This window comes from Cydia amplana, chromosome Z, assembly GCF_948474715.1.
Source record: "Cydia amplana chromosome Z, ilCydAmpl1.1, whole genome shotgun sequence".
NCBI classification, from domain to species: Eukaryota; Metazoa; Arthropoda; class Insecta; order Lepidoptera; family Tortricidae; genus Cydia; species Cydia amplana.
In genome coordinates, this window is record NC_086096.1 from 17,872,862 (window position 1) to 17,992,166 (window position 119,305).

The 119,305-nt window shown below is 38.4% G+C and overlaps 3 protein-coding genes across 7 annotated transcripts; all 3 read right to left on the reverse strand.

The window, feature by feature from the left end:
* Positions 1-6,399: 6,399 nt before the first annotated feature.
* LOC134660792 (protein furry) lies at positions 6,400-102,856 on the reverse strand. 5 transcript variants are annotated; one of them, XM_063516582.1, is made up of 56 exons: positions 102,678-102,856; positions 102,399-102,598; positions 101,616-101,831; positions 101,402-101,525; positions 101,106-101,327; positions 100,581-100,815; positions 99,868-100,489; positions 99,471-99,654; positions 99,059-99,264; positions 97,975-98,174; positions 97,379-97,452; positions 96,987-97,108; positions 96,094-96,181; positions 95,631-95,722; positions 93,670-93,798; positions 85,795-85,959; positions 85,338-85,487; positions 84,572-84,735; positions 84,079-84,236; positions 83,733-83,843; positions 82,986-83,140; positions 74,261-74,424; positions 44,997-45,119; positions 40,154-40,287; positions 39,899-40,000; positions 38,905-39,039; positions 38,634-38,825; positions 38,457-38,548; positions 28,213-28,339; positions 27,875-28,059; positions 23,326-23,442; positions 22,904-23,070; positions 22,685-22,786; positions 21,938-22,132; positions 20,426-20,592; positions 18,958-19,216; positions 18,683-18,805; positions 18,124-18,230; positions 17,757-17,960; positions 17,129-17,326; positions 16,715-16,894; positions 16,197-16,325; positions 15,840-15,971; positions 15,409-15,553; positions 14,722-14,882; positions 14,416-14,490; positions 13,899-13,928; positions 12,085-12,258; positions 11,318-11,458; positions 10,877-11,024; positions 10,438-10,601; positions 9,977-10,213; positions 9,532-9,669; positions 8,997-9,136; positions 7,702-7,832; positions 6,400-7,017 (listed from the first exon to the last, which is right to left on the reverse strand). In XM_063516582.1, the coding sequence occupies exons 1-56, from the start codon at positions 102,822-102,824 to the stop codon at positions 6,908-6,910; spliced, it is 8,892 nt and encodes a 2,963-aa protein (XP_063372652.1). In that variant the 5' UTR covers positions 102,825-102,856; the 3' UTR covers positions 6,400-6,907. The 5 variants fall into 5 exon arrangements, with proteins under 5 accessions (XP_063372652.1, XP_063372651.1, XP_063372655.1 ...); XM_063516581.1 differs by having other exon boundaries at positions 44,997-45,122; XM_063516585.1 differs by lacking the exon at positions 93,670-93,798.
* On the reverse strand, positions 28,609-34,794 carry LOC134660793 (uncharacterized). The gene has a single exon (XM_063516586.1). It carries the CDS (start codon positions 33,981-33,983, stop codon positions 28,686-28,688), a length of 5,298 nt encoding a protein of 1,765 aa, XP_063372656.1. The 5' UTR covers positions 33,984-34,794; the 3' UTR covers positions 28,609-28,685.
* Positions 102,857-103,259: 403 nt separating the features above from the next.
* Positions 103,260-106,782, reverse strand: LOC134661837 (uncharacterized). The gene is made up of 4 exons (XM_063518043.1): positions 106,584-106,782; positions 103,939-104,046; positions 103,393-103,624; positions 103,260-103,272 (listed from the first exon to the last, which is right to left on the reverse strand). The coding sequence occupies exons 2-4, from the start codon at positions 104,006-104,008 to the stop codon at positions 103,260-103,262; spliced, it is 315 nt and encodes a 104-aa protein (XP_063374113.1). The 5' UTR covers positions 104,009-104,046; positions 106,584-106,782.
* Positions 106,783-119,305: the final 12,523 nt, after the last annotated feature.

Consider the following 119,305-nt stretch of genomic DNA (forward strand, 5'->3'; position numbering starts at 1 on the left):
TTCATATTGAGTTATAAATAATTGCTACAGTATTGCTGTCTTCCTAGTCCTAAGCACTGCTGCAAATTGTATAGTATTATTTTTGAAAGAGCACCTTTATAACTTGAGAACTCTTGCTAACCCAACAACAGCCATAGCCCAGTGTTTGTAATACATATTCACAATTTTTAATCTACTAACTCACGTGTTATCAGCGTGTTATTCATACAGTGTTTGAGTGTTATTCTTATTATATTACGAATGAATTATCAATCAATGTATTTTTATATAAAAATGGACTGAGAATTTAAAATTAAAGTATGTTATTTGTAAATAAACATTTCTAACTTGTAGATTATTTTTGCGATGCATTCATGTGCAAAGCCATTTTTTATATTGGAGTTTACATCATTGTTGGGAAATATGTAAGTCATTATGATTGTACATCTACTTTCTACGAATCCAATCCTCGAGTACAGAAATGGAATTTGTAAAATCATTAGAGCACGGATGTACACTTAAAGCGGATAGAAGTACAGTTACTTTTTTTGTCAATAAATATTGAAGCATAAAACCGAACAAGATATGTGATCACAGGAGACTAGAAAAAGCGGTCTCTCAGAGAATACAGATAGCATCAAACCTAAAAACTGCATCTCGCAAAGTTACCTGTGATATATTATAGTCACGGCGACGTTGCCAAAATTATGTCGTTACTCCCGTAATGAATACAAGATGCAGACTTTGTGTTCACTTTCGGTCACACTTGTTGGTCGTAGAACTCGTAGATCACAGTCCGCTGTATACGTTCGTGCTGTCGACACCAAGTGGAGTTAGTTGTTAACGCAGAGGAAGTGTATCTGTATGGTGGCATGTCAATTTGCAGTGACCAAGTAAATCTCACTAAATACATGTTTTGTTTCTGTCTAAAATATATTGTAGTTTTTCAGTTGAATAAATAAAAATATATATTTAGAAATGAGCAAAAAACAAGCGCTGTATTATTTAAACATGACTTAACCAAATTGGACGACTTGTAAGGACCATATTATCGTTATTTATGGAAACAAATTTGTGATGCATAGAAAAAAAAATACAATACTTTGTGTTGTCTGCCGTATGCCAATCTTTCGAGAGTATAGGTTTACATTATAAACAAGCAACAACGGTTGCACTCCGGGAGTGCCGATAGAAGTGAAAACTCACCTCACTATGTTACCGACGCTCGGTAACACGATACATAGGTACGTTTAGCGGAGGTAAGTATTCTATTTATTTATTATATATTATTATCATTCTCAAATAAGATCACACTTTTCCATTGACATGTTTATTTACATACTGCCATGACAACGTCAAATTATTTGAACATAGGTAAAGAGTCTTGAAAAGGAGTCCGCAACATAAATGTCAAATAACATTGAGTTTTTCTTTATTGATTTAAATGCCATTTAAATTATGAGTGGCTACCTTACGGGGCCCTCAGTCACGTGATCGCCTTACGCCCCTTACGGTCACGTGATCGCCTTACGCTGTCTCGAGTTTATCATTTTTTCCCCACCTCAAAAAGTGCCCAGCGCCGCTAAAGAAGTTTTCACTTCAAAAAAAGAATGCTTGATATTTTTGGAATTTATCGGCGGGGGCTAGACACAGAACGGTATACTTTCGTTTGGGCCAAATACCTTTCGCCAAATTTCACATCCCAACAAACTTATCGCAATAGTTTCATTTCCCAAAGGAACCTTTAGCAAAGTTACACTTCGCATATAATTTATTTGATCAAATTAATTATCATTTGGCATGATTTTACTTTGTCAAATGTTATTAGGACAAAAATTTATTTAGCAAACGTTTTTTATTGGCTAATATTATATTCCAAAAAGATGTTTGATCAAATTGTCACTTCGCAAATTTGACAAATAGGCATCTCTATTTAATTTAATACCTAAATTTGTCGTGTTAATATAAGTAGGTACGATAAGTCTACGTAATTTGAGTGGGTTAGGTTAGGTTTGAACTGCGATCCTCACACAACCGAACCGCTATCAGAAAAGTGGGTTAGGTTAGAACTGTGACCTTTACAAAAACAAAATGCTAAAAACATATCCAAGGTCGGGATAAAGTATTTCAAATGAAAGCAAAAATAAAAATACTGCAAGCCCTCTATTGGTATGTAAATTGTATGCCATGTAATATTTTGGAACATGTAAGTTATGCCTGGTTATGCTTAATGATACGTTTGACTAAATAATACTTGGTAAAATGAAACTTGACCAAGTAATTATTTGCTAAACAATAACTTGCCAAAAAAGACTATTGCTAACTGAAAAATTGCGATAAGTTGTTTTGCCAAACATTTTTTTTTTAATGATAATTTGGGAAACATAGTTTGGGATGTGATACTTTGGGAAACGTTTTCTCTACTCGTACGTATATCTTAGTCGCGCAGTTGGGATACTGCCTGGTGAGAGACAGACGGACAGAGGAGAGGTTCTAACGGAACCCTAATAACCGCATTTGCCCCGGTTGATCTTAGTTTTTCTTTCTGAAAATAGTTTATTATAATTCCATAAAAGTTAACACTTGCGTCGTCTGGGCTATCAAAATCGCTCCTAACTATAGTTTGGTCTAACACTTTAGTATTTTATTTAAAGGGAAACATTGAAATTAAATTGTACTTACATACACAAGTATTTCTTTATTAATTAAATACATTATAATACATGTACAATCGGTTACAATTATATGATATATAAATCATAATACATAACGATTAAAAGTAAAATCATCAGTAGCGAAACGTTCCAATTAAAATAAATATTAACAAAAAAGTATGTTATCGCTTATGATCCAGTAAATATTAACCTTTTAATCACCGTAGTGTGATAAATGAAACAGTAGTGACCATGTAAACGATACTTTCACAAATTATGACATAATACAAAATCGCGTGTTCATACTTTAACGTAGGTACTGCGGTTAAAGGGTTAATACCTAATGATTTTGCAAATGAGTTCAATATCACAATCATTATCTCTATCGCAAAAGGACATGCCTTTCAGGAATAAAATATCTATTTGCACATCAATGCATGATAGTTACAGACAATACCTAGACATTGCACATCAGTCTTTGGAAAGAGACGACTAATTTCAGCTTCGTTATCAGGGCTATAACCGCGAAAATCGAAGTTCGCAAATAGCGGGCATTTTTCTCTGTCACTCTTATTACGCCTTCATTGGAGTAAAAGAGAAAGATCCCCGCAATTTGCGAATTTCGGTTTTCCCGGTAGCCCCTCAGGTTATCTAGCGCTGGCGGTAAACCGAGAAATTCATTAAAATGCTGCAAATGATGTTAAAGGTATGAAAATCGGTACGATTGATCTTTAGGACATTTGAAACAAATTGACCCGAAGCACCAACCAATAAAGAAAAAAAAAACGACATGAGTTATGACGTCATCTTTTTTTGTATAGAATTAAAGAAAAAATTGTTTAGAAACCTATCGTGTGTGGTATTAATCGAAAGGGAATCGGCTCAGAAAGACCTTTCGTTTAATACCACACACGATAGATTTCTAAACAATTTTTTTTATTCGATACAAAAAAAAGATGACGTCATAACTCCTCTCGTTTTTTTTTATTTGTTGGTGCTTCGGCTCAAATTGTTTCAAATGTCCTAAAGATCAATGTTATAAGAAGTCATATTTATTTAAAGTTTACATGACACCGATTTGACGTAAACTATAAGTTATCTGAAATAAAACTACGAATAATAAATACGATAATAGATGGACTTCAGAAATCGTCGTTTGCTTAAGCTTTGGATTCCTCCGAAAACGGTGCCGTCATATTACGGCCGCTATATAGCGTTGACTAACGTTACTAGAACGTTGTCTATGTAAACAAGATGGCGCGGTTTCCTAGACGGCGTCAAGCTTTGGTTTCCTCCGAAAACGGCGCCGTCATATAGCGGCCGTCTCCATACAAAATATACTACGACATCCATTTTTAGCCGTATTATTTAGTATGGAGACGGCCGCTATATGACGGCACCGCTATCCTAGGAAAACCGATCTTTACGTTACGTTGATTGTCAACGTAACGTAAGATGACGGCCGTCATGACGGTGTCGATAGTTTCGTGAACGTTTTATTAGATAGCGGTGACGCCATTTTGAATAAATGATTCCGTACTACGATTATTTTCCTCTTCTGATGATATTTCATCCTCCAAGTAAATTATAGATGATCAAGCAAATCTTGTCAGGAGGAAAATTCAAATTTTCTATGGGACGTTATCCCATCGCGCCTACATTTTTCAAATTTGCCGCTTTGACCTTGGTGGATGACGGTGTGTTATGACGCCGTGGTACTTTCCACATGTCGCCACCGTAAAGACGGCCGTCTTTTGCGGCCGCTATATGACGGCCGTCATATGACGGCACCGTTTTCGGAGGAATCCAAAGCTTTATAGGTTTGCTAATTGTCACTTTCTAAAGACCGTTATGCAATATTTATCGCCGTTCACTAGGTATTTGGAGTAGTAACATCACTTAGGTATACAGTCGATAGTGCCGCGTAACTTGACATGGCCGATGGTTTATACATATAAGCGTTATATCTGGTTGAGAGCTTACTGGGTACATAATTACATTTTCGTGCGGGCCAAAATCGAAAATCTGCTGTTCCATGCAAAAAATTTACATGTAATTCACCGAAATGTATGAGACAGCAGATTTTTTTTGCGTTCGGGGTTGACCCCGTGGTAAAAGTTGTTCAGAATGACCTTCAGAGCATGGCCAGACATAACAAAATCACTATGTATTTAATGACTCTATGTTTACCATCGACGCGTAGGTCGACCCGGTAGGGGTTCATCAAAGATTACAAATTTATGACAGTATGCTAATTACGTATACGTAAACGACGTAGTCTAATGTCGCAATAAATAAATCAAATGGCTAATATCATTGAAGGCAGGTAGCGTTACATTATGTAAACATACAGTAGAGTGTACTTCTTCTTAGGTTTAAACATGCATATTGTACCTACAATGTCTTGTGAGATCAGTCAATTACCGCATTTACCACCCGGTGTAATACACGCATTAAATTAGAATACTGATTTAGTGACCTTTTTTTCATACATAAACAAATACATATTATATTCGGAAATCAGAATAATATTTGGACAGGCAAGCTTAGTTGGATATGTTTTGTGCCAACTAGTTGTTAGAATTAAATCTGAACGAGTCTCTGAGTAACATCACTAAAGAACGGTATATAAAACGCTTCGGCCAATCACTGGTGGGCAGGAACTGCAGGAAGCCCGACCGACTATTTCCAATAATTACCTATATATATAGGTAGCATATATATATGATATGAAGCATTGGTTATTCAAACATTTGACATATTCCAGGTAAGTAGGTAACGTGAAAGTTAAGAGATAACAGATGTTTATATGTCTAACTTAGAAGTTACTACAGAATTCAATTAAATCATAGGAACATAATATAATATGTATGCATAACGTCAGAAGGCAGTAGTCGGCCACGAGCACCCATCGTCATTAAAAAAAACCGGTACCGGTAAAAGTGCGAGTTCGCTTAACTGGTATCGTCTTGGGTCGTCCCATTCGTTTTTCGTTAAGTTCTTAAATTAGTACTATTCTGCTTTCGTCACTCATTATACATTGAAAGCCACTGACGATTGTGACGAATGTAGAATGGGTGACGAAAGCAGAATAGGACTAATTTACCCAACCCACGACCCAAGACGATACTGGTGCACCGAGGGTTCTGTACAAATTTTCAATAGTCTCATGCAACTATAAACATGAAAGATTTTTGACCAAAAGTATACTAAGTATAATTGTGTACTACTCCATCTATCGGCAAATCGGATAACTAATTTGCGCGACCTAATATATAAATATAAAATATAAATAACTTTACCATGTGAATCGATATCAATAAATGTTCTTTTATTATAAAGGAGTCTTTAATATACATAGTCTATTAATCTCATATAAATATAATAAGCAAAAACAAAAGTGATTTTTGTAAATAAAAAAAAATCAAGGTAGAGGCGTGATTTTAAAAATTACCATGTATTTTAGTAAACCTTCATAATTTTTCTTTGGTAAACTTCGGAGATTAGGAGACGGTAGAGGGAATGATTAATTGATTATCCTCCATTAATCTGTTTTTTTACTGAAAAAAATATAAATTATTTTGGAATGTGCTTTGAAATATTGCACCCCTCTCACATTAGATATTTTTCTTAACAATTAAAAAAATAGAAATCATTATTTAATGTGCTTGGGTTAGCCTTGTTCATAAACTATGTATGTAAAATTTCAAATCAATAGTCGAAATAGTTCTCAAGATATGTATTTAGCAACGTGACAGAAAGACGGACGGACAGAGTCGCACCATAACCATAAGTTGTTTTTACCCTTTTGGTACAGAACCCTAAAAATCGAATCTACTGAAGGAACAATAGACGACGACTCGATAGTATTAAGTACACTCCTAGGGCAGACCAAGAAAATTAACTAGAACATGCCAAAAGCTTATAAAAAAAGTTGTGGTACTTCGTAAAATCAGTCTGATCTAACTATTACATATTATGATACATCCTGACATCATCTATCCTTACAATTCCTGACATAAAGTGCTTAAAATATTGTCATTGTGAGTTGGGAACATCAACGGCGCTTCCTATAAATAAAAGAAACCTAGTCAAATTAAATAACTTACTATTAAATATTCTTTGTCAGCTCAATGATGAACATTTTGTGGTTTAAAATTAGGGTGAGTGAGAATATTTTGGTGTTCTAATTAGCTAAAGGATTATTTGAAGGCGTATAGCTGTCGTAGGGTGCTGAGATATACCTATCTAGACGCTTTGGTGTTGGGTGCAGGCTAGCCGAAGTCGTGGCGCTGCAGGGCCACCGACACCTTGTACAGGCTCTCCATCATGAAGGACAGGTTCTGCGACAGCTCGCCCACGGGCCGCGTGATCGCCACCATGTCTGCCGATCAACACCTATCGCGTTACTCCACATTCAACACAGAGCTTAAACAATTTAGTTAGAGAACGAGTCGGATTTTAACCCTTAAATGCATAGTGTTGCCAAATGTCTACAAAGCATTAGACAGCTCACAGATTAAGGGTTAAATAAATTCTATTTATTCCTGTATATTATTTCAATAGTAAAACTAATACATTTTCCGAATTATTACATACATTTACGCAGTATTTTAATTTATATAAATTACATTTGTTTATAGACGGAATGTCGGAAAACTTGGAAAAACCTGGAAGTTGATGATTTTTAGTATGTGATTTTGGACAGATTTTTCGGGGTTTGTAATTATTTTATATTTACAAACTTTATCATAGGAACATCATAAATAGTGTACCTTTCTGATGGCAGTTAAGATTTTTCCTACACCCTTTACTAATAGCTATATATTTCCAAAAATATGATTTAGCCTATGCAACTTTTAACACTGGTTTCGCAGTGAAAATCGATGATATTTTTTTTTACTATTTTTCCTAGAAACGGCAAACAATTATGTGATACATATATTAACTTCGGGCAAAAAGAAAAAATCATGCATTTAAGGGTTAAAGTACTGTAAGTCAGTTGATACAGTGGTGGGTCATGTACGAAAGTGTTTCTGGAAAGCGTATCATCTTTGGTGGTACATACCGGGGTGGTTGAGCGCGAGGTGCTTGCAGTAGACGTGCAGCAGGCTGGTGGCGTCGTCCTCGGGCAGCTCGCCGCGCTCCAGGATGCGCTCCGCGTTGCGCTCGCGGGCCACCGCCAGCGCCGCGCTCCATCTGTCAACACCTCACGCTATTACTGCAATGCTAAAGCTTTGGATTCCTCCTAAAACGGTGCCGTCATATTACGGCCGCTGTATAGCGTTGATTGACGTCACTAGAACGTTGTCTATGTAAACAAGATGGCGCGGTTTCCTAGACGGCGTTACGTTACGTTGATTGTCAACATAACGTAAGATGACGGCCGTCATGACCTTGTCGATAGTTTCGTGAACGTTTTATTAGACCGCGGTGACGCCATTTTGAATAAATGACACGAGATTTGAATAAATGATTCCGTACTACGATTATTTTCCTCTTCTGATGATATTTCATCCTCCAAGTAAATTATAGATGATCAAGAAAATCTTGTCAGTAGGAAAAGGCGCGAAATTCAAATTTTCTATGGGACGTTATCTCATCGCGCCTACATTTTTCAAATTTGCCGCTTTGACCTTGGTGGATGACGGTGTGTTATGACGCCGTGGTACTTTCCACATGTCGCCACCGTAAAGACGGCCGTCTTTTGCGGCCGCTATATGACGGCCGTCATATGACGGCACCGTTTTCGGACGAATCCATAGCGTTCTTATCGTTTAGGCGCTTTAACCCTTTAGGTTCGAATTTGCAAGCCAAAAAAATCATCTTGAAGGTTTAAAATTGGGTTAATTATGTATTTGTTTACCAACTTAATATCGTGTCTGCAGAATTCAAGGGGTTTTGACGTAATTTTCTTATTAGAAGTTTAATTAACAGGAAGACATAGCCTAAATAAAAGTGCATTACACAATTTGGTTGCCAAGTTTAAAGATGACAATCAGTACAGGTGACTGAACTGGGATGTACAGTCAGCAGCAGAAGTTGCTAAGCCGGCCAGGTGTTCAAAATGATCTTGACGTGACGTTAAGAGAATAAGAGCGTGCCAAGGTAATTTTGAACACCTCGCCCGTTTAGCAACTTCTTTTGCTGACTGTAAAGATCGGTTTTCCTAGGATAGCGGTGCCGTCATATAGCGGCCGTCTCCATACTAAATAATACGGCTAAATATGGATGTCGTCGTATTTGTATGGAGACGGCCGCTATATGACGGCACCGCTAGGAAACCAAAGCTTAACGTCCGCCTTATAGGTAACCTTACGGGAAGCAAAGGACTAGTGGACTGTAAGTAAAAATGGTGTGTACCTCTGCCGCTGCATGAGGTGCAGCAAGCGCGCGTCGTCGTGCGCGGGCGCGTGCTCGGGCCAGGCGTCGAGCGCGCCGCCGCCGCCGCCCGCCGCCAGCGCCGCGCGCACCGCCATCACGGCGCTGCTCATCTCCACGCCCTGACACATATCAACCGTCTACACCAATTCTAATACCATTTATCTAAACATGTGCGTACACACAACTTTTTTTCAATTTCGAAATTTTTATATTCATAAAAAAGGGAGATTTCATGGTTTATTCCCACTAGTTACTAGTGGTAACTACTAAGATTTTTTTGCTCACATTTTACCACTGATAACTACTGGGAAAAATTTGTAGTTACCACCAAACCGTTAGTGGTAACTACTGGAAACTTTTTTCCTGTTGGTGACGTTTCTGAACTACTAAGCCGGCTCACGAAAATAATTTAAAGTCTTTTCTTATAGGTAATTATTATAAATCCTAATATGATTAATTTAAATTTGTAAAAGCTTCTTGTATGGCATAACGTAGATAGGTATATGCAGGTTACCCGGTTGTCGAGCGCGGCGTGGTAGACGGCGACCACCATCTTGTTGTTGGTCTCGAGCAGCAGCAGCAGCTGGAAGATCAGCTTGTACAGGCAGCGCACCACCTCCTCGTGCGGACTGCCCCGCCACACCTCCATTGCCTACCAAATAATACAACTGTACTTACAATTGTTTTCTTACTGTCGAATATTCATGATTCGGCATGGCCCCTACATTGAGGATACACTGGTTGAAAGATGACCACAAAACATACATACGGCACAGTATAGCTAGCGCCATCTATTTCAGGTATAAAACTAGGGCGCACGATATTTTCTTAGACTTTACATCTCCTAATACATATAATAAATAACTGATTAACTTAGATAATTAATACAGTACTAGGACACTAGAGGTTAAACGTTACGTTTAAAAATGACTGATGCATTTGTTGAATATTTTGGATACCTCTAACGCATGTTCCCGTCTATCGAAGTATGTCTCTAGGTGTTCGTTGATCTCTAGCGCGGCGAAGCGCACGGCGTCGCGCACCCTGGCGCAGTCGGCGGCGGCGGGCGCGGCCCACAGCAGCGGCGGCTCCTCGGCCGCGAGCCGCTCCAGCACGGCGCCCAGCTCGCCGCCGCCCCAAGCGCCCAGCGCGCCGCCGCACTCGCCGCACAACGACACGGTCTTCATCGTCACCTCCTGTGTATATTATATTATATCAAACACCCTTAGATCAGTCAAATCTTACAATGAAAGAACAATGCCTGATGTAAAGCTGTATTTTTGGTATGTTATTTGAAGTCCTCGGAGGAATGTGAAACTATGTTTTGCAAGCAAAAACAAGATGTGCTGCCTGCGTAGTTTGCAAAAAACTGGACTTTGTTCAGTTTTTACAGTTCTGTTTAGTATTTTAAGTCAGTGACCTTGAGCACGGTGTGCAGGCGGTGCACGAGCGCCATGGGCTGCATGTGCTGCGCGTGGCGTAGCAGCGCGGCCACGGAGGCGCGCCACGCGTCGCGCACGGCGCCGCCGCCGCTGCTCGCGCTCGCGCTCGCGCCCGGCACTGGCGTCACGTCGCCGCGGTCGCCTGACACATAAATACGCTTAAAAAATGTTTGCGTACGAAACAGGGCGTTACCCGATATGATAGAAAAATGAGCCAAATTTGTCTGTTTCGTGACGCATTTTTACTTACACTTTGTATGAATCGTTGCAAAACTTAATTCATACATATACATTTTGTTTAGAAAACTATGTATCCTTGGAAATGGCTTTTAGGTTCAGTCATTACGAAAAACAGGAATTATCGATATCCAAGTCGCTATTGCAGTATTGTCATCCGTCCGCGGTGACAGTGCTCACCGTCGGGCTCCCCGCTCGAGGCGCTGGAGAAGGAGTGCGTGCGCGGGCGCAGCGCCAGCTCGCCGCCGCCCGCGTCGCCGTCCCCGCCGCGCCCCGCCGCCCCCTCCTCCCACCCGCCCTCCTCGTCCGACGAGTCCTCGTGTCCGCTCTAACAACATTATCATAATGACACTCAATAATAATAGTCAACGTTGGTGGTAGTAAGGGACCACTACCAGACCACCAAAAAGATCATCAGAATGACGAAACACTTCATCAGACATCTTCTCCACCAAAAAAATTAAAGGGGGACAAAAATACTTTGTTATTGACACACTTGCGGCGTAGTATTTCACAAGTAAGAGAGGGTGAGAAGTCTGCAAGAGTTAGTCCATGACCTTAGGTTATTACACCGTGAACCGAAGAAGTGTTCCTCGTATAATAGTACAAAGTAAATGTTACCAGCTTAGGCGGCGCCGCGCTGGGGTGTCCGGCGGCGCGCGGCGGCTGCGGCGGGCTGCGCTCGGCCGCGGCGCCCGCGTCGCGCTCCTCGCTCAGCAGCCGCCGCCGCACGCCCCAGTTGAAGTTGTCCGAGCTCTCGCCCTGTGGAACAACACACACATTATTACACACTCCCCACAATACTCGTAACTAAACACTCATCGTCTTCCTAGCGTTCTCCCGGCATTTTGCAACGGTTCCCTGTTCCCAAAAATTGGCAGTCATTTTTACGAGAGCCATCGTAATCAGCAATCTGACCTTCAAACCCAGGGGTAAACTTCCCCAAAGCATTTAGCTTAGCTGATAGAAGAGCGATTATATCAGGGCCCTATATCAAAAAACTTACAATTACAACTGACAAATTACAAGATTGTAGATTTAACAAGTTTGTGTACCAGAAAACATAATAAACGACAAATTTGTATTACATATTTACTTTTAACAAATATGCAAATTGTAAGAATAAATCTACATTTGACATGTTTTGTGTTACGCGTCAAATTGCTAAGTGTAAATTTTAAAGATTGTAAATTTGTAGATCTGATATGTATGTAATAATTGTGCATGTAATACATTACCTACAACGTAACAATATTGTCGACTTATACACTTGTAAAGTTTTGTGAAAGGGCAGCTTGAGGTATACAATTGTACATATCCTCACTTTTATGTAGCATAAAAATATGATAATCTTGTACCGGATGTAAAAGTAACGTTATAGTAATGACCTCGATGCTTTCGCTCTCGTATTCGAGGAAGTCGAAGTCCTTGAAGACGCCGAAGTGGTCGGTGGGCGGCGCGCCGCCGGAGGGCTCGTTGCCCGGCGTGCCCGACACCTCCTCCAGAGACGACGCCATCGACGACTCGCGCTCCAGCAGCTCCGAGCTTTGGCTGAATATCACCTGCAAGCAGTACTTACTCATGTTACCCACTCACGCGTTACTACCTACTTCATTTACAAAAGGTTTTTAACAAGGATCAATAAGTACCTAAGGAAATAAGAAGCATGCCTGCTTAGGCAATTTACACTTATTATCAGGGTTATTTTCTTGGGTTATTTTCTTAACTATTTAGCTCGAATATGAAAACAGTTAAGTATTGTAATTTTAACAGATTGATTGGTCTTATCTAGCACATTATTATTAAATAACTATGATAATGGATCGAGCCGTGATGGTTATCATTGTACCACTAATAAATGTCTTATTTAACAGTCATTAAAATATGGGCCTTGGAGCATTAAAATCTGAAGTCATCGCTTTATATTTGATATTGTCTGATCAATTGATCATTGTAAGGTTCGCAATTTGAATAAGCTCTAAACGACTGCTGTTTAAATGATATTTCGTATTTTATTGAACTTTAAATTATAAATTTTCGAGTTCCGGGCATTTTATATCTATCTAATCTATCTAATACCTTTAAACGAGCAATTTTTGTTTATTTATTTATTTATATATATATATATATATATATTTCGGGGATCTCGGAAAGGGCTCTAAAGATTTCGATGAAATTTGGTATATAGGGGTTTTCGGGGGCGAAAAATCGATCTAGCTAAGTCTTATCTCTGGGAAAACGCGCATTTAGCGCGAGTTATTATATGTTTTCCGAGCGAAGCTCGTTCACCCAGATATTAAAACTGTTATACCAAGTAGAACACGTATGAAATAATAACAAAAATAATATTCACACCATTCCTTCATGATCTCATCACTCTAGTAAGTGCTTGGTGAATCTTGGTGCTTAAGCGTTGTATACGCTACAAGTTGCATTATATGTATTTGAGGAAACCGAACATGTCTGGTTCAAAGAGTATTGCAGTGTCAGTGCTAACGAGTTGGAATCCGCGGCTATAATGTTCTGTTCAGATGAGGCTTTCCTACAACTATTATGATTGTACGTGGTAAACTGATGTAGATAATAGGCATAGTTTATCAGGCTGTTGTGGGGTATGTTACGAGTTACTGAAAATGTAGCCTCGTCGGATCAAGACATCATCTCCTAAACTCCTAACACGCTCTGCAAAGCTAAACAGTATCGTTTATCGTCAAAATAAAACATTCACCTCCTTTCCCTTTCCCGCAAATTTGTATCTGCTAAAGAGGCGAATGGTTAATACCGCGACAAGCGATATCGTGCTCTAGTGCTGGTGTGATATTATTATAAAATAAATGGGTCCACTACACTCGGGCATTGTTTAAATTGAGTACTGATACTTAGACATCAAACTAAGTAATTTGATTTATTATAGTAATTACTTTAAGAGCGATAACGGTAACTAAACAAGATTTGGTAGGAAGTGAATCATAAGCGGCGGTAGCAAATCAATGATTACGAAATATGTTGAAAAAATGATAGCAAAAAGCGTTCAGCAAAATTAACACCTAAAGTGACCCAGTAAAATATGTGGTATATATTAGTCCTTTTTGGCCTACGTTATAACATGTTAAATAGGTAGTAATCGTTCGAGCACCCAAAATAGCAGTGTTGGTGTATGCGTGAAAGCAATTGCCACATTTACAGTATGTTAGCGAGTTACCTTCGAACATAAAGTGGTAAGTAAATCGTCCTATACGCAGCGATGGATAAAAATTATCGTCATTATTGTTCGCTAATTTCTGTGAGAGTTTGTCACTTCGCCGAGCTTGTACTTCGGTTACAATACATTTGATATAATCAAAGAGAATTGAGTAGGTATAGAGGCTTAAGATCGGTTTTCCTAGGATAGCGTTGCCGTCATATAGCGGCCGTCTCCATACTAAATAATACGGCTAAATATGGATGTCGTAGTATTTGTATGGAGACGGCCGCTATATGACGGCACCGCTTTCAGAGGAAACCAAAGCTTTATCGTCGTAGTAAATTTTGTAGTCACAGTAAATTTACTGCCATCTTTTGACACAGACTTTGACTCATGTTCTTTCACAGATATATGTTAAAATTGTTAAATATTAAACAGTGTCGCCATCTAAACGTGTATAGGTCAAAGGTATGGCTCCATCTTTTTGAGCATACATTTTTCTGTATTTTTCGAGGTTTAACTAATCGATACTTACAGATGGACTCTTGGGAAGGCCGACTCTCTGGCCGCAAGTCGTTAGAAGATTTACAAGACACTCTCGGACTCGACTCTGTGGACAAACGTGTTAATCATTATAGAGTAGACCAAGATGTCGTGAAGGTCAACAGCAGCTTTCGGTTCAGCTTGACTAGGCGAAGGTATAAATAGAGGCATTGTAATGCCTGCCAGCTTTAGGTATCACATTCAGTACATAGTGTACCATATCACCAGTTTCGCTGCAGCAGAGACGCATAGACGTACTCTGAGGAAACCTGCACAAAGTAGCGAAAAATCAAGTGACCTGCGACATCCAGGGTCTCTTCCACCCGGAGGCGAGCGCGTCGGCCGGCGACAGCGAGAGCGAGCGGCGCGGCGACGCCACGCTGGCGGGCTGCGCGGCGCCCGCCGCCGGCTCCGGGCCCACCACCGTGGACGCCGAGCCCGACGCAGAAGTCGACGATCCTGCACATACGCACCAAGTTTGTATAGCGACTTCCTGATTCCACAACTATCAGTAATTAAAAAATAACCACGATTAATTAAAAAACCGGCCAAGTGCGAGTCGGACTCGCGCACGGAGGGTTCCGCACCATACGCAACAAAAAACAGAGCAAAACAAGCAAAAAAACGGTCACCCATCCAAGTACTGACCCCGCCCGACGTTGCTTAACTTCGGTCAAAAATCACGTTTGTTGTATGGGAGCCCCACTTAAATCTTTATTTTATTCTGTTTTTAGTATTTGTTGTTATAGCGGCAACAGAAATACATCATCTGTGAAAATTTCAACTGTCTAGCTATCACGGTTCGTGAGATACAGCCTGGTGACAGACGGACGGACGGACGGACGGACGGACGGACGGACGGACGGACAGCGGAGTCTTAGTAATAGGGTCCCGTTTTTACCCTTTGGGTATGGAACCCTAAAAATGGAATGAAATTATTTTGATGCCTGATTAAAAAGAAAGAGTATTATAATGTCTCGTTTACCTTTGTCGGTTGTGACGGTGGAGGCGTTGGACAGCGAGCTGGGCCCGGTGGCGGGCTGGCTGCCCGCTTTGGGCAGATACTTTCGCCCTATAACCGGCGTCTGACTCAGGTCGAACGTGAAATCCATTGTTCGCCCGGGGAGTTCCTGTAAAAATACTCGCGGGAATAAACTTGACTGCTGACAAATTATCAGTTACGTCATGTTAAGTTAGAGGCGTGAAGGCAAGCGGGAATTCGTTCCTCGTGTCTTATAATCAGTTGAGATTAGTTGTGTAAAGAGTGCTGAGCTTCCGAGCTAAATCAAATTGTCTATTGTATGCGAGTATATGGATTGTTTAAAGTTATGTAAGACCAAACAAAGTTTTGTCACATAGCAGGGTATTAATTGTACATTTACATAATTCGAACGACATGTGTAAAATATATGTTACCTTTTTCCCATGCAGCTCCGTGTCAAGAATGGAAGATGCGTGGCTGTCCCAATACGGAGGCACAACTAACGTTGAACATCTGGTCACCACAAGCTTCAGGATTTTCATTGCTTCTTTATAGTTATTTCCATCCTGTTCGATTTTAAACATCGCAATTAATTTTATATTATTGGTCAACAACAGCCAAAAATATCATTACCATGCACAGCACAAAAATTTATGCATTCTGCGTATTCAGATTATCACAGTTTAGACGTCATTTATAACAGAATGAATCAAACGACAAATCGTATTCAGTAGTCTTTTGGAAGCCACAAACAAGATAAAAGTAGCCGTTTAGTATAGCGGTGTACTGACGTCGATGAACTTGGCGACGACGCGCAGCAGGTCGGCGTTGACGGGCTGCGCGGCGGGCGCGTTCAGCTCCACGTAGTACAGCATGCAGTGCAGCACCGCCAGGATCGGCAGCTGCAGGCTGGCCGACCCCTGCAACACAAACACTACTTCAACACCAGGGACGCTTCCTAAAACATTCACCCAACAACGGTTTAGTTTAAAAAAACCTCGTCCTCTTTTAAAACATGTAGCTTGTGTAAATGGGCTTTGCGCAGGCCATGCTGAGATCCGCAGCATATCACATATTACAGACGATTGTGTAGATTAATGGCGTTATTCATACGCTTGTCAAGTCTAATAATCCCTTGCCAATCATTTGTCCTCAACTGTCAATTTAACATTTATAATTGGACAAAATTTTACAAAGGTTTACTAAGTTTTATGAATAAAGGGGGTACTATGCCAAAGTAGTCTTAGTCCAGTGGCAGAGGCTGATGAACACAAGTTTAGTGTCTCACGTCAGATTGTATGTCACTAACCTTCTCCAGCACCTCGACGAGGAAGGCGAGCATTTGCAGCGAGAGATGCGAGTAGGTGTCCCACAAGTACTTGACGACGCACTTGGTCCACTGGAAGCTCTCCTTGCTGAACGTGCGCCGCGAGTACAGCGTCATCACCGTGCCGAGGTTCTCCAGCTTCTTGCTCTTCTCGGCCGTGAACTGGATAATAACACAATTTGAACCATAATCAAAAACAAGTTTTATTTTCTCTTCACTAGAAACTTCTCAAAACAGTTTGAAATACCTGCCATTAAAATTATTTCGCGTTATTAATAAACGCACTACAAGGCTCAAATAGCTAATAATCGTTTGCTTTAATGTCATTTTGAGTTATGTCTTTGTAAGGAAGGGATAAAAGATAAAGTTTAATGGATATGGGGGTACGGTACGCACTTGTGCGATGTGGCAGGCGGCGCGCACGCACAGTTCGTTGGCGTCCTCGTAGTGCAGCAGCATGTAGGGCAGCAGCGCCACCACGGTCATGGGGAAGGCGAGCGACTGCGTGGGGTCGATGACCGGCAGCTCCAGCAGCGGGATCATGTCCGCCAGCACGCCCACCACCGGCTCGTATGTGTTGGGGTGCGTGCAGCCCTGGAACGTCACATATTTTTAAATCAATGCAATGCCGAATACACACAAGCTATCCAGGGATAAGTTTGCCTTTGTACACATAATATAATATATTCTCTCTGAATTATGTACATGTTTTGTGCATTAAAGTGTTTTAGTACTAACTGCTAAGCATACGCGACACGTACGACTGTATTTTACCGACTCACGGATGACGTCATAGTTTAGTATGTATATTATGTTTCAGTCGGTAATCATACCACCTACTTTATTTCTATTTCAAAAAACTGAAAATCGTTAAATTTACGAAAAGAAGGTTCCTTTTATCCTGTATATTTTAGTGTTTACTTTATTGGTTAATGTATTATTTTACGTTATTTTTCGTTGCAATTAATTTGTCTAACAGCAGAACACAACACAGATTAAATATCTGTAATAAACGTGTAATGACCTTGAGCAGCAGCGAGTGCAGCGAGGGCGAGGTGTGCGCCTGCGTGCGGTCGAGGCGGTCGCGCGCGTCGGGCCGGTCCAGCGGCAGGCGCGCCATCACGCGCGCCAGCAGCCGCACGCCCAGCAGGAACTCGTGCTCGTAGTCCGACTCCAGCAGCGACGCGCCCACCCAGAACAGCGTCGCTAGGATCGTCAGCTTGTCGTCCTGCACAGTAACTCATTTACTTATAACAACTAGGTACTTTAAACTAACTGCTACACTCATTGAAAAATATAAATCTTTAACAGTAAGTCCGTCGATTCCTCAGGAATCGTTGGAGCCAAGCACAATGTATACTTTATTGTTAATATGGTTAAATCAAATGTACCTGGGTGGCACTGTCGCCTAACAGTTTCAGTGACTGCGCCGATCTGGAGCGACACAAGTTTGAGCAGATACCCTTTGCTGCTTCGCTGCAGGGCCTAGTCCGGGTCTCTGTAAGCATTGGCATGTATTGCATTTATAGGTATAGTAGTAAAGCAGAAAGGACGTTACCTTAACCAAAGGTGTGTACCGGAACAAGGCAATGGCGGAAAGTCGACCATATACAAGGACAGGGGGGCTTAGTGACTTTGCAGTATAAACCTGGGAGAAGGTAAAGGAGCCATCCCTTAAATATGTGGTAGGTGAAATTTAGACTTTAAGCAGTTGTTACATGGGTTTTTTTGCCGCAAACGTTCTACTATCTTGCTGTTAAGAGCAACAGGGAAATAAGCTTTCACTGTTCCTGTAGGCAGAAATTGCCCGGCGACAGGATATGTGTAATAATCCCTTTAACCGACTGGTGGAAAAAGGGCACAAGTTGAGTTAAGTTTCCACCTCTACCTTGTGTCGTATCAGTATCGTTGGATGTAACTCTAGCAGAGCAATGAGCAGTGGAAGCGTACCGTGCGTCTGCTTGTCGGCGCTGGAGGGCGGCGCGTTCTTGCGCACGCAGTAGGACACGGAGTAGCTGGTGCTGCGCGTGTGGTTGCTGACGCAGCCCACGCACACGCCGGGGGACCGCTTGCCTGCGCACAAGTATGTTGTTCTTATTCGTATGAAATGTGCGTGTTGGGTGCCTATGTTGACGCGCACAAACCTCAATAGTATTATGCATTGTTACCTGGGTGGGCCTATAGCATTAAGTTCGCAAGAATAATGTACAATTAGTTAAACGTACCAGCCGAGAACGCTCCACCGTTGGCCGGTTGTCCGCCGTCCTTGTTGTTGAGGTTGGGCGTGGACTTGAATATGTCGCGCATGTAATCGAGCGGCCTGAAGTTGGACTCGAGCGAGTCGACGGCCGCCTCGAGCGTGAGCAGCAGCTCGGTCACGTAGCCCTGCATGTCCTCGCCCTGCTCCGCCACCGTCTCCACCAGCCGCGACAATATGTCCGACACCATACGCCCGGTCATCGCCACGCCAATGAACCGGAACACCTGTACATTGCATCTTGTATCAGTTATAGAGGTGTGATTGCCGTACCTATCCGTACTATAGGCGCAAGTTATCGAGGTTGTAAAATACGCGTTGACGACCCTTTTAATATACTTAAGCTTTGGTTTCCTCCGATAGCGGTGCCGTCATATAGCGGCCGTCTCCATACTAAATAATACGGATAAATATGGATGTCGTAGTATTTGTATGGAGACGGCCGCTATATGACGGCACCGCTATCGGAGGAAACCAAAGCTTTACCTGTGCACACTGTTTTCTTCAACAACCCCATACAGTAGGGCTAAGATGGCCGGCTCTTTATCATTTGTCACTATGGCTGTCACATTCTAACAAAATATGTAAGTGCGAAAGTGACGCATGGCATGACAGGTGATAACAATGCGACCATGATAGCTGGTCTGAAAACATACTAAAAAAACCGACCAAGAGCGTGTCGGGCCATGCGCAGTGTAGGGTTCCGTAGTTACCTTTCTGTCACAATAAGCTAAATAGGTAAAGAAGATTGTTAACAAAGGGATGAAATGATGCTTGGTGCCTTTCACCCATGTTAAATAATCTACTTTTCATATCGAATACGAGGATACCAAAAAAGTAGGTCAGCGGAAGATAGCACAGTGCAAGATCGAGTCACGAAAGATGGCGTGAATGAAGTGACCGAAACTAATGTCGCATAGGTACCATTGTGAGAGTGCTTCGATCATTTAGGAGGCTACTTGTGTTATAAAATAGTATAAATATTCTGATGTCAGTGTGTGTACCTATGAAGTGGCCTGTGAGTTACGATACGTGAAGGGTTTAGTCTGTCTAAGCTAACAGGCTAATTCAATCAATCAAACAAAAACCTACCTACATGATTTTTTTAATGACTGATATTGCTTAATGATTAATTTGGCATTTTTCTTTATTTTTATATTCTAGTATTTCACACTTCGCAAAATCGAGTGTTGTATAAAGAACTGTCTCCATATCGCGCGGCAAACCATCGAACATTGGCTCGCGCGGCAGCCGCGCGCATTGGATACCGGGTTGGCTGGTTTGCCGCGCGATATGGGGACGGGGCTTAATACGAGTATCATAGCAAGTTTATTAGAAACATTCGAGTCTCATGGAACGTAGAATCGATTGACATCTTCCAATAATCATGCATATGTAGCATATTATGAGAAGTGCACATGTCAGTGTGGGTGTACCTGCAGCGAGCGGCCCGCGTAGTGGCGGGAGGGGCAGGAGAGGCCGAGCTGCAGCGCGGTCTGCGCCCAGCGCTCCGACACCAGCGCCAGCGGCAGAGACTCGCGGAACACGCGCAGCACGTGGCGCACCAGCGTCGCCATCTGCTGGCAGCTGCGCAGGCTCCACACTGACCGCATAAACACAATCATATTACTTAAAGATACACCCTTTATAAAATACGCGCACTTACCCAGACACCCCACGCACATGTAGTCCTATAATTAAACGCAACGCACACGAACACTGCAACAGTAGCTATTGTGTTTTGTGACTTTTGTCATGTGTGTTTAAGGTTAGTGCTTAGGAGGGCCAAGCACTTTAAAAATGATTTCTCACTCACATGATAATGTGGATTTTACCATTGAGAATTAGTGTCCGAACCGAAACCGAAGCTTCGGCTTTGGCTCTAGTTTCATAGTACGAAGTACTAATTCGTAAGTTTCGGTCCGGCCGAAAGCTGATTAGCGTTTGCAAAGTCGTTTTTTGCGAACTAGTGCTTTATACTTTTCGAGTTTTTTTTTAATTTAATTCTGACCGTAATCGATACGTCCACACCAAAAAGTTTGGATGATAAAAAACTTTATATATTTTTATTTTGACATTTTTAGACATATAATACGTACGAAAAGTATTGTTACACGATATAAAGTAAATATTTATTTGTATATATGTATATACACAATGTTATATAATACGAAATATCACTAAAAAAACTTTTTTACAATTTGGCTGAATGGAAAACTATCATTGCCGCGTTGGCTGTCGTTAACAGAAAAAAAGAAAAATTTTAAAGTAAAACGGCGCTTAATTTAGTTGTATCAAAATAATTAACTTATATTGAAACTTTAAGAGTGTTTTTGTATGAAATTAGTTAATGTGATTAATTTTTACAATGTAAATCAATGCTGAACGTAGTTTATAGTGCTGAATAATATATAATATACAATTATCATTCCAGTTCAAGCGAAAATTCGTAACTGTAACTGTAAGTACTCATGTAACTAATATTTGTTGATTTTGTTGTAGTGTGATTTTTTCGCAAATGTATTAAAAAACGTCGTTCAATGTACGTGTGAAAGTGTTATTATTTACTTGTCCCGTGTCTTTTATGCGCCTTTGGCTCATAAAAGACATCTCAGGACTCGTAATTAATAACACACCTTTCACACTTGCATTGAAATGTACTATTATGGCCGAAACCGAAACCGATTCTTCGGTCGGACACTATTGTGAATAAAATATTCTATGAAATTAGGGCAAAATCAATGTTTGGCCTTGATTGAACGATAAAACGAGTTTTATACGTTCTTTTAAATAACTAGTAATAAACCCAATTACGTATGTCTAATAAAAGTTAACGACATTATAAATCCGGACAAACAGTAGATGTGTTTTGGTATCCACGTATTTAACAAAGAAATACTCTTTTTATATTTGTTGGAAAAAACAAATAAAAGTAAGAATGTGAGAACCTTTGGCAGTGATGTCCTCGTACTGCCAGAGCGGCATATGCGTGGGGCGGTTGGCGAGGAAGTGCACTAGCGACTTGATGACGTCGGCCACGGGCAGCTCCGCGGGCTCCGGCTCCGCCTCGCCTCCCCTGCCCTCCGCCTCGCCCTCGCCCTCCGTCACGATCACCGGCAGCGACGGGTAGTGGTCGCCTTCACCTGGACACACGACCACAACGACTTCTACTATTGTCTACATACTTATACTTACATACTCAAAGCCATTTATTCTTTTACACAACTTTAACGTCCTAGTGCAGAGAAAGAAAACAGAAAGAACAACGAAAACAGAAAGAGTCACGCGCCTCATTATGTCTACAACAAATTAAGCGAAAATGAGCCGTCCTTGTTTTTTTACGCAAAGAAACGTCCCCAGTTGAGTAAATTCAATAATGGTAACTACTTGCCGCTTCATAAACGTTTCAACGTTTTAGAACGGTTTCTAGTAAACATATCTACTTAATGTGTACGTCTGTGGAGGTAAACCTGGTTTATTTTCATTTCATTCGTCGATAAAGAAGTAGGTTAAGTCAATACGACCGTGCTATATTCGAATTTAATCATGTCCAAAGTGACACGTCTTGAATATCTTTGTAGAAAAATATAACGAAGACTGATTAAAGCTTGCATTTTTAGGCTTTGAAGTTGCGTCCGTTAGTTTTTATTATTATTATCCAACGTGCAAAGCAGTCTGTCAAAGTGTCCAAATACCTTCAGGCGTGACTTGTGGGTCCGAGTTAAAGGATAATGGTTGGTGCGGCCGAGGCGAGTGTCCGTTGCATTGTAAATAGCTGTCGAATACGGCATCCGGTTCTAAATAACAATAAATATTATAATAAAAGTAAAAGTAAACAAAAGTGGTTATGTGCCAGAGGATATATCCTAGAGAACGAAAGCCGATTGGGTATTATAGGAGAGATGAGTGTTTACCTGTGAAGTTGTGAGGCACCAGGGGTAAGGCGGGCGGTATGCCCAGGCCGAGCTGCGCCGAGCGGCTGGCCAGCAAGACTCTCGCCACGGTCAAGTGGTCGTGGTGCGCTGCCACCGCCACTAGCAAATTTAGCAGCAATTGCCGGCAATGCTGGTGAACAATCCACCTGCAAATATATCGAAAACTTTTGGATTTACATCCTATACACGATTTCAGCCGGTATAGACAAGGGTGCCTGAAATCAGAAAAACTACTTGACTAAATTGATAGAAAAAAATAGGCAGTAAAATAACATGATACTTATCTAGGATGAACGTAATACATACCTAATATTTAAAGTAACGATTTCGAGTGTGGACAAGAATGCGTTTCTGTTTACGGCTATGTGCGCGTTGATGTACATAAGTAATAAGGCGTGTACCTGGTGTGGTCCATGCCGAGGAAGACGATGTGCAGCATGAGCGGCACGTGGATGGACCAGTCCAGCTCCACGCCGTCCAGCACCACGTCGCACAGCAGCATTACCGCCACGTTACATCTACGCGACAGTTTTATTTCAATATTTATACTTAGTTTAACGTCTTTTTAGCTACCTACGTTAAACTTTCTCTTCTGCTACGTATTCAAATATATACCCACAGCAAGTAAATACCATCTATCGAAAAATATAGATTAGGATAAGTTATGTTTTAAATAGAACACTGAAATATGTAGCTATCACAGCTTCAGTACCACATTGAACAATCTTTTCCCCGCGACTAGATAAAGATACATCAATTGAGTTAGATCTGTTAAGTTTAAGACAATTTCGTACTTCGTAGTTGACAGCTACGGGATAGTTACCGTGTAATGTACGAGTACCAGCTGTTGCCCACGACTTCGCGTGGATTTAGTATTTCCCGATACACCCCATAAACCCCTATTCAATTCTATCAGGGGATGAATTTTTAAAAGCACTGAAATTTAGTTGTCTTACTTTCTAATAGGTACCTATTTTATTTTCCAACGAATTTCAAGTCCCAAGTGTCATCATCCCTATTGGATCAATCCAAGTGATGCACAGATTAAGTAAGTAGGTACATATTGGTCACGATAAAGTTGGTTGACTTTCTTCGAAGTAGGCGGGACTATTCGTACTTGAGCTCTTCAGTAGCTACATTAAGTACTCGTAAAGTATTGGAATGGCGGTCAACCCAGCGGCAACAAATATAATAGTAAATATTTTGACAAGATTGGAAAAGCGCCATAGATTTTGTATAGGTACACGTGGAACGGGTGGGTAGCAGTTATTAGGCGTTGCTTTTAATAGGTAGGTAATATTGATAATGGTTTAATGGCTTATCAACTGCCTTGTGCAACTGCCTATGTCTTTCACTGACTTCAAAAAGGAGGAGGATTAAAATTACTCCAATTTTCGTTTTTTTATGTTCCCCGATTTGTCGATGTTAAAACGTTTTGTTAAGTCGTTATTTTATTACAGTGGCTATGCTATTAAGTTATCAACTCAACCGTTTTTAGGGTTCCCAAAACGGAACCCTTATGGATTCGTCATGTCTGTCTGTCTGTCCGTCCGTATGTCACAGCCACTTTTTTCCGAAACTATAAGACCTATATTGTTGAAACTTGGTAAGTAGATGTATTCTGTGAACCGCATTAAGATTTTCACACAAAAATAGAAACAATAAATTTTGGGGGTTCCCCATACTTTGAACGGAAACTCAAATTTTTTTTTTATCTTCAAACCCATACGTGTGGGGTATCTATGGATAGGTCTTCAAAAATGATATTGAGGTTTCTAATATGATTTTTTTCTAAACTGAATAGTTTGCGCGAGAGACGCTTCCAAAGTGGTAAAATGTGTGTCCCCCCCTCCCCTGTAACTTCTAAAATAAGAGAATGCTAAAACTAAAAAAATATATGATGTACATTACCATGTAAACTTCCACCGAAAATTGGTTTGAACGAGTCTAGTAAGTAGTTTTTTTTAATACGTCATAAATCCCCTAAATACGGAACCCTCCATGGGCGAGTCCGAATCGCACTTGGCCGTTTTTTAGGGTTCCGTATTCAAAGGGTAAAAAACGGGACCCTATTACTAAGACTTCGCTGTCCGTCCGTCCGTCGGTCCGTCCGTCTGTCACCAGGCTGTATCTCACGAACCGTGATAGCTAGACAATTGAAATTTTCACAGATGATGTATTTCTGTTGCCGCTATAACAACAAATACTAAAAACAGAATAAAATAAAGATTTAAGTGGGGCTCCCATACAACAAACGTGATTTTTGACCGAAGTTAAGCAACGTCGGGCGGGGTCAGTACTTGGATGGGTGACCGTTTTTTTGCTTGTTTTTTTTTTGCTTGTTTTGCTCTATTTTTTGTTGATGGTGCGGAACCCTCCGTGCGCGAGTCCGACTCGCACTTGGCCGGTTTTTTTTATGTATGTTACTTCAGAACTCCGTCATAACTGAACCGATTTGGAAAATTATTTTTGTTTGAATGTATAGTCCCAAGTTGGTCCCGTTTTTGTCACAACCCATGATCGGAGCCGTGAGGAATCTAGCATTTTCATCCAAAACCGTGTCATTTCATGAAGAGGAACTGCTGATGATGACCAGAACGGGACTCTTTAACAACGCATATTTCACTTTTGGTCATTTGTCTTCTTCGTTTTGTTTGTTAAGCAGGTAAGTTCTGAAGGAACATTTGTATTAAGATCTAGTTCTGATGATGGGTTCCATGAGATCCAACTCCTCATATCTTGATAGCTTCAGATCCAGACCTTGAAAATTGATACGTACTCGAAGCGCAAAAATGTTTAGAGACATGACAGTTTGGCTAGGCAGGAACGAGTCTTACAGGGTGATGCATCACTCATTAGAAAAACTTACAACTAAAAATGTAGAAATAAAATTAATCTTTAAAAAAAGTGAAACTGATTTCAAAAAGGATAAAATAAAATATTATCCCGTATAATATGCGCTAACCACTGCAAAACGTTTGAAGTCGGGGCCAAGACAAATTTTAAAAGCGCCAAATCGAATCTTGAATCTTGATAAGAAAGTAATAATAACCAGTATTGTGTCTATTTGGCTTATACACAGTTTGAACGTACATACTTACTTCAAAGTCTGCAGATAATTTATAAACAGGATAGGTACGATTTAGACGTGTGCGCCGATTAAAAAATGGTCGGCGGCGGCGTTTGCCAAAAAATCGGCGGCGGCGGCGTGTTTTCGGCGTGAAATCGGCGTGACCTTGACTTTCAGGTTTCTTAAGTAAAATCATTAATTTGTTGTTTTTCTTGACAATTTGATATATCTAGGTTGCTGGTCAGTGAACTACGTATACTTTTGAACAGCCTGTGAGTGAAATAGGATTTGTAAATGAATATACTTCAATGTAGGATAGGCATGATAACTTGATTTCCTTAGTAACTGGTTACCTGGTCCCAATGACCTTCGATCGCGAATAGCGCTCGGTCCTGTCTTGAACTCTCCATTTTCTCATGATTTCACAAAACAGAACTCCAAATATCCTAGAAATTTGCTAGATATAGTGGACTGCTATGGTTTCCTTTTAACGATTCTCTTGTCGTACAAGCACCATGCTTACTGAGACTGATCTTCTCTCTCGTTTTCTCATTGCTGAGGATAGCGACCACATGTAATTTGTCTCCATTTCGCCCGGTCATAAGCTGTGTGCACGCAGCACACTGCCGCAAGCCGATCTCTTCATAGCGTTCGACCATCTCACACATGCTCCAAGTCGAGCACGTTTGCCATTCATTCGGCCTAAATTCATGTGTTTCTCTACATCATGCGTTGGAAACCGCATAATATATCCGAAGAATCTAACGGCTCGGCCACGACATTGAGCGATAACCATAGGTTGGAGCGAGACACAGCGATCGGACCTTTTGTTCCCACCTATGGTTGTCGCTGCCGCCGTCGCAAGTCGCTCAATGTCGTGGCCGAGCCGTAAGGGCTCACCCATGGCATATTGTGAAGAGCTGAGTGGCGATATTGAGTGGAGATCTGAGCTCTCTGAGAATGGAAGGGTTTGTTCTTCTAGCTTTCCAAGGTCAAGGATAAGTTTGCGTTAACACCACATTTTAAAAGCGCCTACCTTTGCCACTTTGCACTTTTTGAGGCTCCACGTTTCGGCACCATACTGGAATATTGAAAACACGACAGCTCGTACCAAGCGTACTTTAGTTGCACGTCGAATACTTCTGTTCTTCCAGATTTTGTCGAGGTTAGCCATAGCACTTTTAGCCATGCCAGCTCTGCGGCGTTTCTCGGCGGTGCAACCACTGGCACTGGTTATCAACCCAAGATATACAATACAAACTAGCTCGCTTATTCGTAATCGCCGAGTGCGTCGTGCGTCAGTAAATGGGAGTGCGGTTGCCCTGTCTACTACCATTTACTTTGGTGTTGAAATGGTTGATCTTAAGACCTTCTAGAACTTTCATCTTCAATTTTCTTCAGAAGAGCCGCCATTTCGATGTATTTCTTGTTGTTACACAACCTTGAGTTCCTATGGTAGAGCCCTGTGATTTCGTTGCCTAGTCAATTGTAAAGCCTACTTCATATATCGCTCCCTCACGTTTCTTGACGCTGAATATTGATGATTACTCAATTACATTAATCGGTGTGTCAAAATTGATGTATATTTGACCACTGTAACATATATAATTCCAAATAATCCATATTGTAATCCAATTACCAACTTGCAATAACTAATTAACAACACTCAAGGCCACGCCGATTTCACGCCGATCATTTATCGGCGGCGGCGGCGTGGCAAAAAATCCCGGCGGCGGCGGCGCGGCGCACACGTCTAGTACGATTTCTTTTCTCACATATCGATATCGAAACATTATCCCACGGATATCTGTCAACACTTTCATAGAAAGTCGGTGTTAGCTCTTAACAAACGTGTTGTACGAGTAAAAGGGTTTGGTTACCTGTGGAATCCCGAGATAGGCTGGCTGCTGTCGGGCAGGTACTCGGTGAGGCGCGCGAAGAACCCGCCGTACTCCGGCATGGGCAGCGGCCGCGGCTGCGGCACGTCCATGCGCGGCTCTTGCGGCGTGGTCGGCGCGCTGCCCGCCGGCGTGCCGCCCATGCCCAGCTCGGGGCACAAGCCCGTCTGCAACATGTCCGCACTCAGTATTTCACAGCGAAAGCAACTTCTATTATACTTTTAATACATTAGCTACACATTTCAGTAATGTTAGTCATAAATGCAAGTTTTCCTTGATAAAATAAAACTAAATTTTGGTTAGTTGTGCACGATTGTTACCGGAGTGGCATCGCCGTCGGAGGGTGAAGGCTCGGCTTCGGCGGGCGGCGTGGCGCACGGGGGCGCCGAAGCGCGTTTGTCCGCCGCACGGCTGTCGCGGGCTACCGAGTCAACAGCTTTGCCGCCACTGCGTCGCAAGTTATTAAACTTATGAATTAATTGTATGGTATAGGTAGGGTTTTCACATACACGTTAAAATAGATTATAATAAACTGTATCGTAGTGTACATTACGGAGCCTTAATTTACTCATTAAAACCCAAAATTATATTTAAAAACTATTTAATTGACGATGAACGTCTTACATGTTCTATGTGAAAAAGTGCAAGGGACGGGTAGGTATACAAAATTATTGGTATCGGTGCTGTAAGCGCCTGTCGAATGTTGAAAGGCAAACAATCATCGTTTCACAGCAATCGTAGACTAGCTTCAGGAGTCTGAACATCTTCCCGCCTCGTTGAAAGGAACAGCCTTTCAAAACTTCAAGTCCTCCGGTGATGGTAGAGGGCAGAGGCGAACGAGTGGTCGTCGTACGCATCCCTTTGTGGTGGTTACGTCTGCAACCCTGGCAACACCGTCGGCTCCCGGGAACAAGCGCGTAACCCTTCCAAGGCGCCAGCATAGCGGAGGCACGTGATCTTCGTGGAGCAGAACCAAGTCGCCCAAATTAAGTTTGGCAGTGTTTGTTCTCCATTTGGTTCTCTCTTGTAATTCGGATATATATTCTCTCTGCCATCTATTCCAAAAATGCTGGCGTATCTTTTCTATCCTAGCATAACGTTGAAGAGACATCTCCTGGCGGTTCTCCAGTGCAGGCGACGGCAGTGCAGTCAATGGTCTTCCGATTAAGAAGTGCCCTGGAGAGAGGGAAAGGAGGTCGTCAGGGGACGTAGACATGGGGCACAAGGGACGACTGTTTAGAATCGCTTCCACTTGCGCAAATAGAGTTCCTATTTCCTCAAATGTCAAATGGCTATTGCCTATTACACGTTTTATATGGTGCTTTGCGGATTTTACTCCGGCCTCCCAGATACCGCCGAAGTGAGGTGCGTAAGTTGGAGTGAATATGAACTTTATGTATTCTTGATTCGCAAAATCAGACATAGGTTCCTGATTAGCTTTTATAAATTGACCTATTTCTTTAGCCGCGGAGACAAAGTTTCGACCATTGTCACAGAATATTTCCGCAGGCTTGCCCCTTCGCGCAATGAACCTCCTAAGCGTCATTATGAAAGCATTTTTTGTTAGATCACTAACCGCTTCTAAGTGCAAACATTTATAGCGTAAACACACAAATAAACATAAATAGCATTTTATTAATTTAGCACCTCGACCCTTCCTATTTAAAATATAGAAAGGTCCCGCAAAATCTAAACCTACTGATATAAACGGAAAATCCGCATTTATTCTCTGAGCTGGGAGATTTCCCATTTTTGGGGTCAGAGTCTTGCCGCGAGCACGCCTGCATCGCATGCAATTGTTTACTGTGCGCTGAGCAAGGCGTCTTCCATTTATAGGCCATACGGTTTCCTTAACAAGAGACAACAATAATTGAGGAGGCGCGTGCATATGTTTTATGTGCACATTGGCAAATATAAGTTTTGATAAACGATGAGATGCGTGAAGCAAAATTTGGTGCTTCTTTTCATACGGATAATCAGATGCATCGATTCGACCGCCAACCCTAATCACCTTGTCGTTATCTAAAAAAGGTGAAAGCTTTAATATTTTAGATTTAGAGCTTAACGGCTTAGATTTAGTAAGCATCTCGTACTCATCTTGGAACGATTGTTTTTGAGCGATTAAACAGAGAAATTTAAACGATTCTGTCAACTCGTCAACAGTTAAAACACCTACTCGTTTATTTTTAGGATTTTTTAGATTAAATATCATTCTCTTAACATATGCAAACGATCTTTGCAATTTATTTAGCGTAGAATATTTTTCGAAGTCTACGATGGGAGTTTCTAAATTTACAACATTACATTTAGTTTCAGGTAAGTCATCAATTTTAAGATTATTTAAAACAGGCCATTTAGATTCATCTTCAGTTAAAAATGTAGGTCCAAACCACCACAGATCCAGCTTTGGAAGCTGGCAGGCATCCACTCCCCGCGAAATTAAATCAGCTGGATTTGCAGAGGTAGGCACATATCTCCACGTTGATTCTTTAGTCTTTTCTAAGATTTCATTTATGCGATTAGCCACGAATACCTTTAGTTTAGCAGATTTATTATGCAACCAGCTCAGCACGATACTTGAGTCGCACCAATGCACGACACGATCGGGCTTGTATCTGAGAGAGTCTAGGACTGCCCTGCTGAGCCTGGCAGCGAGCAGCGCAGCACCTAGCTCCTGCCGCGGCATGGTCGTAGGCGACAGTTGAGCGACTTTTGATTTTGAGCATAGCAGCCTGACAATGACGTCACCGTTTTCAGATAGAGACTTCATATAAATACAGGCACCAAGGGCCGACTGTGATGCGTCACTGAAAACGTGCATTTCAATCAATTTTGGTGAATCACATAAAACTCGCCTATCTATTTTGAGATTTTGGATGAATGGTATGTTTTCGACAAATTTTTCCCACTCTTTTTTAATATAATCCGGAACAGGTAAGTCCCAATCTATTTTAAGCTCCCATAATTTTTGTAATAGCATTTTTGGTTTAATTATACATAGACTTAAACAACCTAGTGGGTCAAATATTTTAAATGCGTTTGACATAATGTATCTTTTAGTTATGACATCACTCGGAATAGGATCTTTCACAGGAAAGTTTAGCGTATCATTAACTGGGCTCCATCCTAACCCGAGAGTGCTAGCTGATTCACTAATGATTAAATTCTCTTGTGTATTTATGTTAGCATCTTCAAACAGAGACGATAAGTTACTTTTGTATTTTCTTAAATTAAAACATCCTGTCTTTAGTGCCTCAGAAACTGATTTTTGTATATATTTTAATTCGTATTCACTATTGGCTCCAGTGATCAGGTCATCAACATAGAAATCTTTTTGTATTATAGTTTTGATGAGCTGATCACTCTGCTCCTCTCCTACTTGAAATAAACATCGCGTGCTCAAATAGCTCGCACTTCCGGTACCGTAAGTTAGAGTATTCAATCGCAGCGTTTTAAGGGGGCTAGACTCATCTTCTCTCCATACTATCAATTGCAGATTTCGGTCATCGTCGTGAACTTGAACCTGGCGGTACATTTTCTCGATATCGCCAGAGAGAATGTACCGGTATTGTCTCGCTCTTACAAGAATGGAGAAAAGAGAGTCCTGGACATTTGGCCCCACCAAAAGAATGTCATTGAGTGATTTACCAGAGGAGGAAGCAGCTGAGGCGTCGTACACGACGCGTAGGGATGTAGATTCACTATTTTTAAAAACAGCATGATGGCACAAAAAGTAGTTAGGATTTGGCTTGAGCAAGCTAGACTCAGACAGATGGCCTAGCTCTGCATACTCATTTATGAATGTAGTGTATTCGGATTTCAAGGTCGGATTTCGCTTGAATTTTCGTTCCAAATTTAAAAATCTTCTTTTAGCTAAGTTGTAGGAATCCCCAAGACATTCAGGTGATTCAGTTAACGGCAATTTAACGCAAAATCTACCGTTATCTAGCCGTATAGTGTTCGTTAGGAAATGATTTTCACATTCCTGCTCATTTTGATTTAAAGCATTTTTGTTAGGAACCTCTTCGGTCTCCCAGAATTTAGTTAGCATATTTTCGATGTTTTGTTGTGATTTAGATATAATTGCATGATTACAATTAATTTTATTTTGAATTTTGTTATTTGTATCGTTAGTATTTTGATTTTTGTTATTTTGATTGTTAGTATTAGTATACATTCGTCCGCATATTAACCAACCAAATTTAGAATCTCGTAGTGTAGGCATAGAGGGACCTAGAGAAAGTTTTTTGGTACCTAGGATGTCCCAAAATATGTCCGCGCCGATCAAAATCTCGATCTCGCCTGGTTGGTTAAAATCGGGATCCGCTAGTCGGATATGTTTAGGTATCTGTAGACTTTGGACATCTACTGGACGTTCACGAATGTTGCCTGTTAGCTCCTTTAGCACAAAGCACGATAAGGCAAGTTTATATGGATTATGTAGTGAATGAATTTGCGTAGTACATCTTTCGACAATGTTGTCTACACATTTATTGCCAGCTCCTATCAGATTTATACAGTCGATAGGATTCGATTGTAGTGACAATCTTTCTTTTAGCGATTGTTTGATAAATGAAAACTCACTCCCGTTGTCTAGGAAAGCTCGTACTCTTTCTTTTTGATTTGTTTTAGGATTACACACTTCGATTATTGCAGTAGACAAAAGCCCTCGGTTATTGTCCAAGTCAAAAAAGTTTGCCGCTGATGATGCGTTGCTGACCGTAGCAGCACTACTTATTATGCCCGGACTAGTCCGGCTAGGCTCGTGAAGCAAGCTGTTGTGCCTCTGATTACAATCCCGACAAGGACCTCCACGACACTCGCTGACCGGATGACCTTGCCTAAGGCAGTTGGCACACAACTTGTAATTCGCGACGTCGGCTAATTTGTCTTTTATGCTTTTAGCAGCAAAAGTAGGGCAATCGTATATTCTATGGTTGTCGCTGCATATTATACATACAGCAGTACCAGGTGTATAGGTATTTTGTTTAAAATTAGGCTTTGATTTTTGGTAAACACCTGCAAATGATTTTATTTTGTTATTATTGTAGCTATTATTTTGGTGATTAGGTGCTGGCGGGCTTGGTCGTGACGTAGAAGGTAAAAATTTGGAATTACCGGTCTCATGTTTATTGCGATTTAGTGCCTCAAGGACGTCCGCACGATTAATTAAAAATTTATGAAATTGATCCAAAGTAGGGACGTCATCGAGCGTGTTACGGTACTCTTCCCACTTCATTAAAGTTTGGCTGTCTAATTTAGACGTCAACATGAATATAACAAGCATATCCCACTTGTCGGTCGGCTGGCCTAAACTCGACAATGCTCTCAAATTTTTAGTGACATGATCGACCAAGAAACGAAGTGCCTTTTCGGACTCGCGGGCGGGCGCTTGTATATTAAACAGTGAACTTAGGTGGTGGTTGACAAGCAACCTTTTATTATTGTAGCGGTCGCCTAGCAACTTCCAGGCTTCTTCGTAATTGGCAGACGACACCTCTAAGTTAGAAATAATTCTAGCCGCATCGCCCTCTAAGTAGGATATGAGGTAGTGAAATTTATGTATAGGCTTTATACGTTCATTTTTGTGAATAAGATTTTCGAATGTATCACGAAACTCAAGCCAGCGGAAATACGCACCATCGAATTTTGAAATTTGTATTTGTGGCAATTTAAAACCTTGATCCTGATGATCGTGAGTACATTGAGCGGGCACAGGAACGGCGACCGAATTGCGTCGTTCCATTTCGATCGCACTGTATTTTTCAATTAATGTTTTGGCCTTTGCAATGTTTGTAATAATATTTTGCTCAATCATCTCCCGTTCATCAAGCTCAGTCGACAATTGGTCAGCATTCAGGACCTCAATCTCATTTTGCAATGTGTCGAACTTGGATGACAAACCCTCAAGCTTGCTAAGCTTAAGACTTAGCTCAGCCAATTCAATATTAGAAATTTCCTCCTTTGTATTCAACGTATTTATATAAATTTTAAATTTAGTAATTTGCCCTTTAATTGAACTTCGCGAAACAGTTAATTCTTTCAAGCGTTTTGCGGCCAAAGCCTTTTGTTTCTCATCCTCGCTCGACATTGTTATTACCTATTCAGTTTTAGGTAAACAAAAACTGTTAACTATAATAAAGATAACAAAAGGTTTATCTCACGCTCCTCACTACGGTGTACTTGCCGCTGGGAGTCCGGCTGCGCGAGCTCAGCTGACTGGTAGCTACTTGATATTATAACGGGACTTGCTACGCTGAGCCGCGCCGTGACGATCCTGGAATAGTCGGCGAAACACTTTAAATACAATGAAATTATTGTTGAATGAGGTAAAATGAGGGCTAATTTAAAAGATAAAACCAATTTGTAACGGTAAAATTGTTTTAGGTTAGGTAGGTTACGTAATGTTTTAGCAATAATTTACGTTAATTTGTCTCGAAAGTAGCTTATTTTTAATGAAATATGTAAATAATGTATAGAATACAACTAATTAAGCATGGGCCACCATATGATTTAGATAATGTAATTGAAATATTAGGTTGAAAGTACGATATTACCAAAGAATGTAACTAGATATAAAGTGATTATTTTTACGATATTTTTGTGTACTTGCGTAGGTGGAAGTATAATATACCTCTTTAAGAGTATCTAAAAGAAAATTGTTTACAATTTTGACTATTAGATAAAAGATTTGGACTTTGGAAGGACAAAGGAAGGGCACTTAGCTATGGCAACTGCTTCGACGCGCAGGGTGAACTTTCGACGTTGCACTGCACTGCACTCCACAATCCAGCCAAGATTTACTCTTCTGCTCGTATCTTCTCCCAGGGACAGGAATCTTCTAGTTACTGCATACGCGCCCTTGCTGCATACGCGCCTTTGTACTATCGCACTTTCTTTCTTGATTTTTCTTGATTTTCGTAGGTTCCCCCATGGGCCAACAATTAATGTATCGTAGTGTACATTACGGAGCCTTAATTTACTCATTAAAACCCAAAATTATATTTAAAAACTATTTAATTGACGATGAACGTCTTACATGTTCTATGTGAAAAAGTGCAAGGGACGGGTAGGTATACAAAATTATTGGTATCGGTGCTGTAAGCGCCTGTCGAATGTTGAAAGGCAAACAATCATCGTTTCACAGCAATCGTAGACTAGCTTCAGGAGTCTGAACATAAACAAGCTGAGGAGTAAGGTTTACTACCCTAGCCTGTAACCTGTTGTAAATCTCCTCTTTTTTTTACATATTTTGTATTTAATTAATGTACCTACACAAGATGATTACGGTGATGTATACATATAATAGTTAGCCCCGAGATACCTTACCTATTGGCAGTGCGAATGCGAAGTATGTCGCAATTTTTTTTTCAATCCCTTGGTTTTGTTATAAAAAGTTCTAGGTACATATATCATATCTATACCAAATATTGTTTATTATGGCATTATTCATTAACGCACTACAAGCCTCAAATAGCTAATTATCGTTTGTCCTAGTCTGTTACTTTGACTTACGTATTTGTAAGATAGGGATAATTAACTAAAAGAGGCTCGCAAATTTCTATAAATAAAGGGGAAGATTTCAGTACCTACTTGCCCATCATACTGGGACAGTGCTTACAATACCTATATGTACCTATTGTATAATATAGAATAAGTGTGTGCCTACGTACTATATAATGATCGTAGTTAGTGTGTCGGTGTTCTTATGGAGAGTACGCGAAAATACGAAACAAGATTTTACACGCTTATAATTACACAAATACTGCTATAGTCCGCGGCCGGTAAGAAGTCCATTTTGACCCTTATATATATGACACTAAGGCTATCAGTTAAAACGGTAGGTCTTCGCTTCGTAAATATAAAGGTCAATTCATAACTGTCAAAATTGACTTCTTACCGGCCGGGGACTATAGCAAAAAATATTCCAGCAAGCTTGTTTAGTATCGTCTGTCAGAGGTAGTCGTAATATGTCATTATATCGACGTAAAGGTACTCGTAATGGGCTCAGGTGCGCGGTGTTTTCGGCGTGTTTATTAACTTACCAAGCACGGGGCCAATCACTTACGCGGTGGACACACCCGTTCATATGATTTATCGCTGTCCCCGATGTGACTTATCTCTGATATACAGGCCGATTATTACGTACTTAAGTGTAGTTTTCATGAAAAGAATACGAATAATTCATCCAGTTCTACTTAACCATAAATTATTAACATGTTTATCATTTAAAAATTAAAAAAAGTGTTAAATTTGTACGAAGTCTGTATTTGAAGCGGCCCATTCGGTTTTCCATGCCTCGAGAATGTTGAAGCCTGGAGTGTCTGAGCAGCAACACATGAAGGGTTTCGGGACGTCAGGCGCTGAGGTGGCGGGTAACAGAACTCAGTATGAATGGGTTATGAGGCGGCGGACTCGATCTTTGCAGCTTCCCTTTTTAGTGCACACTTCCTTCGAGGGTGCGGCGGGGCTATATGCCATAGTGTTGGCAACCAGTGGGTAGGAGTGATCTTGATACCCGAGATACATCGCATCGTGTCGTTTAGCCTGGTATCAATCTTCGCCACGCGTGCGCTTTCTAACCAGACGGGTGCACAGTATTCTGCTACCGAGTATACCAAAGCTAAACCAGTGGAACGCAAGCAAGCGGCGGTTATAGTGATTAGGTTCTGTTAGTCGGCTCGGGCACGGAACCCTAAGATAATAGCATTTTGTTCTGTGGTAGATTGTAAGCACCACGGGAAATCATCCTGTGCATAACACAGAAAGCCAGTATTCAATCATTTAAGTTTTCGCGTCAAGTTACTTCCTATAACAGACAGTCCTACAGACCTACATGGTAATATTTTATAAAAATAGTATGATGTAAATTTGTTTTTTCTCAAAAATGGACGGCAAAGTCGACGTTGCCGGTTAAAAAATAGGTCGCGAAGTGCGTAGTCTATGGTCATTCAAAAAAATTAAAAACATTGCAGTCTCGATTTCGGGACTGCAATGTTGCATACAAATTCCATTATTTAACGAGTTCCAAACTTTTTAAAACTTTAAATGGCCATATCAAATAAAGGCATAGGTCCATTAAACAGCCAAACAGAAAGATACACTTCTTGTTTATTTTAAGGCGGCAAGCAAATCTTTTTAATGGTTTTACTTTTTTCTGTGAAAATTAGAACGTTGCTTCTGTAAAATATTTCTATTTCTTGAACCATTTTTGAGAAAAGCACTATATATGACTCGGCTGGAAGGCTACTTGCTGGCTTCGGATTCAATTAAACGGACTCCCAAGGTCGTCCGTTTAAAACGAATCCTCAGCCTGCAAGTACATAGCTACTTCCGAACCTCGACAATAATGTACTATTTCATATCTTCTATTCGAAAAGTTCACCTTTCATAGGCTGATAGCCTGGTGCGAAATTGAATACCCCACCCGGTGGAAATTTTTTATTTATTTATTTGTACTTCGAGCAACTGCTAACAGCCATATATGCCATATTATTCAGTTAAAGTTAAAGTAGAGTACCTTTACATAAGTTAGATAAGGACCTAATTTGTAAACACTACCTATTTAGGTCACAATTAGGCCAAGCAAAAGATATGTGAAGAATGTTTTACCCAGAATGCATTAAATATTAACACCGATCAATGAATGTAGAATAAACCGTGTCCCGGTCTCGACGGAAATTCTCAGCTCTACGAGAATCATAAATAACACACAATCATTTTCTCAAACAAGTAAATAAGTATAATATGAACGCTATGTTCTTGATAATATATTCGGAAGTATTACGCGTGAATACTACCGCTCATAAATATTTGCAAGCTCGATGGTTTAATTAAAACGCTTCTTCTGCAGTAAGTATGTCAATAAGACAATGAGAATTTATTACCATGTTCATATTTCTGAGCATCTCATATTTAATCAGTACATCTTATAAAACAAAGTCCTCCGCCGCGTCTGTCTGTGTGTATGTATGTATGTTAGCGATAAACTCAAAAACTACTGAATGGATTTTCATGCGGTTTTCATGTATCAATAGAGTGATTCTTGAGGAAGGTTTACGTATATAACCCGTGCGATGCCGGGGCAGCTAGGTAGTTAATTAATAATCAAAAATGTTTCAAAATTGTATGCTTGTTACAAGGCAGATTAAAAAAAACTACAAAACCGCCATTTCCGAGATTGAATTACTTAACGGGTGTCATTGTTTGCAACACATACCTATTCCTGAAAGATGCCTCATCAGCATAGACTAGGAATCCTCTAGACTGAGCATAGTAACGCTACCCCCTCTGCCACTTATATGGTAGTTTTACTCCATCTTCGAGTCAATCCCGTGCCGTGATTGGTCCGTGTCTTTGAACGGACCAATCACGGCACGGGATTCGCTCACCTCGTCCCCCCGCACCCCCGTATTTTTTGAAGCATCGGTTTCATGAAATAATTGCTCTAAACTCAGTCTAGAGGATTCCTAGTCTATGCTCATCCGTAAAAAACAACAACAAAAAATGTGTTTTACTCGTGCAATAACAATGAGTGGAGTACGAATCAAAGAAGTGCCCTTACCTCGCCTTAGCGGGGTCTTCGCCGCTGTGTCTCTTTGTGTGAATCGTTCCCTTTTCTACGGGCGCTAGCTCTCCCGTCCGACCTGTAGCGTCCTGCAAATAACGCACTCTCACATTATTACAAGTAATTATGAATAAGAAGTAACAAGGCGCAATATTTCACGAGCATGACAAAAACCTGTGAGCCGGTGCCGGGGCCGTCGCTGTGTCCCGAGGTTGCCTTCCTCATGGAGGTGAGCCTGTAGAAGGGCGGTGTCTCTGTGCGCTCGATCAGGCAGTTCAGCGTCTCCACAGTCTGCAGTTCTGTCATCATCTCGTCCAGGAGTCGTTCAGGCCGCGAGCGCGCGAGATACAGCACTACGCGCTTAGCCTTTTAACAATAACTTGATTCACATAAACAATTTTCAGTAGGACAAAAATACATTATTTTACTGCGGAATGTTACTTACATAAGGTAACAGTTCGTTAGGTGCCATCCCCGATACTATAATTAGATATCGTATTATGACTTTGAGATTGTTGGGCCAACATGCGCATAGCGTTGACCACAGCTCCTCAATTTCTTTCGGATGTTGGTCGGAGAACTAGACAAAAAATGCATTATTAAAACTTCAACTGTAATGTCAACGCGGGCTCCTCTCAACAAATGATAACCGCTAAAACAAAAGGGTAAAGATAATATATTTTTCACCACAACTGGTAAAGGCTCTCTTGATTGTTCAAAAACTGATAGCAAAGTTGCATTTTATTCACATGTGAGGCAAAGTAATCCAATGCAAATTTTGAGTTGTTTTCTTATGTTTGCTAGTAGAATTGACTTTTAAATGATGATTTTGAATGATAAACATTTAATTACATTCATTTGGATTTGATTTAGTTTGATATCTTACGGTTAATATTTTCTTCGCGTTAGTGTGGTGAAAATTTTTGATAACCCTCGTGCTTTGAAACCCTCGCAGCGCTCAAGATTCCATTTTTCGAACCACTTGCTAGGCTCGTGGTTCAATTTTGGATTCTTTCGCTTGCTCGGGCATCATATTAACACGAGCGGTTAAACAACAACTTTGCCCCCTTGTAAAACAAATAACTACGAGTATTAATTACACTACATACATAAATATTATAGGAAAGTATTAGGTACAATATAAGCAGTCCTGAGATAGCAGATTATATGATCATGCCTCGCATTAAATGAGACTAATTAAACCTTCTTATTAAGTAGGTATTTGTATATCAACTATAACAAAGGTGAGAATCACGGGACCGTCAACAGCGAGGATTATTAATGGATTTCGTCCGCAGCATTCAAGAGCAGCTCGGGACAACCCTCGTTTACATTGACTTTTAGGGTTCCTTACTCCAATGAAATAGAATCTCTTATTAAAATTAAAAGGAATTGAATAACACCATTATTTAGAAACTGAGCCAAAAATAATTGCTTACCTTCGCTGTGATGTAAAACAAGTTATTGAGAACCATCTCCGTCGCCTCAGCGGAGCCGAGGCCCTCGCGCCGCCCACTCCGCCCAGCTTCTGACGTGTAATACTGAACACAAATTGATTGGTACGATAATGCAATTCCTACTTAGTAGAAACATAAAAAAACATATACTATACATATATATTTTTAAACAATGATTAGGTTGTTAAATAATAAATACAGGATATAGTAGAGGGTATGGTATAGTGTTGTAGGTACCTGAATGTAGGATAGTGGGTTGGCCGGCGGCACGTTGGGGTCGACGAGCTCGATGTTGACGAGCCACGGCAACAAGTACTGCAACAGCAGCTGCCGCACCTCAGTGCGGGCCGTTTGGAAGCGCTCCGTAATCTCTGCAACACACACACCTAATAAAACCTCTCGTGTATGTCACGGTAAAAAAACATGGAAAAAGTTAAAACTATTAAAGCGACGGATTAGGATCTATATCTGAATCCCTAAAGTCTTCTCTCCTATCTTTGCATTCCCTAATATTGTTTGTCATAATGATCAGTTGTCCTAACACTAAAAACCCTAATTTGGGTAGCCTAATGTTATTCAGCATATTTTCTTTTTTGCGAAGGTCGCAGTTCTAACCCTAACCTAACCCACTTTTGTGGCAGCAAGTTCTAAAACCTAACCATTTTTCAGAACCTTACATTATGGAAAATAATCGTTGTGCCCATTAGGACAAACCAGTTAGGGCAAGTGACTTTAGGACAAACGTTGTTAGGGATTCAGAATGACACCCGATGGATTAAGAGAGCGAAAAGAGGGTTGGATGTGCCAAAATAAACAACATGCTCGTTACTTATTTTGTCATTCAAACTCACCACGATAGTCAATCCTACCAATCATGTTGACTATGAGAAAATAACTCAAAATTTGCATCAAATTACCGTGCCCCTCTTGTGGATTGAATGGTTTTATGTTTTGTTATGAATAAGGGGGTAAAACATTGACCAATTACACATACCTACAACCTCTTTAATTAATTGTTATAGGTAGTAGTTGTCGTAAAACAATACATAGAGTTTTTTACTCAAGAAGGACAGGACAATTTTACAAGCCCATTTTTATTTCGATAACCTAGTTTCGTCGGACGTCGTCGTTAAGCTCTGCCGAGTGCAAATGTTGACTTAATCAACTGTATTTCATAACTAGGCTAACAACTAACAATTAAAAACAAGGTATAATAAATTTGAATTAAATCTAGAAAAAAAAACACAAACTATAAAATATACTTACTTACCTACAAAAAAAACCTAACCAGCAATTATAAAAAGAACACCCCTTCCAACAAGTCGGAACTTTATCTATCCTCCTAAGGCTCAAGGTCCTACGTATAGTACTTATTACGTTTGATAAAATTTAAATCATTTTCGAAAGAAACAGTGTTGCATGTCTTTAATTTAGTAAAAATTTCAAATAAAGGAAAATCAACTCTATTTCGTACGCCATAGGTTCAAATTACACTAAAACATTGGGATTTTTCTTGTATGGCCGGGTCTTAGGAGGCTATACCAAGTTGCTTTCTTTCATAATTATAGGGACGGAATGGTGTTAATATTTATCGAGCTATGAACCCGTAGGGGAGGTAGGGGACCATTGGGCAGTCGATCATTTTGTTCGAATCATGTCTTCCAATGTCTGTGGAAACGTTTTAAAATAATTGACTAAAACCATATTGCTCGGACCCTTAAATACAGTACTGACTTCCACATTTGTCGCTCATCTTATTTAGTTGAACTGCCAGAATTTAGGGCGCTTTCAGAATACAAGACTTTAAAAATTACGTCATACTCGTATGTGTTCGTGTGACACGGGTCTCTATTGTATTATTTTCTAAGCCAAAGTGCTATTAACTAGGTAGTTTAAATTCAAATTTCATGAATTTAATTGAACATTTTATGAAAACCGCAAAGCGTATATCAGACCACTAGAATAAATCAATTAGTAAATTAATTGCCATTGACTTTTACCCCGAACACTAAGCAAAGCAATCAAAAAACGCCGGCCACATGTCTATCTATCTAAATGTGTATGGCATCCTCCGCCACGCCGCAACGACCTTGTTATTAATGTGTCAACCGCTCGGGAGTACGGGCTTTCATGTGACGACACGTTAGTACGAAAGCGCCGGACCTGGCTTGATGGGTGACGTCTTTTGACACACACAGGGGCAGGGCTCGGAACCGGTATTGAAATACCTGTTAATATCGTTCCAAAACCGTTATATTATTTCGTTTCTTAAAAAATGGTTTCTCTCCTAACCGGTAACAAGAGGAAACGGAATTTTATGGTTCGCAGGGAACGATATAATACCGGTTATTGCCGGCTTTCGGAGACTCTCGGTTAAATTCGTTGTCTTACGTGAAAGAGATAGCAATACTTATTCGTTGTATCTCGCTTCGATATTTAAAGGCGAATGGATATGGCATAAATCAGTGTCACAATAGAACAGTTCTTTAACCGGTAACCGCAAACGGAAACGAAATCCTTTTCGTTCCCGGGTGAATGAACGAAACCGGTTTGAAAAATAAAACGGTTTTCGAGCCCTGCACAGGGGTATATTAGTATTAGTAGCATATATTTTATTCGACTTTGATGCTCATTGCCCAGTGCATTCTGCTAATTACGTATTACATGTCTAAAAATCACGCGAGCGAGCTTGTGCAACCATTTACGTTTTCAGCACAAACATTCCGTAAACGTCTATACAAAATGACATATTTATTTTAAAAAGTGACTCAAAAAATAATGCAAGATTGCAATATAAATATAATGTTTATACGGTTAGATCGTATAGTTTTATATTAAGCAAGATCACATAATATGTCTCAGGAATAAAAATATTTATCACTTGCCTGAATATATTAAGGCCAGAGACCAAGACAAGGGGATCAGATTTAAAAACAAGCTCAAGAAATGGCTGTTAACAATTTTTTTCTATAATTTAAATGAATATTTTATGTACATAGACAATTAATCATTATGTTCGTTTTTTTTGCATGCATTAGGTTAGTTTATAATTGTACGCTCGAAATGGGCAAGTTGATAGACTTCTGTGATATTTATAAGACCTATGTACCAACACAGCTTTGAAAATAAAGAAATCTTATCTTACATATATTCTTTATTTGTATAAATATGGTACAAGTAGAAACATATTGGTTAGGTTATTAAAGAATGGTAGGTACGTTTGCCCCGTAGTCTGATCCGATACTTTTGATGCTGTCTGTACGTACCGTTTACGAGATGACACGCACTGAAGCCTAAATTAATTCAATTGAGACAATAATCATTGTTGATATGAATATTATGGTAATTGCTTTTGAGAATGGTGTATTGAGATAATTTATGCATTATACATTAAGGCGCTTTGTATTATATTACGGCCATAAAAGTGTGCATTGCGTAGATTTAGTAAAACTAACTATCCGGCTATGAAATAGCAACGGCATTGAATTGAGATGTTACTTTTTGTTGGAGTCTGCCCTCACAAATATAGTCTATTTCGTCTACTTATAGTTTCTCTGTGATTGAATACTTATAAAAACTACAGTTTGCATTGGCCCCCTGTTAAATATGTACTCACGTGTTGCCATGACAACGCGCCTGTAACAAGAGATGCGCACCTTCACTGATACATGCAGCAACCGACAATGGCCAGTACATCTCTCATCGTTATGCCGGTGCATATCCGGTTCCATCTTGACATATTCCACTTTGAACAATAATTGGCTACACGGGTCGACGATCAAAGATCTAAGGTAAGGTTTTGAGGAAGACATTTCTTAGAAAATGTTAAGAGCAAGCGCGATCATAGCTATCATATCGTCACATTAATTTATTTGTTTTATTCGATTTAAGGGTGGGCTTTACTAAGGATTAAGAGATTTAATTATGAGCACTGCATTCGAAATACTCATGTGGGATGTTATTTTAACCCTTAACCTTTACCATGATACACAACTCGCAATCGCGAAAAAAATTATGACTCTCCCGTAGAAACATCGATATCTAATAAGCCAAAATGTATGTCAGACATTTTTTTTGCGATTCGGTTGGTCTATAGTAAAAGTTGCTCAGTAAGACCTATAAAGTCATATAATTATGAGTATTATGACCTATACATTTATATAAAAAAATGAGTCTTAGCCTTAGCTACAACAACTAGTCAAAATATTTATAACACCAATGTATCCAAAAAGACAGACAAATGTATGCCAGAGGGAGAGACAAATGTATATAAAATTATACATAATTGGTTAGGTCGTTATCTATAAAAAATGTTGAACGAAATAAAAACCTCACCTGTAACTATAGCTTCAGCTTCTCGATTAAGGTACCGCTGAGGAGACACAGTGTCTCAATAAGTAGTATAAGTACATATCGTCGCTATACTTACTCAACCTCATATCTGCAACAATCATTTGATGGAAATGTCGCTTTTCTTTCATTCGGAATACGGGTGTTTTTGTCATCAAATGAGTGTTGCAGATACGAGGTTGAGTAAGTATAGCGGCGATATGTATATCGTCCAATGTCCAAGTAGTACGTAACATATGTACCTAATACTGGCCCATAAGAGATGTGGCTAACGTGATTATTACACTGATAATAAATGGATCCACACGCCGATCCGCAACAAATAGGGAACAACCTCCCAACATTGGAATTAGTAGGGAAGTATTAGGTACCTGAGCGTTTCTTTTATTTTTTGCCATTTTTATATATTGTGAACTTTTTTGCCACTTTTATGTTTTTCTACTCAGAATCACGAGCTCTTTCGATCCTAATGGGATAAAAAAATGTCCCAGTTTTTTTTCCCTATTGTGTTACCATTTCCCCATATACTTTGTATGGCGGTAACAAAAAGAAAAGTAATAAAAATGTATGGAAATTTTAGGACACTTTTTGTCTCCTATAAGGATGAAAAAAAAGGGCTTGCGATCCTGACTAGAAATAACGCAAAAGTGTCGAAAAAGGTCACAATATATAAAAATGGCAAAAAATAAAAGAAACGCTCACCTAGACGTAAGTATCGTGTGTGCATTACCTGAGAACATAGGCATGGTGAGCTCGGGGTGCAACTGAGCCAGCTGCCGCGAGAGGTACAACTGGGAGCGGCAATAGGTGGTGCACAGGAGCGCGTCCAGGGTCCCTCGCCCCTTCTCCGATCCTGCTGGCAAACCACATAAGTATTTACTCATTCGTCCAATAGGCATTATGGAGTTCTAGCTCACTGCCGTAAACTGGGGTACTTTGATTGGTCATCATTGATCATCAATTTTTAAACTAGGGATTCGTTTCTGAACGCTATTATCATATTCATCATCACAGACAGTGAGCCACGAACAGATGTCCATGACCATGCAATCGCCTCCCGGGCGATAGCTCGTAGGTTGTGTATAATTAACACTCGTGGACGTCAGCTGCCTCTCCGTTGGAGGGTTGAGGATTGGCAGCCACCAAAACACGTAAAAAAAAAATTGTGTCATCGCCTCCCATTTTATACTTTGTCAGACGATAGTTTAGTTTAAACGCTATTGTGAATAAAAAATATTGTTTATGTTTGCAATAAAGATTCATCAAACTGTTGTTTTAATAATCTTGTAAACATATTAGGTATCAGTAGGCTAGGTTCACACGGCTTTCATTAATTAATTAATCCGTATACCGTATACGGGATTTTATGGAATACCGTAGTGACATGTAGCAAAATTTGTTCAAAATCGTTAACTTGGCTTAAATGTCTCGTAACCAGGCCATTAAAAAAAACACGGCGTCTATGCGGGAAAGCCGTCTAGCCGTCACCTCTGCTCTGCTCAGCTCTGCGGTGACCGGTGCCCTTACCTAACCTTTTGAAAAGTTCCTTAATAAGCTTAAGTGACATAATTAAAAAAAAACCCATTAGCTCCGTAGGAATTTTGTTGATTTTACTCCCGCTAAACCTGCGTGAAAAACTAACTTGTCTATACCGAGAAGTGGGTGATCAACTTTCATGGTTTGAAAATAGAATCAACTCTAAGAAATTAATAGTTTTTTTAGGAAAGTTTATAATGTTACCTACTTTAGCATGTAGTCGTTTTTTTTAATACCTAGGCTTAGTTCTTAAAGTTCAGTTAAAGCGGCATACGAATGGAAATGTAAGACAGCGGCGGCCACTGAACACGCCGCGACAGTCGTAGCCGGAGAGGCGCGGCGCGAGCACGCCGCGCCATGTCCGACCTCTCGCCGAGGTTCGAGGGCGCCGATTTGTTCAACTATTCTACTCCCGCGGATTCTAATTATTCCACCTACGTAAATGAGACATTCTTTGATTTCATCGCGCATCAAGTTGCATCCGCCTTGAATGTTTACTACACACCCTTACTAGTATCTTTAGGGACAATCGGAAATTTGGTTTCAGTATATGTTTTTTACAGTAGTAAGTTGAGATTGCAGTCCACAAGCCAATATTTGTCAGCCTTGGCTATCTCGGATACGGTGTTCTTATTCCAACTAATGATGCCATGGCTCGGTGCCGTGAAACTTACCGGTCTGTTTTACACGCAAGGCTTCTGCCAGATATTTATTTACTTTTCTTACGTTACATGTGACCTGAGCGCATGGCTGGTGGTAGCATTCACAGTGGAGCGGTTCGTGGCGGTGCTGTACCCACTGCGCCGCAATGCCATCTGCACCGTGGCTCGAGCTCGCCACATCATCAGCACAATAGTTGCATCGGCGCTGCTCCTGAACGTACCTGTTCTCAGATTCGCAGCGCCGGTTAACAACGACTGCAGTATAGACGTACAATACCTTGTTCATGCAGCCAGATTTAATTTGTTGGATACAGCTGTATCGTTCACGGTGCCGCTCGGAGTGATAATTGTTTTAAATGTTTGGATAATGGTCGGAGTGTACCGGCTAGAGCGCACCCGACACCACCTCATGAAAACGGAACAGCCAGGGCCCGCGCCGGGCCAGCGCACGCGACCTTCGCGGCTGCAGCAATGCCCGCGTTCCCAACAACGAGTCACGAGGATGTTGCTCATTGTCTCTTCAGTTTTCGTCGTACTTAACATGCCTGCCTACACCATGCGCGTTGTAGCTTATGCATACAACATGGTGAGTATTTTAAAACATTGGTTTTTGTAATAATTAACATTTTAAGTGCAAGTGCTTTTCTTACACGGCAACGCGCAATGCAAACTAGGTTTATTATATTGTTGGCAAAGCGATTGTTACTAAATTACAGGTGTTAGAACATACCAGTTAAATGCGTCTGTTAGAAAAAAATACACTTGTATTTATTTTTTATTTTATTGTATAACCAATAGACCTTTGCTTATTCTGCCGAACATCTTATCACATTTTCGGGTGATTTTATATAGGTAGGTCTTTACCTACCTATATAAAATCACCCGCCTTTGCAAAGATCACATATATTGTTGGCAACCGTATTATGATCTAAAAGCGCCAGGAATTTCAAAAATTCTGCAGGTTTCAAACCCACGGCACCTTAAGTCTAAATAATTGTTTTGCAGATAACACCTTATCATTCTCGTTGCTTATGTAGGGTTGTGTAAATATCTGTAATTAAAGTTAAACACATAAAAAGGAGTAGAAAGTTAGCCAGTTCGTTATAATCTAAAAGGAAGTTCATAACTCGAACTTTCCATTTTGTTTAATGTGTCAAAGGGTTGGCAGTCATTACACTTTCCTTATTAAAACGATAACGGAGGATAAAACTTTGCGACTGAAATTCAGCAGAAGTATTTACCACAGAATAGAGACTTTAAAACTAAACACAATAACAGAATCTTTACATAAACTATAACATTACATAATATAAAACACTGTAATAGTTTTGGTCGTTTTAGTTAGATGGATCAATCTAATCAGGTTTGCACACAAAGTCGAATAAACGATTTTTTTGTAGAAGTCAATAAAATTTCCTTAATGTTAACAAATTTTATAAAAACTTCTTTTTTAAGCTACGGTTTCATCAACGTTTCGACAAACATTATACCCTCAAGAGGAATTAGAAGGAAATGTCCATACAAAGTAAACTACTCGGTAATTTCGATAGTAAATTCAAAGAACCTATATATGTATGTATACAAAACCGGCTAAGTGCGAGGCAGACTGAAGCCCTAAGGCCCCTAAGGGGTTCCATACAATCACCAATTTGTTTACGATGTTTTAATTTTTTATTAAAGTCATGTCACTATATTGATCTGTTTTTATTATTTGTTGGTATGCAGTACGTATAAATTATATGGAATAAAATTGGATAAAAGCGGAAAAAAATGAATACGTAAAACGTTGAAAAAAAAATCGATTTAAATTAGATCTTACCTAAATCTAGTGATATAATCATAATTAATTAATTTCTACATATTATACAAATTAGTCTAATTAGTTCGTAAAGGCATTCAGAAAAAGGTATGGCGGCTCAGAGTAGGTACGGAGCGCTGATAGATAATGTTATCAAAGATTGGGGTGCGTATTATGAATTCACCGGTAAACCAAGACGTACCCTTGGGAAGTCGTTAATTATTTTATCCTAATAATGGGCGGAGATAAAAGCAAATGCCTCATTCGGGAAATACTAACTAGATAACTAATGTACCTTATCTGTACCTATATAATCGGCTATGTACATCCGCCATCAGATATATCGGAGCGGCCAAGGCGCTCAAAAATATCTGAACACGCGCTCTAACGCCTTGACAATAGAGGCGTGTTCAGCAGCACTCGCACCTTAGAAAGAGGATTACAGTAAGTAGCTTGGTTTAAAGGCCGACATGATTTTAGTTCCTTGTAACGAAATAGTTTACTACTTAGTTAAATATGTATGTACTCTTCCGCGGAATATCTAGTGCGAGGTGCGTGTGTATGCAGAACCAGTGTCTTAGGTCTCATTGCTGGACAGTGGACATCCACAGACGGGAGTGGAATGCTTTTGAGAAACGGGCCCCAGTTGTTACAATCAATAAGCCTCCGGATCTGAATATAAAACATTTACGTACTTCTTATATTGTTGAAAGAGTAGGTCTGTACCGTGTCTGTCTGTACCTCAGTCGAAAAAAATATTTTATTAAGCGCCACTTGCACCATCCCACTAACCTGGGGTTAACCAGTTAAACCTGGAGTTACCATGGTTACCAGTACAGTTTGACACTGTGTTAATGGTTTAACAGCTTAACCCCGGGTTACTGGGATTGTGCAAGTAGGGAAAAGAAATTTTGTTAAAAATAAAAACGCACGGAATGTCCATGCGTGCTTCTCTTCCTGCCAAAACCTTTGCGGCCCTTTTTATAAAGCTTTCATCCCTCGTTTCCCGCGTCCCTTAGGGAGACTCTCTAAGGAAAGTATATTTTAGTTTTATTTCAGTATTGTGTAAATAAAAAAATAAAAAAACTGGTATAAAAACTTTCTTTGCTTTTCGACGAGCGTAAATTTCTTTGCTTTTCAATCGTAGGAAAAAAAGCAGCCAAGTGCGAGTCGAACTCACCCATGAAAGGTTCCGTAGCAGCAAGTAATTGAATGAAAGGTAAATTGCGGTTTACGATTTATGACGTATTAAAAAAACTACTTACTAGATCTTGTTCAAACCAATTTTCGGTGGAAGTTTGCATGGTAATGTACATCATCATATATTTTTTTTAGTTTTATCATTCTCTTATTTTAGAAGTTACAGGGGGGGGGGGGGGACACATTTTACCACTTTGGAAGTGTCTCTCGCGCAAACTATTCAGTTTAGAAAAAAATTAGATTAGAAACCTCAATATCATTTTTGAAGACCTATCCTAAGATAAAACAATTTTTCATCAAACCCATACGTGTGGGGTATCTATACCCCACACGTATGGGTTTGATGAACATTTTTTTTTTAGTTTCACTTTCTAAGTATGGGGAAAAAAGGTAAAAATATGTGATGCTTTGTGGCCGGCATAAATATCGTTAGTCTGTATCCGCATAAATATCGGATCGGGTCGCTTAAAAATATTTGATTACTCATAAAAATCAAAATTATGTGATTACTAAATATCTGACATAAATATCTCTCCACTGTGAATGCAAATACATCGGATGTCAGACGGACCGCCTATATATCTGACACGAAATTAAGAAATATGTCAGTGGCCGGCGCTGGCCCATCGTGTAGAGGAGCCATAAAATTCGAATAGAAATTGTAAAGTTACCTTGCAGACCTCGCATCTATAGTTATTTGTACAACAAGAGATCAAAGTTTGATATTTCTTCGAGTGCTTATTTTGAGTCCCGTGCAAGCGAAAGATTCTATACTAGAAACTAATTTAGAATCTTGAGCGTAGTAAGGGACTCAAAAGCGCACGAGATGTAAATAACTTTGATCTCTTGTAGTTCACAAAACTTTTCACCTCAGCAGTGAGAACATATTAGAGAACCCGAAAAATGTATTCCTTCTTCATCACTTACCTCTATTCACTCATGTTTTCTTAAGATATACCAACAATTAAGTTTTCACCTCAGCAGCTCGAACAAGGGTACTTTGCTACTTAATAACAGTGAGCAAAATCGCATTTTGCTCACTGTTTTTAAGTAGCAAAGTACCCTTGTTCGAGCTGCTGAGGTGAAAAATATATTTGGTCATGATATTTTGAGTTTTATTCACCAGTACTGGAGTTCACTTTTATTAGCGATTTCATCAAGATGTAGCTTTATTGAATTATGTCATTGAGTTTTTCTTTATTGATTTAAATGCCATCTAAATGAGTGGCCATCTAAATTCTAAACCTTACGGTCACGTGATCGCCTTACGCTGTCTCGAGTTTATCATTTTTGCCCTACCTCAAAAAGTGCCCAGCGCCGCTAAAGAAGTTTTCATTTCAAAAATTAAAATATGCAAGTATCCGTTTTGTGACTTTTAATAGCCTGTATAACTTCTAATGTACAATGTTCTATATAGCAAATACATAAATTTAATGTAATTCATTGAATCGGGCATGTATCGGCCTATAACATCGATTCTTATTTATCATAATTATGGCGGCCATTTTAGTACCTCGGTTTTTATGGCATGGGGTGTCATTGATCGCCTATAAGGGTTTACTTTGAATACTGATCAATGACAACCAACGACATAATTATAGTTTTTTTTAGATTATTTAGATATTGAACGTTTTTAACTGATTTTTGTTATTGTTTTAGAATAACGCCTGAGCATATAGGAACTACTCTGAAAAAGTTTTAAACCGGGCTGTGACAGAAGTGGTCGAAGGCAGACCGTCAATACGCCAAGCATCCGTACATCATCGTATTGTTATTACATATTGTTAATAAATTTTGATAGGTTTTTATTGTTCAATTATGCTTCTTACCTTAAATAAGTAAAATATGAGACTGTTTTGCAATAAAGTTGATTTTTAGGGTTCCGTACCCAAAGGGTAAAAACGGGACCCTATTACTAAGACTCCGCTGTCCGTCCGTCCGTCCGTCTGTCACCAGGCTGTATCTCACGAACCGTGATAGCTAGACAGTTGAAAATTTCACACATGATGTATTTCTGTTGCCGCTATAACAACAAATACTAAAAACAGAATAACAAACATTTAAGTAGGGCTCCCATACAACAAACGTGATTTTTGACCGAAGTTAAGCAACGTCGGGCGGGGTCAGTACTTACTTGGATGGGTGACCGTTTTTTGCTTGTTTTGCTCTATTTTTTGTTGATGGTGCGGAACCCTCCGTGCGCGAGTCCGACTCGCACTTGGCCGGTTTTTTCTAAGCTAACCTTTTTTCTCCCTGTCAAAGTAACCCCAAAGGCAATAAAATCCTTATAAATCCTAAACCTGAGAACGGATTTTTTTGTAATGTTTTGAAGTTTTAGTCCCTATAGGGGTTACTATCGAATTCCGTCGAAAAAAAGGGCGGTATCAATGTAACCCAAAATTAAGTTTAAAGTTGATCACCACTTTAGAATTTTTTTTCAAAGGAAATATTATTGGTGAAATCGATAGAGGAGCAAAAACCGATATTGCCTTTTTTTCCATATTCCATATTCGGGGAGATAAATAAATATTAATTTTGAAATTGATCAAAGTAAGTATTCCGGTAATTAAATAAGTAGATGATCTAACAGCATCTTCTTACAGCAACGCGCTCTTACAACTTGTGATTGATAGACCTTAAACGTTGCAAATAAGGGTCATAAAATATCAGTTAGTTGTGTCACTATAAGTAGAAAAAAACATCATGATGCTGCCATCTTGGAGAACCGAGCATATTAACTGTAAAATCGCCGGAGGCTCTAAAGTATATATATCCAATTTTATGATTACGACGTATGGGTTAGACAGCTGCTAGGAGTACGATAAATATGAAACCTTTTACGCAATAAACTTGAAATGCTACTTTTAATATTACTTATTTTTGTTATACTTACTATTGAAAACTTCAATTTCATGAAGTCGGAACTCAGAATGTAAAATGTTCAGTTTTTATTTATCCTAAATATTTATCTATATTATTTATTTAAACAAAATGTAAGTTCACTGGACGACTTACCCTAGTCCTCCAGTGAATGAACACTTAAAAAGCTATTTTCCAATTTTGAAAAATCATTTATCAGCATTCACTGATAATTAGAATAATTAATTGGAATTTAATTAATCCTAAATGATAAACGAGAATGTAATTTCTGCGATTTTTAATGACTTTTATCGCTTTTGAATTATATAGAAGTGTTTATCAAAAAATACCCTAAAACCTAGTAAATGAACATAAAAACTAGTGAATGAACACCGCAAAACCCAGTGAATGAACAGTAATGAGATCTTATTAATCAGCAATAAAAAAAAATCTTTAACAAAAAAAAGCGTCTCTAGCTCTATTTTAGTAGATATAACGAAAGCTGTCATATTTTTAACACGTTTTTATTAGGTCGACCTGTATGTAACTAACATGTAATGGAATCGTGTCTTGATGTCGAACAAATCGGTACAGGAACGTCTTAGCGGCGGCGTAAGTGCTAGGTAATTTCGTCATTACCTATAACGAAATCGTCTAGATCCAGAAAAGTCGGCGAAGTTACTGTTTATTAACCTCTCAGTTCCCAGGACCCCTCAAATCCATACAATTCCGACTCCTATTGGAGCCACTGGGAACTGAGAGGTTAAATATAACGCACCTATATTCTTGCTCAAATACTAAACGTTTCGTTTTTATTTTAATAAAAAAATATTAAAAATGTAATATTTGACGTTTTCTAAGTACCTAATCTTGACATCCGCATCCGCATCCGCATCCGCGGATGTGAGCCTTTAAATATCCGCATCCGCATCCGCATCCGCGGATGTCAAAAAATCTGCATCCGCAACATCCCTGGTACACACACACACGACACTTAATGTTCAAAGTAGGCAAATTCTGTACATCGGTTTTTTGACTTGTACTTTATTAATAATTTTATGGTTTAAAAATATTTACAATCATTAGGTATTCAAATATATTTACAATACATTAATATGGCATGGGTTGAGCGAACAGCTAGAAACTTATAAATTAGTAGATATACTTATGTTACTTTTCATCCAAATCTATATGTTTTCAAATAGCAATTCTACAGTGTTGCCTGTAACACGAGCAAATAATTAAAACATTTAAATAACTTTTAATAATTATGAATCCTTTAGACTTCCTCTTTTTCATACAAAATAAATATTGCCTTTAATGTACGCGGACATCAGTGTGTTTGACGTTGCTTGTCACGCTTTAAACAAAACAAAATTTGCAATACATTGCGTCTTAGAATAAACTATAAAGTGTAATAAAAATCAAAACATAAGTTATTTTTAAAAATGAGGAGTATAGCCCACTGTTTAATTTATTGCTCCTGTTACAGGAAACACTCTGTATAACATACAATTTAATATTGCTTGTTGTTGTTCCTTTGTTACCAATACGAACCTATGTTAAATACAATATCAATGTAGGTGGGCAGGTGCTACGTGACAAAATATACCCTTACACCGTAAATCATTAAAAAATATCATAGCTCTTTTCGCGAAATAATTACAATTCTCTTTATTAAGGTGACGGTAGAGGTGGGTAAATTTTCAGATTCTGTCAATTTACCCCATTTCACACACAAGCGCACTTCACGCACACTACCTCACTTTACTGGGACAGGTCACTGACCCATCAAGTTTTTTTTTAAGATAGCGTTTTGAGTTTAGTGGCCTCCTTTTAGGAAAAGCGTTCCATTGAAAGAAGAAAGAGAAACAATACATTTAATCTTGCTTTCCTTGTCTGTTCATGTCACACGTGACGTATTTAAATTCTAATAATTCATTTGGTTGTTGACAATTTTCTACATTATGGCTTTGTCGAGATACGCGTTTTCTAAAGTTAAACCGAATAAAACCAGATGTCATTAAGTCAGATGTAAAATTTTATTTACTACTCTATACGACTTTTCATAAGGCTCAAAATCAATTAAATGAGAATTTAAATAAATAAAGTTCCGGCAGGGTGCAAAATTTAATTAAGGCGGACAAAATAAAATTTGAAAATATATGGAAACAGTGTTGGCTAATGTACCCCTAATATCTTTACCGATTTACTTTTATGTGGTATATTCGCCTTTTGTTTCACTATTAAATTAATACAATTAAAATAAAAAATATTATACCGGTATTCCACCGGTATTATTTCAGTGCTGAAGCGATTATCTTCGATCGTAGCCTTGATAATGTAGGTGTTGATAGTTACTTACGGCGGTAGGAGCGGCAATGAACCCCGTGCAGAGTAGAACGTGAGGTGCGTTGGGATAAGTGCATATATCTAATTATAATTCTTTGGCTGGTTGGTAACCCTCTATATTTTATTTTTTGTTTTACTGTTATTAGGTTAAGGGAGTTTTAGGGAGTGAAAAAAAAATGATTTTCGTTTTATGCGCTCGCGTGATTGCCGATGGATTATAATTAGACAAAAGAACTTGTTTTCCACGCATCGAATGTAGATCCCTATGACACTTCCTCCAAGTCTTCTCCAATAATGTTTATACCGTATTTTAATTACCTACCTTAAATGTCTTTTTTTTTTGTGCTATACATACTTCAAAAAAATCGCTGGAGGCCTAGCGGTAAGAGCGTGCGAATTGCAATTCCGGCTCGTACCAATGAGTTTTTCGGAACTTATGTACGAAATATCATTTGATATTTACCAGTCGCTTTTCGGTGAAGGAAAACATCGTGAGAAAACCGGACTAATCCCAATAAGAGCCTAGTTTACCCCCTATGGGTTGGAAGGTCAGATGGCAGTCGCTTTCATAAAAATTAGTGCCCACGCCAATTTATGGGATTAATTACCAAGCGGACCCCAGGCTCCCATGAGCCGTGTCAAAATGCCGGGACAACGCGAGGAAGATGATGATGATGTGACACATACTTCCAAAAAAATCTACAAATATTTTACGTGACAACTGCTTATAAGTAAATATTATGTAGGTACACTTATAAAGTATAAAGTAGAAAATATCTTATAGGTACATAATATAAAAACCGATCATGTACGAGTAGGATTCACTATGGGTTCCACAGTTACACATTTTTATTGCATATTTTTTGTTTAAGACCAACTCACCTATTATAGGACATAGGTCTTCCATTAATCTTTTGGCGTTGAACTATTTTTTAACCGACTTCCAAATCTAAAAGGAGGAGGTTATCAATTCGGTTGTATGTTTTTTTTTTTTTATTTTTTTTTATTTTTTTTTTTATGTTTGTTACTCCATATCTCCGTCATTACTGGACCGATTTTGAAAATTTTTTTTTGATTGTATGTATATGCATACAGATTGGTCCCGTTTTTGTCAAAACCCGGTTCTGATGATGGGATCCATGAGGAATCGAGGGAACTCCTCAAATTTTAAAGGCATATGTATAGAATTTTATATATTTTCATCAGAAAATCAAGCATTTACATTAAAAACTGTGGGATTTGATGAAGTGGAACTGCTGATGATGATCAGAACAGAACTCTTCAACGACGCATAGTACCTACACGTTTAGTGATTTTGAATTTCGATTTTGACTTGGACTGGGCCCCGGACTTCGGACTCGGACCCGTACTCGGACTCGGAGCCGGACTCGGATCCGGACCCGGACCCGGATCTTGATCCGGAAAACCACTATGATACTTAAACTAAAAAAACACTATGATTACCATAAAATGTATAGGTACATATTACCAAATAAAGTATAAGCGCCGTTAAGTGGGTTAGGCTAGTAGTTAGAGAAGTCGTTTTTTTTCTATTAAAGATTATTGTATATGTATTTATGTGATACAATTCTGAGTTAGGTTATGGTACATTTTTGCTCACCTACTTATAATTATGTATTATATCTGATATGTCACATGATACCAAAAATCGCCGCAAAGTTAAAAGTTCATTTATTTACGTTACTCATCTTCGGATCACCGACTTACTACTTCCTTACTTGACATATGTGTACTAAATTTCAATTGAACTAGTCCAGTAGTTACGGTGAAAATTGGCTTTAACAAAATGGCAGACACACGAGTGATCTTATAAGGGAGATTATTTTCCTTGAGTGAATGGTATGCATTTACCCCAATGCACCTCACGTTCCACGCGGCGCGGCGTAATCTGGCCCCTATTTCACCACGGTGACAGGTACGACAAAAACATCACTGTTATTGACGCCATAGGCATCCATGGACTACAGTTACCGCTAACACTGATTTAAACTTTCACGATTTTTACACATTATTAAATTGTACAACGGAACCGCAAAACGTTCAAGCGGATAAACAAGACCAAGTGCGGGTAGTTCGAAAAACTCGCGCGGTTAGAAGATGCTGATGTCAACTTAAGCCAGTCTTCTCCGAGACCACGGGGACAACGCCGTCCTCGAAACGTCGGAGGTAAATCTTAAAACTTAGATACGCGATTAAGTCCCGTTGTACAATTTAATAATACAGTTACCGCTTACCATCGGGCGGGCCGTATTCGTGTTTGCCACCGTCATTGTACCTATTATTAAAAAAAAAAACTTTATTATATCGGATAAAACAGACATTTCTCTCGCGAAAAAATCTTGTGACAATTGTCACAAGATTTTTCAAAGAATTTTCGGTAAGTCTTGACAGGAAATGAGTTCTGTGTCGCAATTTCGATACAGTTGCCGTGTTTCTTGTGACAATTGTCATTAGCTTCGCAAAATAAGAATTTTTTAGTGGCAATATAATGGAGTTTATTTATTTATTAAAATGTTGGTGGCAAACAAGCACATCGCCCGTCCGATGGTAAGCGGTTACCGTAGCCTATGGAGGCCTGTGACGTCAGCAACAGTGATGTCGACAACTGTCGCACCTGTCACCGTGGTCGTGGTGAAATAGGGGCCAGTAAGTACCTAATAATCGCAGTGGTCTTAAGTGTCACAGACCCTACTGGCGCGTAAGTCCTTTATGACAATTTCTGCCTATTTTAAATTCTTCAAAAAAAAAAGAAACCGAATAATTATATCGGACTACCGAATTTTCACGAGAATCAGTTGAGAAATGTGATATGCAAAGGAGAAGAATTCGTACATACGAAAGCATTTTTGCCCAAGTTGAAACGGAGACCTTCGCCAACGCTCGGTCAATGATGGTTTAGGTACAGCTAGCTGCAGAGAAAAGGTACCACCCCTGCATACAATTATCTATCTGGTCGTACCTTTTCTCTGCAGCTGACTGTACACCTATAAAAATGGTTGTCCCTGCTGTAATTTTATACCGGTACCGTACTTTGTATTTCAACCGGTATAGTTTTACCTTCAAAACGAACCGGTATTGATAAATAATAACGGTACCATACCGCTTATACCGTAAAGAAAGCATGATGCAGTCTCTGCTTTGCACAATTATTGTGTGGACAAAATTCTTATAATCACCGAAACATACACCTACGCACATAATGTCATTGAAATAAAACATTGTTATTTTATAGTAAATTTATATAATACTCGATATATACACATAACAATAACCAGACCGCAGCGGTATTAGCCTGTAAGCTTCATCTCTTGTCTCCAAATCCGCAAAAACTAGTTAGTACTAAATGCTGGTCTTGCTGTTATTTTATTCTTGAAGATTATGGCTTGTTTCTTGATTATTGAGAACAGCACGTAATCGCACACATATAGACGGAACGAACGGCAACAAAGTAGGTGTAGACACTAAGACTTTCAGGTATTAAACGAATTACGCTTCGTATTAATAGGTAAGTAATATTTAAATGAATATATAATATTCTCTAACGTAAATACAAGATTACAATTGACATCAAATGTCATTGACGTACAGAAGTCATATACTTTTTTTTAATGACGCAAAATTGATACCAGCATAATGAAAATCAATCCCAATCAGTAAAACGAGTCTTTAAACTTTTTTCATTTTAAGCGGGTTTTGAAGGAACAAGTTACTTAAATTCAATTGTAATCGTATTGTTTTAGGATAGTTTACTGCTGTTTTCGATCGTTACGACCTGTAAATAACAACAAATCAAATTTTAAATAAATTTATTTACCCTATTTTTTGAAATACAATTTATCTACTGGTATACATTTTCGTATGCGTATATGATGAAATGTCTAAATAATGTCAAAAACGAGCTACGACGATGTACACGTCTGCTTCGATCCAAGGCCAGCGGCCATCTGACTCGAAGAAGAATTTTGAGTGATGTCGTCAATGTATGGAAATTGTACGAAAGTTTACATTTGGGATTGAATTTCTGTGTTGTATTTGTGAGTAAAAATATAAGTAGATAATAATTTGCTAGTTTAGTTATCTAGCTTTCAAAATCACACAACAACTCAATTACTGTTAAAGGCAAAACTGTAATGCGTGTTGCTCAAACGGAACTCCATATTTTGATTTTTGGATACTTTTAGTGTCGATTTGTAGAGAATTACAGCAAATAAAAAATATTATGCCGTGAAGAGCCGGTACACGGCTTCTTCGTGAACAAATTTACGTATAATTTAATGCAGTTATTAAACATTTCTTGAACAAATTGATTGCACAAAGTGAGCTCTAAATCGAAAACGTCATATACCGTCCCCTTAAGCCAAAAACGAGCGCGGTTAAACAAATATACGCACCTAACCAACATAACGTAGCACAATAGCAACGGACGGAATGGTTGTGCGGGGATTAATTTCTCATCAGCGACCAGGTGATGTGTGATATATCGATTCATTCATCGTCTACAACAAAGAGCAACAATGTTATCTTTTTGGAGTATTACTCTCACATTATTTAGGCGTTTTACTTAATAGCGCGACCACAACGCGGTAGCAGCAGATGCCACCACATATGACTGACTGATGACTGACGTCCCAATAAAACACTATTTACGTTAGGCTCTGGTCTAAATATACCTAGTAAACGAGTATATCATTCCAAATCGTGCGATTATATCGCCTAACGTGAGAACGGTCAAAGCTACGGCATTTAGGTACTTTAAACTAGATATCAATGCGGGTTATATGAAATAAAATTTCAACGTAGAAAAAGTGTTAATATATAATAACTTTCTATAATAAATATCCGCTGCAAAGAGTAAAAACCTCGACTATTAGGTACGCAGATGTTTTACGTTACGAGGATGTACCTAGGCGTAAAATATCATCACCATGCCAAATCATGGCAATCTAACGATACTACATTGATTACAAAAATATTTAGCATTATTTATATAAAATAACGTTTAAATATATTTACTTAGATCACAAACGCCATACCTCGGATCTTTGATCTGCATGATTTTACTTTTGTACCTATCTACCTTCGAGCATTTTCGAAGTATTTTCTCATCGAGGAAGTTTAAATATCAATCTCTATTCACCATTAAGAAAACATTGTAACCCCATTTCAATGATCAAATTAAATATTCAGCAACTTGCTCTGAATGTATTGATTTAATATAAAATACCTACCTATTATAGCTAGCGGCCGCCCTAAGCCCAATGGCGGTATCTCAATACAATTGATATTGAAAATATAACGTTAAGAGGGGACTAATGCAAAATTGTAGTTTTTATATTGAACTTATACCTACACGTTGTTATCAAGGGCAAATGCCATGAAAAAATTCACACGAAAACAAAACTATATTTGCAAGAGCAGACTCCAATCATAACCAAGGTAAAAGTTAACTCAATAGAAAAAATTTAAAAGTCGAAAAATTACTGTCTAGGGTTTTCTTAACTAATATTCTTATTAGTTAAGATAAGCCTTATCTTCCCTTCTTATTTTAGTTCAAGTCTCACCCAAGACAGTAATTTTTCCACTTTTAAGTTTATTCTAAGCTTAATAGCATCGATCGCGGACGTTTCTGCTTGTTAAAAGATACTTTCAGAGTTATTGACGTAAAACGTTAAAATCCGCCGTCGCAAGTTTCGCGCGGCGCCCCATATCTTTTGTTCCTTACTGTTTACTAGCTGTACGCTCTCTCTTAAGATGAAGAATTTAGGGTATACAAGCATTCATTTTGATTTGAGATACCGCTAATTGGCTTAGCAGGGCAGCATTGCTCTATAGACTGCCGAGCTGGTCATGATGGTATAATACGGCTACTGCTCATGAATTTCTATTTGTAAACAGAGCCTCGACGAATACAATGGCCGCTACGCGGCGGTGACGCAGATGGCGAATATGTTCTTCAACACAAACTTCGGCATCAACTTCATACTGTACTGCCTGAGCGGGCAGAACTTCAGGCGGGCGCTTCGTCAAACCATTCCCTGGCTGCGGAACAGGGCACGCCGCGGGGTGGCCGTCCGCCGCACAACCTCTTTCCATCCAGCCAGAGCCAGCAGTGTCTCAAGTGAGTACTAATTAAGGTGGATCTCCTTATGCGAATTTTACTTGTTTACTTTTTGTAGCAACTTCTTAGCTATATTTATAATAATATTATATTCAACGGGAGCTATTAGTAGATTGTTACACCGAGTTTCACCCAAGTTAAACACTCTACTTTTCATATCGAATGCGAGGAAACAAGGCTAGTTTGCATAATCAGTACCAAAGATAATTTTAAATACAGGCGTATTGTCAAAGTAAACTTTGTAGCCACAGTCAATTTACTGCCATCTTTCGACACATGATTATTTTTTTTAGAACGCCATTGACTTTGATCCTTATTCTTCTCAATCAAACACATCTCTGGAAATAATAACGGATCAGTTGGAAACAAATTTCGACATCCGAACTGCAAAAATGTAACGCACCAAAATTCTAACCACCAACACAATTAGTTTGCGTTGTTCTATCACAGAGTTCCCATGGCCGCCTCCTGTCTCCATCATCAGATCAGCTCCAAGTCATCATAATATTGCATTGTCATCAGATTTTCATATGTAGGTATGCATAATTTCAGCTCAATCGGAAATCAGGAAGTGGGTCAAATTTAGCTTCCAAGATTTGACCCACACGAACTAGCTCAAAAGCTTGTAAAAAGGGGTCAACTACGGAGTGAGTGAGAGAGAATGAGAACGCCATAATAAAGCTGTACACTAGTTTCCAGCTTATTATCTCTCATTCCAAGGTTAAGCCCTTAATTTGCCTGGGCTAGTCTGCAAAAAGACTGTGAGAGGTCTATCACGTATCGTATATTACAGATAATTACAGCACGTAGCCATGGCACCGCATTCCTACTGTAAATAAAATAAACCCTCCTCACTTCACAGATACGAGTGTAAAGATTTACGTAAGACCTACATTAACGAAGAGTTATTACTCTCCCGCAGGCTTGTGTCTACCGATTCGCTCAACACAACGCAATGAGACGTACTTGTGCTTAAAGTGAAAGTGTTATTGTGCTTAAACAAACGGCCGTGCCATAACAAAAAAAATAGTATCTAATCTCTATTATTTACAAAGCATCAATCCTTATCCCTTATCTTCCTCGCGTTTGTCCCGGCTCTTCGCCACGGCTCGTGGGAGCCTGTAACTAGAATATTGCTATTTCATAACAATATTCTAGTTACTGTTTATGTGTCTGCATTAGTAACTGTACGAGAAAATGCAAAACTATGTTCGACATTCTAATAAGCATTAGCAATGACAGTGGCATTATCACTACAATTGATAGTAAGTACATAGGTGCTTACGTAATAACAATGGTGTAACAATAGGCGCAGAGATATTGTAAGAAGCTCCGTGTAATCTCATATTAGTACAGGAAAGCCGTGAGAGGTCGGGATTGATCATTTATGTATAATATTTGCCGTAAATAGCCTTCCATCTGAATTCGCGGAGAACGCTCCATTTAAATATTGCGTATAAGCTCAACCTTTTGAACGAGATTAAATTTATGTTATATCATAAGATTGATTATTACATGTTATGTTCCTTATATCCTTCTAAATAGGTCAGGCAGTAGCCGCGACCTTGGGTAATACACCGATGCTTTATCTTTGAACCCATTCTCGCGGCTTCTCTGGGACGGAATACGTTTTTCGCATCTTCACGATTGCTTATAGTAGGAGATCCGGCATATATGGTCGACCTTCACCGATATGTTGACGGATGAAACTTACATATTATGAAAGAAAATATGTTCCTGAACATAAATATATGGGGTTGCATAAAGAAATATGGTCAAGGCTCTTATTAATTAATTTTTGAAAAAAAAAAAAAATGTTTTCTTCAAATTTCACCGATCTGTCTGACAAACGAAATAAGTTCCCATGGAAAGTATACAACTTGTACAACATAAATCAACTAGGTTGCCTATCTTTTTCCGGTCACTAACTGGGTCACTATTATGTGGTTGCCGTGTTTAAACAGGTGAGTTTTTATCGATAATTGCACTTATCTGTCTGACGCTTGAATTATACATCTAAATTATGGTAATTTTATTGCGAATACAGTGGCATAGGGTTGCCTGCGAAAATCCGGTCACAAATAAGGGTTGCCAGGCTTTTAAATAAAATAAGAAGGGAAGACTTTTAGCGATAACTCATAAACGGCTTCACTTATCAAGTTTGTTTTAATTTTGTTTGAATGAGTTTTTTAAGCACTATTTTTATGATTTTTTCATATTTTTTGGATCGATTTTTCAAAAGTTAGAAGGAATAACCGTTTTTGTTCTTTCTAAATTATTATTTCCGAAATAATTCACTTTATCAAAAAATGTTGTTTGCAGGTCCCTATTTATTTTTAAAGACCTATCCAACGACACCCCAAGTAATTTTATCGCTACGGTGAAACACAAATTAAACATACCCATCTAAAGTCTATTTTTTATTCGGTAGACTAAAATGACATTTCATATTATGGAATGTTATTTTATGTTCATATTATGAAATGTCATTTTAGTCTACCGAATAAAAAAATAGACTTTACATATATCTATCTGCTACTGCTAAAATCATAACTTTTGTGATAGAAACCTTACAAACTTAAAAAGAAACAATAAGTAACGGCAAACTTATCTAAAGTTTTGCCAAATGGCAGTAGATGTCAGATGTTTACACATTCATAGAATTTGTAATAACTTCTGCTACGGGTTGCCCTCGATAGTCTCTTGTTTATTTATAATCCCAGCTACACATTTTCCCGTATCTGGCCGAACATTTATGTTGAAGAAGTATAACGCGACAAAAACCACATATACTAAATGGCTTTCACAACGGAACAACGGCTAAACCAGATATACGTGGCAAAACTTTGTTGCTACATTATAATCGTGTTAATTGACCCACCGATAAAATGATATAAATACGAATAGGTATATAGCTAGGTATAGGTGTGCACCTCACGGTCACGCTTCGGAAAGTCCAATACTTAAGCGGATAGAGGGGTCGCAAAACACGATTTACTTCCCGATCGTTAGTCTTGCGTTGACGGCACATAAAATAAAACGTCCTCTTTACACTCCCGTTGCCGGTGTCGTCAAAAAACGGTCGTTTTGCTCCTATATATATTAACTTACACCAACTCGACGGCTTATCTGTATCCCAATTTCTTTAAATATTTAGGTAACCTGAGAAATATAAATACTAATTCCTTATACATATACTATAATTTTCTTAATAAACTTTCCACTAATTAATAACATAATTAATCAATCTAGACAAAATTCAATGTGTTCAATAATAGTTTACCTTTATTCTACCACAATATATTACCACAGTCAAACAAATGTAGTTTTGTGGAGCTTTGTCGTTAACAAAAAAGGTGTAACTTTTGTGTAAGAAATAACTAAAATAAATAATGCAAAAAAACGAACTATAACAAGCAAGTAATTAATATAATTGCATGTCTCTTATATTACACAACAACTATTTCATTAATATTAGTTGAAACATGTCACGAGTAAAACTTTATAACTCAAGGGTCGTGCAAACGACTGTTGTTCGTTAAATTTAAATAAAGCTTTATTCAGAGCTTAGTGCAATAATGCATTTTTTTCTTATTACTACATATTGTGGAAGTTCAGAGTAAAAATCTAATAATACTCTCACAGATTTTTTTAAGGGCCTGTTTACACATTGATTAGTGTTTACTTGTACTACATAATATGAAAACAAATAAGGCCGGATCACTCGGCGGGTCTTTACAGAGTAATACATAATTTTGTTAATTTTACGGACCCCAGAGGAAACAGGAAAATTTCACAACAATTGGATTCGACTAATCAAATGATCTCATTTGAGGATTCATCTGTTTAGCGAACTTGTGAAACTGTTTCAAGTTATTGCCGTTTAATTTTGCCAGTCATCATAATCTATTCAGCCAACTTTTGTATTCGTCTTCGATCGAGTGATCGAGCAGAACAAACTGATGTCAACTTCAACTACAAGGGAAGGTTAAGTTTTTGCCGCTAAAACATATTAAATAAACTGTTTATACGACAACGGTTTCACTCACTTGAATTTTTAGTCGCTATTGGCGACACCGTTGTCGTATAAACAGTTTAAAATATGTCTCACGAAAGTATAATATCGACATATTAAATTATATAAATTTTCTTTGGTTTTCTGATTATTTTTTTGGAAATGTTACTTTTTGTTACTAAATATTCTCCCTGAACATTATGTGATATTGAACTAGTCCAGCTTTAGCATTAATCTGTAAAAATCCGTGTTCCTGTTAAGCTATAACTCCCTAAGGAGTTATAGCTTTTTTTCACAACCCATAATTCCCGCGGTAGCAATACAGGCCTTTGTCATACAGTACATGCACCAGCATGAAATAAGATCTTTTTAAAGAAAGTGTGATGACAATTAATTTATTTTCGGTAGCATGGGTTTTTACGCTGATCCTAATTGAATTTGACACAAATGTTATTTTTCGTGAGCGTCAGGATGGTTTATAAATATTTCGTTGAAATCACTGGGGTCCACCCGCCATTCTGACACTCACCTCGAATCAACTCACTCAAATCTTCTCGGGGCAGAGGTGTAGGGTTGGAGCCGGTCTACCTAGCTTTATTTGACGTTCATAAGCGCATTGTAATTATGCCTACTTGAATAAACTATCTTTTATCTTTATCTTTATCTTTATCACCACTTTTCTACTTCTGTACATCCATGACATGAACATAGCTAGGGATACATGCACAGATGTGATAGTCAGATTTGTCTGGCGGACAAATGTGTCAATACTCAATATACAAGAGTTAGGTACGGATGATTTGTCCACAGACACATCTGTGTGAGATTTCTGCTATACATTAGCATATTTCTGCACCAGACAGACCTGATCGGGCACCTCTGAAGGTATACCCTTTGCTAAACGTTCAAATTGCCAACAGCATCATACGTGAGCAACTTCACGGAGGCGACAAGCAACTACGGCGTGTCGTCGGTGACGCCGGGCGTGCGCCGCCGCCGCCGCGATACCTTCATAACCCGCTGGACCTTTGACAACAGCCGCCGCCGCGCCCCGCCGCCGCCCCCCGAACTCGAAATGAAAGTTTTCACGCCCAACTATACGACCACCTAACACGAGTAAATGAAATGGTCTCTAACTGAGGTAACTGAAAAGTATCACATCCTTATGTCAATAAATGACTCCTTATTGCTGCAAACTGAGATAGGTCTCAACTAATGGTGGTTACACGCCGCAATTTTTTTCTTAACTAAGTTTAAAATTCTATAAAATTTAAGGAACGTTATAACGAGCTACGAGGGCTCTGAAAGTTGTTAGGTACTCCGGCTCTACTCCTGAGTATTGAATATTATTTATACCTACCATTGTAATGGAACTTTCAGTAGGTACTCATTGAAGTGGTGTAAACTCATTTAATAAAACGCATTGTGTTTTTTTCAATATTTTTTAATTCGATTTTTCGAACATAACCAACACTCGTTATCTGTTTTTGAGACTCTCTCTGCTATCATTTTTTGGTATAAATAATATTGCAACCGCGCCAGTACTGCCGGAGTAGCTAACAATTTGCAGACTGGCCTGGTCTTTGTAAATAATAGGTTAAGTTAAATGTTAATTTAAGTAATATATCACTACATCAGTGTAAATTTAATTAATTATAAGGTACGTTATATAAGTAAATAAATAACTTCTTAGTATTTTGTAAATATGAGTATATTAGTTAGTTAACTAAGTTGTAAATTACAAATTTATAATATTCAAGAACTAGTCACCACATAAAACAGATTTATGATTAGACTTCTATTATTAGTAATTGTAAGTATGTACTTGAAAAAAAAAGTCAGAATGTATGTCACTGCATAATTTTTAAGCTTTTGCACATTTTGAAGTATAAAAGTAAACAACACAATATTGGCCTAATGAAGAATGTATGGCGTAATTTAAGGCTCGGGGCTCAGTAAAAAATGGAATGTATATTGCACCCCACCCAAGATAAAGATTCACACTCACAAGATGCGTTCCCTTTTTAGATTATAACATTTATAGTGTTTTAAATTGTTTATTTCTACCTGCGTCTATATATACCAACTCGGACGCTCTTACACATTCTAATAAAACCGGACGGACAATACTTACACAACAGTGTAATAATATATCCTACATACAAAAGTGCCGATCTTTACAACACGTGTGTCTTAGGAGAGCAGTTCTCGCAGTCGTAATTAATAAGACGCAACTAATATAAGCGGTCGGGTGTCTGTGGTAAAACTACAAAATATCCCTTCTAATTATTAAACGCTTCAGAAAATACCCCATTTTGAAAGTAAGTACGCTTTGGCTACCCTATGAAGGTATGAAGGTATTTCCATTGTGCGTGATGACACGCCTGACCTGTTTTTTCGAGTTTTTGTACAAAGTGAATTTCTTTGATCTCATAATGTTATTAAGTTAAGTTTATTTTTAGTCTTAGCACAAGAAAATAATACTTTTACCCACTTATTCATAAAACTTTACGGGACTGAATTAATTAAATTATGTTTTATCGCTTACTTACAAATACATAAGTCAAAGTCCTGCTTCTACTTCTCCCTTATACACTCTCTTTGTTAGCCTTCGTTCACACATTCTTTCCACGTGTCCAAACTGGTTTAACATACCTTTCTCAATTTTTGTCACTACATCTTCGTTTAGTCCACACTTTTCCCTTATCACACTGTTCCTAATTCTAATCATGTAATCTCATACCACACACACTTCTCAATGCTCTCATTTACACTGAAAAACATGAAAGTAGAAAATATTATTAATTTCACGTCTCAACGCTTGGAGTCGTTTGCACCACATCTGCAGTATTTCTCGAGTTGTTATTATGCTGCTTTGATTGCACTTGAGGGGGTTAGCGATTAACTTTTATAAGATTCTTGCATTGAGCTTGGATACGTACCATATGTATGTACCTATAGGTACTGAGGCGAAATAACGAGCACTATGTATTTAAGTATGTATGTATATGAAAAATCTGATGATGTTTTATTAGTTTTTCATAGTGAATACGGATTTTAACCATTTCTTTTAAGCGAAAATTAAGTATTAAGATTCATGTCTAAGAGCAACGACATGGAATACCGGCGGAATATGTAAAGCAAAATAACAGCGATTATATTATACTTTGTTGTTTTCAATGCTAAGATATGTGCTAGATGGGCCTAATGTACTCAATATGCTTCATATTAGTAAGCACAAAAAGAGCTTCTTTAGCCCTGCATATAATAGCAGTTAAGATTTCGGTTACTTCTGTTTAAGGCGCAGTAAGTTCGGGTTCTTCTTGCACTCTCACTGAGCGTAAGCGCGAGCGAGATGCTGAAAGTTCGGGAGCGCGGTTTACACGTTTTTTTTAAATTATTTATGTGTTTTAAAAGTAAACAAAATAATCGCAGAGTTCCCTCAAGCATAATATTGCTCATTTTTATTCTATTATCCACCCTCCGGTTTCATTGTCAGATGAATTAATAAAAAGAACAGTTACAAATTGTTTATTCGGTTTAAGAATTGCTCAGTTGTAAGTGTTGGCACACAAATAACTGAGGCACCGCTCTTCCTTAATTGGTAATAATAACAATATTTTTCAACTAAATAGAAATTAAAAGAAATAAAATGAACACATCAGGTAATAACAAAAGTAATTACTTATAGTTTAATTTTAACCTGATGAGAAGATGGATTTGCAAGTCCATGTGTGTATGTATGTGTATGTGTGTGGTTACAGTTAAAATATGTGTTCCGTGAAGAAAGTTTTATACGGAACACTAAAAATTATTTTGAATTAAGTTTTCTGTATCGTAAGATTTCAGATAAATCGATGGTAATAAATTATTGTATTCACATTGTGTATTGTATTTTTTCTTTTTTACTTAGGATATGCAAACCCCTGTTATATACTTGATTATAGGAACTTCTCAACCTTCTCTTCTTCTGACTTACAGGTTGTAAATTCTGTCCCATATCGTAAACAAGACATTTGTATAAGCTGGCCTTCAGTGTTTGTATTATCATTTGGTTATTATAAACATTATTACAATTCTACTGACTTTATTAGAGCTAGTCATGAGACTCATGAGAATTGAGTAGGTAAGTATAGAAGCGTATTATCATAGTAAATTTACTGCCATCTTTCGACACATGATTAAAGCTTTTAGAACGCCATTTGACTTTGATACTTATTCTTTCACTGGTAAGTATATGTTAAAATTGTTAAATATCAGACGGTGTCGCCATCTACACGAGTATAGGCCAAAGGCATGCCAAAGGTATGGCGCCATCTTTTCGAGCTTAGGCAAGAAAAGATTATACTTTTCTTGATTTTCGGAGGCACGTTTTTTCCTTAGACTTTATTTACCTTATACACTTCATAAATCTTTGGTATCTATGTATAAAATGTTTGATACTTAGGGCATACTGATAATTCTTGGAACTGGCCACTTAGAAAACGAAAATTAAAAAAAACAATTATCGGGTTTGAAAAAGGAACTCTCTGGCAGTATATTACTTTTTAATTTGTGAGACTGTCATTTGTTTTTTCATCGTGATGTTGGGTTGAAATTCGTGTGTCGTTGTTGCAATGAAGTTAAGTCGTGAAAATTTTCGAAGCATGATTTTTAGGGTTCCGTAGCCAAATGGCAAAAAACGGAACCCTTATAGATTCGTCATGTCTGTCTGTCTGTCTGTCCGTCTGTCCGTCTGTCTGTCCGTCCGTATGTCACAGCCACTTTTCTCCGAAACTATAAGAACTATACTGTTGAAACTTGGTAAGTAGATGTATTCTGTAAACCGCATTAAGATTTTCACACAAAAATAGAAAAAAAAAACAATAAATTTTTGGGTTTCCCCATACTTCGAACTGAAACTCAAATTTTTTTTTTCATCAAACCCATACGTGTGGGGTATCTATGGATAGGTCTTCAAAAATGATATTGAGGTTTCTAATATCATTTTTTTCTAAACTGAATAGTTTGTGCGAGAGACACTTCCAAAGTGGTAAAATGTGTCCCCCCCCCCCCCCCCCTGTAACTTCTAAAATAAGAGAATGATAAAACTAAAAAAAATATATGATGTACATTACCATGTAAACTTCCACCGAAAATTGGTTTGAACGGGATCTAGTAAGTAGTTTTTTTTTATACGTCATAAATCGCCTAAATACGGAACCCTTCATGGGCGAGTCCGACTCGCACTTGGCCGCTTTTATTTATGATTTTAGATGTGGTTTAACTCAGCAAGAAAGTTGTCAAAGACTTCAATTAGCATTTGGTGATGAAGCCCCATCTCGTAGCTCTGTTTATTCGTGGTTTAGTGAGTTTAGACGAGGACGTGGCCATCTCCATGACGATGAACGTGAGGGCCGGCCGGCGACAGCGGTTACCGATTGTAATATTGATACTGTACGACAACTAATTGAAACTGACAAAAAAATTACCTGTCAGCAAATTCGTACTACCTTAGGCATTGGAATGAGCCAGGTTCAAAAGATACTGCAATTGCACCTTAAGGTTCGGAAACTTTGTACGCGATAAATATCGCACGATTTGACGGAAGACCAGAAAGGACTGCGTGTAGAGTGGTGCCGTAAAATGATAAAAAAATTTGACGGCGGACAATCAACGGCTGTATATAATATCGTGACAGGTGACGAAACCTGGGTTTACTGATTTGAACCAGAAAGGAAAAGTCAATCGGCGGAGTGGGTCCTTTTGAAGACTTGCCGACGAAAGTTAAAAAAAGTCGAAGCACTGGTAAGAAAATGTTTGCTTCTTTTTTCGGCAAATCAGGGCATTACACCACTATACCGCTTGAAAACCAAAAGACAGTAACTGCAGATTGGTATGTAAACACGTGCTTGCCCAGAGTGTTTGACAAAGTTCGTGAAAAGCGTCCCCGTAGCAAAATAGTCCTCCACCACGACAACGCGTCGGCACATTCCGCCAAGGTAACGAATGCATATTTGAAGGCCTCAAATGTGGAATTAATGACTCATCCGCCATATAGCCCCGACCTCGCACCATGTGATTTCTTTTTATTTCCAAAAATTAAAGATAAACTCAGAGGTTTACGATTTACAAGCCCGGAAATGGCAGTGAATGCTTTCCACGAAGCCATCGAAGAGGTCCCTAAGGAAGACTGGACCCACTGCTTTTCACAATGGTTCCAGCGAATGCAAAAGTGTGTAAATAGTGTAAATGGTGAGGGTATATACTTCGAAAAACAATAAATATGTCATAAGGATAATAAGTCGTCTCATTTATCAGAATCCAGAAACTTTCAGTATGACCCACGTATCGTACTGCATTGCCATTGTACGTAAGTAGTGTAGGTACCTATTGTTTTATAAATCGACTAAGCAAGATGAAAGATAATCAATTTATAACAAAAACCAACAAACATTAAAGCTTGTTTTATGGACAGGAGTTTCGCAAAGTGTTGCTCTAAGTTAACGATTTAAAGCACGTAGAATTGCAAAGTTTTGCGATTTCCAATTATGAGAAAGTACTTCGAGGTTGTATTGTAGAATATTTTTCTAATTCCCGCTTACCTAAATTTCAACCTTAAGTAAATTCCTTTAAGGAAGATTTGCCTGATGTGCGGAACCAGGAAGTTTCGTACCATATAATAGTGAGTACTGCCGATATACATACGTGGATAAAATCGTTATAAAACGTTTGAAGACCACTATTTTGTTAATTTATTTACCTAACGGAAATAACTAATTCGTATTTCATGAGCTACAACTAGACTAGTCGATATAGGTAGGAACCTAGCATGCATATTTATGTACATATTTGTTTCTATGAGTTTCTGATATTTCGGCATTGGTACAACTTTTTATAGTAGTTACAATGTAAACAACCGTGATAGCTTGAAATAGTATACCCTCCTATAACGCAACGCAACTTATCATTCGTTAAAATAGTTATTTAATAGGAAATCTCGGTTTTCACGTATATCTTAAATAAACTAATTTATGGAAAATAAGTATCTTCGCAAAATGTAATACAGTTCATTATCTAAACTTCAGATCAAGTATTATGTGTATTCATTTTACCTTACCTCTGTCACACTTTAACACATTGTGCCTTTTTGTATAGAATAGAATAGAATCATTAATTGCATATCACAAACCAATTATAACCACGCTGTTACGCCGTCGCCCAAATCGAATGTTTAGTTAATTTGTCATTGGTTTTTATTTGTCATTTTATTTGTTTTCTTGCATCTTGTTCTGTAGTTTCACAGTGCCTTGGTTTTTACTGAATTGTTGTGTTACTTACTTAATAAATAAATAAAGGTGGTACATATTATTGGGTTAGTTTAAGTAACGCCCTGTAAGGACACAGTAACATATACCTATACTACAGTTAACTTAAAACTACTAGCTTAACAATTTTAAACATTTACAATTTTCATTACATATTATGAGATTATTTTAATCATATTTTTTGTTAAAGTAGTCTTTTACACTATAAAAGAACTTATTAATAAGGAAGATTTTAAACTTGTTTTGGAATAATTTAGGATTTTCAAAGTTTTTCAGAAAATTCGCAAGGTTATTATACATTTTGATACACATAAAATGAGGGCTAGATGTGACAAGGTTTAATGAAGAAAAAGGCAATTCTAGTTTGTTTAAATTTCGGTTGTTTCTTCTATTGTCTATTAGTGGTGAATAAAGATTGATGTTTTCTGGCAAATTTGCTTGTTTCAAAGATTTACATCGAGGCAAGGGTGAGGATCTGGTGCTTAATAAAATAAGGTCTACACGAGTCTAGTTGATCAATATAACCAGTATTCTAATGCATCTTTTTCGTAATATAAAAATTGTCTCAACATCACAACTAAACCTAAAACGGAGTTATAACAATTACGATTTATTTGTTATTACGAGGTTATTTCTTTACAAGTTGCTGTTTAACCCCTCGATGATAGCCGAGCAAGCGAAAGATCCAAAAATTGTACCACGAGCTTAGCGAGTTGTGAGGGTCTTAAGGCACGAGGGTTAAACAAACTTTGCTACCTAGTGAATCACAAAATTTTTCACCACAACAACGCGAGGATTATACATAAGTACTAACTGTAAAACATTAGTCAAATCCAAATGAACGCTATTAAATATTTAAACCGAAATGCGTCGCAACCCATCCGTCGTTTCATATAATGAGTCAAATTCAAATACAAGCCAACACATGGCTAAGCTAAGTGCTCATAAATATATATTAAATTCACAAATACTCTTTAAGTTAGTGCCTGCATTGTGGTATGGCGAAAATTTTAGTATGACATTTACAGGGTTAGGCGGTTCCTCTCTGAATTCGTACAACTCAAACATTTGCTTTGTAGACTGGAATTCCTTACACAAGTCGTGAAGCATTGTAACGGAAGTACCTATATACATAGTACACTTAGAACTTGCCTCTGCGAGATGTTCACACAAGCGGATAATAAGTTGGTCGATTCATGGCAAAATCAGTTCGTTATTGTGGAGTCATATTTGTTACACATACCTACCTACACACCTGGACATCAACCCCGACACGTTAACTTGTGACAGTTTTCTGTTAGCTGTTTGAAGTTTGTGTATTGAAAGCAGAAATTCTCTTATTAAAGTTATTAAAAATAAAACTGACACCGCTACGTCCGCATACGTATGTAGACTGTAGGTATACGTTTCTTCATCATGGAAACGAACTCTCGACTAGATGACAAAAGACGTTGATAGTTGTTTAGAATAGTTGTCAATTTAGTTTGATTGGTAAATGTGTGCAAACCTTTATACTTTGTCGCAGCCCCGTATAAATGCCTACAGACGTCATATTTTTCCCGTAAATTCCAATGTCGTTTTGTGTATTTGTAATTTCTTTTGACCTTTTCTATTTCCAATTTTTGTTCGTAATATTTGCTACCTTATACTTAATATTATTTGAATGTATGTAGTCTGAAATTTCATGTTTAAAAAGTCTGTTGGCTCGCAAAAACAAAAACAGATGTCGAAAAGTGAGGTTAAAACCGAATGGTAAATACTAATAATAATAAGATACCACTATCATTGAATGATATATTTGACTTGGAAATTTATGAAACTATAGGGCGAGGAAAAATCTAAACTATATAAAACATTTGAAACAAACTGGCAAAGTTTTCCGTTCTTTTATCCGATACAAAAAAAAACTAGGTACTAAAATTCAGAATTCTGTAATTCAGAACTACTTACGACCGCTTGTTCCCAGGCGAAAGCCAGTGTCAAAAGTATACTTATAATTTACTGACCTTGTTTTGAAACTTAGGCCTAAAGGAGTTGTGACGGATACAGGCATAAAAAACTAAGTGATTAAGTACAGCATGATAAACATACATGGTAAATGATTTAGCGCTGAGAAGCAGACTCACCGTTGTCCGGGTCAGCGGCAGGGAGCGGGCCCACCGTGCCGAAGAAGCGCTTGTCCAGCAGTTGTAGCAGCTGCAGTGCGCTCTCGTGCACCGGCGCGCGCGGGCAGCCCGTGCACATCAGCGTCACGTTGATGATCGCCGTGTAGTGGTCGCACGGGTACTCTCTACACAACACAACAATACTAGTTGTAAATTAACGGATGAAAAGCACCCATTCCTGATGAGATGTTTTGGCGCTCGAGAGACGTGGAAGCCCTAATAGTTCGAGTCAGAATGGGTGCCTTTCACCAGAGTTAGACACTTTAGTTTTCATGTCGAATACGAGGAAAGTGAAATAGGTACGAGTAGGTACATGTGTGTTTAAAAAAACACGATTAAGTATATATGTGTACGTTATTCCTTGCCACGCGTTGCCACTTGCCATTAAAGGATATAAATCTATAGCTTCTCGAATTACTGACAAGGAATAGATCAAAACACAGTTCGTATCGGTAAACAATTATAGTACACTATCACATCAGTTCCATGATCGCAATTTAAAATTGTTTGACTACATGGACACATTTAACTGGCATTTAATTATCGAAGTCGGCCTATGGCACGTGAGGTCGACTGATTACAAAAACGGTTCAAATTAACCCCTTTGGGCGATTTTGAGTGACAATTACCCTACAATTACACACTAGCTATTGTAGGCGTTGGTTATAGGCTAATATAATTAAGACGTGATAAAATTCTAAACAAAGACAATATTGTACTAGTAATAAAAACGAATTAGGTACATCCCCTTCAATAGGAAGACTCAATGGGTCACTTCTACTTAAGAGCGCGGAGGGAAATATAAAATAGAAAGACTTTGGTGGAAATAAATTAAATTAGTCCCTTGTTGGATTCCGCTCACTTGTAGACTAATATTTGTACAAACAACAATATTAAGTTATAAACTTCAGTTTTTTAAAAGAAATACTGATTTATACTATGTACATACTTGGTTCGTATTAATTAGTGACCTAATTAAAAAAAAGTTATACCTCCCTAGGGAGTTATAGCTTTTTTTACACAATGCAAAACCCCCTCAGGATTCGCAGGAACAATATATGCTTTTGTCCTTCAGTACACCTGCATGAAATAACTAAGATCTTTTTCGAGCAAGTGTGATGGATTAAAAATAATGTACGTAAATATTCTAATAATTCTTTTCGAATATAAAACACGGTGTGATAAAAACAAAAGAATAGATTTAATTTAATGGTCTGCTTACCCGTTGAAAGAAGTGAACTATAGATCAACTAGGATAAGGGTTTGGCAGGTAAGTCTCTATTCAGTTTCCAATAGTATAGAACACACAATAATCTTAACTCCCTAAAGATTCGTCCGATCGATATATTCAAATCAAATCCCAGGAGCTGCATTGTTAGCGAAATGAGGTCTTTCTTTAGCTATCGCAAAACGATTGACAATTACATAATATCTATAGGGCTATCTATAGCATATAAATTAAGAAATACTTTTTTCAAACACATCGGCTAGTACACTTGTATACGAGTAAATTGTGTAATAATAACAGTAACATACAATATGGGTCATACACAAATTGTATCTCCCGTTTCCGAAAGCTGTGGTTGTAATTTATATTGCTTTCTCATTTGCTTTGAGGACGTACTTTACATCTTACAACTCTTCATATAGTACAATTCATAACTACATAGCTTTACGAGTAGGCGGTAAATCAAGAAATAAAGTATACCTAGTTCATTTAGAATTGGAATCAAAAAGTTGTTATTTTTAAGTAAATAATAGCTAACAAAGTTACCAATACTGAATTTTAAATAGTAATGTGTATATTTAGCTTTGAAATATGCATAAAATAATAAATAAAATCTCTATTACGTAAATAATTACGAACTTTTCCCGTTCCCATCATCTTCTGCACAAAACATTTGTCGACATTTTCGGCGTGTTGGTTCCATGTAGATTGCAACGAATTGATGTTTTGGACAATTCGACCAGTCTTGTTCAATTTTTATTTATAATTTATTGCACAGGAGTTTGCAATAGGTCGAAAATGGGGACAATTCGGAGGATTCATCTCGTGGAGTATGTAATCTACCTGATTATTAGCATATTATGCCATTTTTTCTTTTGCGTAGTGACAACTGGCTAAATTGGGACGAAATTTCACGGAACCGTGGGTTCTAATAAAGAGTAGAACTTGTTTCTGTAAGCACTTTTTTATAAAGGTCCATGGTTCGACTTTATTGTTAATGTAATAAAACTTTTCGTCTTCTAGCCGCCACTACAAATTACATATTTGCTATATCGTATGTACAAGCTTGACAATTTTGAAAAATTGCAATAGGGTACAATAGTCGAGCTCGTGTTTTAGCTCGGCGGTTCTGTTTAACGGTCCGATTTGGCTGTTTCATTGCTGATAGCTCTTATTACTACCTCTGAGGCGAATTATCTTTACAATACTACGACTTTCTTTGAATTTTCGTGATAAATCGTAATCAGACATTCCTGGATTTTGTTCAACTGGCCTTAATAGTATGTATTTTTTTTTCCATAATCTTATTACTTGTGCAGAACTTCGATTAGTTTGCATATTCCTGTCAACGGATAGAGTCTCCTTGTATCGTTTTATAACCCTACAAACATAGTTTTTAGCATCTTAAGCGACTTAAGTAGCTGTCTTCGTCCCGGACCAATAAGAATTCTTATAAGAATACGAGGTATTTGTGTCAATTTCCATGGTTATAATAAATAAATAAATATTATAGGACTTTCTTACACAAATTGACTAAGCCCCACAAGCTCAAGAAGGCTTGTGTTGTGGGTACTCAGACAACGATATATATAATATACAAATACTTAAATACATAGAAAACAACCATGACTCAGGAACAGATATCTGTGCTCATCACACAAATAAATGCCCTTACTGGGATTCGAACCCAGGACCGCAGCTTCACAGGCAGGGTCACTACCCACTAGGCCAGACCGGTCGTCAACTATAAACTTTAAAATGCATAAAACTAGCAAATTAATATATTCACCAAACAAAAATACTTGGAAGATTGGTGATTGCACTGTAATTGTCTTTTAGTATCGAAGTTCCTTATCGGACGGTACGAGGGGTGTTCAAAATATTCTCGGTATGAGAATGAAAACAAACAAGTACGAAAAGTTTGATATTTTTATTTTTCAATATACTCCCCCCCTATGTTCATACACTTAAAAGATCGATCAATTATTTTTTTTAATCCTGCATAAAAATATTTTTTATCTTTGGTGTAAAAATGCTCCTCCACTGCCGCCTTCAATGCTTCATCATCGGAAAATTTATTTCCACGCAGATCCTTTTTAAGATTGGGGAACAAAAAGAAGTCGCTGGGGGCTAAGTCCGGACTATACGGTGGGTGAGTAATAGTTTCAAACCCACATTCAACAATAGCTGCCTTGGCAATATGAGCAGTATGGACGGGGGCGTTGTCATGCAGAAGCATAACACCTTTGGTTAACTTTCCTCGCCTCTTTTCTTTGATTGCATCCTTTAATTGACGTAGAATGTTAGCGTAGTACTGTCCTGTGATATTTACACCTTTTTCTTTATAATCGATCAGTAATACTCCTTCACAATCCCAAAATATCGTGGCCATGACCTTGCCAGCTGAAGGGATGACCTTGAACTTCTTGGGATGAGCTGAACCCTTAATGTGCCACTGCATGGACTCTTGTTTACTCTCTGGGTCATAATGATGAACCCAGGTTTCATCTCCAGTAACTATTCTTTGCAGCACCCCATCAGGATTTTCACCGCACAGGTCAATAAAATCGGAACAACAAGCTACACGCATGTCTTTTTGAAGCCGAGTCAGCATTCGCGGAACCCATCTTGCACTTACTTTTGACATATTAAGATGGTCATGGATAATATCATGTACGGTACCAATAGAGAGATTGGTTACTTGTGCTATAGATTTTACCTTCACTCGACCATCTTCCAATATAAGTTTTTCCACTTTATCAATATTTTCTTGTGAAGTAGCTACTACAGGCCGGCCAGGTCTAGGGTCGTCTTCAACACTCTCCCTTCCACGTTTAAACTCGCTTGACCACTTTTGAATGGTAGATAAAGAAGGAGCAGACTCACGGTAAACACAATCCATTTCCTCTTTTATGGTTTTTTGATTTTTACCCTGTTTTGTCAAGAATTTTATCACGCATCGATGTTCTAATTTAGTTAACATTGTCAATTCCCACATGATGTTCATGTTTGTTCAGCAATTGCAGAAAAACAAAAGAACATCTCGGTTCGAATTATACTTTTTTTTAATGTCAATGAATAAACCTTAGCGGCCAGTAACGAAAGAAATTTTAGAAGAGGTTGTAAGATATCAATACCGAGAATATTTTGAACGCCCCTCGTACGGACTTGGCGGATGGGGGCTAGGCGAATAAAATTGTAAGAGTTTGCCGTCACGAGCTTCCGTCAGGACTCTTTATTAACCTATATGAACGAAGCTTTAGCGGTTACGGCTCGCGGCCATTTAAGCCTATAGTACCTATATTAGCTATATAGGTAGCCGTCTGTGAACTGATAGCTTCGAAGCCAATTAAGTGATTTACATTGTCTTTTTCCTTGAAACTCGATCGCATGTATTGTCAGCTACGTGATACAAATTATAATTAGTCGGTTAAAGATTAGACGGTTTTAAGCCAACGTCAAAAGGATCTCATTAAACTCTGGAGTCCCAGGGGCACAGAATAAATAATAGTACTAGGTACAGAAGACTCACTCTCTAACAAAACGCGTCTGTTACGATCAGCACAGATATGGCCGCTAGGTGGCGACAGCGCCACGCGCGGCTTATGGCTATTTAGTTCGTTTTTTTAGCATTAGAAAGAAGGTAAGCGATCTTGACATGTCTTTTAATTGAAATACAATAGTAAGATAGTTTATTTAAAGTAAATAATACACACTTAATACTTATGTATCTTAAAAATAAAATAACTAAAACTAAACCTAATAGAAAAAAATCCCTAAAACCTACCTTCTAAACCTAGCCCCTGCCTAGGTTTAGAAGGTAGGTTTTAGGGATTTTTTTTTTCCGAGGGCGGCAAGGTGCCCATCACGCAGGCAGTATTCCTGCGCTGTATAGCGATGGTAGCGATGGTGATAGAGACAAATGGAGACAACTGGAGGAGGCCTTCACCCTAAGAGGGGTCCTTACATAATTTAGATTAATAGATAATAGTAAATAATTTTTTAATTTAATTTTCATTATATTAACAAATGATATACCTAAGTGATAATTTAACTGTTGATAAAATAACTAATAATGAATGCATGCAAAATTATGTACTTCAAATAAGGAATTAAAAGGCTTTTTATATTTTTTATTTATTTATTTATAGCGATGGCAATCCTTTGCGCGAGAAAGCTGCCTGCGCGAGAGTCCCCTGTTGCCTCCCTTAACCGCTTACCAAGCTCCGCTTTTTAAAATCAGTAACTATTACTTATGAAAGCAGAAGAATATAAATGATCGTATTCGATTCATAATTGTTACATATTTGCCATTATTTATTTTTAAAACGTGTTTTCCAATAAAAAGACACGTTAAGATTGTTTACCTTATTTCTAATGCTAAAAAAACGAACTATAGCCACCAAAATTGGTGTGGAACGGATGTACTTTTAGCTACCTGTAGCAAAGCGACGAAATCGCGGAGTGAACCACGCCTGCCAGGGGTCTAAATTTACCAGCCAAATACGGCCTTGATTTTCAAATTTAAAATTGAATTTAGATTGTCATTTCTGACGCGATGTCACGTCCCATGGTACTCAAGGAGTTAACAGTAGAATATTATAGGTACATAGGACAAAGAGAGTTCTCTAGTGCAACATTTTTGAACATTAATTCTTCAATAGAAACATACCCACTTCACATGCAAATGCATACTGATTAGTGATTAGTTGATTACTATTGATAATGACATTAGGTATGTCGCGTGCTACTGCTACCCTAGTGCCAGAAAAACTAAACCAATATTGATCAATAAGGTGTCATTCTATTATTTTGCATGACCCGGGAAAAATACCTTGTATGTAGGTATATACATATTAAGTACCATAATTTAATTGCCTTAACTATTGTTCGCCAGACTTTACAGGTAGGTAACGAAATTTAAAATCAGCCTACGTATGTTAAAAACGTCCTTAGTAAATAAAGGTAAATCAAATAAAATAAAATACTTCGAATATTGAAGTCTAAAATTGTGTCAAGGCACTTTACAGTTGAGACCTTTTGCCCTTTTCAGACAAAAGTTTTAGCAGCCGCTGGAATTCCGTGTAGGTTCGGGTGAATTAATGTTGACGTCGCTTGCTTGAAAATACGCCCTCGTAGCACATTCACGCGTTGGTTGTCTTGCGCGCTTAAAGATTTAACGTAGAGAACGCCATAGATATCTGAGGCAGTTTTGAAACTAAAATAGAGACTACGTTATTGCTTGTCAATATTTTTAGTAAATATTTTGGTAATTTTTAATTTATTTGTTAATATTTAGTTGTCGTCCTTACAAACATACTTACCTGTTAAAAGAATATTTATCTTTACAAACTCGTAGGACCATAAAATATCTATTGGCGCAAGCAACTGTACAAAAAAAAGTGATTTCTTTTGCACATGACGAGATTCGACACACATTTTTTTTCCATGAATCTACTAATTTGAAGTTGTATCTCGAGCTAATACCTAAACAAACAAACGGTTTGTTATACTCACAACATACTACTAGCGACTGCTATCGGAATACTGTTAAGTATGGAGGCTACTCCAAAACAAATAACGTTTACTTTAGTGCAACTTTAGTATGATAAAAATCTACCACTCTACCAGATGTCGCTTTAATAAAAAGTTGAATTCGCTGTCGAAGTTTATTCGGAGGTTCAGAGATCTGCGAATAGATGCCGCTGCACAATGACAACGAATAGGGAATATTACGCAAAACTCTGCGTAGATGGCGCCACTCCCACAACAAGTCACAATCTAAGGGTCTATCGCAAACGAGAGAGTCGAAATTTTGTTATCTAACCTCTCTATCACTCTTGCATATTCGAGCGTTAAAGGGGCAGATAGCCGAGTTTCGATTTCTCGTTTCCCGGTAGGCCCTTTGTAAACAAACCGCCTTGATGTATCGATGTCAGATTTGATTGCCTGTGAAAACTTGTCAAAAACAGGTTAAGGTACAGTATGTATAAGTTGTACTGCACTCTGGCGGCAAAACATTGCAGTAATACTTCCTATTATTATCTTATTTATCTTCCTAGCGCTGTCCTGGCATTTTTGCCATGGCTCTTGAACAGTCCACAGCTGGTTTGCTATAGCTATTTGTTGTATGGCACCTTTCACTTTGTGACTATTCGCTGCCACTTGGCCCACCAGCTGATCTTTAGGTTGATTAAGACCGGGAGCCAACTCGCATTTAGCGTCGGTCGCATCAAACCCTCTGTCACCGTTAAAGCGTTCGCTAAATTTTATTGTATGGGAGCTTTCATAGTTCTCTATTGCGTGACGTTGATCGGTTTGTTAATTGTGGGTGGTGCAACTGGGCCTTAGCATAGAGAAAAAAATACATAAATTGCTCACTCCATACATCAGTTTTGGTATCAAAAAGACTATTATTTTCATAGTCTACATCTAGCATCGAGTAGCGGAACTATCAGACTATGAAAATAATAGTCTTTTTGGTACCAAAACTGTTGTATGGAGTGAGTACTCTTGTCTTACTATATTTCTCTATGGCCTTATTAGTGAGTCTTAAAATCAGGATTCCAATCGGTGAAGTTACTAGGGAAAGGTCTCAAGATTGCTAAACAAATTTTTGGTAACCGTATTGCGATCTAAAAAAGCGCTACGATTTTTCAAAAACTCTATATTCTGAACCTACGGCACCATAAACAACAAGTTTAAATAAAACGTGATTCAGAATGTACAGTGATCTGCGAAATTGCATCGAAAAATTATGAATGAATTCATTGATAAAGTCGCCATGCAATTTTACGGCTGATGGTATTTTTTTTAAAACCACGTCGGTGGCAAACAAGCACACGCCCCGCCTGATGACAAGCAGTCACCGTAGCCTATGGACGCCCGAAGAAATTGAAATGAAAATTAATAACTTTAGAAATTGTTCTTCTTCGTCGTCGTTCCGTTGAGGATCCTGACCAACAATAGAGCATTGGATTGAGGAAGGACTTGTGCTCTGTCCACAACCATGATCTTGGTTTTACTGTGGTTGATTTTCAATCCAAGTTTGATGCTTTCTGCTTCCACTTTCTTCAGCAGAAAAGCCATCTCTTCCTCGTTAGATGCTGCAATTGGACCCTAGGGTTCTAGTGGCGTTCCGAATGGCTTACATGTAGCAATAATATGCATTTGTCTTAACCAAACGTACCTGCACCCCTAGCACATGAATGGCGCGACAGTATCTCGCGGCGAGATAGACTACCCGTCTTTTTCTAACTGTGTTAATAAAAGAGGGACGGGTAGTCTATCTCGCCGCGAGATACTCTCGCGCCAATCATGTGCTAGCCCGGCTGGCACTTCATGCGGTAGCTAGCGCCATGAAATAGCAATGCGGAGCGGGCCGGTGTCGGGGTGGCATTCCAGAAGGTGCAATATTGTTCCGCAAGTACACAGGTGTTACCTACTAGTAATACGTACCTGGCACTGAATATGGTAGCGAGCGCCATGAAACAGCCGTCCGCGACGCGCGGCGGCCCCGTGAAGCACTTGTCCACCGACCAGTCGAGCAGAGGACCGATGTCGGGGTTGCAGTCTAGAAGGAGCACTATCGTCTCGCGGGCCAATTCGTAGATCTAAACAAATTGATACATTATTTAATCAAAGCACTACTTGACATCATACGATATGTACAGCATCAAATATGTAGTGTAGACACAGACAGTGACGGCCAAAGCGGCCGAATATAACGGAAAACATCCTTATTACATTTCTATGGTAAAAAAGGCTTGTTACGATATACTTGGCCACTTTCTATAATGATGGTGCCTGTACGCCATGCTCTTGTGATAATATCTCTATACATATATATGTATAGAATATTATAAATGCGAAAGTAGCTCTGTATATCCGTCTGTTACCTCTTCACGCTTAAACCGGTGAACCGATTTAGATGAAATATGGTATGGAGACAGTTTTCGTCATCTACATCATTCCACGCAGACGTAGCGGGCAGAATCTAGTATAAGCGCGAAAATAGGATATATATTTGACATTTGGCCATTTAGGGAGTGGATATTGAACTTTAGAACACTCTCAGTTCTCCAATTCCCATAAAAAAAGTAAACGGCATATAGTACAAATATATACAATGAATGTATTTTATTTGGTTGTAATACATGCCCACGTTAATGAAGGGTTAAAAGGTGCATATATACTGGTACCTACCTTATCGTTAGTGGAAGATAGCATCTCACTCAGCCAGGGATAGAGCGAGCCGTCTTCGGCCAGGGCTGTCGGCGCGAAACATGAGCCGCAGCAAACCAGTGCACTCATTGCCTGCATACAATATGTAATATTTAGTTTACTATGATTCAATTGAGAACGGTATTTTTGCACAACACATCTCATCCATGTAATTTACATCAATTAATTTTCAAAGTGTACTTATATTTTTGATGGCAAACGCGTCGTGTAAATATATTTCTTTTGTACTTAACTAAAAACTCAGGGCGTTTCAAAGCATAAAATATTGCCTAAGTAGCTTTTTACATGATTAACAAAGAAGGTTTACCTTCAAGGCGGATAGATTGAGTCGTTCATCGTTTTCCTGAGTAGGTGGTTGAGGAACGAGGGCGCCTAAATGTTTGGCGAGCGGCCCGCACCAACCCGAGAAGAGAGAAAATAAACTGCGGCACAGGTCCTTCTTCATCAATGAGCCATACATGTCCACTGTGAAACATAACACGTAATCACTCACGATACATTGAGCACGAGGTGGATCTTCAACTACATGGTATAAACTAAAGTCGCTTCCCGCTGTCTGTCTGTATGTATGCTTAGATCTTTAAAAGTACGCAACGGATTTGGATGCGGTTTTTGAAGTGAAAACTTCTTTAGCGGAAAATAATAAGATAAGATAATAGTTTTAATCTCTTTATAACGCCTTGCAAATTGCCAATGAGGCATCAATGTTATTCATGGCGCTAGAATACGAAGCGTGGACAAATTGAAATAACACTACCCATCTCTCAAACAGTCATAATACTATAACTAACTAGCCTTACGTGGAAAGCTTTTGATAAGTTCCGTGACGAAGTCGGCGAAGGTAAGTCGTTGCTCCCTGGCCGCCGGGGCATCCTTCTCGGCCTCCACCTCCAAGCACTGCCGCACGCCGTCCAGGTACTCGGTGAGCGACGAGTGCAAGCTGCCTCCTTCTAGCGCGAACGGGCTGGAATCGGGCAGGTCATGTATTGAACAGGTACTTATATACGTAAAGGCATATGCACGACAACTGCATTTCAATAGAATTCGTAATTTTTTTAAGATGCATTTAATAAATCTAATGTGTGTTTAAATAAGACTGTGATGTGAGGTCGCTAAAGCCAGCAGCGTATTTTCACGAGATAATATGCTATGAATAAGGGCGTCTGCAAAGTCGCGCGGGATTTTTATTTTGTAAATTATTATACTAAAACTTATTCCTAAATGTTGAATAACTAAACGTCCATGAATCAAGTTATAGTAGATTATGATTTAATTATAGTTATTTATTTATATATATTTAATTCAGATAACAAGATCCATACATTACAAATTAAATTAAACTAAAACTATTTCTTAAATAACTTAAATAACTAAATTAGCCTAACAGCACCTCTATTATGGTTATGTACTAACGAATTTATGGTACGTATTTTTGCCAACCCTTATTTTAAATGCAACCGCAACATCGGGGTTAGGTTATAATTTCTTATCCTAACACACAGTAGGTGCATTTCTTCTTACGCAAGCTAACAAGGTAGTGTTCTGATGAAGATAGAAGATGCTCACCTGCTAGCGAAGGTCTTGCGTTGCGCTATGAGGAGCAGCATCTTGTTGAGGTTGAGTCGCAGCGCGTCGCGCCGCCGGCGCCGCCGCATGTTCTCCTGCTTGCGGTCCACGGCCTCCCTCAGGAGAGGCACCAGCTCCTCCATCAGGTCCCTGCGTGTGTCATAAGTTATTACAATTAATACAGGCTTTTACTTATTGTCAAGTTTAAATATAGGTAGAGAAAATGATGGCTGTTAAAACCGGCAAAGGTTATATTGGATGATAGTGTGCGTATATGTATTAGTACATTACTGCAGAGGCCGTGAAGTAAGGGATTGCAGGACGAGATTGCGGTAGACGGCCGAGTCGTAGGCCGAGAAGTAATGTAAGGAGCCATAAATGAGCAACTTCATGTCTTCATTTCGTGACATTAACGCATACATTTCGGAGTATGTTTGAGAAAGTGTACGTTGCTTACTTGAGCGCGTCGGGGTTGATGTTGCCGCAGGCGGCGATGGCGGCGTCGCGCACCTCGGGCACCTCGCAGCGCGCCAGCGGCACCGCCAGCTTGTGCAGCGCGGCCGGCGCCGCCGCGCCGCGCGCCTCGCCGCCGCTGCGCTCGCTCAGCGAGTCCGGCGACGAACTGCCGCACACACGATACGTTCAATAATATACACATAATAATACAATATCAAACTAGCACTAAGCATATTGTACAATTTAATGCCCATTTTGTAATACGCTCTAATAACAAATCGGTGTTCAGTAAAATTATATTAATCTACAAATTACATATGAAATACTTACATATTTAAATATACACGCAAACATATAAATGATCATTTTCGAGTATAATACGCGTAATTGTTACACCGTGCGTTTTGGATGCAAAAACTTTAAGGCTATTTATTTAGTTCATACTACATTTAACTAATAATTATCGCTATAAAGCTCAATAAACACAAACCTGTTAAGGTATTGAAAAAAACATGTATAAATTATAAAACTTATCGTGATAACAAGCTTTGCAGATGAACGGTTTTAACAGACACAAATGGAGGTAAACGATAAAAAGACCACAAATTACTTCCTGTAATACATCCAATTATCACCAAACTTACAAATGTCATACTTTACAAATAATATCCCAATATTTACATGTCTACTGCGGGTCAGCAAGTTTTGTTTAAAACGCTGCCAGGCTATCCATTATAGTACTACTTAGTACATATACTAGGAAGCCTGCAAAGTAATAGTATTAGGAAAAGTAAACTGACAGCAGTTGGAAACATAATTTTTGGTTCAGAAGTATTTATATGTATACTAGCTGTTGCCCGCGACTTCGTACGCGTGGATTTGTATATTGGTGGTTATAAATTCTACATTAGCTTAGAACATTATGCAGCAAAAGATAGCAGTAGGGGCGGTTAATCATTTGTTAATTATTATACAACGCATGAGATTTGTCTTTCACAACCTGGCTAATACGAAGTTTCAAGCCCCTAACTGAATAAAATTGTTCTCGATATAATCTCTCTCAACCCCCAGAAGATTTTCAAGTCCACTATTTAATAAAACCTACTACCCAACTACCTATTTACGAAGTTTTATGTTCCTGGCTTTAAATAAAATTTGAACCCTCTACCAACTCTCAACCCGTTTAAACCTTTAGGGGATGAATTTTTAAAAACGCTAAAATTACTTTTCTTGTATTTTAATATTATGCCTTTATACAACGATTCAAGTCCCGCACTCAAATAAATATTTGGGTTCCATACAAATTTTCAACCCCCTTTTCACCACCTTGGGGGATGAATTATCAAAGACTCTGAAATTAGTTTTCTTTTCTCTTAATAAAATACCTTTTTACGAAGCTTCAAGTTCCTAGCTTTAAATAAAATTAAAACCTATACAAACTTTCAACCCCTTTTTCACCTCCTCGGGGGATGAATTTTTAAAAACGCTGAATAGGTTTTCTTGTTTTATAATAAAATACCTTTTTACGAAGTTTCAAGTTCCTACCTTTAAATAAAATTTGAACCCTATACAAACTTTCAACCCGTTATGGACCCTTATAGGGGATGAATTTTTAAAAACGCTAAAATTACTTTTCTTGTGTTTTAATAATGTGGCTTTATACAAAGATTTAAGTCACGCACTCTCAAAAATATTTGATCTCCATACAAATTTTCAACCCTATTTTCACCTCCTCCGGGGATTAATTTTTAAAAACGCTGAAATTAGTTTTCCTGTTTTTTAATTTAATACCTTTTTGCGAAGTTTCAAGGTCCTAGCTTAAAATAAAATTTGCACCCCAAGACAAAGTTTCATCCCCTTTTTAACCCCCTTACGGGTTGAATTTCCTAAAACGTCGTAATTACTTTTTTTAGTAATCGGCTATTATGCCTTTCTAAGAAGTTTCAAAGCATTTGTAATGGATTCAAACTTTCAACCCCTTTTTAACCCTGTTAGGGGATGAATTTTCAAAAACGCTGAAATTACTTTTCCTGTCTTATAATAATATCCTCAATTACAAAGTTTCAAGTCCCACACTCACAAAAATATTTGATCTCCATACAAACTTTCAACCCCTTTTTCACCACCTTGGGGGATGAATTTTCGAAAACGCTGAAATTAGTTTCCTTGTTTTTTAATATAATACATTTTTACAAAGTTTCAAATTCCTAGCTTAAAATAAAACTTGTACCCCATACAACCTTTCATCCCCTTTTTAACCCCCTTAGGGGTTGAATTTTTCAAAATCGCTTCTTATCTCGTGTACACTTTATAAATGCAACCTAGTGTGCAAATTTCAACTTTCTAGCTTTTGTAGTTTCGGCTCTGCGTTGATGAATCAGTCAGTCAGTCAGTCAGTCAGTCAGGACACTTGCATTTATATATATCTATATATATAAATGCAAGTGTCCTGACTGACTGACTGACTGACTGACTGACTGACTGATTCATCAACGCAGAGCCGAAACTACAAAAGATAGAAAGTTGAAATTTGCACACTAGGTTGCATTTATAAAGTGTACAAGAGATAAGAAGCGATTTTGAAAAATTCAACCCCTAAGGGGGTTAAAAAGGGGATGAAAGGTTGTATGGGGAACAAGTTTTATTTTAAGCTAAGAATTTGAAACTTTGTAAAAATGTATTATATTAAAAAACAAGAAAACTAATTTCAGCGTTTTTGAAAATTCATCCCCCAAGGTGGTGAAAAAGGGGTTGAAAGTTTGTATGGAGATCAAATATTTTTGTGAGTGTGGGACTTGAAACTTTGTATATGGGGATATTATTATAAGACAGGAAAAGTAATTTCAGCGTTTTTGAAAATTCATCCCCTAACAGGGTTAAAAAGAGGTTGAAAGTTTGAATCCATTACAAATGCTTTGAAACTTCTTAGAAAGGCATAATAGCCGATTACAAAAAAAAGTAATTGCAACGTTTTTGGAACTCAACCCCTAAGGGGGTTAAAAAGGGGATGAAAGTTCGTCTTGGGGTGCAAATATTATTTTGATCTAGGAACTTGAAACTTTGCAAAAAGGTGTTAAATTAAAATACAAGAAAACTAATTTCAGCGTTTTTGAAAATTCATCCCCTAAGATGGTGAAAAAGGGGTTGAAAGTTTGTATGGATATCAAATATTTTTTCGAGCGCGGGACTTGAATCTTTGCATTTGGGGATATTATTAGAAGACAAGAAAAGTAATTTCAGCGTTTTGTAAAATTCATCCCCTAATAGGGTTTAAAAGGGGTTGAAAGTTCGTATAGGGTTCAAATTTTATTTTAAGCTAGGAACTTGAAACTTTGTAAAAAGTTATTAAATTAAAATACAAGAAAACTAATTTCAGCGTTTTTGAAAATTCATCCCCCAAGGTGGTGAAAAAGGGGTTGAAAGTTTGTATGGAGATCAAATATTTTTGTGAGTGTGGGACTTGAAACTTTGTATATGGGGATATTATTATAAGTCAGGAAAAGTAATTTCAGCGTTTTTGAAAATTCATCCCCTAACAGGGTTAAAAAGAGGTTGAAAGTTTGAATCCAGTACAAATGCTTTGAAACTTCTTAGAAAGGCATAATAGCCGATTACAAAAAAAAGTAATTGCAACGTTTTTGGAACTCAACCCCTAAGGGGGTTAAAAAGGGGATGAAAGTTCGTCTTGGGGTGCAAATATTATTTTGATCTAGGAACTTGAAACTTTGCAAAAAGGTGTTAAATTAAAATACAAGAAAACTAATTTCAGCGTTTTTGAAAATTCATCCCCTAAGATGGTGAAAAAGGGGTTGAAAGTTTGTATGGATATCAAATATTTTTTCGAGCGCGGGACTTGAATCTTTGCATTTGGGGATATTATTAGAAGACAAGAAAAGTAATTTCAGCGTTTTGTAAAATTCATCCCCTAATAGGGTTAAAAAGGGGTTGAAAGTTCGTATAGGGTTCAAATTTTATTTTAAGCTAGGAACTTGAAACTTTGTAAAAAGTTATTAAATTAAAATACAAGAAAACTAATTTCAGCGTTTTTGAAAATTCATCCCCTAAGGTGGTGAAAAAGGGGTTGAAAGTTTGTATTGATATCAAACATTTTTTCGAGCGCGGGACTTGAATCTTTGTATTTGGGGATATTATTAAAAGAGAGGAAAAGTAATTTCAGCGTTTTGTAAAATTCATCCCCTAACAGGGTTAAAAAGAGGTTGAAAGTTTGTATGTGGTTCAAATTTTATTTTAAGCTAGGTAATTGAAAGTTCGTAAAAAGATATAATATTAAAATACAAGAAAACTAATTTCTGCGTTTTTGAAAATTCATCCCGTAAGGTGGTAAAAAAGGGGTTGAAAGTTTGTATGGATATCAAACATTTTTTCGAACGCGGGACTTGAATCTTTGTATTTGGGGATATTATTAAAAGACAGGAAATGTAATTTCAGCGTTTTGTAAAATTCATCCCCTAACAGGGTTAAAAAGGGGTTGAAAGTTTGTACGGGTTTCAAATTTTATTTTAAGCTAGGAACTTGAAACTTCGTAAAAAGGTATTAAATTAAAATACAAAAAAACTAATTTCAGCGTTTTTGAAAATTCATCCTGTAAGGTGGTGAAAAAGGGGTTGAAAGTTTGTATTGATATCAAACATTTTTTCGAGCGCGGGACTTGAATCTTTGGATTTGGGGATATTATTAGAAGACAGGAAAAGTAATTTCAGCGTTTTGTAAAATTCATCCCCTAATAGGGTTTAAAAGGGGTTGAAGTTCGTATAGCGTTCAAATTTTATTTTAAGCTAGGAACTTGAAACTTTGTTAAAAGTTATTAAATTAAAATACAAGAAAACTAATTTCAGCGTTTTTGAAAATTCATCCTGTAAGGTGGTGAAAAAGGGGTTGAAAGTGTGTATTGATATCAAACATTTTTTCGAGCGCGGGACTTGAATCTTTGGATTTGGGGATATTATTAGAAGACAGGAAAAGTAATTTTAGCGTTTTGTAAAATTCATCCCCTAACAGTGTTAAAAAGGGGTTGAAAGTTTGTACGGGTTTCAAATTTTATTTTAAGCTAGGAACTTGAAACTTCATAAAAAGGTATTAAATTAAAACTGCAAAAAATTTAGCGTTTTTGAAAATTCATATCTCAAGGTGGTGAAAAAGGGGTTGAAAGTTTGTATGGAGATCAGATATTTTTGTGAGTGCGGGGCTTGAATTTTTGTACAGAGGCATTTATTAGAATACAAGAAAAGTAATTTCAGCGTTTTTAAAAGTACATCCCTTAAAAGGGTTAAAAAGGGGTTGAAAGTTTTTATGGGGTTCAAATTTTATTTTAAGCTAGGAACTCGAGACTTTTTAAAAGGGTATTTTATTAAAAGAGAAGAAAACTTATTTCAGCGTTTTTGAAAATTCATCTCTCAAAGTGGTAAAAAGGGTAAAAAGTTTGTATGGAGATCAAACATTTTTGTGAGTCTTTGTAAAATGGCATTTTATTAAAATACGAGAAAAGTAAATTCAGCGTTTTTAAAATTCATCTCTTAAAAGGTCGAAAGGGGGTTGAAAGTTTGTAAAGTTGCAAACAAACTTGAAACTTCGTAAAAAGGTATTTCATCAAAAGAGAAGAAAACTAATTTCAGAGTTTTTGATAATTCATCCCCATGGTGGTGAAAAAGGGGTTGAAGATTTGTATAGAGGTCAAACATTCATTTGAGTGCGGGACTTTAATCGTTGTAAACTTTGTATATAGGCATATTATTAAAATACAAGAAAAGTAATTTCAGCGTTTGTAAAAATTCATCCCCTAAAATGGTTAAAAAGGGGTTGAAAGTTTGTATAGGGTTCAAATTTTATTTAAAGCTAGGAACTTCAAACTTCGTAAATAGGTAGTTAAGTAGTAGGTTTTATTAAATAGAGGACATGAAAATCTTCTGGTTGAGAGGGATTATATCGAGAACAATTTTATTCAGTTAGGGGCTTGAAGCTTCGTAGGTTGTGAAAGAAAAGTATCATGCGTTGTAATATTAATAATTAACAAATGATTAACCGTCTTACTGCGATCTTTTGGTGCATAATGCTCTAAGCTAATGTAGAATATATAACCACCAATATACAAATCCACGCGTACGAAGTCGCGGGCAACAGCTAGTAGATAATATATTTATGGTAAAAATACATATATTATGATTTAAGAAGACACGAACCTATGTTACATAAACGTGAAGTTAACGAAAAAGACGCCCACAGCTGTCTGTTTACTCTCATTCAAGATATGAGTTAAGGTACTGTTCATCCCCGAGTTAAGCGTCATTTTTACAAAACTGCGTTATTTTTTCCATGTGAAAGTACAGACAATATCCCTACCAATATTATACGAAAATAACCGTCTGTCTGTCTGTTACCCTGTCACGTTTAAACCACTAAACCGATTTATGTGAAATTTGGTATGGAGACAGTTGTAGGCCTGGGGAAAGACATACTTAGGGTAGTTTTTGTCAAACATCATTGTCAATTCTCGCGCAGTCGAAGTTGCGAGCAGAAGCTAGTACTAAATACTTTATCTAGAAACTAAATTATGAAACCCAGCTGGATCGCTTTATTGAAAAATTTAAATCAAATCTAAATTAAATTACTTCTCCTGTTCTAAAAGGACAGTGCAAAGAGTAAGAAGCATATGGTTGAATTCTTTACCGCTTTTAATGACTCTCTAAACAAGTTACTGACATATTTTTATACACACACCTTTATTGGCCATGATGGCTCCTCAAGTATCAAGTAACGAACCAAAACTAAATGTTTTGTTTTCCACCTGGGAGAATTTTGATTAAAAAATAACAGTGTTATGTCGAAGTTGTCTAAAATAAGACAGTTGCATGTGTTCTCTTATAGGCCTCCCCCCACGGTGTAATATAATACATACCTATCCGAATTACATTAACGAAGTTATTAAAATATGTTTCATAAATCTAAAAGCTTAGTTCAAATGAAGTAGGTAGCACTATGATTATGATGAGGTACAGGCAAATTCACAAAATCTGGGTTTAAAAATAACTTAACAAAGGACATTAATCATTGCCAGCTTTAGTGAATCGTCATGTATCAAGTTCGCGAGACAATAATACTCAATAGCTATATGTAACGGACAGCCCACGCCGCGCAGCCACGTGCGCGCTTACGTTAACGAGTACCGTGACAGAAGCAACTGAGAGCGGCTAAAACTAAACTCCATTCATGAACATATAAAACGTGTCATTCACAAACAAAACAAAATAACAAAGCCTGCTACGTTAATAATACCATTCAGTATGAGTGTGACATGTATGCGTCGGTATTTAGGTATGTCTATTGACTGGCGGACATATAGAGTATGGTAATACAGTAAGCACATGTTTTGTGTCAGAAAACGTAATGTTTAACCCTTTTCATTAGGTTATTGTAGATGATACATGTGCGCTAGCTGTGCACAAAACCTTTTGCGTGAAATGAGCGATGACGACAGACTACAGCGACAAATAGGTCACTGTCGTACAAATTCCCATACGAATAAAAAATTTGCAGCGCCGGTTTCATCTTGGTCATTGAGGTATTGATATAAATTTGTGATAAATGATAAATTATGGAGTCAGATGTAAGAACGACTTTTATTAAAGCTTTTCTGGGATCTATCGTTCAGCATCTATGTGGTCGATCAATATTTGTTGGTATACAGAACATTTTTAGCAGATGTCACAAATTGTTTGAAATGTATGACGGTGTATGATAAGCTCCCTAATTATAAGAGAGCACCAGACGAGTGGTGTAAAGCAACAAGATGGAACCGACGCACGCACGATGTAATGATGGAACGAATGCGACGTGCACATAGCGAGCGTCAAATGTCCACCTCGTCCGCTTGTGATGTTTGTGTCCGCGCGCATAGCTTAAGGGCAGCGTGAAGAAGCCGCCCGGCGCGTTGAGGCTCTCGCTCGAGGAGCTGAGCGCCGCGCCCCCGAGCCAAGCCTCCGCGTCAGTGCTACTGAACAGAGGATTATGTTGCGCCGCAATCTTCCGCCCTAATACTGCTCCCACACCGCCCTCCCGCCGCCGCGCGCTACACTATACCATCGCTACCCCACTACGATATTCATTACTATCATACACAACACTATATTCAATCGGGTTATGCGATATATATAAACGTTGGTATGTAAGTTAGAATCTATGCTATTACTGCAGCTAATTAACCCAAGGTGCAAAATATATTTTTGACGGCAAGTAGAAAAACGCGAGCGTCAATAATAGTCCATATTATGGGGAACTGGAAAGTATTTGTAAAAGGACTCTTCCCTTTCGCAAGTACCCCTTGTCTAGATTGAAACAGATAATAGAGCGGTACAACAGAGTTAATTATTAAATCAAAGTTTCAATAATATAAATCGTTAATTACATTACTAAAGTATTGACTATAAGATTTCATTCAACAGGAGCTTTTATCATTATTAGAGTATTTAAAATCGATGAGTTTTAAATGTTATTACTGAAACTGAGTTTGTAGCTCAGCATAAAAAATACATAAAATTCATGCGCTTCATACACATATTAGGAGGCAAATTTAAGATATGACCTATCTTCATTCAGTATGCATATATGTACGGTGATTTAAATCGGAGCTAAATTTCAAATTTCAACAATAGTGCATAACTGTCGAGACCAGGGCCTGTACTGTACCCTCTAACGGGCACAACGGTCTCAGAAAATACGGAAAATTTAAACCTTTCACTTCGACTTTAAGTTAAGTCATTGTTATACCAAATAGGGTGGTCATTTCTGCCATACAAAATCGACAGTTGCCCGTTAAAGGGTTAATAAACTTCAACCCTCACAGATAAACCACGTCGTCAAAAAAAAAAATAAAGTTAATAAACTCATCTATACAGACCACTAATCTGTTTAAAAATTGTATATATGCAAATTAATAATAAATTATGTTCTTATCATAAAAATAACAGATTTACATAAATAAAATAAACTAAAAAACACTTCAAATAGGAAATAGCAGATTAAAAACAATGTAATGTTGTGATTCTCAACTAAAATGTATATTTTATTGAGTGTTTCAAAATATAAGATATAATATAACCATTAGGGCAGTGATGAAGATATGTGGACGGTATCTTACTAATCTACGTTATAAATATGCTCACACACAACAATTGAAAAAATTCAGCACAAATGAATCACAATCCATCATTGTTGTATAGTGTATTGCTACGTGTTCAAGTAGAGACGTGTCCGATGAGTATATGTATCTACATTAACAAAATACGATTTTATATCTTTCTTACGACTTAGTATTTGTTAATTAGACAGGTTCGATCTGAACTCGCTCTAAGAACGTCTCTACATACATAGTATGTATTAGCAAATGTATTGTTTGTACAGTCGACGTCAAAGATATATTTACATTTGTCGCCTTATTAAAAAGGAGTAAGGTGCAAATGAGCCAACATATTTTTGACGTCGACTGTACAATAAACAACTCTGATATTAGCATAGAGAAATAAATAAGCTTAGGGTGCCCATCCATACACAGATAAAACCCCATTTATAATACGTTTCAAGCGAGCTCTCCGAATACTAATTTGTAATAAGATTTAAGTTAACTTAAGTTAAGTTAGTTTAAGGTTTAAGTTCCGTTGTATAATTTAATAATAAGATTTAAGTTTAATTAAATAAGTAGGTATTCGGCTAAAAAACGGTTTATGTAGGACACTACTACGTAAGGAAAGCCATGTATATTGAGCACTGAAAGCTTACTTATTTGTCAATGGTATTAGTAATGCCGAGTGGAGAAGAGTGGGGCACCTGAGACTGAGGTCGGGGCTAGCGCAGCGCACCACCGGGCTTGGAACGGCCGGCACCACCAGGTACGCCATCGTCATGTAGTACTTCCACACCTAGCACACAATATTTTGTTACTTACAGCATTACGGGTATTTATGTCATTAACTAACTGCTAATATAATTTACTATTTAGATCTAAATACAATGTTTGTCTGTATTTAATTTACGAGCAAGCATAGTGGCCTGAGTGGACGCTCGAGTTGGGCGTGCAGCGGGACGGGGCGTGCGGCGTGCCTGTTAAACAAATGCAAACGTATAGGAGCGGCCTTAGTGCACGCTGCTCAAATTACTCCTGAGCCCGACGCCGCGCTGCACGCCCCGCCGAACGCTCCGCTTCGAGCGTCCACTCAGGCTTTACACTTACAAGTACGTAAGTATTTTGCTAATATTTCGACTTGTACTTCAATTTTATATAAGATCCTACCTGCATATATCCGTCCCTCTCCTTTTCTGGCTTTCTTGGTAGAGCTGGGCTTCTTGACAAAAGTGACGCGCGATTATCGTTCACGGGCCTGCACATAGTAACATAAATAACAAAAATAAAATTTAATTGTATTATTTCACATTCGATTATTAACGGTCGCGTCGGGCATGTTTGCCGACGCGGCCGTCGACGATTTCTATGCAATAATACGCAAAAAGTCGGCGTCTGTTATACGACGTGTACGAGGGAGCAGCAGCGAGGGAGCAGCGACAGTATCCTGCAGATGATCGCGGACAGGCTGGACTCGCCCGTCTTCGGTCGCTTCATGGATCTGCATGTTATGCGGAGTTCACGGGATGCACGAGGCGGCAGAGGGGGGGGGGGGGGAGGGGGAGTCGCATCTTTTGTTTTAATTTTTAATTTGTCGAATTATGTGATTTATGTGTTTTTATTTTTATTTTATTTCTCTAACATAGGTCTTAAGTTAAGTTAATAGTTACTAACCAAGTTATGGAACCTGTTTTCTGAATTAAATGATTTTTATTTTTTATTAATTCTAAATCCAGTTAATAATTGTAGAAAATCGTGAACCAGACATACAGCGGAACTAGGTAGCGCTATACGGCGCCATGTTTTAGGGCAGTCTTTTACAATCTTTTTTATGACGCGAACCCCTTCGTATGTACAAAATGTTTGGCTTATGTATTGCCATACAGGTGGTAGAGTCTACCCACAGTTTGAAAACACTGTTTTAGGGTAACCGATTGTCAATGTCAACTTGATTATCTCTTCTATTGATAATAAGTCTTCGACAAAAAGTGTATGAAAATGATTATTAGCTAAATTTTCGTACTGTAGCAAGAGTACCTATTCTGTGAATAGTTACAACTTACGCAGGCTCTATGATCGTGTATAACGCTTGTATCCGGGCGTGCAGTATGGGCCACGCGTGCAGCACGGTGGCGGGGCAGCGGGAGGGGACGCGGCAGCGCTCCAGTAGACCGAACAGGATCACCTGCAACATCAAACAATGTGCCTGCTGGTCACACCAAACGGGTACACGGAACCCGCACACACGGGGAGACAAATAAACATTACGTGTTACGTCCGAGATCTAGATCTTGTGTGTGATGTTGACCGATAGATGCTGCTACCGTCTATGTAGTCGCTTGGCCCCACGCCATGGCGTAATTTGGGAAACAAGAATGATCTATCTAAAAATTACTAAAAATCTTCTAATAAAAAAAATGTGCATTAATAAGGATAGGTATGTAGTAATATTTACCTCCCAAGGATCTGCCCCGTTTGAAGCACTGCCACTCCAACTGTTTTTAGTTGATGTATCGTCATGTTGAATACCTAATAAATAATGGGTATTATTAATATAATAGAAATACAACATATAAAAAGGGTGTTTTATATGGCACATCTTAGTAACATTAGATAAGGTGCATCATGAATGAATAGTTTTGGCCTTATACACGGACGTTGTGAGAGTAGATGATTGAATGCAGCTCGCGATGGGCAGTAAACTAGGATATGAAGTTGAGAGCCACAAACTAATATGACACTGAGCGATGCGATCATGTATCCAGTAGGTAGGTTTAAAAATTTCGAAAAAGAAAGAAGTTTTTATATAACTTTTCCAAATCTTCAAAAACTTTCTGCTATTTGTACAGTCAGCAGCAATAGTTGCTAAGCGGGCGAGGTGTTCAAAATAATCTTGACGCGACTTTATTGTTAAGAGAATAAGAGCGCGTCAAGGTAATTATGAACGCCTCGCCCGCTTAGCAACTGCTGCTGCTGACTGTCCATCAACTGTAGTCTTCGCAAACGCTTGATATAGCGATGGCTATGAGGTTGCAGTGTCGAGTAGCCCACCCGCGGTCCACACGGCGTGGCTGCGCTCGGCGACGCACACCAGGTCGGGCTGCCCGGCGGCGAGCAGCGCCTGCTTCTCCGCGGGCGGCAGCAGCGGCAGGCAGCGCTCCGCCAGCGCCGGCACGTGCGCGTCCGCCGCGTCGATCAGCGCGCACTCCTCCGCCGTCAGCCCGAGCTTCTCCAGGAGACTCTTCGTTTCCCTACGGTCAAACATTCCTTCATCAAATTACTCTTGATCAAATTAAAATTCACTTGTGTTCTATAATCGACTGACCTTACAGCAATTATTTGAATTTCGGTACTGTCCGGTCATTTAATTTGTATAAAATACATATCTTAAATTGGTTCTGGGAACTGCTCTAATTATTTGGATGAAATTATATTACAAGGGTTCTCATTCCCAAGCACAAATTCGTTTTCCTTAGATTCAATAAAACATATGTTTACAAGAATATAACATGACCAATTACGGAAAACCCAAGTATGCGAGCTAGCGTTGGCACCTTGGCTGGCCGTTATTTTAACTCGTGATTACCTCAACACGTGTCCTACGAGTAGGTCCCATATCTCAAGCAACAGTAAACTAATAACCATACCCCTGGGTTTTAGGCTAGGGAATGTTTTACACTAGCCAATAAATCGATTGGTAACTATTTTCCAATAAATAAATTATTGGCTAAAAAGACATTTTTGATGCAAGCTTTTATCGCTGACTGTACTTTTCTTTCCACAGGCAACTAATACTCATCGAGACAATTCTAAAAACCCCAAACACAAGTTGCGTTGTTTTAACACAGACTTCCCATGGCCACCTCCTGTCTCCATCATCAGGTCAGCTCCATGTCCAAATTGCATTGTCATCCGATTAACCTATGTACCTATATGCTCAATCGGAAATCTAGAAATTGGGTCAAATTAAACTTCCAAGATTTGATCCACACTAACATACAGAATACAGACCTACTAACAGGGCAAGTTAAATAAAAACAAAGTAATAAATATATCAAATCATTCCCGCGCGCAAAACTCCGGGGTATGCTAATACTAGTCTACTACCATTTGGTGAACAAGCCCCTGTCCTCACCTCAGTATGTGCACGGCCAGCCGGCGCGGGTACGCCTTGCACTGGCACAGCATGACCAGCGCGAGCGCCTCCGCGCCGCGCACGACGGCGGCCAGGGGCTCCGGCTTGGGCGCGGCGGGCGCCGGCGCCGGCTCGCCGTTCTTCCAGCTCGTGATCAGCTGCAGCAGCATGCGCAGACCGTTCTCCACCAGTTGCGGCGACGTGTCCTGGATATACAAATGAGTTGACATTCGCTTCTTTTTCTTTCAAATATGTGTAAAAATACAGAAGGACTAAGTTATACTTTGACTAGGTAACCGTAACGTCTTAGGTAAGTAAATAAAGTTGTGTTATTTATATCGAAAATGTTAAGCGTTCAGAGAGGTATGAAGATCAAAAAAAGTGTTCAGAATAATGGATAGTTCGATTGAACCTGGACTTCTTTCGCCAGGAACTGCGTGAAGCCCGCCAGCACGTCCTGCCGCCACTCGGGGAAGTCCACGATTAGGGTCTGCAGACTTTGGAAGGAGAGGCCTCGCAGCTCCTCGTCCATGTGCACGGTCAGCCGGCACAGCAGGTCCACCAGTTCGCTCGAGCTCATGCCTTCGGGAATCAGTCTGCAATCACATATCACTTGCTTATAACGAAAACACCATTAGAACAGTAATAAGCAAACAAAATCAGCAATGCCGCTATATTCCCTACATTATAACGAAAACTTAATCGTACCATGTATAAATAAGTAGGTATTTTAACGTGTTTATTTACACATTTAGCAACTACACTATATATTAGATTACTATTGTTTATATCAGTATATTAGTGCGTACCTTGGGATAGCAGCAACACATGTTCTAAACAAGTCAATCCTCGGTTTTCTTTCGCCAGTATTTATTTCTTGCTCCTTCGTCACGTTTTGAGTATTAGTCAACATTAGCGGCCTTCCATAATGAGCGTCTAAAGCTCTCAAGATCTCCACTAAAACTCGCCTCACGTACGGGAAGTATGCGCTCATTCCAATAGATCGCGCGGTTTCGTCAGTCAACATTTTATTGAGAAACGTCTTTTTGACGCGGAGGGTGTTTCCCGAGGGCAGCGTCCCCGACGTGCGCGGCATGGGCGGCTCCCCTTCCTTCTGCTGGAGGCTGTCTGCCACGACGAGAAACGCACGTAGACCAATGGACATTCTTTCCGGGGTCATTATTATTTTAATCGGTCTACCGACCATAAGGAGATCAAACACGATCTCTCTCATAGCAAAATCTAATCTCTCCTGCGCTATGAATTGTATAATCTTGACGAAGATATTTAAAGGAGTATCACGTGGTACTACGCCCTTCGAGCCTTTGGGGAACAGTGAGTTGACTATACTTTGGAGTCGAGATTGCGTCGCGGAGTTGCTTTCGCATTTTATCCTTATCATGTAAACCCATAGTAAGCGATATAAAGATTCTGAAAACAGAAAGATCATAATCAATTACACTACTTAAGTCCTCATAGATAGAGAAATTGCAACGAGATCTTTGTACGGCTCAGCACTCACCTAAGGCCACCCTGCACATCTTGGGATCTCTGTTCTTCAAATGCGACAGGCACATGGCAAGGAAGCAGTGCCAGTTCGCGAGGAAGAACTGTTTCTGCGAGACGCAGAGCAGGCAGGTGACGAGCGGGAACAGCGCGAGCCGGTGCTTCGACTTGGTGCTGGCGTCCAGCGTGTGGCTGTATAGCATCTCCACGAAGTTCTTTAGGCATGGCACGTTCACCTCGTTCTTTACCGTCTACAGAAACACTCTTGTTAGGTTGTAATGCTTTCAGTGGTGGAGGTGGCAGGCCGGGGTACAGGCAGACCGAAAAGGAGATGGCGGGACGACTTGGAGGCATTCTACCCAAAATGGTGGGAAAATGCCAACGACAGGGTCGAGTGTATAAAACGAGGGGAGACTTTTGCCCAGCAGCGAGAAACTAAAGTGGCTATAATTTTTTTTTTAAAGGTAACATAGGTAACTACTTAAATCTGGGGCAAACTGGTTGCGTGTGCGTAAACGTCCATTAATTAGAATATACTTACGGCAGCGACCGGAACTAGGATCTCGACAAACAAGCCCGCCAGGGCGTGCCTGATGTCCTTATCTTTGACTTCGAGGAAGTACTGCGCGCACTCCTGCAGGAACTGGAACGACGCCTCGAACTCCTCGATGGGCACCATCTTCACGCGGAAGAACTTCATACCCATCAAAAGGGATATAATACTTTGTGTCGTATGCGGCGAAGGCTCGCGACATTTCAAATCCTAAAACAGAAATTGAACAGAAACAGTTTTATAGTTTTAAATAACAAGTGTGCGCTTAGTATTTGATATAGTACCTTAAGTTCCGCAGTGAACCGCTTCTTGACTGAAGCAAATCGAGATTGCGCTAGAACTCCGATTACTTCCGCGTAGAGATCAGCTATTATGTGCACATTAGCGGCATTCGGGTTTGATTGCAATCTGTAAACCATAGAGGTATTATTTAGTGTATGCTTAAAAACCAAGCAAAATAAGTAATCCCTAATACTACATTTTTCAAATAATACATACCCTTCTTTATAATTGAAACGCTTAAAAGCTACATTTTCAATGTATTGGACCAAATCTTCATGGCCTGGGTGAAACGGCAGTTGTTTCAGGACCTCGATCAGAGCGAGGCAGAAGAGGAACTCGACGGCGAGGTCTCGCCTCTCCGCCTGCAGCTCCTCGCAGCTGCGCTCCACCGCCTCCGTGCCAGCTCCGCTGCCCGACACGATGTAGATAATACTACAACAATTACATCGTGTTTTAATAACCTTGTCAATAGTAGTAGTAGTAGTAGTAGTAGTAAAATACTTTATTGTACAAAGAGAAACATAAAACATGAAAGAACACACATCATTAGAACAAAGGCGAACTTATCCCTTTCAGGGATCTCTTCAAGTTAACCCTTGAGCAATTGAGGGAGAATTGGAGAACGGTAGACATAAAAGCTGTACTAATCGGCATAAAGATAAAAGATTTAATATCCTACAAGATAGGTCAAACCTATATTCTACTGTAAGTATATACAAAGTATGGGATATGAAATATAACAAATATAAATAGTAGTAGTAGTAGTAATGGTAGAAATTCGCAACGAGTGGCGATAAAAATTGGGTTGTGTTTTAAAACACACGAGTTGCGAATTACCTATTCGCACATGTATCGTACAACATTTTACAGTACATACTCGTATGGTCCTTTCAATTTTAGACATAGTTGCGTAATGTGCTAATTATTAGGAGGTGCTAGTTTGAGGCTAGGCCGATATGTGTAAGAGTATCCCCAAAAATATAAAAATATAATATAAACCTTTTATTTCTTAGATCCTGGTGCGGTTTCTTCGCTTGCTCGCTAAGTTGAGGAGAGTCAGCCATCTGCCTCTCCAGCCAGCCGAACAAGGCGCGCAGGAGAGACGGCAAGCAGTGCTCGGCGACGGTTCCAAACGCGCATAGTATTTGATCCAGCTGTGGATCTTCGCCACGCTGCAGTGTCTTGTTCAAAGGTTTTTCCTGAGCCAGAGAAAGTGGATTAACATTAAGCATTTATTTATATTTACTTATCATCACAATACAATTAATGTACGCTTACTAGTGGTTCGGCCATGACAGCTTCCATTTTTCGTTCCGCTTGGACTGTGAACTCTGTAAACAGCAGTCTCATAACAAACTCTCCGGGTCTGAGATCTGAGTCTGGAGGCAGCATCACTGGGCCTTTATGGGAGCCCCAAGGTAGCATAGAACCTGAAGTATACACAGAAATAATTAACATTTAATTGCTTAGATACGGCGTAACCGTAACCATATGGAAACGCCGTCCTGCTGATAATTGATTTTAATGCTTTTAACCTCATAAGAGAACCATAATTAGGATCATCATTTCATGACATTTCATTGAGGTTTTATTCTTAATTTATGAATAAATGTGTAGGTAAAGCAGCTAAATGTGAAAGAGGTAGAATGTTATAAATTGACAACAGGGGTGGATTATACTTCCCGTTCATTTGAATAATACTTAGATTATATAATTAATTTATTGTTTGGACTGAATTGTTGATGCAAAAAAATAAAAATAATAATAAAAATAAAATATTTTTATTAACAAAAAACAAGTTACAAAGTAGGTTTTGAAGTCCCTGACTTCTGAGCTAGGTAAAGACCTGTGTTACAGAAGTCAGTGTCCTCTCCTAGAAAATAGAAACAATATAAGAAACATCGAATCTAGTATGGCTTATATACTTTTCGTTCCTTAATGTTAACATTTCATAATTATGGTATAATAATGTATCTTAAAAAATATAAGTGACTTGCCTCTGGTGGACACTAATGAGGAGACGGTGTTGCCGACGCTGCGCCAGTCGCTGGGCACGGGCGCCGGCGGCTTGTCGGCCGCCGCCTGGTGCTCGGGCAGCACGCCGTCGCAGCTGCGGCTCATCGCGTGCTCGGCGAGCTCCGCCCGCGGCGGCTCCGACACCACGCTGCCCTCCGACTCCGCCTCGCTTGACACCATCGATGAAGGCGCTTCCTCCGTCCCCGAGGCTTTTGACGGGGAAGGACAAATATTAAATGCTGATAACATGTCCGTTATTGCACTAATTGCTCCTGTTACATCGGCAACATATGTGTTGCCATGAAATGACATGACTTAACATTCCTCTTTTTAATTACACAAATATTTTGAATATTTTGATGCATGACACCGACTATTGGATTAAATATCAAATATGCACTGACGAGTTTATGGATTATTACTTCATTGTACGTTAAGGAAGACTGGCAATTTTCCTTGTTTATCAAAAAAATATTTGTATTGAATATTATGGTAGAATAACATAATTATTATTCAATTATACCTGACATTTCTTCAGCATGGCCGTCTGAAGGTACAGTACTTAGAGGATCTGATTCCTCTGACGTCATCATAATGAAAAAGCTCCTTTAGCCCTTTCTTGGATACTGCACTGAAGACAAAGACAAATAATATAACATCAAATTGTAGCCTTAATTATCTTAGGACACAAAGCTTTATTTTAAAATTTTCTTACAACCAACAAGAAATCCATGGTTATAACCTATAAAGAGACTGATTTGAAATAATTGCATCAACTTCATATTAATGTATGTTTCTTGACGTAATGTCACATTTATGCATTTTTACAAGTAAGTAGTTTAAGGCTTCGGGCTTGACCCATGCTTAAAAAAACTTTTGTGTGAGATGAGAACAGACCAATACTTCCATGGTTTTTAATTTAGTCCTTACCTATGATTTATTACTACTAGACTTTAGAATCGATGTTAACTGACCAGATTATTTTTATTTTTTAAGAGAATTCTATAAACATTACTTCTGATCTACAATGCATATGCGGAGTCAAGCCTATAATGAAGAAAACCTGTAAGGATAATTGGAATATGTAGTTGTAGTAGTTGGACATATTATTAATAAGAGCTGTTGTTCATACATACTGTACATACAAGCTGAAGCTTAACATTCAGTTAATTAAATTTAATTTCAGATTTTGAAGAAGGTTACTGTCTGGCTGATAAGTTTTTGTCAAAAATGTCATTTTTGGTACAAGCTTTTATTGCTGACTGTACTTTTCTTTCCACCGGCAACCAATACTAATACTCACCGAGACTTCAAGACCATTCTAAAAACCCGTTGTAAAACCCCCAAACACAATTTGGTTGTGTTGGTTTAAAAAAAGGGTTCTTATGGCACAGGAGGTGTGTGTCCAACTGTCCATCATCAGGTCAGCTCAATGGTGCCATGATATTGCATTGACCCCTGACTGGCATATGAATGCAAATTTTCAGGTTCATCGGAATCCGGGAAGTGAGTCAAATTAAATTTGCAAGATTTGATTACAGGCTACCTCCTGTCTCCATCATTAGATCAGCTCGAAGGTACCATAATTTTGCATTGTCACCCGACTTACATATGTATACAAATTTTCAGCTTCATCAGAAATTGGGATAGGTCAAATTTAACTTGCAAGATTTGATTACAGACAACGGGACAGGTGAAACTAAATAAAAGCTTGTTAAAGTGTCTTTGGCTAAAAAATTCGCTCAACACTATATGGCAGTTTTCAATTCCCTAGAAATAAATCAATATGAAATCAAAAATACATTGCATAACATTTCACAGCATGGTGCAGAAAGCAGTTACTGTAGGCAGTAGCATTTTAAGGAGGATTAAATACTATATAAGAAAATACAGCTTTTGTATTTTACTTAGCTATGGTTTATAAAATTGGGTTTCTTAATTAGTGATGGTAGTACATATAGGGGTAAAAATCAGTCTGCAGTGCCAGATAAATGAAAAATTAACCATCTTACACACACACACTTTCCAATGTACGAACAGAGTTATAGATTTTATATCTGTAGTATGATATTAAAAAATATTGTTGGCACAATTGGTCAAACGTTATTATGGGATGCCCAAAGTCAATTAGACTTAATTATTTCGTAGAAGCTATTGGAAACCTCATTCAATAGGTTACTATGCCATCAGGCAACCCTTTTCAAAATTAAGTATAGTTTTCGAATTGCTATTATGTGTGGTAGGGGGCAGTGTTACTACATTGCATAGATATAAGGCCTGATTGTTTTAAAATATGGAAGTGATAGATGGATGGATGACTCAACACTGATAAGCAAGAGTAGCAAGTATGCACATCACAGTGAAATAGAATCGCATTGCTTACCTGCCATACATTCAAAGTAATATAGGAAATAAACTGGGAGACAAAATAACTATCTTAGCTCACTCTTACTGTAAGGTTTAACCCTGCCACCCTCTCACCCTGCAGTCAATGTGAGCCATGACCACTGCGCTTGATCACTGACATAATATTGGAAATTCAGACCAACTGATTTACACAACACCAAATATAAGGTACCTGTAATTTACTGAAGATAATTTGATTTTTATTAAGTTTATTAATATGGTATCAGATCTCTTGCTATAAAATAACTACATAATTATAAAGGTAATTTTCTAGTTAGTTCAAAGTATAAAGACCAAATTTTTCTCTCTTATTATTTGGAATAACATTTGGACAAGATTATTACATATAAACTATTGTTCACGCGTATAAAGAGATATTTGCTGGGGTTAGAATTGCAGCCTATACCTACTTATGTTTTGACATGACTCAGTATATATTCTTGAGTGAAAAATATATCAATGTAGGTATCATATTAATAAACAGCTAAACAGTTCTGGCATAGCGAGGAGTGCGATATATAGAATGCAATAAAGATCACATTACCTTTCTGCAGAGTACACATAGCTTTATTTTATGATTAGCATTTAGGAATACAGATGATTTCAATGTTTCATGACAATTTACAGATATTTCTCGGAAAGTGATTTGTAATATCAGAGAAGTGTATTATAATAACAACGATGATAATAAAACAAAACAACAAAGTAAAGTAACAGTTAAAAGCTCAGTGCAGTATAAACTTATTAGTAGCAATCACTAACCTGGTTACGATTGACGAATCAGCAGTAAAAATGACGAATAATTGTGGCTAAGGTGCTCCATCTCCATATTTACACCTAATTCAATTAGCAATTGAATACATTAAATAAAAGCAAAATGCACTAAGATATCACACATTCTATATAATAAATGAACGTAGGTAACAAAATTATGCGTTGACAGTTCAACGGCTTGACAGGTAACATTTTTTTTTTGTTTTATAGGCTGGATGGATGAATGTATTTTTGCCAAAATTGGTGTACTATTATGACTTGCACTTAATTGCACTTCACTGGCAAATATAGTCCGTCAACCAAATCTTGTCAGTAGCAATGTAAAGCAAACTAAAGTAGGGCAACACTCAAAGAGCAGTATTGCGTTAGGAAAAGCAGCAATGTACATCGAACAACAGATTTTTTTTTCCGCTGAGCGCGCCCTGCGTACGTCAATTCAAATTGTCACTCGCGGTTTATTGAAAAAAATTGAAACATGGACGGGCAATTTAAAAGCGATGTTAAAACAATGTTAATTAAAATGATGAACAAATTTGAAGATATCAAAAACAACTGCTTATATTCTCTTTGTTCCCTATCTATGTCTTCTAAGTTTACTAAAATAAAATCATATCAAAATGCAGATAATTAGATAGTGCATATATTTGTTATTTACAATATAATATGCCACTTGTTAATGTAAATTAGTGTACTGTTCTGGATGAATATGACATACCTGTGTAATTTTTTTGATTGGTATATATTGTACAATATACATATTAAAAATAAAACAACTGATATTTAGGTGTTTATTTAATTTAAAGGTAAATAAGATAAGGGTCACTTTTCGACTTGGTTGCGTTGTACACGTACATAAACCGCCATAGGTAAGTATTGTCTGAAAAGATACTACCTACTACGAACGCCTTATATTGGGCAAGATTTAATCCTGCAACAAACATGTATAGATTAGGTAGATATTGCGAAAGAACGGCGATATAATAATGGCTCTTAATAATGTTTAAAAGGTTTACCTTTGTAAATAGTCAACTGATTGCTGAAAATATTTGACATGTGGGCCTATGGACGGTTTCCAATGCCAGCCTATTATGGATAGCTTTATCCATAGGACACAATTTATGGTCTTGTTGGATAGATTTAGGCATACGTTTTAATTTTATTTATGCGTTTTAACCCTAAAACAAAAAAACTGAACATAATCTTAAAAGTTCGAAAGAGTTCTTCCAATACATGTCATAACCTCAATTTTTAGTAATGTTTACCATCAACGAGCATGATTGTACATTGTAGGCCCCTTAGCTTTGCTTAATCTTATTTAATGTATTGGTATTTAATGGTGACAGCAGAAATATCTCTTGAAACAGAAACGATTCAGAATGAAAACCAAATGAAAACAAATAAGGTGACGGCTGTCATTCACGATCCACATTCCACAGATAAAACACAGATGACACGCGTTTTGGAATTATTTGAACACAGTGTTGCTAACCCGCGATTTTTCAAATTTGCCGCCTTTTACTACTGACAAGATTTGGTTGACGGACTTTAAAACAAGTTTATCTCATATACTTGGTCAACCAGATCATGTCAGTAGAAAAAGGCGGCAAATTTGAAATATGTAGGCGCGAAGGGATATCGTCTCATAGAAAATTTGAATTTCGCGCCTTTTTTACTGACAAGATTTGGTTGACCAGCTTTATAATATTATCTGGCTATAGTCAGTCAATAAGAACCAGGAAACATCCTTTTCTTTTGGGTGCTAATCGTGCTAATACTAGTGTAAGACAAAGATAAAGCTGGTCAAGCAAATCTTGTCAGTAAAAAAAGGCGCGAAATTCAATTTTTCTATGGGACTATCCCTTCGCGCCTACATTTTTCAAATTTGCCGCCTTTTCTTCTGAGAAGATCTGCTTGACCAAGTATATACGTATCAGTCATATCACTATATCACTATCAAAGAATATAATACTCACTAGGATGGTTGTGATGATCAGTCATAACGTGGAGGGGTCCACACTCGTGCGCGAATCGCGGCGCGAAGCCGCGAACGCGAGTGTGGACTTGTGGAGTCGAAATCACAGATCTGCGAAATAAAATCCACACTCGCGCCGCGATTCACGTACGAGTGTGGGGGGGCTTAACCATCCATACCATCTATGGTATAGTTGTCAATTTATGGAAAAATAAAAATACTTGGCTTAAAGGTCTCGTAACCAGGCCATAAAATCCAAAAAAAAAAACAACCATTCAAATTGTTCGCGGTTTATAGGGGGTTTATTTTATAAATAATATTAATAATGACTATACCGAGTGAGGTCCGCAAAGTATTATTTAAGTTCGTAAATAATTATGTACGACAATGTGCGAAGTCGACGTGAAGCGTTGTATAACGAAAAACTGCAATGTTTACAAGTTCTAGTAGGTTGGTGCGTTATTAATATTTTTATACTTTAAGTACTAGTTCTAACATTTGCCTGGACAAGTGTGTAAAGAAACGCATAAACTAGAAGTTCTGGAAAATATCAATAAGATTAAAACATTGGAACGTACGGAGTTACTTACTGAAAACCAATATTTAGAAGACATTTGTGGAGTGACAGGTCAGTATAGTTCTTTGATATAAAATATATAAAAATATCTTGGCGAACTAAACCTGTAAATATTTCCTAGTATCGAAACTATAATTCCTACTACAAGTGTGACCAGTCCAAGATTTTTTGAATTTACGCCAAAAATTTAATAAAAAAAATCCTTTTTTAACAAATGGCATTTTACAAATGCGAGGATCAAGTAGTGAAAGAAGCCAAAGAGAACAGTAGGCTAGCAGCATTGGAGCCTTTGTAATTTTTAAGGACTTTTTGGCGGGAAGTCGAAAAAAGCGGGCGATTTAATTTTGCTCAGATTTTCTCAAATTGATTTCTTTGTATATATTAGTTTAATTTAGGTGTAAATAATAAATTTGTGTACATAAAACATTGTGTAAATAAAAATGGGTGAAAACACCGGCGGGGGCCAGCCCCCCGGTGATAAAGAACAGAAAGAAAGAAAGAAACGAAAGTTGGCGGCTTCGGACGTTACCGCAAACTATAAAATGTTTGTTAAGCCAAATTACAAACGACAATTCCCAGACAATCACAGCGCTGAGTGCGTCGTGTACGTAGAATCACAGGAAAATGACAAGTTGGGCAATAGGAATCCCATTGCTCTGACTAAACTATTCACGGACAATATTAAAGGAATAGTCGGCGTGCATCGAGTGAACGCGCATAAAGTAGGCGTCACTTTTAAAAAACCTGCACCGGCCAATAACTTTCTCAAAATGGACAATTTTTTGGGCAAACATAAGTTGAAAGCTTTTGTACCAGCACACCTTACAGAGACAACAGGCGTGATACGTTACGTGCCTAAGGAGATGAGTAATGAAGAGATATATAAAAACATTACCTGTGACACGGAGGTGATCTCGGTTAAGAGATTTATGAGAAAAGTGGACGGCAAATTGGTGCCCATAGGTACGATTGCCGTTACTTTTGCGGCTACGACTTTGCCCCAATATGCATACATGCAAATGTACAGATACCCGATACACATGTATATACCACCACTGCTGCAATGCTACAAATGCTTAAAATTCAACCACTCAGCAAGAGTTTGTCGAGGCGAACAAATGTGTTCAGCTTGTTCTGGACAGCATTCATATAAAGATTGTGAAATAGACGAACTTACTTGCATTAATTGCAAAGGCAATCACTTGGCGATCTCCAGAGATTGCCCTGTGAAACAAAAGAAAATGGAAGAAAAGAAAGCTAAGTATGAAAATCTCAGCCGTAGTTTTGCCACTGTGGTGAGTAATATTGCACCATCAGCCCCTGTACCTATTACTAATCCAAAAGTATTTCCAACCATAACCAAACCAAATAATGCTGTAGGCGTAAGCCAAACTTCCCTGAATATTGAGCAACTATTGAACGACGAGACCATCATTAATGCTTTAATCAAATCTTTGGTTATGCTGGGAAATGACAGGAGTGATACTCCAATTAATAATAAAAGAATTAAAGAAATACTCAAAGAAAATTTATTAAATTAATTCATGGACACTTTTTTACATTTAGCACAGTTTAACATTCAAAGTTTGTTACATAAGAAAGCCCTATTAAATACATTTCTTGCAGAGCAGCAGATAGACATTTGTTTACTTAATGAAACATGGCTTAAAAGTACAAGTACCATTCCTAACTTTGCCCCATACAACTTTGTACATAAAATTTCAAAAAATGCTAAAAATGGAGTAGGTATTCTTATTAAACAAAATTTACAATATAGTATCATAAACACAACTTTTTATGAGTCCATTCAGAATATCTGTGTAGCTATAGAAACTTCAAATGGCAAATTATACATTCTTTGTGTTTATTGTCCACCCAATGATAGCAGGTTTGATGTTCGTAAAATGAAAAAGGTGTTGCTTGAAACCCCCAAGCCATGTCTCATCATGGGCGATTTTAACGCTCATCACATATTATTTGGCTGTCAATCAAATAAAAGTAGAGGCAATAGTTTATACAATATTATTGATGAATTTGATTTGTGTATTTTAAATGATGGTAGTCCAACAACAGTGCAATATCCAAATAGGAATCCATCTGCAATTGATATAGCTCTTGTCAGTCCCACAATAGCTCCACTTTGTGAATGGCGAGTTCATGATGACCCAATGGGCAGTTACCACTATCCAACTCTGGTTGATGTAAATGTGAAGCCATCCATATATGAAGTCCGACCTGTGGAAGAAAAATATATTTATAATAGGGCAGATTGGTCCAAGTATTATAATTTATCAGAAACCTGTTTTTCTCATTTAGACATTGACGATAATACAGAACCTCTTAATTTGTATAATAATTTTGTAAATATTTTATATGACATTCGTTCAGAAACAGTTCCAAAGCTAGAGTCCAAATCCACACAATCCATGAAGGTCACGAGGAAACCTGTTCCCTGGTGGAACCAAACATGCCTTGAGGCTGTTAAAAAGTCTAAAGATGCTTTAACTCAGTATAGAACATCACCTAGCATTGCTAACTTTATAAATTACAAAAAGCTTGATGCTCAGAAAAAAAGAACATTAAAAGAAGAACGTGTGAGGTCTTGGCAAGAGCTATGCAGTAGTTTTAATAGGATGACACCGGTTTCTAGGATATGGGGATACATGAAAAAGTTTAAAAGAATTGGCTCTTCTCATAATAGACATTTAAATGATGAATGGGTGCCTAGTTTTTTAGATAAATTATCAGACTCATCTCCTTTAAATAAAAATAATTTAAATAACATTATTAATCAGTCAGACGAAACTCCAAGGAACACTTTTCTGAATAGACCGTTTACACTTAATGAACTTTTTATATCACTCAAAAGTAGAAAAGACACAACACCAGGGTTAGACAATATACCATATATGTTAGTAAAAAAGTTGCATCCTAATGCTATAGAAATACTTTTGCATATTTATAATAAATTATGGGATCATTTAGTCATTCCAGAGTCATGGAAAACACAATGTGTCATTCCCATCTTAAAGCCAAATAAACCAGTAAATAATCCTTCATCATATAGACCAATTTCACTGTCATCTTGTTTAGGCAAACTTTTTGAAAATATGTTAAAGTTACGTTTAGATTACTATGCGGAAACTCAAGGAAAGCTACCGGATATTCAGTTTGGATTCAGAAAAGGCAAAAGCTGCACTGAAAGTTTTGTTTCATTTATTAGTGACCTTAAAAAGGCTAAACTTAGTCATACAAATGTTATATGTGTTTTTCTAGATGTAAAAGGTGCCTTTGATAATGTTAATATTGAAAGCTTAATTTATGTATTACATCAATTAGATCTCCCTGCTAAAATTTTAAATTGGATTTTTGGTTTTTTATATAACAGGACTGTATATGTTAAATTTAACAATAAGCTGTATGGCCCCACAACAGCTAATAAAGGAACAATGCAAGGTGCAACCTTATCACCTTTATTATATAACCTGTACACATCTCAAATCCTTAGTTTTGTAAATACATCCCAAGTTAAAATATTGCAATTTGCTGATGACTTGCTTTTGTACTGTGAAAACCAAAATCTAAATATGGCTGTTGAGAATATGAACACTGCTTTAACTCAATTACAAAGGTACTACAGCAACATTTTAAAATTAGAAGTTAGTCCTGATAAAAGTAAAGTCTTAGTAATCAGTAGAGATCCATATGCACAGTCCCTTGTAAATATTAGTTATAATAATAATGTAATTCCTATTGCCAATCATCACAAATTTCTAGGTGTTATTATAGATGATAAATTGAAATTTGATAAACATATAGACTACATAAGTCAAAATGCTATGAAAAGCATAAATATTATGAGAAGTTTAGCAGGAACATTCTGGGGTTCTGACCCAAAAACACTAAACATGCTTTACAAAAGCATAGTCAGAAGCCATTTTGACTATAGTTCCCTAGCATACATGAATGCAAATAGCACACTTTTAAGAAAGTTGGATGTCTTACAAAACATTGGTTTGAGAGTTATAAGTGGAGCCATGCGCACCACCCCCATTAACTCAATGGAAATTGAAAATTGTATACCTCCATTGTCCTTGCGTCGTTTACAGCTGGCTGAGAGATTTTGTTTAAAGGAGTTGTCTTGTGAGAATCTTGTTGTCTTGGATAAAGTGTTATACCCAGTAGAATTTGCCCAGTCAGCTAACATCTCGGCTAATACTCTCATTACAGGTTCTTTGCCTGAAATATCCATAATAATGATGAACACCAAAAATTTGACAAAAAATATGTACATAAATAACCAGTGGCCAATTTATAAGTACTCATATGATACTATACTAAGTTATTTTGATGTTAAATCTCATTTAGACTTGGTAAACAACAAATTTGACTTTTTTGCATTTTTAAATGAAAAACATGACTTCTATACCATGTATACTGATGGCTCTAAAGGTGAACATGTTAAAGCTGCATATTATGACCCACAAATGAAAGTCACAAAATGTATTAAAATAGACAGTAACTGTAGTATTTTCACTGCTGAAGCTTGGGCAATACTAGAAGCTTTAACATATGTAAATAGTAATGTAAATAATGTAAATATTCTTATTGTAAGTGATTCTAAGAGTGTTTTGACTGCCTTGTGTAATAGTTCATTAGGATATAAGCAAAATTATATTATCTACCAGATAAAGGATATGTTATGTAAGTTAGACAAAAATGTAGAATTTGTATGGGTGCCCTCCCACAGTGGCATAACAGGGAACGAGGTTGTGGATCAGGCGACTCGTCGGGACCATGACCTGGATCTCACAGAATCGTTTAAAGTACCATTTACTGACTATTACCATAACTTCAAAATTATTTCTAAGAGAAGGTGGAAAGAATATTGGAAGCATAACACAGAAGTACAGGATAAAGGAAGATGGTACGCAGATATACAAAAAGACTTACCAACAACACCGTGGTATTATGGCTTTAAATATACCAACAGGAAATTCGTAACATGCCTTAACCGTTTGCGTTTTGGTCATTGTTTGGTCCCAGCACATCTCAAAAGGAAGAATATTATTACTGATGATAAGTGTACTTATTGTTTTAAAGAAAATGCGGACATAAAACACGTTATATTTGATTGTGAATCGTTTGCCATGCAAAGGCTGTTACTTGTCAGTGTCATTAGTGATGTTGCTGAAGAGAACTCGTTAAGTGTTCCCCGCCGCGTTCAAGATTTACTATCTAACCCTGTATATTTTATACCAGTATTTAACTTTATTTTAAATACTATGAAAGAAATTTAATTTAATTTGATTGTATATATTATTTTATGTCTGATAAATTGCTTGTGTAAAAAGTTTCAAAAGAGTTAAGGCTAATTGATAAAATTGTTATTCTTCTGTGTACTAATTCATCTCATGTTGTTATGGTTATTCAATTGTATTCTTTGTAGCTATTATTGTGTATTTTATGGTTTTTATGTAATGTTTATGAATACGACTGAAGGACTTGTATCCATGGTCATGAAATAAATTAAAAAAAAAAAAAAAAATGTAATTTTTAACCGACTTCCAAATCTCAAAGAAGGAGGTTAGAGTCGCACCAAGAAAAGTCTGCAGCAGATTTGATAGCCCACGCAGTGTAAGTGTTATTTATACGTCATAATTTCATAAAAGTTTGACGTTTAAAATGACACTTGCACTGCGTGGGCTATCAAAATCGCTGCAGACTTTTCACGGTCTGACTCTATCAATTCGGTTGTATGTTTTTATATTTTTTTTTATATTTTTTTTTTTTTTTTATTTTTTTTTTATTTTTTTATGTTTGTTACTCCATATCTCCGTCATTAATGGACCGATTTTGAAAATTCTTTTTTTGATTGTATGTATATGCATACAGATTGGTCCCGTTTTTGTCAAAACCCAGTTCTGATGTTGGGATCCATGAGGAATCGAGGGAACTCCTCAAATCTTAAAGGCATACATATAGTGATTTTTGTGTTTTTATCAACAAATCAAGCATATATACATTCAGAAACGTGACATTTGATGAAGTGGAACTGCTGATGATGATCAGAACAGAACTCTTCAACGACGCATAGTTCACGTTTGGCGATTTGTCCTCTTCGTTATGTTTGTTACGCAAGTTAAGTTTTTAAGCCACATTTTTGTCAAGCTCGAGTTCTGATGATGGGATCCATGAGGAATCGAGGGAACTCCTCAAATCTTAAAGGTGTGCGTATAGAGATTTTTGTATTTTCATCAGAAAATCAAGCATTTTTATTAAAAACTGTCGCATTTGATGAAGTGGAACTGCTGATGATATCAGAACAGAACTCTTCAACGACAACATACATATAGTGATTGTTGTGTTTTAATCAACAAATCAAGCATATACATTTGAGGAAGTGTAACTGCTGATGATGACCAGAACGAAACTCTTTAACGACGCATAGCTCGCGTTTGGCGATTTTTTCTTTTCGTTTTTTTTTTTTTTTATTTTTTTTATTAAAAATGGGCTTACTCATGGCCACAGACTAGCCGGGGCGAAGACGTGGCCTACGATGGAGCGAGTCTGCCCAGAAGGTGCCTGTTCACCCTTGATTTGAAGGTTGCCGGGTTATATGAGCTCGGAAATATAGACGCCGGCAAGGAATTCCATTCCTTGGCAGTGCGCATAAGGAAAGAGGAAGCAAAGCGCTTCGTGCGGATTCGTGGAATATCTACCAAGTAAGGATGGAAACCGGCCGTGCGTCTAAAAGTCCGATGGTAGAATGGGGACGGTGGAATAAGCTCGTGTAGCTCTTGAGCACACTCCCCGAAGTGCAATCTGTAGAACACCGACAGACTGGCGACTTTCCGCCGATGGGCCAAAGACTGAAGCTTACCCGTTAGCTTCTTGTCACCAATCATCCTCCTGGCTCTGCGCTCCACTGAGTCTAAAGCAGCGAGTTGGTATTTAGCTGAGCCGTCCCACAGGTGGCTGCAATACTCCATACACGATCGGACTTGAGCTTTATAAAGTGTTAGAAGCTGTCCAGGTGTGAAGTATCGCTTCACCTTATTTAGGACGCCCAGCTTTCTGGCCGCAGTCTGTGCTTTAGATTCAATGAAGGTGCCGAAGTTGAGGACTGAACTCAACTCCACGCCGAGGAGTTCCAGGCTGTCAGTAATAGGTACAGATGCACCTCGGAAAGAAGGAGTCAGTTCGAATGGACTCCGTTTTGCGGAAAACAGACACGCCTGCGTTTTTGAGGCATTGAACGCGACCAGATTGTCGTCCCCCCACTGGGAAACGAGACTAAGGGTCAGGTTCATCCGCTCAACCATGGCCTCTCTCTGTGAACGTATCTTGTCCCTGCTGTCCCCTGAACTAGCCAAATATCTCTCAACAACCGTACTGTCGTCTGCATAACCCACAATGCTGGGTTGCAGCATGTCGTTAATGTGGAGCAGGAAAAGGGTTGCGGAGAGAACAGACCCCTGAGGAACACCGGCGTCAATGGCCATGAGGTCCGAAGAGCAGCCATCAATGACTACTCTGATCGACCGTTCACTCAGGAAGTCAGATAGCCAGCTACAAAAGTCAGCAGGGATGCCGTATGCAGGAAGCTTGCTAAGGAGACTTGCGTGCCAAACCCTGTCAAAGGCCTTCGAGATGTCCAGTGAAACAGCAAGCGCTTCACCGTTCCTTTCGATGGCCTCGCCGCAGCAGTGTGTGACATACGCTAAAAGATCCCCAGTAGACCGACCCCGGCGAAAGCCATATTGACGGTCACTGAGCAGATCTTTTTCTTCGAGGTATGTCAGCAACTTGCCATTAAGTACCCTTTCCATGACTTTACAGAGCATGGAGGTAATGGCGATTGGTCGGTAATTGCAAGGATCAGCACGACTACCCACTACACGATCGTTATGTTTGTTAAGCAAGTTAGGTTTTTAAGCCATATTTATATCACGCTCAAGTTCTGAACATGGGATCCATGAGAAATCGAGGGAACTCCTCAAATCTTAAAGGCACACGTATAGAATTTTCTGTATTTTCATCATAAAATAAAGCATTAACATTACAAACTGTCGCATTTGATGAACTGGAACTGCTGATGATGATCAGAACAGAACTCTTCAACGACGCATAGTACATGTTTGGTGATTTCGAATTTCGACTTTGACTTGGACTGGGACCCGGACTCGGATCCAGATTCGGACTCGTACCCGGATCCGGTTCGGACCCGGACCCGGACCTGGACTCGGATTCGGACTCGGACCTGGACTAGACCCGGACTCGGACACAGACCCGAACCTTGACCCGGAAAACCACTATGATACCTAAACTAAATAAACCACTATGATTACCTACCATAAAATGTAGGTATAAAGTATGATGAGGCCAAACCCCTTCCGCTCAAACCCCCGTACACCGCACCGCATGCGCCGTTAAGTGGGTTAGGTTAGGTTTGAACTGCTATCCTCACAGAACCGAACAAAAGTGGGTTAGGTTAGTTTAGAACTGCGAGCCTTACAGAAACGAAATGCTTCCTTTTCTACATAGCGCACCATCTACAATAATCTTTCACCGGGCCGCATAGAAGTCGGTTTTTTTTTTTTCTTAAAAATTATATTCATCTTTTTAGGGTTCCGTAGCCAAATGGCAAAAAACGGAACCCTTATAGATTCGTCATGTCTGTCTGTCTGTCTGTCTGTCTGTCCGTCTGTCCGTCTGTCCGTCTGTCTGTCCGTCCGTATGTCACAGCCACTTTTCTCCGAAACTATAAGAACTATACTGTTGAAACTTGGTAAGTAGATGTATTCTGTGAACCGCATTAAGATTTTCACACAAAAATAGAAAAAAAGCAATAAATTTTTGGGGTTCCCCATACTTCGAACTGAAACTCAAAAATTTTTTTTTCATCAAACCCATACGTGTGGGGTATCTATGGATAGGTCTTCAAAATTGGTTTGAACGAGATCTAGTAAGTAGTTTTTTTTTTATACGTCATAAATCGCCTAAATACGGAACCCTTCATGGGCGAGTCCGACTCGCACTTGGCCGCTTTTTTTGGGTGAAGCGCTGGTGGCCTAGCGGCACTAACGGTAAGAGCGTGCGACTTGCAATCCGGAGGGTGCGGGTTCAAACCCTGGCTCGGACCAATGAGTTTTTCGAAATTTATGTACGAAATATCATTTGATATTTACCAGTCGCTTCTCGGTGAAGGAAAACATCGTGAGGAATCCGGACTAATCCCAATAAGGCCTAGTTTCCCCTCTGGGTTGCTTAGGTTGGTTGGGTTTGGTTGGAAGGTCAGATGATAGTCGCTTTCGTAAAAACTAGTGGCCATACTAATTCCTGGGATTAGTTGCCAAGCGGACCTCAGGCTCCCACGAGCCGTGGCAAAATGGCGGAACAACGCGAGGAAGATGATGATGATAACTACAATCGTACCAAACCTTATAAAGATATTTACGTCCCGCTACGCGAGGAGTAAATATCACTTCCCGGCCAAGGCAAGACGTAAAACTTTAGACAAACCACGGGCGGTAATTCGTAAAGCACCAGATCGCATATTTATGGCCCTCACCTTCGGTTCGGGCTACAAACACCTGCGATCTGGAGCATTCACGAATGCACCTCCCTAGGTATGTAAACTAACTATGTATTTTTAAATTTGTTTTACAAGGGTCAAAGTTGTTATTTAACCCTCGTGCTAATATTGATATACCCCCGGGTATAGCCAAGCAAACGAAAGATTCCAAAATTGAACCACGAGCGAAGCGAGACGCATGCCTATTCGTAATATTGAACTTGGCTCTCATTTCACAGTTATGTTTTATGATGGGTAGGTTACTAAATAAAATTAGACGACTGGTGTGGCCTAGTGGGTAGTGACCCTGCCTATGAAGCCGATGGTCCCGGTCCTAGGTTCGAATACCGGTAAGGGCATTTATTCGTGTGAGGAACAGTACTGTAGACAGTTGTTCGAGCCATGGGTGTTTTCTATGTACTTCTTATATAATTATGTATTTATCTATATAAGTATGTGTTATCTAGTATTTAATTCTGCGCCGACGAAGTCGCTTGCGTTACTAGGTACTTATACATTTTATTAAAATAGGTAGAGTTAGACCAAGACGCCGTGGCTCACTCCGCGATTTCGTCGCTTTGCTA

Excerpts from the sequence above, each read along its gene's own strand:
- LOC134660792 (XM_063516581.1), bottom strand. The coding sequence starts at position 102,824 with ATGCTACCTTGGGGCTCCCATAAAGGCCCAGTGATGCTGCCTCCAGAC. Across the intron at positions 23,071-23,325 it reads CTCGGCATGGACCACACCAG|GTGGATTGTTCACCAGCATT; the intron begins GTACACGCCTTA and ends ATATATTTGCAG. Across the intron at positions 22,133-22,684 it reads CCCACAAGTCACGCCTGAAG|GTGAAGGCGACCACTACCCG; the intron begins GTATTTGGACAC and ends TCGTGTGTCCAG.
- LOC134660793 (XM_063516586.1), bottom strand. The coding sequence starts at position 33,983 with ATGTCGAGCGAGGATGAGAAACAAAAGGCTTTGGCCGCAAAACGCTTG.
- LOC134661837 (XM_063518043.1), bottom strand. The coding sequence starts at position 104,008 with ATGATGACGTCAGAGGAATCAGATCCTCTAAGTACTGTACCTTCAGAC. Across the intron at positions 103,625-103,938 it reads CCATGCTGAAGAAATGTCAG|CCTCGGGGACGGAGGAAGCG; the intron begins GTATAATTGAAT and ends CCCCGTCAAAAG.